This window comes from Leucopleurus acutus, assembly GCF_964270905.1.
Source record: "Leucopleurus acutus genome assembly, chromosome: 2".
NCBI lineage: Eukaryota > Metazoa > Chordata > Mammalia > Artiodactyla > Delphinidae > Leucopleurus > Leucopleurus acutus.
The window spans coordinates 188,811,870-188,927,752 of record NC_139143.1 but is presented as its reverse complement, the minus strand read 5'-3'; the positions used below and the strand labels follow the sequence as shown (position 1 = coordinate 188,927,752).

The 115,883-nt window shown below is 47.4% G+C and overlaps 4 protein-coding genes and 1 pseudogene across 6 annotated transcripts; 4 read left to right on the top strand and 1 right to left on the bottom strand.

Moving 5' to 3' along the window:
- Positions 1 to 3,970: 3,970 nt before the first annotated feature.
- Positions 3,971 to 10,371, top strand: PHF13 (PHD finger protein 13). The gene is made up of 4 exons (XM_082832918.1): positions 3,971 to 4,269; positions 6,901 to 7,002; positions 8,417 to 8,951; positions 9,377 to 10,371. The coding sequence occupies exons 1-4, from the start codon at positions 4,231 to 4,233 to the stop codon at positions 9,601 to 9,603; spliced, it is 903 nt and encodes a 300-aa protein (XP_082689044.1). The 5' UTR covers positions 3,971 to 4,230; the 3' UTR covers positions 9,604 to 10,371.
- A 2,603-nt stretch (positions 10,372 to 12,974) lies between these two features.
- On the top strand, positions 12,975 to 19,405 carry THAP3 (THAP domain containing 3). 2 transcript variants are annotated; one of them, XM_082832630.1, is made up of 6 exons: positions 12,975 to 13,068; positions 13,478 to 13,543; positions 15,621 to 15,813; positions 17,996 to 18,058; positions 18,405 to 18,509; positions 18,744 to 19,405. In XM_082832630.1, exons 2-6 carry the CDS (start codon positions 13,527 to 13,529, stop codon positions 19,002 to 19,004), a joined length of 639 nt encoding a protein of 212 aa, XP_082688756.1. In that variant the 5' UTR covers positions 12,975 to 13,068; positions 13,478 to 13,526; the 3' UTR covers positions 19,005 to 19,405. The 2 variants fall into 2 exon arrangements, with proteins under 2 accessions (XP_082688756.1, XP_082688755.1); XM_082832629.1 differs by lacking the exon at positions 13,478 to 13,543 and having other exon boundaries at positions 12,993 to 13,068.
- Positions 19,406 to 19,842: 437 nt separating this feature from the next.
- On the bottom strand, positions 19,843 to 91,085 carry DNAJC11 (DnaJ heat shock protein family (Hsp40) member C11). The gene is made up of 16 exons (XM_082833965.1): positions 90,992 to 91,085; positions 65,956 to 66,085; positions 63,617 to 63,690; positions 55,319 to 55,420; positions 35,873 to 36,001; positions 34,832 to 34,954; positions 33,893 to 33,966; positions 30,794 to 30,983; positions 30,169 to 30,254; positions 29,748 to 29,864; positions 24,658 to 24,813; positions 23,507 to 23,576; positions 22,669 to 22,726; positions 22,396 to 22,538; positions 21,569 to 21,698; positions 19,843 to 21,155 (listed from the first exon to the last, which is right to left on the bottom strand). Exons 1-16 carry the CDS (start codon positions 91,061 to 91,063, stop codon positions 21,130 to 21,132), a joined length of 1,680 nt encoding a protein of 559 aa, XP_082690091.1. The 5' UTR covers positions 91,064 to 91,085; the 3' UTR covers positions 19,843 to 21,129.
- LOC309979087 (uncharacterized protein) lies at positions 58,824 to 59,594 on the top strand (the record flags this gene model as incomplete). The annotated part of the gene is made up of 1 exon (XM_082865692.1): positions 58,824 to 59,594. Exon 1 carries the CDS (start codon positions 59,460 to 59,462, stop codon positions 59,592 to 59,594), a length of 135 nt encoding a protein of 44 aa, XP_082721818.1. The 5' UTR covers positions 58,824 to 59,459.
- LOC309978621 (protein tyrosine phosphatase type IVA 1-like) lies at positions 59,706 to 60,518 on the top strand (annotated as a pseudogene). The gene has a single exon. The product of its transcript is annotated as a protein tyrosine phosphatase type IVA 1-like (transcript).
- Positions 91,086 to 115,883: the final 24,798 nt, after the last annotated feature.

Here is a 115,883-nt window from a genome sequence, read left to right as displayed (position 1 = left end):
GCTAACCCAAGCATGCTATTTAGTTCCCCCTTTTTTTTTTTTGCTCATTAATCTCATGTGTTCAAAATGGGAATGTGCGAAATTCATTCACTGCGGTATGACAATGTGATGGATACAGTCAGCAAACTGTATTAACTAAGGGGATTTAAACTTCTCAAATATCATCCAACACCCTGGCATGGTGGAAACACCATTGTTTGGTGAGGAAGGTGTTAACTCTGGCCAACAAGCAATAGTTTGTGAGAAAATGGATTTAAAGACTAAACTTGAGCCATGAGAGTTTTAGAAGTGTACCTCTTCTAAAATCATGAAAATGGTCTTTGTCTAAGTAACTTTATGATAATGTAATACAACGTGAATTAACAAATAATGGTACTGTTTCATTAAAAAAATGAAAACTACTTAATTTTGATATTTGAATTCTGATTTTAGGCAGACAGGACAAGAGGTAACTAATTTTAAAAGCTGCTGTTACATCCTTTTTCCTTTCTTTGAGAGCATATAGGAACACATACCATAGCATTTATAGAGTCAAAAAGAGATTGCATCTTTTTCATATTACACACTGATTTTTTCTGATTCTGGGCTGCCTAAGGTGTGGTTTTTAATGCGCTTACTACATATAAACTTCTTCCTTTAAGGAATGTTACAGTATTCTCTATTAAGGGCATTATTATATGTAAATGATATACTGCAAGTAAACACATTTAAATAGTTTGGCGCATAGGGTTAGCTATTAATCTTTATATTTTACCTGTATAAACCATAGCACGAGAAATTCATTTGACTCTTCCATGCACAGGTAATTTTCCTCACTATATGAAAAGTTGACAATACTTAGTTTAGAAATTTATTAATGATTTAAAATTATCGACACATATATTCTTTTTTTGTTATTTTTTATTAAAAATTTTTTTTTATTCACACATATGTATATTCATACAGCAGTCAAGGTACTAAAAATTAAAAACAATACAGTTTTGAGGAATTTTCACTTATTTTCCTCTCCTGGAAATGGGAGTGAGAAAGGCAGAAACCTGAAGATAGGAAAAATCCATAAGAATATCCTATTAAGCCGAACAAAAAGCTGAAGCACTAAAAAATAATCCCAGGAGAAGTAAACCTTTGGTTATGTTTATAACTACACTCGAGCACAGAGAGTTAAAACGGAGGCAGAAGGCATTCCTGAATTTTCCCCAAGTGACTGCAGTGTAGCTGGTGAGATTTAGGAAGGTGAAACTATATTTGGTAACCCAATTAAAAGAACTACATTCTCAAGCTACTTACTGGGAAACCATTCTTAGTATTTTGAAACTTGTCATAACCTGTGTTAATGTTGGCTTTTGTCTTCCTCTTTCCTGAGTAACTATAATCATCTGACAGTTAGCATTCAGCAGCAGGTGTTTTTTGTTTTTTGCTTTTTAAAGCAAAAACAAGGATCTGGCTACTGTGGCTAATGCTCTTGCATTGGTCTTGGGATTCTAGATTTGCCCCCTGGAGCCCAGGAGTGGTACAGTATACCTGAGAAATAAACTAAATATGTTGAAGAAACCTAAGCCTGTCATACAGAGAAAACTAGCTTTATTATCCCCACAGCTACACATTATGCTGTTGAATTTGGGTCAATTATTGGTGTTACAGTCCTTTCTCAGGCTAGGGAGGGGATGACAGATATTAACATCTAAACCACAGGGCCAAATTTCTAAGGGAAATCAAAGGAAGGAGAGACAAAGGGCTTCCCCCGTGAAGTTTTCTATTTCACCTGAGTGGCAGGCAGGGAGACAAGCAGAGTACACCGGGTGTATTGGTCGCCTCTGTGTACTAAGAACTTATTCAAGAGATAACTATTGGATACCTATTCTGAGCAAGAGTTATCACTGGCACATGACAGAATCCAAGTTTGCTATTTTCTTAGTGTGACTGAGTGGTCCAATATAGGTCCCTGAATTCTAGGCTCTTTTGTCATCAAGCCCATTATGACTATGAACAAGTTCTTTATTTCAGTTTCTTAATTGGGTGGGTGGGTGGGGGAATTGAATGTTTACTACATGCAAAATTATACCAGAGGGAATAATGATCAATTTAAAAAAATTCCTCTTTATTCATTTGGACTTTGCCTCCAATAATTATTGTTTTTTTTGGTATTTACACCTTTAAACTACCAATAGGATAATGTCCTTCTTGGCCCTTTCGGTATTCAGGCGAAACAAGCTGCCCTGGGTGAGTCTGACCCTGGGCAGCATTGGCTTACCTCAGGACATTTGCTCTGGCCTCACCGATCAGATAACATCCCAAATCTGGCTAAAGCATCTGAATGTGACAAGTCTGCAAGAAGATGTTAATGATGTTTCCACAGGCTAAATCCAATGTCTGTTTTTATCTTACCAGCTTTGTAAAGCACCTCAATTTGCTGTCACCTCTGGGGAGCCCTCCAATCTTTGAAGATCTTGCTAAAATAATATTTTGAAAAAAGTGGCAACAGTCATAAAAGTAAACTACTACTTATTGAGGCAAGTTACACATTTTATAGCTAAGGTAACTGAGGCTTAGAGAAGTATTTCTAAGATAAGTCAGTCTCGTAACCACTAAGTGTTTCCATCAGAATTATCTTAACCGCAGAAATAGCAAGAGCCAACCAATGTAGCACTCACTACCTCTGAAAGAATCTCATCTTTTAGGGGTTCTTCCGGTCATCGCTCTGATGTATATGCAGATGAGTCACTTTTCTGATTTGAATTTAAAATTTTATGTCACTCCTCTTTAACAGTTTCTTTGTCTTCGAAGCTACCAAATATGTGATTGAATCATTTGCATTTCGTATACAGAATTTTTTTTCCTTTCAAATGGTTATTAAAAATAATTTAAGTACGTGAGGCCTCCTCATGGGAAGTTTATCAGAACAGTTAATTTTCAACTAAGTGTTCAGAGTCAATCAACCTTCAACATATAAAGTTGTAAAATACTCTGCGGCGCAGCATTTCAACACTGCCAACTCCTCAATTAAATATCAGTAAACAAAGTCAATGTCAACACCAAATATCTCTATCAGGTTTTCGCCTCACCCACTGTTGTAATCCTGTGAGGAATATATTCAGGAAATAATTCAAGGCAAAGTGAGAAAACTGGAGCGGTCTCAAGGTCAGGCGAAGAGGGGAAAAACGTATTTAAAGCAAACATCTTCTCAAACACCAGCAACACTGGTGTAGTTTTTAAAAATGCGGTGGTAACCCGACACCTCGCAGTGTTTCCTACTGGGGAGACTAGGGCGGTCCCACCCCGCCTGGTCTCGGACCGCCGTCCCGGACCCCCAGGGCAAGGAGGAGCCGGCCAGAAAAGCCACAGCCGCGAAAACAAGTTCGCTCCGCCCGGTCCAGGGCGTGGGGATTCAGCCGTGGGGCGGCTGCGACGTCAGCGCCCAGCGCCCCGGCATGGGCCGTGGGGACCCCAGCCCCACAAAGGTGCACAGACCTCAAATCCCGAAGGCGAAAGAGGAGGCGCCAGCCGCCGCCTCCCGTCGCTACCAAGGCCGTCAGCCCCTCCCCCATTCGCCGGGGCGACCCCTGACCTCCCCCGCCCCCGCGGAGACCGAGGCGCTACCGCTCGCGCCGCCCCTCCCCCATCGCCGAGCCGGCCCGAGCCCCCGCACCTCCCCCGCTCCGGAGGTCTCAGGTCCCGGAGCCACCGCCTCCGTAGACCGGGCAGCCGCCGCGGGGCTCCCTGGGGGTTGGAGTCCTCGAGGGGACCTTTGTGCGCCTCAGCCGCGGAACGGGGGACTACGACTCCCACAATGCCCTGCTCCCACTCCCGCGCCACGCCCCCTCACCGTCGGTTTCACGTCACCCCAGACTACATTTCCCGACAGCCCTCGCGGCTCTCCCGCCCTCCCTCCGGAGACACGAGCCGAACTGGGCGTCAGGTCGGGGAGCCGGTCGGGTTCCCGCTCGCCGCCGCCGCCGCCGCCCCCTCCGCAGCGACTCTCCCGCCTCTCCAGTCGCGCTGGTCGCGGGAGCTGCATCGACAACTCTGCTCGGCTGTGGAGCCGCCGGCCCGAGAGTACAGTGCCCGGGACGCGACACACCGAGCCCCTCATCATCTCCAGTCGGGGCGACCCCTCCCGGGTCCGCCCTCGCCCTACGCGGCCGCCGGAGCCCCCGGCCCCGAGCGGCCCCGCGGCCCGGCGCCCGCAGCTCGGCCCCAGCACTCCCGCTGTCGCCGCCCCCCACCCTGAACATGGACTCCGACTCCTGCGCCGCCGCTTTCCACCCGGAGGTGAGTGAGAGCTGCGTCCCGATAGCCCCTAACCGCCTCCACCCCGATCCTATGCTTCCGGAGCCGGACCCCCGCCGGCCGAGCGCCGCCCTCCCCTCCCCCAGCTATCCTTCGTCGCCCCCCGGGTGCCCAACCCCGCCCCCCACTCGGGCCCGCGCCCGGTCTTCCCCGCCCGCTCTCTCCTTGGTGTCCCTTCCGCGGGTGTCCGCGTCCTCCCGGCGCCGCTTCTCTCGGGTTGCCGCGATCACCCCTCCCGGCCTCGCGTAGCCCGGGGACCTGTCTGCGCCCCCGGCCCCTCCCCGCCGGCCTGGCTTACCCTTTCCCCGCCCCCGGGGAGTCAGTCCGAGCTGCCTCCGCCCCGCGCTTCCGCTTCTCGGAGGAATCCCCCACCCCCTCCCGGAGGGGCTCGCGGCCCCCTCGGACGGGGACTCCGTTCCTCGCGCCCCCACCTTCTCCCCTAATCCCCCGGGCCCGGTGGCCCGCGCCCCGCCCCCTAATTCCCGCTCGGCCCCCGCCCCCTCCGGCTGGGGTGGGGGAGGCTCGTCCTTCGGGGTCCCCACCCCCGCGGCGGCCCGAGCCTTGCTCCCACCCCGGGCACGCTCGAGTCCCCCTCCGGGGCCCCCTCCCCCGAGCTTGACTCGCCCCGCCCCAGCTCTCCCTCCTTCCGGGGATCGGCCCTCGGTTCTCCCGGCCGACCCCCGCCCCGCCGCGGTCCCCTCCCCTTCCCCCTCCCGAGGCCCGCCGAGTCCGGGGTGCGGGTCTGGCCGCGGGCGGGTGGGGGAGGGGAGGCGGCGCCGGTCGGGCTCGCTCGCCGCGCTGCCGCCTCGGGGGCTCGCGGGGCCTGCCAGTACCGGAGCCCGAATCGTGCCCGGCTACTCGCGCCCCCTCCCCCGCGGGATGGGCCCCGCACTTTCCGGGGCCGAGTGTCGGTGGGGGGCGGCTTCCGCGGGAGGGCGGGGAGGGGGCCGCACCGCCATCTGCTTTTCCTACAGGCGGCGGGGCCAGGGCGGCGGGCGCGGTAAGGGGCGGCGCGGCTTCCCCGCCCCGGGCCCGAGGCCCCCGCCGCCTCCCACTCTGCGTCCGTCCCGGCTGCTGACCCACTTCTGCACGTTCCCCGCCGAAATAAAACTTCTCCCCGAGAGTTTGAGGGCCGCGGCCCTCCCACCCGGCCGGAGGGAGGGCGTTCAGTTCTTCCCGGGGAGGGGGCAGGCTCTCCCCCTCGCAGGAAGGGCTGGGCACCGCGCGGACTCCGGCGCTCCGCTGACCTGCGCGGCCCTCAGGGTCCGGGCGGCCGAGGGGTGGGGTCATAAGCGGTTTGCTAGCACCGAGTTGAGAAAATCAAAAGAAGTGTAGCCCTTGGAAGGAGACCTGCGGGTGGCAGGCCTGGGCCGCGCAGTTTTCCGGGCGCGCTGGGCTGGGGCGGGTCCAGGAGCCCACCGCCTCGTTTCCTCCCCCACTTTCACTCTATCGTGGAGCGGGCCCTTAGGCTCTGGAGGTGTTAGCCGAGCTCCTAAGGATGGGCTTGGGGTGGGTGATGAAATGCTTGCAGAAAACCTAAGTGCGCTAGTCGAATGAACCTAAGTGAAACACAGTTGCTTTGCTTAGGAGCAAATAAGAGCTTTTTCATCTGGAGCTCCTCTCTTCCTCTGGAGGAAATCTGTTCTTGTCGAGGGCGTTTCTTGATTGAATGGGGATGGGACACACAAGCCAAAACTTCTAGTATTTCATCTTTAGCGTGCAAATGGTAGTAGCAGGATTGTTTCTGGTTTATCCTCTGAGTTGGGGAATATTTATTTGGGTGCCTGGCCCCCGGATGTTGAAGCAGTGGAGGGACCATCCGGGGAAGTGTCTCGTCTGGAGGAGAGAGCCTGGTAGGAGGAAGGGGTCCTCACGCAGCCCTGGCTCGGTGTGGGGGGGGTGGGGGTAAGGGGAGATTCAGGTCTAGGGTCCCAGGTCTGAGTTCTGAATGTTACGGAGTAGTTGACTTTTGAAGTCACTTAAAAGACTTTAGTTACAGCTGCAGCAGGAGCTTATTTTCAAAGTGGAAAATTTGTGGCAAAAAAGGCTCTTGATAGACCTGTAGAAACTAACAGATAATGTCAAAAAAAAAGAGCCACATGACTGCTAAGAAATAGACTTTTGTGCAAGCTTTTATCTCCTAACCAGTTTCCCAGTATTCTTGGCATAACATCATAATACCCCCCCTTTCAACTTCTGAACACAGTGTTATTTCTTTTTTTTTTTTTTCTTTTTTTTTTTTTTTTCCGGTACGCGGGCCTCTCACTGCTGTGGCCTCTCCCGCTGCAGGGCACAGGCTCCGGACGCGCAAGCTCAGCGGCCATGGCTCACGGGCCCAGCCGCTCCGCGGCATGTGGGATCTTCCCGGACCGGGGCGCGAACCCGTGTCCCCTGCATCAGCAGGCGGACTCTCAACCACTGCGCCACCAGGGAAGCCCCACAGTGTTATTTCTTGACCCAAACTTCCCTTATCTTGTTCTAGAGTGTCTGTAAATCTAGGGTGTATTTGTGACTGGCAGCTCCTAAAAGCCCCAGCTTGCCTAGTTTTGTTTCTGCGACCCCCCCTGTACGTGTCTGCTTTCAAACGCCCTCCCTTTCCTCGCTTGTTAACAGGAGTACTCCCCCAGTTCCAAGAGGCGCAGGACCGTGGAGGATTTCAACAAGTTCTGCACCTTTGTCTTGGCCTACGCAGGCTACATCCCTTATCCAAAGGAGGTAATTTTCAGCACTTTTGACTTCTTGCCGGCAGCAAAACCAGAGTGTTTGACACGGTGGTGGCTCTGGAAGGGGTTCCCTGGGACGACTTGAGTCAATAGTCGGGCAGAACTCTATCTTACAAAGTTGGACCAGCCTGGGAAGTGGTGCAGGCTTGTCTCGAAACAGTTTGATAAACTTTCAAAGTTTGCTTACAAATAATGTGTTTGATATCTGCTTGCTCTTAACGGCCCATACTTATCAGGGGCTTCCTACGGCCAGGCACTCATTTTTGGCCGTTACAGTGATACGCGGTGGGAGCTATTATTTATCTCCATTTTATTTTATTTGTTGTTTGTTTATTTTGGCTGCACTGCGCTGTGTGGCTTGCGGGATCATAGTTCCCCCGACCCAGGATCGAACCCGGGCCCCGGCAATGAAAGTGCCGAGTGCTAACCACTGGACCGCCAGGGAATTCTCTATGTATCTCCATTTTAAAGATGAGGACACTGGGGCACAGAGAGGGAACTCCTTATCCTGGGTCACAGGCTAATCGGTGGTGGAGCCTGGGGTTCAAGCTGATCAGATGGTCAGGCCCAGTCCACCCTGCCCTGCCTGGTGGGTGGCTTCCTGGTTGCTATGCACACCACATTGCAGAATCTTCAGGGACTCGTGGCCAAAATCCCATGTAAATGAAGGCATTTTTCTTTTCTTGCTGAGAAATGGGCAGAACTGTGGACCAGCGCTGCCATGGTGCGCAAACTTCAGGGGCTTCCTCATATTATGTAAGGTTAAAGAGAAAGGAATCCAGTATTTCTAGGAGGCCAGACCCAGCACTGGCTTATTGTTTCTGCCACCAGCTAGGTGGATAATGCTTGCATCGTGCCATGCAGAACGTTGCCACTATTTGCAAATAAAAGTGCTTGACTGATCTGAAGGAACCATAGAGTTGAACTCACTGCTTTGGGGCAGTAATTACCTACTTTGACTTTGCAATATTTTGAGACGTCAGAAAATCCTCACAATTATTTTACATTCACTTAATTTAAAACGTACATCCTTTGGGAGGACAGATTGAGGGGAGATTGTACAATCAGGAAAGATAAGAGTGTGAGGGCATCTTCAGCACTCCTTTCACAGATACGTATTGAGTATCAACTAAGTTCCTGACTCGGGCAGGGGGGAGGGTTGAGCAAGGGCTGGAGGGCCCTCTGTGTGGGTTCATGTTCTAGCTGGAAGGTCACACTAAAGAACTAATGACACTGTTCCTAAAGAATAATGCTGGTGAGAGCTGGGAAGCTCCAGCTTGTGCATCTCCCACGTTTGCAGCCCGACCTGGCCGGGGGCCCTGGGGAGCTCTGCTCTGGGCCAGCTCTTGGTGCTGGGGGCTGTTTGGGATAATCAGAACCCGCCACCTTTGTCTCTGTCCTTTCAGGAACTCCCTTTGAGGAGCAGCCCCAGCCCTGCTAATAGCACTGCTGGTACCATTGACAGTGATGGCTGGGAGGCTGGTTTCAGCGACATCTCGTCCACCGTGCCCTTGCCAGTCTCTGACCGCTGCTTTGGCCACCTGCAGCCCACCCTCCTGCAGCGAGCCAAGCCCAGTAATTTCCTGCTGGACAGAAAGAAGACCGACAAGCTGAAGAAGAAGAAGAAGAGGAAGCGAAGGGACAGTGACGTGCCCGGGAAGGAGGGCTACATGGGGGGTTTGCTGCAGCTGGAAGCCGCCGACCCATATGCAGAGACCCCCACGAGCCCTACCCTGCAGGATATCCCCCAGGCCCCCGGCGACCCTTGTTCGGGCTGGGACTCCGACACTCCTTCCAGTGGGTCTTGTGCCACGGTGTCACCGGATCAGGTCAAAGAGATAAAAACTGAAGGCAAACGGACTATCGTCCGGCAGGGCAAGCAGGTGGTGTTCCGGGACGAGGACAGCACCGGCAACGATGAGGACATCATGGTGGATTCAGGTGAGTGGCCCCTGAAGGACGGCGTGCCACGGGCGGGTGGTCAGACGAGGGGATGGTAAGAGGGGTCTCAGCGCGGTCCCTTCCTTGGAGTGTGACAGTGGAGCGTGCCCTACCACCTCCAGGGGAAAAGGTGCAAGAAAGTGGATGCCGAGATGTTTAGGAAGGGGTGATCGCAGCTGAGGACAGCTGAGATTCCAGAACAGACCTCAAAATGTAAAAATAACACAGCTCGTAAGTAAACACCTCGCAGGTAATTCCTGGTGCCACGTGTTTCAGTGCGCTTTTTGTGCATTTGCTGCATTTTAAGAGGGAAGTATCGGTTTCACCGCAGCTCAGCTGCTCTGTCCTATTGGAGAGCGGCTTTCCTGACGGAGAGGGGTTGTGAGAAGTTTTCTCCCTCCTCTTATGTGCTTCTCTCCTTTCAGACGACGACTCCTGGGACCTCGTCACCTGCTTCTGCATGAAGCCATTTGCTGGCCGCCCCATGATAGAGTGTAACGAGTGCCATACCTGGATTCACCTGTCCTGTGCGAAAATCCGGAAGTCCAACGTTCCGGAAGTGTTTGTCTGCCAAAAGTGCCGGGACTCCAAGTTTGACATCCGCCGTTCCAACCGGTCCCGAATGGGCTCCCGGAAGCTGTTTCTGGACTGACTGCTGGAGAGCAAGCAGACTGTGGGCGAGGAATCGGAAGGGACGATGGGCCTGCTGGCCCTGGTCTTAGTTGAGCACAGAACTCTCAGCTCTGGTGCGGGCAGACCCCTGCCATTCAGGTGCCTAAGCGAAAGGACCAGCTGTCCAAGGTATAAACTGTACATAGCCAGTGACTGAATAAAATCCTCGTTGGCCAAAGCTGCTGCTAGAGCTGTGTTCTCTGCAGTGGAGGTGGACTACACACCCAAGCGCAGTGGGTTTGGTCCAGCTGAAGATGAGGGTACGTGGTAGTTGTGAATTCTTACTCTCATTGTTAACAAACTCCCGCCAATTGGAACAAGTGCTAGCTGTTACTCCTGCTTCCGCTGTGTTGGCGAGAGGAGATCTTCAGTTTCCCCGGCCTGTTTATGAACAGCCATACCTGTAAGCTTCTTCTCGAGTGTAAGTCTTTTATCATAGGCGTCTGTACAGCAACCATCAAAGCTGCCCCTCCCTTAGTGGTCCGCCCTCTCCCCTGCCTTGGGGGCTGCCCGCTGGAGTCCTCTGGTCTCACCCTGAGAGGAGCCGGGGGGTGGGCTAGCTAGCGACCCCCAGGTTTCCTTCTGTTTGTTAAAAGGGACAGTATGCAGCTGCTTCTCTGTGGAAAGGGGGGTCGGTTCGGGGGGCGGTCAAGGTGGCCCGTGTTCATAACTCAGTTTCCTGTTTTGCACGATGTAAAAAAAACCTGTCTTTTTGCACGAAATAGCCAAAAGTATTGGTATACTTCTGACTGGGTTCCCTTTCTCTCCAGTTGGCTTCTGAGGGCCTTGGGGGTGCCCAGCAAGCTGTTTTCAAGAGAGGGGGCACTCGGGATTCTCTCCTTGTCTCTCTCCCTCACTTTTTTCTAGTAGCAGCATTAAAGGTTAGGCAGTCACTGGGGAACCATGTTCCTCTACGTAGAGGGGTAAGGGAAAATTGGGAGGAAGGCCTCTCCCACGGGTTTTTCTTAGTATGCCCCTCATACAGGCTGGCCTGTTGGTTGCATGGGGCAAGGTTAGGACTTCGAAGCCTTTCTTTTGGTTTGAAGTGGTGAGTGAGTGATATGGTAACATCAGTCTCCAGGAATGTACCACTGAACTGTGCAGAGTTCCTTAGGTCTAAACTAGGACCCTGGACTGGGGAGACCCCTGTGCAGGCCAGCTCTGGAGAAGCCTGGGAGTTTGGAGCCCCTGCAGGCCTTTGCTTGAGGGCAGTGTGGTCCGGGACACGGGTGGTTCTGGGGCTCGAGGGAGAGGGAGGGCTTCAGCTTTCTCTGAAGTTGACATTGCTCTTTAGCAGTTCAAATACTTGTTCTCAAAAATGTTTTTTTTTGTTAAAAAAAAAAAGTTTTTTTATAAATCGATCGGTATGTTTTCATAAACATTGTTTCCTATAAAGCGTGAAAAGGGAAGGATGCCCAAGTCAGTCATATTTATTTACATCTAGATGGACTCTCAAAAAAAGGAAGTAGGGAAAAAAAAAAAAGAAAAAAAAAAAAAAGATGGACCCTCAGCCTCTCTGCTGGGGGCTTCTCCACGTGGTCCCCTTGTGCAGGGCCACCAGGTGAACTTGGTCTACATTCTCACACTGAAGCACCAGGGGGGTTGAACTGTAACTGGCTAATCAGAGCCTATATTTTGTCCTAGTATCTTTCATGGTTGACCAGCCAACTGCCTTTTTGTTTTATTTTTAATTCTGTTGCTTCTATTAACACAAAAATAGAGATAGTTTCTGAAACCCATTTTATTGTGTAGATCCCCAAGGGAGAAGTTCTGCTGTAGAGAAAAATAGTAAGAAGGTGGCTTAGAAACATCCTTCTCCTCAGACAACTGTCTGGCTCTGACTAGGGCAAACGTCCAGGAAAAGCTGGAGAGGAATTTGCCAAAGATCTGCCCCATGACATTGCCTGTCCCGTGTCTTCACCATGAGAGTAGCCAAAGTTTCAAAGTGTTTCTCTCTTTAAAGAAAAAAACAAAACTCCGCAAAGTTTTGAAAGTGTGTTTAAGAATAGGTGTGATTTTAGAGTGGAACTGCCAACCCTGGCAATTGCTGTATTGCTCTTAGAAGATTCAATTCCTGGTGACGCCTCTGGAAGGCATTTAATATTCATCTCCATTTCTGTTTCCTGCATTTCCTTTTTGTTCTTTTGACATGTTTACCCCTGTGGCTGGTGTCTAAGAAGTCAAGACACCTTGGTTTTTCTGTTAGAGTGAGCTGGGCAGCTGCAATCAGCATTATGCAAATTAGATACGGCCCATGTAGGGGCTCCTGGTTGGAGGCTAATGGAGTAGGGGGAGGGAAAGTTGTCACCCCAAAAATAGGCCCCTCCCGTTGGCTTTGGCCAGGCCGGACACTTAACATCGTTTACATGGTTCTGCGTAATTATAAAGCTTATGTGTATAAAGCGAAGCTGTTTCTGTGAAACTGTATATTTTGTAAATAAATATATTGCTACTTTGAGGTTCATGTCTAGCTTCAGGTGTTTCTGTTGAAAGACTGTTCATCACCACCCCCAAACCATGATTAGTGAAGACTTGGGAAGTCAGAGTCTGAGTTTGGTTTAGCAGGATGGAAAATGCTCACAGCCCTTAATATACTTTTCTAGTAAATTCTCCAGAAACAAACCGCAATAGGAATGACAGGAATAGCTTTCACAGTTTCTTCATCCCATTGTGCATTAGCTTAAATCCCAGTGAGTGGTTACCCTGCATTGTAAAAGCTGCCGCCTCCTCAGGTTCTGCAACCGGGATTAGCACATCCCCCGCCCCCCGCCCCGGGTGCTCCTTCCGCCCTTTACATTTAGGGGTCCCAAGTGGCTGAGCCTGTTCTGTCAATCAGCTGTGTCTGCCTAACTAATATGGTACCAGCTAGTGGTCAGCTAGTACTTCCTCCTGTGACGTTGGAGCTGCCAAAATGTGTGAATCAACACCTCTTAAAATCTTGAAAATAGTGGCCCAAGTGGGTGGTGAGCCTTGTCCAAGACTGTGGGTGGGTGTCAGGCTCCAAAGCAAGGAGGTGAAGGTGACGGGCTTCAGCGAACCGGGGTGAAACCTGCACCGGCCAGCCCAGTTGGGGGTGTTGGGCCTGAGTTGGGCCCAGAAGCACCCCTTGACGCGGGTCGCGGACACCGCGCGAGATGCTGGCCGCGGAGCAGAGCCCGGCTCGCCTTCACTTGCCAACCTCCTTGCTGGCCCCGCCCCTCCCCGCCCCTCCCGCAGGCCCCTCCTCTCCTACTGGCCGCGCCCCATTCGCTCCTCCTCCACTCGCCAGTCCCGCCCCGTCCCATGACCCCGCCCCTCCCGGTGTCCCTGCCCCTCCCTCAAGCCCCGCCGCCGCCATCTTTATTAGGGGCAGCCGGGCCTGGTGTCTGGAGATGCCAAAGTCGTGCGCGGCCCGGCAGTGCTGCAACCGCTACAGCAATCGCAGGAAGCAGCTCACCTTCCACCGGTGAGGGGTGGGGGCGCCGGGGGGCGCGAGGGCTCGCCTCGCCCGGGCCGGCGGCCGCGGCCCCCGCCGGAGCCCCAGGCCTGGCGCGCGGGGGGTGGGGACGCCGGGGCCGCTGCCCGGTCCCTGGGAGGCCCGAGGGCGTGCGGCCAAGCCCTTCGCGGAGGGGCGGCGGCCCGGGGACCGGCGAGGTCCCAGCCCGGGAAGCCCGGCGCCGCCTCGGCCGCCTGGGCGCGCGGGGAGACGGTCGGAGAGGCTGAGTAACCTGCCCTCCGGCGCACAGCCTCCCGCCGGTCCGGGGAGCCGCGCGCGGGGGAGGCCGTGGCGGGCCTGGGGCGCGCTCAGCGCTGCGCCCTTGCGGTTACTTGGTGTGCGTCCCCTCCGCGGCCCGGGGACTGTATCTCGTTCTCAGATGCTGCCCGGAACGTAGTAGGTGTTCAGTATTTGCTGCGTGATGAGCGATGCTGACGTCTCTCAGGTGTGCGGTGCTCACATCTCCGGGCCTCATGCCGGGAAGGAAGGGTGGGGAGGAGGAATGAGTACGTTCCAGCGGGTGGGCGCGCGGGGCCGGGACCTAGGGCTCTGCGGGAGCCCCGGGAGGACGGCGGAGCTTGTGGAGTCAGTCCCTGCGCGCCCCGCATGCCGGACCGGCCGAGTGAACGGCCGCCTGCCCATCGGTCGAGCGTCGCACGCTTTCTTTTAGGTTCCAGCCAGGGCGCCTTCCTCTGCCCTGTTCAGAGCGGGACTCCAAAGGGCTGCCGCTCTCCTGTCTCCACTTTCTCTCCTCCTATTAAGGGTTTTCTTTTTCGAAGTGAATGTGTCTCTTGAGATGTAACACACAGACAGAAAAGTGCACAAATCATGAGCACACAGCCCAACCAGTTTAACAAAGCGAACAGCCCGTGTGACTGCCGTGAATTTAGAACATCACAGCCCCCAGGAGCCCCCGACCGCTCCCCCTTCCAGCCCCTCATCCTCCCAGTGCCCAAGGGTAAGGCGGACTGCTTTGGCCTGTCTGGAACCTCACTGAATGGAATCACAGGCGGTACTTTTTCCTGTGCTTTGCTTACATTGTGCCTGTGAGCCCTCCATGTTGCTGGCAGCAGCAGCTCATCCTTTTCATTGCTGCATAGTGTTTTAGGAAGGTGTTTACCAGAATTGAATTGTTCTACAGTTGAAGGGCATTTGGGTGCCTCTCTTCTTTGGCCATTACGGGCACATGGCTCTGCGCATTGTTGCTGGGTCTTGCCTTGCAGCACCTGTATCCATAAGTGTCAGTCGGGTATGTACCTGGGGGTGGCGTTGCCTCTGGTTTTCTCCCATTCCAGTCAGACTCTCACCCCCACCATTCCCACAAATGAGCTCTGTCATGTCCCCAGCGGCCCTTATGATGCCACATGCAGTGGTGCATCCTCATCTGAACTGATCTCTCTGCAGCCTGTGACACAACTGACTGCTGACACCTTGAGACCCCCTCCCACCTGGCTTCTAGGACACCTCTCGGCCTCTTCCTTTGTCACAGTGCCCCTTCTGAGTCCCCTTGGCTGGATCCTGCTCATTTCCAACACCAGACAGATGCTGGAGCACTTCAGGGCTTGGGCCATGCCCCTGCCTTGTCCCTGTCCATGCTCGCTTCCCAGGGTGCCCATCTCAGTCAGGCTCATGGCTCTGCCACCCTTACCTGGGCACGGGCCCACAGTGACATCTCCATACACGCATGTCCACCTGCCACTCGTTCAGCACTCAGACATGTAAAATGCACCTCAAATTTAACATCTGACATAGAAAACCAAGCTGCTGACCCCCCAGAGCTGCCCCTCGCACTCCCCCGCAGTCTTAGTACATGAAACTCCCTCCTTTGCTGCACGGCCCACAGGCAAACCTTACTGCCTGGTTTTCACAGTACATCCCAGATCTGCCCGCTCATCACCCCCTCCTGCTGACACCCTGATCCCAGCCACCGGGGGCCCTCCTACAACAGCCAAGGCGGACTTACCTGCCACCCTCTGCCAGAGCCTCTGGGAAAGCCCTCCTGCCTGAGGCGAGGCCCGCAACCCCCTCGCGCCTGCGGGGCCTTCGTGCTTGCTTCTCCTCCTGATACCGCACGGCTCTCTGTCCCACTTCCTGCAGCCTCTGCTCCGATGTCACCTCTCAGGTGGCCTTCCCCACGTCCTACTCTTTCTTCCTGCACGGTCCGTGTCTGTCTGGTGGACCGGCTGTCTCCCTGTTCTAGAATGTAGGCTCCGTGAGGGCGGGGCTGTCTCTCCCACTCCTGCTTCCCCAGCACGGGAGCCGGAATGGAGGCCCACCTGGTGGCCTACCTGGCAGATGTGGCTCGGGGAGCAGGTTGCTTGGGCTCTTTGGTCACGTTCACGGTCTCAGGATGCCGCCTACAGCCACGACGGCAAAGTAGATGTGGTTTAACAGAACGAGGCTACTGAAGTTTCCAGGCTGTCCAGTAAAATGCCGTGTGGGGATGTGAAAGGCCCCTGGGACCCTGAAGTGCTGCTGCGTTCAGTGCCGCGAGGATTCGCGCTTCCTTGCTGTGCCCCCAGGTTCCCGTTCAGCCGCCCAGAGCTGCTGAAGGAATGGGTGCTGAACATCGGCCGGGGCGACTTCGAGCCCAAGCAGCACACGGTCATCTGCTCCGAGCACTTCCGGCCCGAGTGCTTCAGCGCCTTTGGGAACCGCAAGAACCTGAAGCACAACGCGGTGCCCACGGTGTTCGCCTTCCAGGGCCCCCCACAGGTGCGCGCGGCCGCGGGGCCCCGGCGGTGGGTTGGGCGCAGGGCACAGGTGGCGTTTGCGGGGACAGCAGAGGCCGAGGACTGCAGCCAGGGCAGCGCTGGCAGGCCTCGGCGTCTGGAGCCCAGCAGGCCCTGCCCTGCGCTTTAGGGAATTCTCAATTTAAAGCTGCTTTAAAAATAAGTCACGCTTCACGACAGATGCCGTGGAAGCAGCTGATGGGCGAGGGTGCCGAGAGCTCCGTCCTTCCGTGGGCTCGAGGGCGGCGGAGACCTTCCTGGCCGCACCACACTCAGACCTCGTCCGCCTCTTGCTCGTTGCCAGCCCGGGCTCGGGGGCCTGTGGCCGAGGACCTGCCACCCGCCAGGTCCCCGTTAAGGTCCTCCTGTGGCTGCTCCGCGCCGGCTCGGAGCCCTGTCCGGGGCGCAGGAGGACGATGCGGGCGGAGCGCTGGTGGGGATGGGGACAGCGGGGCAGAGGCTTGGCGGTGGCGGGGATTTGGGTGCACTCAGCAGCAGCAGCAGCGGCTCAGGCTGGTTGGAGGGCGCTGGGGCCAGTTGGTGACGGGCGTGGACAGGTGGTAGGTTTTTGGGCGAGGCCCGTGGGCAGGGACATGGCTTTGGAAGGGCCCTCTGGCTGGCAGCTGGTTCGGAGTTCACTGTGGCCTCGCAGGTGAGGGCAGTCACAGTGGCCTGAGCCAAAGGTGGGTGCTGCGATGAGAGGGGGATGGAGCGGGCCGACTCTGCAGCCCTGGTGGGCTGAGAGGGAGGTGGTCCGGGAGAGCAGGGCTCTGGGCCCCCGGGGACCGGGGGTCCCAGATTCCCTGAGGAAACGGTCCTGTGCACGTTGAGTTTGGCTTCCCGATGGGACGCCGAGGAGGACGTGTCTGGCGGGGCAGGATGTGCAGGTTTGGCTCAGGAGGGCTCACGGCAGGACAGTTGGGGCTCGAAGCTGTGAGGGGATCATAGCGAATCATAGTAAACCCTTGCCGTGCACCCAGTCTCAGAGGGAGGGCCCGAGCCGGGCGCCCCCTGGAGCCGGGGAGGCAGAGTAGCAGTAGAACACACACGTACCTGTGCTGGTTTGTTTTTATTGGGAACGAGAGGGAGGGAGCTGATGGGAACCCTGAGTTCTAGGGTGCAGGGAAGGGCAGGCGCGGCAGTCTGCCACTTGCCAGCAAACACGCCCGGAGTGCCCTGCCCTCGATCTTCCCTTTGCCCGGTCTCTCGGCCTCCCCCTCCCCAAGTCCAGGCTCCCAGTGCCTGCAGGAGCCCCCGCTGCCGTCCTTCCTGTCCTGCCCCTCGCTCTCTCTGGCCCCTGTGAGCACCTGCCCCAGTGGAGGCTCCGTGCGGGCCGGGCTCTGCTCCGCTGCTTTTATTGCCAACGTCCAGAACGTTGCCTGGCACCGACTAGGTGCTTAATGCAGGAGTTTTTGGTTTTTTCTTTTAAACATGGAAGGCCTTTCATTTTATATACACATTTCATTGTGGTAAGAACACTTAACGTGAGATCTGTTCTCTTAACACACTTTGAAGTGCACAACACAGTGCACTACGGTATCGTTGACTGTAGGCACAGATGTCGTACCACGGGGCTCTAGGACTTACTCATTTTGCTGACCTGAAACTTATGTCCGCTGTTTAGGAACCCCACACCCCATCCCATTCAATCAGTGTGGTTACTGTCACGCATCTGTGGTAAACTGCTCGCCCTGAAGTCAGCCATTACAGGTTAACAGCTGGGGGGGCGTCGGTGGCCCTGCTCCTTGGCACCTCCGGTGCCTAGGGGTGGGGAGAGTTGTTTCTGGCGCCTGCGGCCCCAGCTCAGCTCTGATGAGGTCTGGGGGCTGCAGGCTCTGAGCTGGATGTTTCCCACTATGTGGCTGCCACTCTGAGTCACCTACTGTGCACCTTGAAGAGTGCCAGGCCCTGGGGCAACACGTACAAATCAGACAGGTCCCTGGCTTCACCGGGCCTCTGACCCGCGATTGGGAACACCTTCGGAGAAGGAAGGGAGCCGGGGATGGTGAGAGGAGAGCTGGGCTGGGTTCTGGGCGCAGTTTACTTGAGCCTCAGCCGGCGGAGCGTGAGGACAAAGACGCACGAGGCCTGGCGCGGGCTCTCGGGGCGCGGACCTCCTGCCCGTACCCCGGGGCCCGTCTGCAGCAGCTCCGTGTCTTTTGCAGCTGGTGAGGGAGAACACAGACCCGGCCGGCCCGAGTGGAGATGCTGCCTCTGAGAAGGGAAAGGTGAGTCTGCCCTGCTGGTCACCGAGCGCTCGGACTGAGCCGCTGCACCTGCCCTCCAGGCTGGCCTGCTGGGTTTGGATTCTCTCGTTTCCTAGAAAAGGGAAAGCCAAAGCATTCCGTGCCGCCTTCTTCCTGTTCAGTATCAAGCAGTGGCAGCTGGTCACGTCTGGCTTCTGCTCCGTGTCTAAGGGTCTGACCCCAGGCCATGGAGGAGGCTGGCTGTTCTGCAGGCGCCCCGGCTGCCCCCGGGTGGTGTGCGGGGACCACTGGCGGGACAGACAAGTAACAGCTGGGGAGGATCCGCTTCTGTGTCAGTCAGTGGCCTCCTCTGCCCTGTCATTCCCAGGTCCTCCCTGAGACGGGGGCCGGGGAGGGTGGCCCAGGGAGGAAGGTGGACACGACGCTCGAAGCGCCGCAGCTGCCCCCGGACGCTGGAGGCCCCGGAGCACAGGTGAGGCCGGGCCAGGTGCGAAGGCAGCGCGTGGCTGGTCTCAGCTCGAGGGGATTTGCTTCAAACAGAAGGAAGAAAACGTGCCTGAACCAGAGCACCACGACGTGTAGCCTGGATTCAGACCTCGCCCGTGAACTTAGCTGCGACTGGGCAGCTCTGGGCTTCGGGAGGGCTTGGGGAAGTGCGTCCTGCCGCCCTGGCCGCTGCTTGTCTCTCACTGACCTCTGTCCTCAGGTCCCGCTACACAGACCGGAAGCCACTGGGGTCCCTGGTCAGCCGGCCAGCCCCACGCAGCCGTCCGATCACAGCTACGCCCTTTTGGACTTAGACGCTCTGAAAAAAAAACTCTTCCTGACGCTAAAGGAAAATGAAAAGCTCCGCAGGCGCCTGAAGGCCCAGAGGCTGGTGATGAGGAAGATGTCCAGTCGCCTGCGTGCCTGCGGCGTGGGGCAGCCGCGACTCCAGGCCAGGCTGTGGCCGGGGCAGCAGAGCTGAGCCCACCAGATGGGCCTTCTCCGCGGAGCCGCCGGGAGGAGGGGCAGTGGTCTCGGGGCTCTGGCCGTGGGCGGACCTTTCAGTCCTGCCCTGACATTCGCTGGGCTCCACCTATTGTGAACTGTAGTGGCCTCAGGCCGGGAGGGGCGGGGCCGTGAGCACAAGCTGGGCGAGCATCCTTGGAACCAACAGCCCGAGGAGCCATCCTGGGCCAGTGTGGCTGACCCTCCCCAAAGGGGAGGAAACGCGTTTCCTTGAGGGGCAGCTGGGCCCAGGGGGGCCGTAGGGCGCTGGCACTCTCCAAGGCAGCGAGTGGCCCCCTGTCGCCTGGACGGCCGGCTCTCTAAGTGGCTGAGGCTGGCTTCTGTCCTGGGAGCACCTCCTTGCCCCGCCAGGTGTAAGCGAGCAACGTAATAAAGTGTCTTCCTACACCGCGCTGTGCGTTTCCTCCTTTATTTAAAAACAAGGGAGCGCTGGCTTGAGGTTCCCCCTCCTGCCACGCACCTGGCTGCTTCTGACACTGCCTGCCCGTTTCCGGTTGAAGAGCCAGCAGGGCGTGACCAGCTCTGACTACCAAAAAAAAGGTGCCTTTAAAGAAAACAGGAATCCTGGCCTATGTGATCTCCTAACTTGGACTCTGTTTCTCAGGCAAATGTGTGACACAGAAAACTGATCCCCGTGGTTCAAACCATGGTTTAAACCATGGTTTGAACGTAGGCATAAAGGGCTGCACGAGGCTTGTGAGGAGGGGGCACATCCCTCATTTCGCTCACTCCTGAAGCGGACACAGACGCACCGAAACACTGCCCCTGGCTTTCAGGAAAGGTTTATTGTGGTAAGAGAGTGTCCCCTGTACAGTGACCCGCCCGCCGGGCAGGGACACAGGCTGCGGCCGAGGTCGCACTCCGCTAACGCGACGGTTATTGCATGATGTACATTCAGAGCGGCAGCTCGCAGGAAACCTTTTTAAAGTGGAGATAAATAGTACAGAACTGGACAACCTGAACTGAGTTTTAAAAGTGGAGGAAGGGGGTTATGAGTGATTTCTCCGGTACCAGCGTCAGGAGTGAAGCCTGATTTTGACAGTAGCTGCGGAGAGGCTGTCAGAACCACCACCAGCCAGGCCTCTGCTCCTCCGGCAACTGTTCACAGGCCAGGCTGTGCAGGAGGCTCCTGGTCCTGAAATATTATGCATCCACAAAAGAGGCAAGTGAAGGAGGGGGGTCCTGGGAGCAGACACCCAAAAAGGGGTCCCGGTGAGGAAGAGCTGGACTGGCCAGGCGTGGGAGCAGCTGCGCCGCCTCCTGGCGGCGAGCGGGAGCGGCGCCCGCCGGAGCCCTGCGTCCCCTTCTCCTCCTGAACCCCGCGCTCTAGTGGGGCTGAGCTGTGTGGGGCGGGGCGGGAGGCGTCGCGTTTTCCCGCGAGGACACGGGTGGCTCCTGGGACCCGGAGTTCCACCCTCTGTCCCAAGCCAGGTGCCAGTGGAATGGCTTGAGTTCTGGGAGGGGAAAAAAAGAGACTAATTTCCAAAACCATTTGCTCTCAGATAAAAAGCAGATTGACAAACCCACACAACCCTCTCCAGACTCGCTTAGTGCTTCTTCAGCAGGAGGCGGTGGTTTCCAGGAAGGCGGCCGAACAGACGCTCACTTGATTTGGAGATTCTGCTCGTGGGGACCCCTTCCTTCCGTTTCATCTTCCACGTTCAGTGTGGATTTCAGGAAAAGTAGGTCACAGTCCTATGCGTGAGGGCAAGGTGTTCATAAGTACCTCACGGCAGACCAAGAGCTACTGGGGGGTTGCAGCCGGCACACGTGCTGAGGAACCTGGGGAGGGACCTGGAGGCTCCAGGGGCCCAGGGCCCTTCCTGGCAGGACATGATCCTTGGGAACAGACACGGGCCGTGCTGTGGTTCCGGTCCAGGTGGGGCTGCCTCAGTCCTACCTACAGCACCCGGAAAGCGGGGTGCCTGCGGGTCCCTTCACATGATTGATACAGTGCCACCTTCTACAGAAATATAAAATAAACACATCTGACGTCTGGAGTTTTTTCCTGTTTCCAAATTTGTAGACTCCCAGGGAAAGGTTTTTTTGTAGCCTCGTTTAAATCTGGTTTCTCAAGCAGTTTATCCATCGGTATCAATTCTGTGAGCTGTAAAAGAAAAGACAAACTCAGGGCGTCCAAAGGCAACTGCTTCCACGCCTTCTTTCCACTTCGGGGGTTTGGCCATCACCAGACCAGAGGCTGCCGGCCTGCAGCTGAGCGGACTACAAGCTGCTGACAGTCGTCTGGTTCGGCACACAAACGAGCAGCTGCGTCTGCTTCCCACGCGGCCGCCTGAGCTGCAGTTTCCAAGCACAGAGCTCACTCTAATTCCACCTGGGAGAGGGCTGACCCCTCCCTCAGGGCGTCGCTTCCCGGCTCCGAGCAGGTCGCGAGGCCCAAGCCTGCTGCTCCCCGGCAGAGGACAGGGGGGAGGCGCTTGTCGCCCCTCACTCGGAGCTCCCCGAGGGCCTCCCGAGGCCCGGGCACAGGGCGGGTGACGGCCAGGGGCAGCTACTCACACTGCTTTGGTATCCGGAGCGTCTCGCTGTCGAGCGCCATCACCTGATGCAGGACACCTCGGAACTGGTAAAGCACTTTCAGGTTCTTCTCTTCGCCCACACACGGGTCATAGAACCCAGGCAGCCCGGCCTGTAACGAGCAGACAGAGCAGACAGATTCTCACTCGAGGCGGCGGTTTAAAGCCCAGCAGCACTGCCGTCTGCCGCCACCTGGAGGAGCAGCGTGGAAGGGCCTGGACTTGCCCTAGGGAGCGGCCCACAGAAGATGCAAACTTGGGAGCTCGAGGAAAAGAAACGAGAATTTCAAAAAGCTGCCTGTTGAGTCCTAGACGTCGCCCTCCCAGTAGGACCCTTCTGCCACACTAACGGCACCTCTGTCATCACAGAAGCCCCGCCGAGGTGGGGGGCTAGCAGCCTGTTCAGGGAACGAGGGCTCTTTGGCCTGAGCTCCTCTGCGCTGTAACTCGCCTCCATCACCCACGCCCCGGGCCCCACCGCGAGCCTCAAACGTGCTACGGGCGACCTCATGCTCCTTCTGGAATGAGGCAAGGCATAAGCAGAGTGTGTGCTCCTGGGGGCAGGAGGTATGCTTTGCTTGCTGGTGTACCTGGCGCACGGTAGGGGCTCAATGATACCTGGCAACGAACGGATGAATGAAGTCAACGGCTCCAGTGTGGCTGTAACCTGGGTGCTGGGCAGCACCCGGCAGTGAGTGTGGCAGCACGCGAGGTTCCGCTGCAGTGAAACGGCCCCTTCGAGGGGCCGCCGTCCGTCCCTCTTCCCCAGACGCCCTTCCTGTCTGAACCCCGGGGCCCCCGAGCGCCCACCTTGGAGGCCTCCGTGAGGATGAGCTTGGAGTCCTTCACCAGGCACTGCAGGGGCACAGTCACATCAATCACCTTCACCTTCTCGCTCTTCTTGCTCTTGTCGTTGACAAATTTCCCGTACCAGGCGTTGACGATGATGAGCCCTGAGGATGGGCCCGGTCAGGGTGGGGCGGCCGTGGTGGGCGGCCCCCTGTGCAGCTGGGCTGCAGGGACCACACGCTCCTGTGAGACCCCAGCACCCACCCCGTCCCCAAAGGGGCCAGGCCTCCTTACCCATTCTGGACTCTTCGGCCTCGATTATTCTTCGGACAGATTCCTGCATCAGCTGAACCTGCAAAGAACAAGGATGCCACCCTCAGGGCCTCCCTGGGCTCCACCTCTGTTGAGAGCCACGGCTGCGTGCCCAGTGCCTGTCAGCCCTGCCCCATCCACTGTCTGTTTCTCCTGGACATCACTGCTATCATAGGTCATGGAAAAACAATTCACTCAAAGGGAAGGAAGAGGACAATCCCCACCACTTAAAAAAACCCTCTTATGGGACTTCCCTGGTGGGGCAGTGGTGAAGAACCCGCCTGCCAATGCAGGGGACACGGGTTCCAGCCCTGGTCCGGGAAGATCCCACACGCCATGGAGCAACTAAGCCCGTGCGCCACAACTACTGAAGCCCGTGCACCACAACTACTGAGCCCGCGAGCCACAACTACTGAAGCCCGTGCACCACAACTGCTGAGCCCGCGAGCCACAACTACTGAAGCCTGCGTGCCTAGAGCCCGTGCTCTGCAACAAGAGAAGCCACGGCAATGAGAAGCTCGTGCACCACAACGAAGAGCAGCCCTCGCTCTCTGCAACTAGAGAAAGCCGGCGCGCAGCAACCAAGACCCAATGCAGCCAAAAAAAAAAGATGAAATGACCAAGGAAGTTGTTGGGGAAGAAAAGCCTGAGACCTGAGGCCCCTGAGACCAGCATACAGGGTGTGAAGCACTTCCCCCCACAGCCCTGGCTTAAGAAGCATGGGCTCGAAAAGAGCGGCCTGTGCCCTGCACGACAGGCAGAACAGTCCCAGAAGCCACGGAGCAAAGGACCTGCAGGGTGACGGTGACGCAGCACTTACAGCAGCTTCTGCCTCTTGTTTCTTCTGCAGGATGTCGGTGGCTGTGCTTTCCCTTTGCTTCTCCAGCTCCCTAATGCGAGAAAAAGAAGCTGCACGTGAGGAGCGCGGCGTTAGCGGCAGGGAGACAACAGGGCCCCTGGCTGGGCCTGCGCCTGCAAACAGCCTGTGATCTTACTGAGCTCCCCGTTCTAGAACTTTAAACAGTATTTCCAAGGCGAGCTCAAGTAAATCTGTTCATCCCAGACCTGTGTGGCTTCCCTGTTGTCCCCAGATGGCTCTCCCCGACCTCTTCCGCAGAGCACATGGGAAACCCAGCACTGTGGGAGGAGGGCTCCACACGGCAAGAATCGCAGGAAAGGGGTCAGCGGAGAAGGTGAGAATCACAGGAGATGCCACCAACCTGGCATCATCACATGACCCTTTTGACAGGGACACTGCATACTACCTTAGACACATCCATGTACTTTGCCAGGGAAGCACACGCCTGTCCCATCAGACTTGACCCAGCACATTCTCTGCTCCAAGCCTGAAGTCTCCTGAGGCATTAGGACCCTGAGCTCTAATGAGTCAAAGGCTAGAGGGGCCCCAAGAGGAGAGTCATGCCTTTCTCCCAGATTCTCTAAGCTCAACGAGTTATTAAATTAGATCATTATAAAGTAACAAATCTAAACCACCTCTCAGATTTAATGTTATGCTAATGGCTTATCTATAAGAAACTGCAAAATAAATTATATCTCGATGACTTCTAAGACTATAGTTAACGCATGCCTTGTATGTAAGAACTCAGAACCCAATCCTCCTGAATTCAGTGCCAGGAAAAGAAATGGTTAGAATGAGAAAAAGGAAAACTTGTCATTTCTGTGGTCATGGTTTATAGTCCCAACAGTTTTGTAAACTAACTCCAATTCTTTCTGAAAGTAGGAAATGTGGGTTAACAGTAGTACTACTATGAACTAACGACAAGAACTAGTTAACATTTATTGAGGACGTGGTGCGGACCAGACACCGTGGTAATAAGCACTGTACACGGACCAACGCGTGTAGTTTCCCTAACAGCCCTGCGAGGTGGCTTCTGTCACCTCCACGTTACAGATGAGGAAGCTGAGCACAGTGCGGTTCAGTGGTGTCCCCGCCCCGTGCTGTGAACTCACTTCTCCTTCTGAGCCCTGAGGTAGGGTCTGATGACCAGGCGGTGCAGAGCGAAGTAGAGCACGAGGGGCCCCACGGTGGCATAGAACACGGCGCTGGGGAGCAGCTGGTCCGTCAGGTGAATGGGGAAGAAGTAGGTCTGACTGGCCCTGTTTAACCTGAAAACAGAACAAAGCCGAGCGCCCACATGAGCCAGGTTCCCAGGGAAGGGAATGGGGTCTCAGCCCCAGGAAGAGAACCTCTCCATACACGGGACTCCAGGAGGAGGAGGAGAGCCTGAGGCTTCGAAGTCCACTCCCGGGTGGTCCCCTGTCCCAAGGTTTAGCCGCCGGATCTGTGTAAGTGACGGAAGAAAGGTGTCACTACTTGCTGACCACAAGCAACAGACTAACGCCCGACCAAAGTAACCGTGGCCTGAGGAGACAGGAGTGGCCGCTCCTCCAGGGGTCCTTTCTGCTTTCAGCGATGGCTGAGTAGTTCCTACTGGACCAATCATCCCACAGACATCAACTGTAAACTCTGGATCACACATAACAAACACCTTCAGGGACTGGATAGCAACCAAGGGCAGAAGAACGGAACGCACTGGTGAATTTCCTGATATTTTTTAAAAAACAGCTTTTAGCCTGAGGGCAATTCTCAGTCTGTACCATATGGATGATTAAAACCGGAAAGAAATCTGCAGTCCTATTGGACTGAAGGACCAGACCTCAGAGTTTGGGGCAACCATTGCAGCTGGGAAGAGGGGGTCCCCCAAAAGGAAAGTCCCAGGTGGGGAGTCCCAGGTTCTGTGTATAAATGTGCCACAGGTCTCCAGCTGACCCCTGGTCTACCAGTGGCCGCCACACAGGTGAGCCCGAGTTTGCAGTCTGACCAGTCAAGTTAACGACCTTCTAAAAGGAAAAAAAGACCATGCTTTTTGGGAAAACATAACAGAAAATAGAATTTCTACAATATATTGTTTGCAATACCCAGAATACAATACCGACTACTCTACGTACCCAGATACAACGAGAGAAAAAGAAAACGAACAGAGACCGACCCCAGATGACCCAGATGTTGGAACCAGCAGATAGGATTTTAAAGCAACTGTTTTAACTCTGCTCGAAGACATGAAGTATTCACTGATGATTTAACAGCAGACTGGATATGAGACAAGAGTCAGTGAATTTATAGATTAATATAAACGATCCAATATGAAGAACAAAGAGAAAAAGGACTGACAGCAAATGGGCAGAGCCTCAGAAACGTGTGAGACGACATCCAGAGGTTTAGCACACGAGTAATTAGGGCCCCAGAGAGGAGAGGATGGGGCAGATATTTAATATTAAATATTTAAAGAATTAAATGGCCTAAAAGGTGCAAATTTGATAATTTTACAAAAATACATACATAGATTTACAGATGCAAGAAATTTAGCAAACCCCAAGCAGCATAAATACAACAAAACCACATGTAGGTCAGCAGTCAAAGTGCCGAGAAACAGAAGTGCAAAAGTTGAGTAGCCAGGAAAAAACCACACACATTACATGCAGGGTATGTTTCAAATGACCAACAACTTGTAAGGAACAAAGGGAACCAGAAGACAGCAGAACACCTTGAGAGTACTGAGAGAGAACTCTGTTAACCCTGAATTCTATACCCAGGGATGGGACACTTCAATAATAATGAAAGCAACTCCAGAACTGATAGACACTCAAAACTAAAACAAGAAATCAAACAACCCAATAATAAAACAGACAAAAGATGTGAATAGAGATGTCACTAAAAAAAAGATACGGATGTCAAATAAGCACATGAAAAGATGCTCAGTATCTTAGACATGAGGGAAATGCAAATCAAGACCACAATGATCTGCTAAAACAGCCGACACTAAAAAAAACGACCCTACCAAGGGCTGGGGAGGATGTGAAGCAACGAATTCTCGGAGCTGCTGGTGGGAAAGTGAGGTGAAGCTGCTACTCTGGAACACAGCTTGGTGCTTTCTTATAAAGATCATGAATCAATGAAATAGAAAACAGATAAACAGGGGCTTCCCTGGCGGCACAGTGGTGGAGAATCCGCCTGCCAATGCAGGTGACACGGGTTCGAGCCCTGGTCTGGGAAGATCCCACATGCCGCGGAGCAACTAAGCCCGTGTGCCACAGCTACGGAGCCTGCGCGCCACAACTACTGAGCCCACGTGCCACAACTACTGAAGCCTACGAACCTAGAGCCCGTGTTCTGAAACAAGAGAAGCCACCGCAATGAGAAGCCTGCACACCGCAATGAAGAGAAGCCCCCGCTCGCTGTGACTAGGGAAAGCCTGCACAGCAACGAAGACCCAAATAAATAAATCATTTATTTATTTAAAAAAAGAAAACAGAGAAAATGAAAGAAACCAAAAGCTGGTTCTTTGACACGTGAAGTGCCTTAGCTAGACTGATTAAGAAAAACGTAGAAAGAACACAAATTAGCAACGTTAGGAATGCAGAGACATCATCTATAAATAACTACTGACATCAAAAGGATAAGGGGGTATAAGAGCAACTTCATGCTAACAAATTTGACACAGATGAAATGGACAAATCCCTTGAAAAACACAAATTAACAACACTGACATAGGATGAAACAGAGAGAGTCAATCCTGAGAGTTCTCATCACAAGGAAAAATAATTGTTTTTTCTATTTAATTCTGTATCTATACGAGATGGTAAATGTGCGCTAAACGCGCTGTGATCATCATTCCATGACGTGTGTAAGTCACATCATTATGCTGTGCACCTTAAATTTATATAATGCTGTATTGTCAGTTATATCTCAATAAACTGGAAGAAAAAAAGATGAAACAGAAAATTAGAAGAGCCCTATATTTATAAAATAAATTGAATTCATTATCAAAAATACTCCTACAAAGAAAATTCAGGCTCAGTTGATTTCATTGGTAAATTCTATGAAACATAGGGGAAAAAAAACCATTCTTACACAAATTCTTTCAGAAAATAGAGGAGGGAACAATTCCTAACTCATTTTATCAGGCTGGCATAACTCAGTCCAAAACCTGACAAATATATGATAAAAATTATAATCAGCATCCCTTAAAAATATAGATTCAAAAATTCTTAGTAACAGAACAGCAAATCAAATCAAGCCACATATAAAAAGTATTATATGTCGTGATCCAGTGGAATTTTCCTCCACAATTTTCCTGTAAGGTTGGTTGAACGTTCAGCAATTACCGTGATTCATCAAATAAACAGAACATAAAAGTTAGCAATTGCTGACCTGAGGTGCCTTCTAGTAAAACTTTCATTTATTTACCAATACAATTTGGACAATTCAGCCTGTTGATAACAGGAAACTTGGCTGAAGTGAAAATGTTTCTTTCCAAAGAGGCAGGGTGGCATCCTTGGGGTAAGAATTCAATTCAGATCATGTCACGTAACATCTGCAGTGGAGGAGTGTTTAAGGCAGATACAGAGTCGCAGAGAACTGTGCCTTGTCGGTGGTCCCGATGTGGGGGTGGGGAGGAGAAGGGACTGGGACACAGGGGACCAGACGGCTCCCTGCACCCTTCATTAAATCTCGGGCGTCCTCAAATCTCATCTGAGAGGAGAGGTGCCTGATGCCAGCTCTGGCCTCGGCTCCGCGGCTGAGACATGGTCTGCTTCCTCTCGCTCACCGAGTCCCTCTTCAGTGCCAGGTTGTGTTCCAGGTGGCAGGAGTACAGAGAATAACTAAACAGACTAAGTTAAAGCGCTTCTGATGAGGGGCAGCGGGGGATGGATGGCCTGTCTGGGGTGAGGTGAGGGCCGCTAAGTTTTCACAGGGCAATGAGGGCAATCGGGTGACACGCACAGAGACCGGAGGGCACTGAAGGAACCAGCCACGTGGTTACCGGGGACTGAGGAATGGCACATGTTAAGCCCAGAAGCAGAAGCAGGCTCGGTGTGGTCCCAGGGCAGCCAGTGTGGCTGGAGTGGGGCGACCAGGGGGCAGAGAGGACAGTGAGAGGCCAGGTCGCAGAGGGTCCTGAGGACTCTGGCTTTTGCCCTGAGTCGAGGGAGTCGCTGAGGGCTTTAAGCAGAAGGCTGACATACACTGGCTTAGATTTTAAAAGACGGTCTGTGTGGAGAAACGTGTCCCAAGGGTGAAGGAGATCGGTCAGGAGGACACTAGTAATTCCATGAGACGGTGGCCGCAGAGGTTGTGAGAAATGGTCAGATTGAGGATGTGCTTTCAGACGAGAGCCAAGAGGATTCCGAGATACACTCAGTTCAGAGTGTGCGGGGGGAAAGGGTGGTGAAGGTGAGCTCCAGGGTTCTGGACAGAACCCACGGAAAGATGGAGCACTGAGCACTGAGATGGGGAGACTCCAGACACGGCAGGCTTTGAAGGGCACATGTGACCGAGGGCAGGGGGAGGACCGGGGCTGCAGATGTGACATGGGGATGCTGTGAGGTATCTGAGGAGAGATTCGGGAAAGGACGAGGGATCTATGAGCTGGAGGCCTGTGGGGGCGCCAAGCTGGAGCTAGAACTGTGAGCGTCCCCGGAGCCCGATGCTACTGAAGCCAGGATGCCGGATCAGACCGCGGGGGGTAAGTCTAGGCCGACCAGGGCCCGACAGTGGGGCCTCCGCTTAGAGGCAACCAGCCAGTCAGGTGAAGCCAGAGGCAGCTCGGCGAGGCCGGCAGGCGGGGGAGACAGGGTCCGTGTGCAGGCGGGAAGGATCTGGTAGAGAGAACCCGAAGCTGCTGCGCCGATGACCACGCAGTACACGTCACACTGTGAGGGCCGCAGCCAGGGGGGAGAGCGGGCGTGCGGGGCCCGCACCCGGGCCAGCGGGGAGGCAGAGGGTGGTAAGAGACAGGCGGGGCGGAAGACGGGCCGGGGGGCACAGGGAGGTTCTCTGAGGCAGAGACTCAGACCTCACTGAGCGAACGTCGGGCTTCTGGACTCCTTGACATTTGCTTACACACCCAGACAGAAGCAACCGCATCTCTAAGAACAGAATCACAAAGCAAAGTCTCCTCCTTCCTTAATGTAGGTAAAGCCCAGGTGAGTTACAAGGTACCAGATAATCCCTGGCCAGAAGGACGAGTTCAACATACTTGACTTTGAGAGAAACTCCCTGTGGGACTCCAACGCTGACAGCTGCACCCAAAACGCTGTGCCTGGAGATCTTCCTCTCTGCTCCGTACTCCACCACCGTCCCGAAGAAGCCTGCCCTGCAGGAGCAGACCCCAGTGAGCGAGCAAGGGCCCCTCCGCTTCTGATCCCTCCTGGGTCCCTCCCAGTCACCACGGGCAACTGTCACTCGGGCCAGAGGCCGGGGCCCCTACCCCCAATTCTCTCTTGCCCTGCCAACCACCCACAGGGAGGACGTTCACCACTGACCCCTGGTCAATGAAAGGAAGAGTCAGGACACTGGACCCTGGGCGCGGCCGCAGGCAGCTTACTGCAACCAGCGCCACTGCCAGAAACCCCTACACAGATCAAGCGTGCTCCCGCGTCAGCCCGGCCAGGACTCACTTAAGGGATCCTTTCACGCGAGTCTGATCGTCATCCTGGAATTTGTGCTGATAGCTGATCAGCGCGAAGGAGTGAGGGATTCCAAGCTGGGGAGACACAGAGAGAAGAAAGAAGGCAGTTGAGACTGAAGTAAGCCGGGTCGCCCTGTCCCACAAAGTGTGTGAAAATTTGCCAGGAGCCAATGTTTAAAAACTGGGAGATTTCAAATAAAAACCATTTTCTGACTTCCCATGAAAAACAGAAACTCCTGCACACCGAGCCTGTGCTCTCACAAGGGTAGCGGCTGCCCGCCAAAGGGTGGCTGCTGACTCCCCGCGCTCCTGCCCGGCCACCGTGGGCCCCTGCACGCACGACTCTGCTGGGGTGCCACTTACTGACCACGGCTCTCTCCCACCCCGATTCTGTGGGCTTCTCTCACCAGAAAGGTGAAAAAGGCCTTTTGCTTTAGGGCAGTTGGAACACAGCTCCCGTGGGGGCCTGAGAACAACAGCGTTCAACTCCTGATTGTGGGTGGACAGAACTCGCCCTTCGGCCATGTGGGCGCTGGATTTGGGGGTGAGCAGGGGGAGGGTGGTCAGGGGCCCACAGAGGGGCTGGAGGAGGGTCCCCCTGGAGGTGTCCTCACCTGCAGGGCCACGGTGAAGTGGCTGGTCTTGGTGTCCCGGACGATGCTGGTGTTCATGGCCGACTGGATGCCCCAGCGCCACTGCAGGTAGCCCACCGTGTTCTTGTCCAGGTTCCGGGCCAGGACAGTGGTGAGGCCAGGCCGGATGCCACGGGATGAAAACTGTAGAGCACAGTTTGTCGTCACAAAGCTGGGGGGACACACAGAAAGAAAGGGTCCTGGATGACAGTGGCCACAGCCGTGCTAGGCCCCGTCCTCTCCGCCAGCCCACACCCTGCTCGCCATCACTCCCACGGCTCCCCGCCTGCGATCCAGGGAATCTCTCCAGTTACCCACCCGCCAAATGGCACTCCCCACCCCCATCCCATTCCAACTTCAGCTACAGCCAAAGAGGCACCTGCATGTCTGCGCTCCTAAACCAGCAGATCCAATCCTGTCGCAAGTCAGAGCCACCTGCGGAGGTTCCCAAGCTTGGCTGCACGCTGGACTCACCTGGTGACTCTGAAAACACCGATGGTCGGCTCCTGCCCCCAGGTGTGCTGATTTATAGACCTGGTGTGGGAAAAGCTAGCCAGGTGACGCAAACGTGCAGCCAGTCTTGAGAAGCCCTTATCCAGGGCCCACCCCAGACCAATGAAGTCATTCTTTTTGGGTGGGGGCCCAGGCATCAGTGCAGTTTTCAAAGCTGCCCTTCCATCCTGATGTGCACCCAGGGCTGCAAAGTATTGACCGAAAGCTACTTGAGAAGCTAGCAAACCATCCCCCGAAAGGTCTCTGAAGCTGATTTCCGAGGGAGTCAGCCCCATCTTCTGGATAAAAAGGGGTATTTCACTTCAACAGCAAAGGAACTCACAGCACTTCACTCAAGCCGCTCAAAGACGAGCAAGCAGCTTGCCTCCAGCGAACAGCCGTCATACACTAGATGCCTGTTTCCTTCCTATGCTCTGGAGGCCTCGCTTGCACCCCTAAAATAATAATACACGTGGTAACTCTGATGCCATTTGCTCCGGTGCTCACAGACCTCTTTCCAAGGCCACACGAATGAGGAATCAACTCCTTGCTCTGCAAAGGCTCCCAACCCAACCTTGCCCCCTTTATCTGACACTCCAGCCACACCGGACAGCAGCCACATTCTTCCCCTCTAGCCACACTTGGGTCATTCGGGGGAGGCAAGCAGGGAGAGGAGAGATAAAAGTCACCCTGTGACTTTTAAAGCAATCAAAACATAAACAATGAGATCTCTGTTTAATCAAAGTAATACGATTTCGTATTTTCTGGAGCGTGTCTAGAGAGAGAGAGAGAGAGAGAGAGAGAGAGAGAGAGAGACAGACAGACAGACAGACAGACAGACAGACAGACTCTGGGGCCAGAGCAGCAAGTCAGGCACTGCCCTGGGAGACGGAGAACTTCCCACCGGCCGCCTGCCTTTCTCCAGGCTCACCCACACCCACCAACTAATATCCTTCTCGTCACCAGTTTGGACTTGAAAGTAACCTGACCCAGGGACTAGGGCACCCGGAGGAGGAGACACTGCACATTACCAAGCTGGCACCCTTCTATAATCTGCACTCTCAAGTCTGATAAGCCGGGTACTACGCTGAAATCAATCTCCAGACCTGCAGAAGCTGATGACCGGCCGCACCCAGACTCGGGCGACCACTTAACGGACAGACACTTGGAGGCCCGACCAGAACGGAACAGCCCACAGATCTTCCTCAGTGAGTGCCTCCTAAATGTGTCTAGTCTTCAGAATGACCTGGGGCGCTTGATAAAACTATGGATTCCGGCCCCCCTCTCAGAGGACCTGAGAGAGTCTGGGGGTGGGGGCAGGAACCTGTGCTTCCGTCAGCAGCATCGGAGGGGACGATCCCAAGCAGACAAGCTTAGGACAATGCTGACACGTACATATACTGCCCACCTCGAGTTCTGGTTAAAAGCCTTACCCCTTGCCCCTCTCCCAGAACTGTCGGGTCTGAGTCCCAGAGCAGAGGCCCGAGAAGCCGTGTTCTAACCAGCACGTGGGTGACCCCTGTGCTGGGGTGTCTAGTCTACCCCTCACTCTCTGCCTGGAAGCCCCGCTCTCAGGGTTCTGCTCGGGCTGTGCTCATCTGCACCCGTCGAGAAGCCACAGCTTCTTCTCTCTCTCACGACACTTCTTACTCTGCGTGGGACGGCCCTGCACACTGGCCTTCACCAGTCTTGCCCTGCAGGCATGCAGACGCACATCGAGCTGGAGGCGAAACACCTTTCTTTGCAAACGTGTGCTCCGTTCCAGAATTCCTTTAGCTGTATTTTATCCCCCAGAGGAAAGAGTTGTTTACCTTCCACCCAATTCTTTTATCTGAGCTCAGTGGGGAATAAGGACACCTCTGTTTTCTATATATATATATATTTTTTGCGGTACGCGGACCTCTCACTGTTGTGGCCTCTCCCATTGCGGAGCACAGGCTCCAGACGCGCAGGCTCAGCGGCCACGGCTCACGGGCCCAGCCGCTCCGCGGCATGTGGGATCTTCCCGGACCGGGGCACGAACCCATGATCCCTGCATTGGCAGGCGGACTCTCAACCACTGTGCCACCAGGGAAGCCCTCACCTCTGTTTTCTAGAAGGGACAGTCCTTCAGCACTGCCAAAGCAAAGACGAAGGAGAGCAGAGGGGGTGGGGTTTACAGCTCTGGCATAACACGAATGTGCCCAATAATCAGGCTGCCTCACTGCTTACTGAAGCCCCTCTCGAACCTAAAACGCATTCTCTGTGACAAAGAAATGAGCCGCAACCCGTAAGTATTTCAGACCCTGACCCACTTCCCTATGAAGTGCTTCCCCTCCCGTGTATCATGGTCTTCACAGCCCACGGTGACCAGGCAGGGCAGGAGCCTGGCCCTGGGCTGGGACGAGAAGCAGACCTCCCTCACCCCCGATCCAGTGCTCTCTGCAACGAGCACAGGGCCTAGGCCCCACGCCAGCTGCAGGGTCTGCCCTCAGTGACCTTGCAGGACAGACAGCGTAACTGCAGATGATTCTGACAAAAAGAATACACAGGTTCTGGTCTCCTAAATCCACAAGGACCACCAAAGGGCATTTATCTCTTTATATTTACCATCTTGGTGTGAGATTACGGAACAACTTTAGGGCAAATAAAGGCCCCTGCAGGTCCCCAGCTCCAAATTCTAACTGTTCAAAAAAGAAAAAGAAAAAGAATTAACGGTGTTTTATCTCACAGCACAGTAAGCTCCTCTGGTTATAATTCCCTCATTTAATTCAATGCCATCGGCCCTCAGGGCTCTAAAAGTAGGGGTGGAAGAGTCTTAATATCTCATCTTAACCTTTGCGAAAGGGAGATTACTGTCTCCACGACCCAAGGAGGCCTGAGCCCCTCCAAAGAGAGCGCTGCTGGCCCCGGGTCCCTGTCTCCCTAGCTCAGGCCATCCACACGGTGCCCGCTGCAGTCAGGGGTGGCCGCCCTCGTGCTGCACAGGCGCACTTCCACCTGCTCCGCTGCACCGCCTGCAGGTCCCACAGGTGAGCGGCGATGGCTCTCAGGGGGCTGATGTTAAACCCACCAGCAGTTCTGCACTCGCAGTCGTGAAGCCCAGCCGCTCTGGCTGCCTCATTACTATTTTGGGTGACCTTCAAGGCAACTCTTCAATGTTAATTTGATGCAGTTCAATTTGCTCGGCAGAGCTGGCTGCTTAATGACTGCCAAGCAGTGGACCGGAGCGCTGAGACGGAGGCGCCGGCCTTCTGCACTGTGCATGAGGAGTGAACAGCCTACAGGTGTTTGCTTAAGGGAACAGAGATGCTGAGTTTCTAGACGTGGGATTTCCGGAGGTTGGCATCAGGGGGATATCTTCTTGTTCTATCCTAACTTTGAGCTGCCCGGCAGACTGAGAGCAATCCTCAGATATGAGACACAGTTTTCTCTTGGGGACAGCCAACTTATGCAAGTGTGACAGCTGGCACTCTTACACAGTGATGTGACCAACTGAGGTCATTCTGTTGCAGTGGACAACACGATCTCCCCCGTTGGCATTCTTACCTCTCCCCAGCCCTTCGCAGAAGTGACTCGTCTGAGCGCGAAGTTAATGGAACCCCCTCCGTTCCCATTCTGGGTTGAGAGGCTTCCAGAGAGGATGGCTGTGTCTGAAGCTGTCAAGGGTGCCTAGGAAATGACACCTGCTGGTAATAAATTAATCAAAGCAACAGGAAGCGCCAAGGACAGAGCCTGACGAATACACCCCAAGTGCAAGGCCACAAGTATAGGTGAGTCCATGGTTCAAGCATGCAGGGATGCAGAACTGCCTCACCTGCCTCACTTCTCTCTCACCCTGGCATCTGAACTGCATGTGGCCACCAAGGTCAGGTTTTGCAAAAGCTTTAATGGGCAAATTTCAAAAATCCAGGGGAGACGCAGGGCTAGATGCTGGTTCTCGGTGTCCCAGTGCCATCAGACTGCACGGTAACTTCACCCCGTGCCTCCCCACGCAGGACGTCTGGGACTTCCCAGTCCTTGCCATGGCTGCAGTGACTGACTCTGGAAGCCCCAAGAGGGGGCAGGTTTCCCTGAGTTAGGACTTCACGCTCTAGGCTGATGCACTGGAGAATAAGTGCATGAGTCTGGGGGGCAGAGACCCACCCTGTCAGCAGGATGGCCTCACACTGCCACACCCGAACAGTGGGCAGAAAGATGACATTTAGTGACCCCAGGGCTCAGCACACAGGAGAGTGTGCCTTAAAACTAAGGCCGGTTCTTGGAATTTCCCACGGAGGGCTGCTTTCTCTCCTAAAATCGTCACGACCTTGGCTCCCCCTTCTAGAGCATGAGCGAAAGTTTCCTGCTGGAGAGCCCTGAGACTCTGAAGCTACGCACCCCTGGCACTCTTGCTGCTGACATGCTGGCAAAGCAGTATGAACAAGGTCGTGACTGGAGCTCTTCTTTTTTTAAGCGGCTAACTGCATCCTTTCATAAATAAAGATGAGAAAACCCTGAGCAGATTCTCTCATCCCAGCTGCACATCTCGTGAATCCGAGTGCCCTCGCTGAGCCCCCTTGCCCTGGGGGAGGCATCTGTGTGCTTTACCTCAATGGACTGGGATATGTGCATCTTGTTAATTTCAATCTGCGGAAAGCCACTTCCAGACACATCTTCGTACTCCTCCTCGTAGCGATCAAAAAGGTCAGTGGCGTCGATGCCAACGCTGATGGTCCCCTGGGGCAGAAAAACAAGCAGTCAGCACCAGGCTTGGGATTTGTGGGATGAAAGACAACACTCTGTATTTCAGCAGCCGCGTGGTTCACTGGGTGCGCGGGACTCCACGAGCCCACGGAGCACAAATGTCACGGTTCAAACCCGAACAGTGGTCGAGCACCACTGACTCGTAGCGTCAGAAAGCCAGGCATGTCCACAGGCGGATGACTCCCCAAGGACAAGTGGTAGGAAAAGAAGATTGACCTCTATCATGGCTCTGAATTGCTCCTCTCCGGATGTAACCCACAAACGCAGAAAACCACCTAGAAACTAGCTACATGGATTAAAAACTTTTAACGTTCAATTCTAAACACTCTATGTCACCAAAGTACCTTAAGAGTCTTTAAAATATAGAAATACCTTCAAAGACAAAGAAGTGCAAACCAAATAAAGAATGACAGATTTAAAAATTGTTCCACCTCCTAAAATTAATTTGAGACTTAAATTATGAGAAACAGAACCCCATTCTCTCAAGAAATAATAAGCTAAAATTTTGCTGATAAAAATGCTCTTTACTCAGAAAATCAATGTTTATTATTTTTTTTTTACCGTCGTAAGACCTTACAAATGGGCAGATACCTTAATCTAACATATAAAGACATGACCCCACACACATTTTTATTAAATTCTCTGCAGCCCATTAAAAAAAAAACAAACTTCATTGAGGTTTAATTTACATGTAACAATATAAACCACTCCCATTTGAAGTGTACAATTTAATGAGTTTTGACAGGTGTGTCCACTTGTGAAACCACATCCAAAATCACGATACACGACACTTCTATCACCCCAAAAGGAGCTTGGGAGAACGTGTTCCCTCCCCGAGAAGGGGACACGTGAGCTGGGTATGAGAGGGAAACAAGGGATGAGCCTGCGGGACTCCCGTGGAGGAGCGTGGAGGCCACTGGGGCTGGAGCGGAGGGAGGGAGGCGGGACTGGGGGGTGCTGGGTGTGGCTGTTCACATAGCAGAACATTACGGGTGGGGTTCATCTGGGATAATACCGGTTTAACCTTGATGTTTTGGTTGGTTTAGCAGTTATCCCAGATGTTCATTTTTAAACAAAGTGACATCACCACCAATAGTATTTTCATCACCAACAGTATTATCATCATCAATAGTTGTCCGAATCTACGCAGCCAGAGTGGGTTTGGTGGCAGCCTTCACTCTGTGCTTCCAGCATTGGCCACCGTCTCAGCTAGGTGTGTGGGATGCAGGGAGAATCTAGGAGGTGACAAGGCTAACCCATCACTCTGCTCCTGTCTCCTTCCAGGAGGCGTGAACAGCACCTCCCACTCCAGGACTGCACGCATGTGCTCGCTGAGACGGTGGCTAGACACAGCCCTCGCGGCCGCAGCTGGCGGCGGCAGAACTATTAGAAGCTGCTGCCCGTTTGGCACATCAGGCAGGTGGCCAGTGCCTGGGCCTGTGACATGTGTGAAGCTGTCAAGCCCCCGGTCGGCTATGTCCAGGGGCAACTCCAGGTGTATGTGAACGCGTGGGAAACAGAGGTGGGCCAGTCCTGCAAGAGAAGGTACCAGAGAGCAGTGTCAGCACTGCTGCTGGTGTTTCTCCCCATCTCCTGAATGGTGTAAACCAGAAGCCAGCATGCTGGCTGTGAAGGGCCACAGGACATACTTCAGGCGTCGTGGGCCACACGGTCTCTGCTGCAATTCATGTCTGCTGTGGGGAAAGCAGTCAGACTATCCAGCAAAGCACTGGGCCTGACTGTGTTCCAGTAAAACTTTGTTTATTGACACTGACATCTGAATTTCAGATAATTTTCACATCTCAAAACACTATTCTTCTTTTGATTTTTTTTCCCCGACCATTTAAAAATATAAAAACCATTCTTATCTCATAGGTCACACAAAAAGAAGCAGTGGGCCAAACTTGGCAACTCCTGATATAAATCTGCAAGGTTTCTTTCTTTTCTTTTTTTTTTTCTGGGGGTGGGACAGGGGTAATGCTTTCATTTTTGATAAACGCTTCAAGCAGGAATGAGATTAAACATAGTGTATGTTCAATGAAAAAAAAATTAGGACTAAATTTCCACTTTCTCAGAAAGTTAATGAACACTGACCATCCACACCAACCATATGAAAATCAAGCCTTAGCATCTTCTTCAACAGTGAGTCATTCTTTAAAGACTGTGACCCAAAGTGAGGCTGTAGCGGCAGGTGTACTTACATATAGCTGTGAAAAATGACTTTTCATTTAGATCAAATGGTAGTTCCTCTATGTTAATTTTACTCATTTTTCCATTCTAAGGTTTGTAACGCACGCACGAAGGTAAAGCAATAGCCATTTATAAGTTAGTTCTATTAGCAGAAGAACCTCACAACTAATGATACCACTTTTTTTTTTTTTTTTTTGCGCGGTACGCAGGCCTCTCACTGTCGTGGCCTCTCCCGTTGCGGAGCACAGGCTCCGGATGCGCAGGCTCAGCGGCCATGGCTCACGGGCCCAGCCGCTCTGCGGCATGTGGGATCCTCCCGGACCGGGGCACGAACCCGCGTCCCCTGCATCGGCAGGCGGACTCTCAACCACTGCGTCACCAGGGAAGCCCTGTCATTTTTAATTGGTTAAATTTATATCCTCTCCTGGAATGGAATGAAATTGACAAGGTCTTCCTATAGTTTTGTGACATCTAAACTTGAAGCATTCAGAAGATCATAAATGGATGTGGAGAAAAGGGAACCCTGGTACACTGTTGGTGGGAATGTAAACTGGTGCAGCCACTGTGGAGAACAGTATGGAGGCTCCTCAAAAAACTAAAAATAGAGCTACCATATGATCCAGCAATCCCACTCTTGGTTATATATCCAAAGAAAACGAAAACACTAATTCAAAAAGATACATGCACCCCAATGTTCATAGCAGCATTCAGGTGGCCCAGGTTCGATACCTGGTCAGAGAACTAGATCCCACATGCTGCAACTAAGACCTGGCACAGCCAAATAAATAAATAAATGTTAAAAAAAAAAAAAAGAATGAAAGTTTGCCATTTGCAACAACACAGATAGACCTGGAGGGTATTATCCCTAGTGAAAAAATTCAGAGAAAGAGAAATACAGTATGTTATCACTTATATGTGGGATAAAAAAATCAAACAATCTAGCGAATATAACAAAAAAGAAACAGACTCATAGAGAACAAACTAGTGGTTAGCAGTAGGGAGGGGGAAGGAGGAAGGGGAATGATAAGGGTAGGGGATTAAGAGTTACAAACTACTATGTATAAAATAAATAAGCTACAAGGACACACAGGAAACATAGCCAATATTTTATACTAACTATAAATAGAGCAGTCTATAAAAATTTTGAATCATTAAGTTGTACACCTGAAGCTCATATAATATTGTAAATTAATTATACCTCAAATTAAAAAAAGGATGCTAAGTGAAATAAGTCAAAGAAAGACAAAAAAAAGAATACTACAGTATACAGAGAAGAATCAAATATGCCAAAAATTTCAAATTTACTAAATAAATTTTCTCCTTGTATGAATATGGTAGGCAATGTTATGAAGGAATAAAAAACAGAGACACTGAAAGGACATTCTTCAGAAAAACAGCGGTGGGGGACTTCCCTGGTGGCGCAGTGGTTGAGAATCCGCCTGCCAAAGCAGGGGACACAGGTTCAAGTCCTGGGCTGGGAAGATCCCACATGCTGCGGGGCAACTAAGCCTGTGCGCCACAACTACCGAGCCTGCGCTCTAGAGCCCACGAGCCACAACTACTGAGTCCACGCACCTAGAGCCCGTGCTCCGCAATGAGAAGCCACCGCAATGAGAAGCCCGCACACTGCAATGAAGAGTAGCCCCCGCTCGCTGCAACTAGAGAAAGCCCGTGTGCAGCAGCAAAGACCCAACACAGCCAAAAATAAATAAATTTATTTAAAAAAAAAGAAAAACAACGGTGACAGAGCATGGACTCGAGAATCCCAGGAAGGCCTCCCACAAAGGCATGCCTACTGGGATCGCAGCCTGCACAGAGCCCCCTCCTCGATTTGCAGTGACCCAGGACTTGCTTTTGCCCAAGAAGATGCAGGGGATGGGATGGCGCAGACTCCAAGGCTAGGTCACAAGGAACCTTGCAGCTTCGTCTAGGCCCCGGGGGAAGCTAGCTACCGTGAAACAACCCAACTACCCTGAGACTGCCAGGCTGGGATTCAAGGTAGCCGGGGTAGAGGCCGCCTGCGAGAGACGGCAGGCCACCCTTGGCCACCACAGCTGCAGTGTAGGAGAGGCACAGGCGTGCAGATGCCATCTTCAACATGACCCAGCTACCACTGGGCTGCATGGGGAGACCCCAGGCAAGAACCATCCGCCGAGTCCAGTCACTCCACAGGAGCGAGGAGAAAATCAAATCGTCTCGCAAGCCGCTAAGCTTTGGAGAGGTTCGTCATGCAGCAGCATGTAACCAGACACAAAATATCAGAGAAGGATATAAACCAATTAAAGTATGTAAGTGTATGCCAAAAATAAGGATTCCACTTCTGCAACTTTCTTCTGAACACCCCTTTTCACTCTCAGAAATGTCCTGATTTGGATGTTGAATGACACGGTCTCCCCGCCTACAGGTCACCGTAAGGATGCTGGCTGACCATGAATGACGTAAGCCACCAGAGAGCAGAGCAGAGCCACCCGGTCTGACCTGCAGGCTCCCCCTGGCTCTGTGCTTGGGTGAGGAGGGAAGCAGGGTCACGATGGCAGCAGCATCATGAGCCACTGACTTACGTGTGTGGGTTTCGTCCTCAGCCACCTCATTCAACTCACAAGCCCCGACAGTTTTCAGTTGGTTCTTGAAAAGACAGGCAATGATACCATATGCAAACAATAAAAACCCTTTCAATATTTTTCTCTCTCTTGTTATTTGTCTAATTGTATTGGCTAAAACTTCCAGAATAACGTTAAATACGGTTTTCTTTCCTTTCCCAAATAAAACCTTTGAAATGATAAACATTTGTGTTAACTCCTCACTGACAATCAATGGATTCACCAGAGGGTAGAGTGGACTTTAGAAGTTTAAAAATACTGCTGAAGGCACTATTTCTCAGCTATTTTGTTGTTTCTTTAAACAAGGCCAAAACAGTGGAAAAATTCAATGAGTCAGTGACTTCTGTGACTCAGTGGCCTTTGGTGTTGATCCAAGTCTATGGAAAATGACCCCCCCGCCCCCAAAAAAGAAAGAGAATGACCCAGAGAATGTAAGGCTCAAATGCCAGCCACACCTGAAGAGCCACCCAGAGAGGGACTGATTGTCATCTTCTACTATTTCCGAGAGTGGTTCAGATGCCTGCCATCTGCTCTTCTACCAATTCCAGGAAACGACCTTTTGAAAATGGACTGGTCACAGCACCAGAACTAGATAGACTTCTTCTCTATGAGCCAAACAGGGGTTTGGCTGCAACTTACAATTCATTTTCACTTTCAACATAATATGCTTTTCATACAATGAGATGTCATGACTTAGGAATGAGAGTTGGATCTGAATTTTAACAGAGGATCAAAAAGGATCAAGAAAAAAGAGAAAAGATAGACTCTAACTCTGGATAAATTAATGGGTTAGACTTCTTCCAACAGCTTCTAGCTCAATATATGCAAGTTTATGTCTTTTTTTTTTTTTTGCGGTACGCGGGCCGCTCACTGTCGTGGCCTCTCCCGTTGCGGAGCACAGGCTCCGGATGCGCAGGCTCAGCGGCCATGGCTCACGGGCCCAGCCGCTCCGCGGCACGCGGGATCTTCCCAGACCGGGGCACGAACCTGCGTCCCCTGCATCGGCAGGCGGACTCTCAACCACTGCGCCACCTGGGAAGCCCTTTATGTCCTTTTATTATTAAATCGTTATTAAATCACATTTTTTCATATAAAGAGTTTACAGAGGAAAATACTTTTAGATAATCTTTGCTATTAAGTGCAAATCACAAAACTTTTTAAGCATTTTGTTAATTTTTTTCCCCTGCTACAAGCACACCTCACCTTATTTTTCTAGAGCAGGGTAGTCGAACTTTCTCTGTAAAGAGCCAGGTAGTACTTAAGGCTTTGTGGGCAACTGCTGTGGAAACTGCTCAACTCTGCTGCTGTAGTGCAAAACAGCCACAGGTAATCTGTAAATGAATTAAGCTTTGCTATGTTCTGATAAAACTTTATTTATGGACACTGAAATTTGAGTTTCATATCATCTAGCTCCATACAACGATGAGACTGCTGAAAAACTGTCAGTGGGACAGCCGGCAGCTGCAGATTTTCAACTGAGACCTTTGAGACTTTTTTTGGAGCTCAAAGATTCAATCTATAGCATGGGACAGTCACCCCTCCCACCAATTAGCAGAGCTAACAGACTCCACGGGGAACACACCCCCCAGTTTCATACTATCTTCAATCAGGTCACAGTCATTCGAGTATAACACAGGTTGTAAAAAGAATCTATTAGTTTCTCAAGTTTTGAGCTACTCAATGAAAATCACAAACTGATAAGATTCAAAGGTTTAAGGAGCTAAACACAGAGGAAGTAGCTGAATGCTACCTGTAAGAGCCCATTGTAACCTGTAAACTACAACCCCACTGGATCACCATCTTCCCGGACTGCCAAATACTCCATTCATAAGTCAACCCTTTTTTTCTTTAACTGATAACAAAACAATGTAAAAAAGATACCTGTCTGTTCTCTCATCTGCAGACTACTGCAATACTTCTCAAATTCAGCCACGCATCTGAATTCCTGGGGTGGGGACTTGTATAAATGCAGATTCCCAGGTAGCAGACTGATAGACTCCTATTTATTTGCTCTGAGGCAGAGCCTGAGAATCTGAATTTTTAGTAGGTGAACATATTGTGATGTAGCTGAGTTAACTTACTAGCTTTGGGGTCTTTATTTATGACTGAATATTTTATTTAGATCATTGTAGATTCACATGCAGTTATAAGAAATAATAAGAGACCCTGAGTACTGCCTTCCACAGCGGTAAACTTGCAAAACTACAGCAAACTATCACCAATCGGAGAGTCACATTGATACAGTCCACCAACCTAATTCGGAGCGCCTCAGTTTTATTTATTTTTATTTTTTCATCTGTGGTTGTATATTTAATTCTATACCACTTAACCGCCTATGTGGGTTCCTGTATCCAGCACTACAGTCAAGACACAGAACACTCCCATTGCCACAAGGATCCCTCTGGTGGCCCTTCTGCAATGGCTCCTACCTCCTCCCCACCCCCCTCCCCTTACCCCAACCTCTGGCTACCGGATCATTTTTTTAAATAAAGAAGCTGCAGCTGACAGGGTTTTTGTTCCTCTATTTCATTCATGATTATGGATAAATAACACAGTCTTTTCTAATGCAATTATCTCCAATACATAAATTTGGATGGGTTAGATCAATGGGATTAAAAACACATACACGTTTATCTCAGTGTCCTCCTGAAACCCTCCTCCCTCCCAAAATAACAATAAAGGAATGACAAAGACAAAGACAAAAAGAATAAGATAACTAAAGGTGACAGATAAGAGGTGTTAACCAAATTTTAGAAACTGGAAAAGGATGAAGAGATGGTAACTGATTCTGCAGAGAAAACTGAAACCTAAGTGTTGCTGGTCAGGAGGTGGAGGGACCACGCACCCCAGGAGTCGCGGAAACGTGGACCCCTGCCCACTCCCCCAAGGAGCCAAGTGACAGAGGCTTGTTCTTTGGAGAAGTCACATGAAGGGATTCCAGGCACAGCAGTGGGGGAGTGGGGCCCGTACTGGAAATAGGCTGAGGTGGACTACACGCTGAATGGTCCCAGCCTCCACTTTCTACCTCACTCAGCTATGAGACTGCTGGCAGCCAGGCGGGAGACTGGAGGTTTCTTCTCAAGAGAAAAACCACCTGCTAATGAGAGGACGCCTTTGGACGCTAACCTTTGGCGGGGTTGGGTGGGGTGTGTGTGCGTGGGTGCTCCACCCAAACACCCCAGAGTTAAGCCCATCGGGGACGAGCCCGGCCAAGTAACATGCAGTGTCTACTCAGCCTCACCGCCTCACTCTTCATGGCAGACAGCCAAGGACTACCAGACATTTGAGGGAAACCTCCAACACCAAAGTCTGAAACCAAGTAAAGATCAGAAAGAACCAGAAAGAAGCACAGAATATAAATGCCAAAGAAAATGGCGAGAAATCTGTAGGTAATATCCTTAGAAAAATGAGAGGTATTGCATTGAAATAAAAAACATTTATGAACGCTTACTATGTACCAGGAACTCTTCCATTTAACCTTCTTATCAACAGTGAGTAGGCACCATTTTCTCCATTTCAGATAAAGAAACTGAGGAGCACAGAGCTGCAGTCTCTTGCGCAAGGTCACAGGTGATAAGTGTCAGAGACAGGATTTGAACCTGGGGCATCTTCAAATGCCAAATTCCTACCCCGTTACTTCCCATGAAAAGAACAACAAATCTGAGAATAAGAAAGTCTAAGATATTAAAAACATTATAGACAAATTAAAAAATTTTCTATATTCCTTAAATAGAAAGGCTGGAAAATAATCTAGGAAAAAATATCTCCAAAAAAGTAGAACTAAATGAAAAATATGCAAAATGGAGACGGAGAAAAAAGAAGATGAAATTATTAGTCCAAAGGATCCAGTATGTGAATAAAAGGAATCTGGAAAGAGAGAAAGGAGGGGAAAAAAAATACTAGAAAATGTCTCTGAACTGAAGACCACTCAATTTTCCAGATGGGAGGGTCTGCTATAACTATCAGCACAAGTGAGAAAGTCACCCCGAGATTCTCCGTCGTGAAAACCCAGAGAGAAAGACCCTAAGGGTTATCAAAGGGGGAAAAGAACATCACACACAAGAATAAGGAATTAGAACTAGTCTTCTCAACAGCAACCCTGTAAGCTAGAAGCCTTGGAACAAGGTCTTCTGAGGCCTCGGAGGAAAAATGATTTCCAAACCGGAATTTAATATCCAGTCAAATTATATAAAACTGCCAATTTTTAGGCCTAAATAGACAAAAATAAGCAATACCTATTATTAAATATAGAGAAATAACCAAATATTAAGTTACAGATACACAGACTTTACAAGTGTATCTATCTACACACACATATATATCACAAAGAGTATAAAGATATATGCTTTATAGTACTTAGCATCAAGTATAAACTTGATTTTGAGTTATGCAAAGTCAATGTTTTACCTCTGGGAAATAATATGGCAACATCTGCATATATTATGACCCATAAATTTCACATCTAGGTATGTGTGGTATATGGGTGTACGTGCATATGTGCAAACACATGCACACACACTTAAGAGACAGCCTTGCACATGTGCACCAGGAAACATGCACAGGAATGTTCACAGCAGCAACGTTCATAACAGCAAAAACCTGGAAACAACTGAAATCTCGACCAGTAGGAGAACGGATAAGCCGTGGTGCCCAGCAATGAAAACGAGTAAGCCACAGCTTCATGAAACATACACAATTTTGGAAGAGTATGAGTGGTGGGGAGAAAGCAAGTCCCAAAAGAATGCCTATAGCATGGTACCATTTTTACAAAGCTCAAAAACAATAAAAATGAAACACTATATTGCTTAAGCATACATCCAATTTGTAACAAAATTTAAAAAGCAACAGAATGAGGACCGTGTGAGTTTCTTGCTTGTGCTGGGAGTGGAGTGGACCCTTCCCACCTGGAAAGTTGAGTCGTTCAATTCTGGGAAATTTCTCATATTATTTCTTTTATATTCGTCCTCCCTTTCTTTCTATTGATACATTCCTTTTATTCACATATTGGACCCTTTCGGATCGTGTTTCCTTCTGGCAGGGAAATGGAAAAGGAGAGAAATGTGGAAGTGAATGCAAGTTATGGGCAATATTCTTGTTTTTGGGTCAGGCAGTGGGTACTAGGCATTTATTACTACGTTATAGTTTATAATATTACACATATCTTTTCTATGTATGTATGTATATATAATTACATACATAAATACGGTTATACATAAATTATCTTTTTTTTTAAAAGACACTCGAATGGGAATGAAACGGAAAAGAAATTCGACTTTTAGGCATTTTGTGTAAAGGAGCAACTGGAGAATGTGCTTCCTCCACAAAGAGATAAACCAAAAAGGGGAAGGTGTGGGAGCCGACCAACGAAAGGGTTGGAGGGAATCCACACTCCACGAGGGAAGGGGCTGCTCTGCCGAGTGTCTAACAGTGCCTCTCTCGGCCGGCACTCAAGGCCAATTTGTTGAACGAATGAAGACAAAGGCAGTCCTAGGAAGTTAGCGAGGAAAGTCCTGAGGTCACAGCTGGACAGCAGGCCTAGAAAGCAGAGTCTAGTCTGGACTGGGATGGGGGATGATGGAGGAGAGCTACAGAGGGATGCTACCAGGAGCAAAAGGAGAGAGACAGAACACACAAGGTGTCTGACAGATTTATAGGAAACTAATCAAAGGAACCAAATGGGACAACTACTAACACCATGGAGTAAAAAGCATATTAAGAGAAGTCAGGTAATCATAGTATACTATCAGGCTCAACTGAGTATTCGTACAGTGAATATTCATTTAACCCTAAAGGGTATTATAATTACACTGGATGAACTGAAACAAATGTGTTGTTTGGGAGAACTATATCCTTATCTTTTCTGGCAAGAGGTCAACAGATAATTACTGAAACTGAAAAAAACAGAACAGAGTAAACATGCAACTTAGAAGTAGTAGGAAATGTCAGAGAAAAGAGCTCAGAAGGGAGGAGTGAGGAACAGGAGTCAGGAACCCACAAGGTGGGGGTAACATTAAAAAAAAAATAAGCCTAGTAACTATCTGACTTTCTAACCTACTTACACATATTATTTAGATACACACACACACACACACACACACACACACACACACACGAAAAAAAAACTGCCACACTTTAGACTTCGAAACTAGGGGCTACTTAAAAATGATTAATACCTCACAAAGGTCTGATATGCATATTTAAAAACTAGTAGAGGACTTCCCTGGTGGTGCAGTGGTTAAGAATCCGCCTGCCAATGCAGGGGACACGGATTTGACCCCTGATCCAGAAAGATCCCACATGCCGCGGAGCAACTAAGCCCGCATGCCACAACTACTGAAGCCTGAGCGCCTAGGGCCTGTGCTCTGCCACAAGAGAAGCCACGGCAATGAGAAGCCTGCGCACCTCAACGAAGAGTAGCCCCCAACTGCCGCAACTGGAGAAAGCGCGCGCGCACCAGTGAAGCCCCAACGCAGCCAAAAAAAAAAAAAAGTTTAAAAAAAATTTTAAAAATTATTTAAAAAAAACCCCAAAAACCTAATAGACCTCTTGTGCCCATAAGTCTCAGATGTTCCTTGATCAGGAGGGCCCAACATAACCAAATGACACCATCGCCCACAGGCTGGGCCTGGAGTTGGAGAGATGGGGCCCAGCCCTTTCCTAGAGGCCATCAGATGGCATCAGCATCAAAGGCTCAGCCACTCCTGACCCAGAGGAACTCATGCCGAGACGGGAGCACTACCTGCCGGCTCAGGATCCACTCCCACACCGGCTCTGTGAACAGCCTGGATAACTTACTGGGTTGACCAAAAAGTTCCTTCGGTTTTTAAGTAAAAATAAGACACATTTTTCATTTTCACCAAGAACGTTATTGAACAACGTATTCACCGTTCTGTTCCACTACCTTCTGCCATTTTTCAGGCAACTTCATAATTCCATCTCCCCAAAACTTTTTATCTGTTTGAGCAAAGAAGTGTTCCAGGTGCCTTTTACAGTCTTCTAGGGAATTTTGTAAAGACCAAAATAAATGGAAATCCGAAAATAAATGGAAATCTGAACGTGCAATGTCTGGTGAATATGACAGAGAAATCGGAACTTCCCAGCCAAGCTTTTCTGCCTGGTCATCAAAGAAACATGCAGTCTTGCATTATCCTGATGGAAGATTATACATTTTCTGTTGACTAATTCCGGATGCTTTTTGTCAAGTGCTGCTTTCAGTTGGTCTAATTGGGAGCAGTCCTTGTCGGAATTAATCGTTTGGCTTTCCAGAAGGAGCTCATAATAAGAGGACTCCCTTCCAGTCCCACCATATACACAACATCACCTTCTTTGGATGAAGACCAGCCTTTGGTGTGGTTGGTGGTGGTCCATTTCGCTTGCCCCATGATCTCTTCTGTTCCACATTATTGCACAGTATCCACTTTTCACCGCCTGTCACAATTTGTTTTAAAAATGCAATGTTTTCGTTACATTTTAATAGAGAATCATATGCGGAAATACAATCAAGGTTTTTTTCGCTTAACTTACGTGGAACCCAAACATCAAAACAATTAACATAACCAAGCTGGTGCCAATGATTTTCAGCGCTTGATTGGGATATTTTGAGTATGTCGGCTATTTCTCATGTGGTGTGACATTGATTCTTCTCAATTAATGTCTCGATTCGATCGCTATCAACTTCAACTGGTCTAGCGACTGTGGAGCATTGTCCAGCGAGAAATCTCCAGCACAAACTTCGCAAGCCACTTATGACACATTTGATCAGTCACAGCACCTTCTCCATACACTGCACAAATCTTTTTTTTTGCATTTCAGTTGTGTTTTTACCTTTCTTGAAATAATAAAGCATAATATGCTGAAAATGTTGCTTTTTTAAATATTAAAATGGCTCCATAAAAATTCAACAATTTTGATACGTTTTTTTAAAAATGCATGCTGATATGACAGCTGTCACAATACAATCTAACAAAATTGTTTTGAATGAAGTTAAAGACAACTAAGCGCTACTAGAGCCATCTTACAGAACACCAAACGAACTTTTTGGCCAACCCAATATTTTTATCTTCATTATATACCCCACCCAGCCCACTGGCACACTGTGTGGATAAAAGTGCAGTCTCCATTAATCCCCAGCAGGCTGCCCTGTTCAATGCTCCTTATACCAAGCCCAAATCATCTTCCCGCTGTCGGCTCTGTTCCTTGTTGCTGATCTTAAGCCAGGGAGTCAATTAAAGGCCATCATTTCCCTGTCTCCCCTTCTCTCAGCCAGCACATTTATCCCTTCCACTCTAGTTTACTGGGATCTTTTAGAATCTTGGCTTTGTCCTTCCACCTTGGGTCACCTGTGAATGCGACACACACATCCTCACTGACATCATTCCCAGAAATTCTGAGTGTGTCAAGTTAGAGCCTTTCTCCCACAATGAGAAGCTTGTCACCAGGTTGGAAACGATATCTTAATCAACCCTCTGAGTAGAATCAGTTGTTCATTCGGCCAGGAATGTTCCATCCTGAATATTTTTATTTATTTTAATTTAAAAAAAAGTTGTTATTGGAGTATACTTGCTTTACAATGTTGTGTTAGTTTCTGCTGTACAGCAAAGTGAATCAGCTCTAGGTATACATATCTCCTCTCCTTTTTGGATTTCCTTCCCATCTAGGTCACCACAGACCATCAAGGAGAGTTCCCTGTGCTATACAATTGGTTCTCATTAGTTATCTATTTTATACATAGTATCAACAGTGTATATATGTCAATCCCAATCTCCCAATTCATCCCATCCCCCCATCCCCCCTTGATGTCCATATGTTTGTTCTCTACGTCTATGCCTCTATTTTTTAAAATTAATTAATTAATTAATATTTCTTTTTGGCTACGCTGGGTCTTCGTTGCTGCACGTGGGCTATCTCTAGTTGTGGCGAGTGGGGGCTACTCTTCTTGTGGTGTGCGGGTTTCTCATTGTGGTGGTTTTTCTTATTGCAGAGCACGGGCTCTAGGCACACAGGTTTCAGTAGCTGTGGCACACGGGCTCAGTAGTTGTGGCTCACGGGCTCTAGAGTGCATATGCCTCTGTTTCTGCTTTGCAAATAGATTCATCTGTACCATTTTTCTAGATCTCACATATATGCGTTACTATATGATATTTTTCTCTTTCTGACTTGCTTCACTCTGTATGACAGTCTCTACATCCATCCACATCTCTGCAAATGGCACAATTTCATTCCTTCTTATGGCTGAGTAATATTCCATTGTATATATGTACCACATCTTCTTTATCCATTCCTCTATTGATGGACATTCAGGTTGTTTCCATGTCCTGGCTATTGTAAATAGTGCTGCAATGAACATTGGAGTGCATGTATCTTTTTGAATTATGGTTTTCTCTGGGTATATGCCCAGGAGTGGGATTGCTGGGTCATATGGTAGTTCATTCTGAATATTTCTGTGTTTATATTTCTTTATCTGGCCACAAGGATAATGTGAGAAATTTCTGTCAAATGCAGTCTCGATAGTAACTATGTACTAATTGAAAATCCCACCAGAAGAGGCTATCACAGTAAGAGGCGAGGTGAAATTTGCCCTTTTTATTGCCGATGAACCCGTGGTGGCTCTTGTGAAACTGTCTCCACGGGACCGTTTTGTCTGAGATCGAAGTTGGAGCCTGTACTCTCCACTGTTACGGAGAAGCCAACTCAAATTTACCAGGGCTTCTAAGAGCGATTCGGTCCCAGCCACTCCCCCTGCCCCAGACCTCTGCCCCATGGACTTTATCCTGACACCCTGCTTATGTAAGTGGTCATGCTGGCAGTATGCGGGTGCAGCTGCGACCCACTCAAGTAGCTTCCTCTATGCCTCGCCACAGTCGGCCACCTCCCTCCTCTCCTCCAAAGACCTGCTTTCTAGCTCAGCGCTTTCCCAGACTTGGTCCCTCCTCCTTAAGGGACAACGTCCAACTTCTTCAATAGCAGCCCCTTTCTGCCACCAAGCATGACAAACATATGGGTTCCAACAGCTTTTCTTCTGCACGATTATCCTGTCAGCCCAGCCGATTCAGTTTATGACATCAGAATCACCTCCACGGAACAGACTGAAGCTCAGACGGGCTCATTCCGACGGCTATGATCATTAGCCATGGCAACCAAAACAAACCTTTTAAAAAAATCCTTTAATAATAATTGAGTAATGTACTCATACATCTTTTTTTAAAAAAATAAATTTACCTATCTTTCTATTTATTTACGGCTGTGTTGGGTCTTCATTGCTGTACGTGCGCTTTCTCTAGTTACGCCGAGTGGGGGTTACTCTTTGTTGAGGTGCGTGGGCTTCTCATCGCGGTGGCTTCTCTTGTTGCGGAGCACAGGCTCTAGGTGTGTGGGCTTCAGTAGCTGTGGCTCGCGGGCTCTAGAGCGCAGGTTCAGTAGTTGTGGCGCATGGGCTTAGTTGCTCCGCAGCATGTGGGATCTTCCCGGACCAGGGCTTGAACCCGTGTCCCCTGCACTGGCAGGTGGATTCTTAACCACTACACCACCAGGGAAGCCCTGTACTCATACATCTTCATGTAAAGATGTACTCCTACATCTTTACATCTTTTTGGGATTAATGTTACATGTCTTCCTTGATATATTATTTAACATTTTTTTCCTGATAAAGCTAAATTTTGTTTTTCAGCTATTATAGGAACCACTGATAAGATGGCCTTTCTAAAACCAGAAAGAAGGTCTTACCAGGGAGTTTATGTCAACCTCTGTAATAGCAGAAGGAGAAAGGAAAATGAATGGTCCAGGGAATACAGTAACAATCTCCACGAAACTCTTATGTAACAGCGTCCAAAAGAAACGAGTTGATACTCTCAGAGTCAGACAATGAAGCCCCCTAAACAATCCTTGACTTAATGCCCTTGCTTCCTATGGGGTCTGGACAAGCTCATTAGGAAGGCAGTGAAAAGTCCGATTCCCAAACTGGCTGCTGTCCACAGAGAGAGAAGATTTATGGGTATTAACAAAAGAAAGGAATGACAATAATCAATATGATGTGAACATGGCACAGAACGAGCCTATCGTATGATCTTAAGTCTCTAACAGGCAAGAAATAGAGGTGGATTATGCAAGTAAAACAGGGGTCTTCAAGACGCAGGGAGGAAGGCCAGGGGCATCCAGTCAAGACTCCAGTCACACACAGCCCTTGAGATGCAGACGAACCTCATCGTCTGTCTGGTCATAAACTCCCCTCACCCCCACGCTGGCTCAATGTGCAGGGCCCTGGAGGCCCCAGGGCCTCAGTAACCTGAGCTTGGTGTTTTCCAGCAGGAAATACAGACAGAGGAATTTATTCCCACGTGGCCCTAAAGACAGAAAACAGAAGCAATTAAGCTAAGGACTCTGGGGTCTGAGGATTTGACCCCAAGCACTGGGCCTCATGGCAAACCTCTCATTTCACACAGGGAGAAACTGAGCTAAGATTGGAGAAGTGGCTGGACCCGGGGTGCAGAACTGGGGCTGGGGGTGGAATCCGAAGCCAGAGCTCTTGACGCCAAGTGCAAGGTTCTCCCACGCTGCCCCCAGCATACGTGGAGCCTGCGTGCCCTGTTGGCTGGAGGGTGGGGAGGGAAAGGGGATACACACTGGAGCTGGGCACGGCACTCACTCCTTCCGGCCCCGCAGTGCTGTCCAGGGCACCTTCACGCAAGCCAAGACTCACAGGTGACTGGCCACACTGAAGCCACTGGGCCTCGGCCACAGGAGCAGGTGGATGGTATCAGCAGAGGGCCATTTCCAGAACCCAACTAACAGACCCCACCCAAACCCAGCCAGCCACCAGGGGCAGTGAACTACCCGACCAAGCCAAGCGTTTCCCACACGGTGCTGAATGAGGTGCTGAAGCAAAACTTAGTCCTTAAGCTCACCTTGGTACACGTGCCTCACCTTGGTACACGTGCCTCACCTTGGTACACGTGCCACTTTGCACTTACATAGCAGGCTTGTCTTTCCCTAATAAATTAACAGCTATTTCATATTTTTTCAATCATTTAACAACTTGGCGTGGTGGTTAGGGGACGCATCCTCATTTTCCAAATGAGAAAACTGCACATAGGTCAAAGGGTGAGCTCTGCGTCCTGTATCACTGTGTCAGAGCCAGTATTTCCAACCTACGGGTTTCCCCACTTGACCTTTTTGTCTGTTCTTGGTACACACTCCTCCTGGAAAATTCCTACCCAATGAACCCTTATTGGTGAAAATGGAAAAATACCCATGCAAGTTTCAGACAGCAGCACCACGAACGTCACCCAGTCTGTCCATCCCCTACAAGCTGTGATCCTCAGTGCAGGTCTGGGTGACAGGCCGTACCAAGCCCCAAGGTCATCAAAGGTGTCCTTCTCCCTGTGGTCTTCTTCTTTTTTAAAAAATTAATTAATTAACTTATTTATTTATTTATTTATGGCCGCGTTGGGTCTTTGTTGCTGCGCGCGGGCTTTCTCTAGTTGCGGCGAGTGGGGGCTACTCTTCGTGTGGTGTGTGGGCTTCTCACTGCGATGGCTTCTCTTGTTGCACAGCACAGGCTCTAGGCACGTGGGCTCAGTAGTTGTGGCCCACGGGCTCTAGAGCGCAGGCTCAGTAGTTGTGGCACACGGGCTTCGTTGCTCCACAGACTGTGGGATCTTCCTGGACCAGGGCTCGAACCCATGTCTGCTGCATTGGCAGGTGGATTCTTAACCACTGCGCCACCAGGGAAGACCTCCCTGTGGTCTTCTTAGAAGAGATCACCCCTTTTGTCTTAGGATGAGAACATTCTAAATCTTTCTGCTCATCTTGCAAAGCAAAAACACTCAGAAGTGGAATAAAAGATCCAGCTAAACCTCTCCTCAGAATGCCAGAGCCGGCATCTGGTTTCCGCTCAGTATTTCCGGTTAGAAAATGTCTTATTTCTTTGGCAGCACTTTCTAGAAGCAGCAAAGTATTGGGAATCATACAATATCTTGCAGGCATGTGTGAAATGGTCACAGCTGTGCTCCCTCATTTCACAGAAACATGGCCTGGGGACACATTTCCATACGATCCCAGTGAGCAATCACTGTGCACACCCAGGTGGCCCATTTTATCATGGGACACAGGGGCTCGGGCTACTGTGATGCTGTCTTTCCCCCGCATTGTTCCGAACGCAGCAAAACTTCAGCCAGCAAATCAAAGACAGCACAGCATCAGACTGCCCCTGCCAGGCTCCACCCCGGCTCCCCGACCCTGAGCCCCACATGCCAAGGCTGACCTGTACGCAGACCTCCTCCAGTGCACTGGCTGGGATACCCGAGAAGGGAACCCGTTAGCACACTTCAGGGCACCTCGAAGATTTTCAGCTCTCTCAGCATCTCACACCCCCTGACTTGGTTCAACCGGTGTTTCAAGTCTCTACCTCCACTGACCCAAAGTTAACTACATTCCTGAAGCTGTCCTCCACTAAAGGGGACGGCAGGAGGGAAGGAGAGGCGTTGGCGTTTCCAAGTATACTTTGAAATGTAGGATTCAAAGAGATGGGAGTCTTCTGAGTATCTGGACCTTTAAATGCGGTAGGGGTCTTAGAAAACTCCATTTTCTAGAACGTATTTGATCGGAAGCTCGTAACATCATGCTTCCCAGTTGTAAGCTAGCATTGGTTCTTTTTCCTTAGAAGATTTTCAGCTGCCTGCCGGGCTATCCCGGCCGCAATGACAGCGTCTGGATGCTGCGCCCCTCGTTAAACACCGTGGAACAGGAACACCGGGCCACGTGCAGTTAGCCCTTCAGCGTGACAGGCACCTCAAACTGACCGAGCTCTCTCCTTTTGCCACAGGACCGTGGCATGCACGCAGAACAATTTGCCTCCCCAACACATCCAAGCAAAAGGAGATCACACAGGACTGAAAAGTAACCTTCAGACTCAGGTGTGTCCCGGGGGTACACGACTCCAACTTCATCGGGGGCGTGACTGATGGTTAAAGGTGGTCACCCTGTCGCTGTGGAAACAGCCTGGTGGCTGCTATTCACGGCCCCGTCGTCCTGGGGCGGTGAAAGCACGCCCCTCACTTCACGCGGTCTGGCAACGCCCCCGGCCCTCTGCGCTCTCTGGCTCTCTGTCTCGTACCTGGTCTGCAGGGAATCCTGTTGCCTCAGTGCGTGGGTAGGTGGCTGTCCTTTCCTGACACAGACCTCTGATTGATTTTCGCGTGCCAAGGGCTTGGGCAGCAGGATTACAGGGAAAGGTCTCAGACAGCTAGCCTGCGTTTCCGCTCAAGAAGTCTCCCGGCTTCCGGGAGAACCAGGGGATTGGTTTTGCCTGCACTCTGGCTCATCACCAGCGGCTCTGCTGAGCGCTTTCCAGGCAGATCCTACTCTTGAGACGCAGTAAGCAAAACGCTGTTCCACCCGATTCTGTACGTTATTACGATAAAAGGCCACCAGCACTGACTATTTTAGATCTGCTGTCTGGTAATCGAGCCTTGCAACCCTTCCCTCCAGAACTGGCCCGGCTCACCTTGGGGTTGGTTCGCTGCTGCAGCCGCCTCTCTTCCCTTTCTCTCTGCAGCCGCTCAAACTCTTCTCTGATTTCGGCTGGTGTCCTCCTCCTTTCCACAACCTGCAGGCAGAATGGGGGGGAGAGTCAGCAAAGGGCCCAGAAAGCGAGGAAAGCACACAAGAGATGGCGTCATTAACCGTGTCCCGCCGTTCCTTTCCCTCAGGATGGTTAAGAGCCGCCAGTGAGACCGTGGGGATTTTCCCTTCCGACGGCCCGGCCTGGTCCCTGGTGAAGCCAGGTTCACCGTCACACCCGCTCAGTCCCAAGGTTGTGCTTTCCCTCAGCTCTTCAGAGACTGAAGCATTACTGTCTTCATTTTAGTCACTTATCTCCAAGGCTGCAGGAATCTTACAAAGAAAACATCACCTTAAGTGTCACAGTTTAGATTTCCTAATGAGCCCCAGGTAACACATGCTGAAAAGTGTCAAGATGGAGGCGAGGCCATCCACAACGGCACTGGCACGTCTCCCTCATGTGCTGGGGCCACCACCAGAGGTGCCCCTTGAGCATCCTGGACCAAGGGACCTTAAGCCATGAGGTCTGGGTGTTTCAGAATCAGGGAACTCTTCCAGTACTCAGGTGCAAATCGGCAGACCATGCTAGCCCTCGGGGATGCACAGGGATGTCAGATCTGTGAGGAGGTAAGGCATCCCACATCAGCCTTTCTGAGCTCATCACGAAAGCAAGACAGCCCAGCTGAGATTTCAAACAGGCAGGGAAGCGCCACGGGGGCCTCGGGTACCATGCCCGTGAGAGAGGAAAGCAGACCACGTCATTTCCAAGGGTCCCGAACGCTATGGCCTGTGAGAAACAGAGAGCGGGAGCGGGACAAACATGACCAAAGTCACTGGACGCATGACGGGGGGAAAAGGCCCAACAGCACTGACCCTGTATTAGTGGCAGAAATACCGCGGAGTCCTGAGGCTGCTCAGAGAACACCTACAAAGGTAGGTGAGGTGAGAAAAAGCTATCTTGGAAATCAGAAGTTTTAAAAATTATTCAAAAAAAATGCCTGCTTATAGCAAAAAGTCAAAATAGTACAGAAAGATATGAAGCAAAAAGTACAATTCCCCCTCACCCACACTCCTCCTCCTCACAGGCTAACATTTAATTTTTTATGTGTCTTCCTAAAAGCATATGTATGTATGTATATATATTACAATAAATGGGGTTTTGTGCAACTTGATTTTATTATTCAGCAATACAGAAAAATAAATACAAGAACTGGCCTATCCAAAAGAACTGAGAAATTTGTTCACTATCACTTTTAGCAAGTACGCAGAAAAAAATAACAAAAACATTTTCTCCTCTCCCATATAAATTGTTAATTACCAAAAAGGGGGAGGTGTTTCTTTTAAAGGAAGTTTTAAAATAAAAACACTTAAAATAATCCAAGAACAAACTGAAAGTCCAAATGGCACGACAATGATTGCTCTGTGACCTCACAAAAACATTCTCAGTTATATTTAACCAATGTGGCACGCTCACTCTCCTAGTTCTTATTTCGCTTCCCCAAAGTTACCCCATCTTGGGCTGATGGTGTGCTTCCTCCACGGGGCCCAGAGCAGAACAAGATTTGCTTTCAGGAATTCTAGTTGTTGGACCTTTGCAAATGACTTTCTCTCTGCCACGCTCTGTGACAGATGAAGAGGCAAATATTCCAAAGGTGTTAAGTCATCCCATTTCTAGTCGTATTTTACAGAAGTTCTGCAAACAGCTGGTACATAATCAGAGCTAACTGTAAAGTCAAAATGGCTGGTCCCTCTGAAGCCGTGAAGAACTTGGCCAGGCATCTCATTCTAGCTCCCACAGGCCCTGATGGCCTTTACTATTTATACTTCCTTTACACAGGGTACATCACGGTGGAGAATGGAAGAAAGCTAAGCCAGCTGCAAGTCACTTTTTCTCCCTTCGGTAACCCTCAGACATTTGCACCCCAAAACTGCATCATTACAGTTGGAAAGTACTAGACATTTTCTTTTTTTTTAATTTAATTTTTTTATACAGTAGGTTATTAGTTATCCATTTTATACACATCAGTGTATGTATGTCAATCCCAATCTCCCAATTCATCACACCCCCACCCCCATCCCCCTGCCGCTTTCCCCCCTTGGTGTCCATATGTTTTTTCTCTACTTCTGTGTCTCAATTTCTGCTCTGCAAACCGGTTCATCTGTACCATTTTCTAGGTTCCACATATATGCGATAATATACGATATTTGTTTTTCTCTTTCTGACTTACTTCACTCTGTATGACAGTCTCTAGATTCATCCACGTCTCTACAAATGACCCAATTTCATTCCTTTTTATGGCCGAGTAATATTCCATTGTATATATGTACCACAACTTCTTTATCCATTCATCTGTTGATGGGCATTTAGGTTGCTTCTATGACCTGGCTATTGTAAATAGTGCTGCAATGAACATTGGGGTGCATGTGTCTTTTTGAATTATGGTTTTCTCTGGGTATATGCCCAGTAGTGGGATTGCTGGGTCATATGTTAATTCTATTTTTAGTTTTCTAAGTAACCTCCATACTGTTCTCCATAGTGGCTGTATCAATTTACATTCCCACCAACAGTGCAAGAGGGTTCCCTTTTCTCCACACCCTCTCCAGCATTTATTGTTTGTAGATTTTCTGATGATGCCCATTCTAACTGGTGTGAGGGGATACCTCATTGTAGTTTTGATTTGCATTTCTCTAATAATTAGTGATGTTGAGCAGCTTTTCATGCGCCTCTTGGCCATCTGTATGTCTCCTTTGGAGAAATGTCTATTTAGGTCTTCTGCCCATTTTTGGATTGGGTTGTTTGTTTCCTTAATATTGAGCTGCATGAGATGTTTATATATTTTGGACATTAATCCTTTGTCCGTTGATTCGTTTGCAAATATTTTCTCCCATTCTGAGGGTTGTCTTTTCGTCTTGTTTATGGTTTCCTTTGCTGTGCAAAAGCTTTTAAGTTTCATGAGGTCCCATTTGTTTGTTTTTATTTCCATTACTCTAGGAGATGGATCAAAAAATATCTTGCTGTGATTTATGTCAAAGAGTGTTCTTCCTATGTTTCCCTCTAAGAGTTTTATAGTGCCCGGTCTTACATTTAGGTCTCTAATCCACTTTATTTTTGTGTATGGTATTAGGGAGTGTTTTCATTTCATTCTTTTACGTGTAGCTGTCCAGTTTTCCCAGCACCACTTATTGAAGAGACCGTCTTTTCTCCATTGTATATCCTTGCCTCCTTTGTCATAGATTAGTTGACCATAGACATTTTCAATGTTTTCCGTCAACAGAGTGTATCATATGCCACCCATGTATCCATATACCTGTACTGTGCACCTTGATCATTTACCAACTAGGTCTACCCTGTGCTAGTCAGGGTGACTTATTCTGTAGATGAGGCCTCTGTAGAGAGACCTGTAAAACCAGGTGGCACAGTGGGAAGAGGACAGAGACCTAGGCTCTCCAATACCACCTGAAACTCCCGGGAGACCTCAGGTGAGTCACTTCACTCTCTAAGCTTCAGTTTCCTCCTATAAATGAGGGGGATTAAAACTACACGATTCCTGAGGTGCTGTCTGGTTTGAAAATTCTATGATTCTAGTGAGTCAATTTTTTATTTTGGAATAATTTTAGAAAATTATTTAGAACTTTAGAGAAGTTACAAAGATAGTACAGAAAGTTCTCGACTACCCTTCACCAAGCCTCCCTCAAATGTTAACGTCTAACAGAACCATGGAACAAACATCTGTCAAATCTAGTAAACCAAGATTAGTACATTACCACTAACTAAACCCAGACTTCTGGGATTCCACGAGTCTTTCCGCGAACGTCGCTGTTATGCCCTAGGATCTGATCCAGGACCCAGGACCCAGGATTGTATTTAGTCACATGTCTTGTTAGTCTCCTCCCAGCTGTGGGAGTTTCTGTCTTCGTTTTCATGACCTTGACCATATTACAGCTCTTAATGCAGGGTGACTTTCCTAGACACTATAAGAATGATGTCAGGCAGATAGAGTCCGGTTCCCCCGCCGTGGCCCGCAAAGTTGCCGCCCCTGCCCTGCCGCCGCTGCCCATGTCACCGCTGCCTCGGGACCGGCTGTATGATTAGGCCACAATCTTCAATGAGTAGACATATTCCTCAGTTCTGTGGTGTTCTTGGTCACACATTTATGGAGTTTCTGAAGGGCGGTGGAGATTACTGCCAGGCACAGCACGACCTCTATGCAGACAAGTGAACTGTAGAACTTCATTACTACTCCACCAAGAAGCCCCCATAAGCGTGGTGAACCTGGACACAGAAGTGTTGAATTGAAATCCACAGAGCATTTCTTACAAGAGTTCTGACCTAGATGGGGTAAACCTCAGTGCACTTCCTTTCTCTTGCCTCCGTATTACTGCATTGAAGAATTGCTGCTTCTTGTCAGGAGGTTCATTTCATTTCCCATTACTCCCAACTTCATACTCAAAAGCACTGAGAATTTCAAGTGGAGTATATTGAAGTAGACTCAGATTCTTTGCACCATTTCTGTATTCAATTTTTAAAATTCTTTCATAACCCTACTGAGTGTTTTTTAACTAAATTAACATGGATCAAATGAACCGCCCAGCTCCTGTGGAAATCACTTACGAGAACATGAGATTTCTTATGACACACAATCCAACTAATGCGACCTTAAACAAATTTATAGAGGAACTTAAGAAGTATGGAGTTATCACAATAGTAAGAGTATGTGAAGCAACTTATGACACTACTCTTGTGGAGAAAGAAGGCATCCATGTTCTCGACTGGCCTTTTGATGACGGCGCACCACCATCTAACCAGATTGTTGATGATTGGTTAAGTGAAAATTAAGTTTTGTGAAGACCCTGGTTGTTGCAATTGCTGTTCATTGTGTTGCAGGCCTTGGGAGACCTCCAGTGCTTATCGCCCTAGCGTTAATTGAAGGTGGAATAAAATATGAAGATGCAGTACAGTTCGTAAGACAAAAGCGGCATGGAGCTTTTAACAGCAAGCTTTTGTATTCGGAGAAGTATTGTCCTAAAATGCGGCTGCACTCTAAAGATTCCAATGGTCATAGAAACAGCTGTTGCATTCAGTAAAACCGGGATGCCTGATGCTAGCGCTTGGAAGTGGAACCTAGACAGGACAGAATTTGTTGTACATGTCACTCAGCACGTTGGCTTGGTGAAGTCTGATGAAGCTTCCACAGGAGTGATGAAAAGCAGTTTTACCAGGCCACAAAGCTGGCAGAATTGCAACCTCTATGTTTGGGTTATGATCAACCTACTTGGACACTTAGCAAAGGATTCTTGCTGTTCAGCATTTAAAATGTGCTTATCGTTTGTACCGACTGACCTTTCCTGGGGGGAAAAAAAAAAAGAATGATGTCAAAGAGGCAGGGAAAAGTGAGATATGGATAAAGGTAAAGGACTGCAGACAAAAACTAAAGTGTGGATGATCCGGGCCAAAGGCTGCTCCTCTAAATGTAATCTGACGTCTGCAAGCCCCCTCCGACTTGTATGGTTTTCCACTCCACTTGCCAGCTGTTACCAGACTCAATACCGTCTGAACATTCACAGCTCAAAGCTGGATTTTTGCCATTCTGAAGAGGCCAACTTCATTTGAAACATGGGTATCTGCACAAACACTGCGACTTTAAGAACTCAAATGGCTGGTGTTACGAGCTGGGAATGGTTGCATCTCACTCCTTTGGAATCCTGCCAGAGCATGACGAGGTCCCTTGAAGGTTAAAAAAAAGAGAATAGACAAAGACTAAAAACCTACCTAGTGCCTGAAAACAGGGTCAACATTTGATGCAACCTATAAACGCTCAATTTCATCCCCAGCCTCCACCAGCAGAAAGCGGATGATGCCAGAGCTGGGACAGGAGTGACTGCCACATCTGTGGCTGCTTTGGCATTTTGGGCTTAAAGGCGTCCCAAACACTACGGGCTTTGCCCATGTCCTCCATCCCTCCCTGACTACCCGTGGGTTTAGACTGACAGACACATGGCAGACGGACACCGGTCAGTAGTCTAAAAATACTAGCAACAACGTGAAGGGAACACAGCCTCCTCCCTGGGGTGGAGGCTGTGACTGAAATGGGAGAACCCTCATACTGAGAAAGCCACCAGCTGCAGAATTCCTCAAGGGAACGGTGACGCCAGCTCCATAAAGCGCTCGAGTTCAGCGAGACTCTTCCTTCATGGTATGAACAGCGGGCTCAGTTTTCCTACTATACGTTAGGCACCCATACATCTCTTCTCAGTAAGTATCTGAGGAGGTACCTTCCTGTAGTTTTCCTTCAAGGCATTTTTATCATCAGTGAACGCTTAGTATTGAGGCAAAAAAAAAAAAAAAAAGCCAATTCTGATCGATGAGAACTTGATTCCCTTAAAGTTATCTACTAAAAAATATGAATATAAAAGCGTATCCAGTCACTGTCTATAACTGCTTGCATACTTTTATAATCACGACAGTGTGTATGGTTTTTCTCTGTTTCTAATGGGGAGATAATTTGGTTTGGTGATAGGAAACCACGCGATATTCTGCCAGGAAGACGTCACCCCGCTGCTCCACTGAGTGGGAATAATGCTGCTGGAAATGAACCCTAGACTCTGAGGAGGGGATACACAAGAGAGGCCTGCAGCTTTTCAGTGGCCCTGACTGCTGCCGTGAAGAACTGCAACCAACCCACGGCTTCAAAACACAAGGGCGCTTTAACCTGGGGCATGAGGAGAAACTTAGTAAATTCAACAGGATTCTACTTTCTTTTTTTGATGAAAAAAATTCTAAGCCACTAGACCCAACACTTTGCTACCATGAACTAATGTGACATGACGCACTGCTATTTCCACTGAGCCAAAGGCCAGAAGCCAAACGCCCGCTGGGAGCCAGGCGGGGCGTGGGATGGGTGGAGGGAGTGGCAGGGGCTGGGGCAAACTGGGCAGCACGGTCCAGTCCCACGGCAGGGGCTCCTCAGACCTGGGTGACTGTTGCCTCAGAGGGGAACTTAGGCACAGCGTTACCAGGTCTTCTGATTTTTCCAAAGAAGGTAAGAGACTGGATTTTCCTGCAAAGCCTCCTAAGTTTCAAATGTCAGCAACCACAATTCACTCTGTGGGCAACCAAAACATGGCTATAGGTTGGAAATGGCCCATAAGCCACCAATAGCAAGCAGTGGTGAAAACGGCAACAGAATCCCATTTCACTTCTGTTCCAGTCCGTATCCAAAGGCCTTTAGAAGGTTTTCACCCTAAAATTAGAATAGACAGTCATGCATGCGTGAGAGCAAATACCAAAAGAACTTCAAGGGAAAGCTTACATGACGATGAAAAAATAACTCAATGATAGTTAATTTAACGTTAACAGCCTACCAGAATTTCCTGGGCATCAGAACCGAGTTTCTGTAATGAAATTAAGTAATAACACCTATATGTTCTTACAGCAATACAGAGGTTTACAACAAATTTTCATATTAATTTTTCTACTTGATCCACATATCACTATTTTTTAGGTTATAACACGGAAGTACAAAGCAGTCAAACGACTTGCCCAAGGCTCTAAGACTACTCAGTGGCAGAGTGAAAGAAAACGGAACCTTCCGAATTTTAGTGATAGTCCCACATGGTATGGCTGTCCAGGTAACCTATTTCATAGATACTTGCTATTTATTTTGTTTTACTCACTATATTTATAACATTCTAATAGTACAGCCCATTAGAGGTGAAAGGGTCATTATAGACAATTTAATCTAGTAGTTCTCAACTTTTCCGTGCTTCCATTTTGTTCACACGCACAACACAGCACCAACAAACACTTCCTAGATTCAGCTGTAACCTCGGGTAGAAAGAGGGGCTCAGGGCCGTGGAGGGTGGAAGGAAGTATACGTGTGAAAGGAGGGTATGTGTAGGAACTGTGCCCTTTCAGAAACCATCTACCATCACCCCCTGAGCGGCCTGCTCCCTCCCCTGGGTTAAACCTCACTGGCCTAGACCATCCCTCTTACTATTCACCTGATGGGTTAGGAAACGGAGGACAAGTTGGATGACTAACTGTCCCAAGTTCACAGAGTTACAAAGTGGCAAAGCCAAGTGTAGAACCCAATTCCTTAAACCAAGATATAAAGGCGAGAAGAGGACTCTGATGTCTTCAAATATTCTCAAAGGCATCACTGCAGGGTGCGGGATTTGGGGGTTGTTGTTCTGTAGCTGTTGAGTGACGTTCCTGGGACACCAGACACAAAGCTTCTCTTACCTCCCATCCTTCCATTTCCAGTCCTCTCTTGCCATAGATATCGTAGATGGCCCTGGTTTGGGGGTCACTGAGCACTGCAAGTTAAAAACCAAACATGTTTACAAAGCACAAAATTCACCTTTCAGTCCTGACCACAATACCACCAGGCAAGGCCACCTCTTTTTGTTCTTCTCTTTCCAGCCACAATCTTCCCAGAGACCCCATCATGCCCAATGTGTCTTTCCTCCTAATTGCTCCCTAGATCCAAGCGAGGACATGTTTAAAGGTGGCTACAACGAGAAACACTGGATTTTTCATGTCCAAGCTACTCTTCGCTTCGTTGTGAGGTGCACTGACCCTGCATCTCTAAAGGACAGTTGTTTTGTTTTGTTTTGTTTTTGTTTTTATTTTTTTTTCCCGGTACGCGGGCCTCTCACTGCTGTGGCCTCTCCCGTTGCGGAGCACAGGCTCCGGATGCGCAGGCTCAGTGGCCACGGCTCACGGGCCAAGCCGCTCCACGGCACGTGGGATCTTCCCGGACCGGGGCACGAACCCGTGTCCCCCGCCATCGGCAGGCGGACTCCCAACCACTGCGCCACCAGGGAAGCCCAAGGACAGTTGTTTTTAAAAGCACCTAGTGAGCTTCTGCCACAATCTATAAAGTATTTTGGCTTGGGAGAGTGAATTCCAGTTTGTAACAGAGCCTAATGTAAAACTAGGGACAGGCTCTTACCAGAAAAATCTGACTTATTATTATGTAGGGGTTTGTTTGTTTGCTTTTGGATGCCTCTCTTCTTTATTTGTATATCATTTTTAAAAGACACAAACACCTCTCACTATGGTGTCGGCCATGTCATCTAAAGTACATCAGAAAAAGACTGTTCAGTGAGGGTGAGAGCTGTTCAAAGGACCTCCAAACCGAACCTGAACATCCGTACAGCAAACAGTCGTTACCTCCCTCCTCTGCTGGGCCAACTTCTGTTCAAGACCTGTGAATCTTTCCCCGCCTGAGATTTCCGATATATTTTTAGGTCTAATTAAAAAATGATGTAAATGACTCTATCCATACTCAAATCTAATGAGGAAGAAAGAAATGCGGACCACCGGAAAACCTGGGAGCCAAACTTCTTGAGCTGATCTCTAGGATTTAATAAGGAATTATTTATTCACCATCTCAGTCTCCCTTTAGGCCAAACACTGGGGCCAGGTCTGCTGCTGCAGCATTTTCACAAGCACTGGTAGGGATTTTCTGTTAACTCTTCCCCAAATCTCCAAAACAATACAATCCAGTATGTGGGTAATTCAGACAACCAAATACAATAAAAGGAACGAGTTTTTGGTCAAGCTTTATTCAGACCAGGTAAGTAGCCTGAAAAGTTACATTTGGTGAAGACACAGGCTGACTGTATACACATATGTGCCACAGTCTCAGTTTTACTGGTCATTTGAAATCTAACTTTCTGGTAAAACTATAGTGAATACAGCAACACGCTTTTATGTCCACAATGAGAAGTCTTTATTTTGTAAAGAAAATCTAATTTTCGGCCTACCTAATTAAGGAGCAAATCACCAAATGGCTCTGGAATGAATAACTTACTTTACTTGGCATAGATCCTAAGAGTGATTTCATATTTTTTTAATTTTAAAAATCGTGGTATAATACACACAACATAAAATTGATCATTTTAACCATGTTTAAGTGTACAATTCAGTGGTGTTAAATAAATTTGCAATGTTGTGTAACCATCACAATCTATTTCTAGAACTTTTGCATCATCTCAAACAGAAACTGTACCTATTAGTGATTTTAGTATTTTACAAACAAATATATTACAAAACTTTTTCTGAAATACATAAGATATAAATATAAAAATCTGAATTACTTGATTCTATTTCCTGTTAGGCTCCTTAACACCATCTTCTTGCTTTTGTTAGTACCTTTCCTTAACTGAATGCTACAGAACCAATAAAATCACTTTCAGATGGAAAAAATGTTCTTTGCATCTTCTCACAAAAAAAAGAGAACAAAGAGAGCTTGTCTGTAGTGATCAGCCTTTTACCTCTAAGAGTTCCCTTTAGAAGAAAACTAGTAAATGATTTAAAGCTGGAGTACTCCCTTGCAATTCAGACTATGGGCTATTACTTCACCTGCAGCCTCATTTTCTACTTACTGGACACGTATTGATTTCCAAAGCAAAATACTACTCTTTCAAAGGTCCCTGTCAGTAAAAAGCACTAAACTAACCACCTCTTTTATACACCTCTAAGGACTCTCTTTTTCTATCCTCTACAAATCAAGCCTCTTAAAAATTGAGTGTCTGCTACCAGGGTGTTTCTATAGAGCCAAGCCCCGCTCTGACCTTCATAAGCCTGGTGAACGAGGTTAAACAGTCGCTCCGCCTGCAATTTGAGCTCCGGGTCTCTGTGCTTGTCAGGATGGTAAAGCATACACAGCCTGCGGTAGGCCGCTTTCAGCTCTTCGGAAGAGGCCTACAGAAGGAAAAATCCAATTAGAGAGCAGCCAATGCTACTTGAATATTATCATGATCAGAATCAGCCTTGAAATGGGAAGCTGTCAGCCACTTTCCAACATGCTTGCTCTCTACATATAGGACACAATGAAGTTATGCTTTATGACTTCAATAAGGCCCCTCTTTTCCACAGTTAATAAAGTGATCAATTATGTACATCGATAGCAACTGTGTTTTGCTGGGAAAAGCTGCTATCAGATGAATGAAAGCTTGTGTCCCTACCCTGGTTCTCTGTGCTCTGAGCGGAAATGAGAAACGTCACGGAGACCTGCTTGCTCTTTAACCTGAGTTATTTAAAGTCAATCCTGCCAAGGTACTCTCAACAAAGAATTTGTTCAGAAAGGAAAAAAGCTATATACCATTAGACAGAAATGCCATGCATTTAATCCATTTTCTGACAAAGGAAACTCAATGAATATTCACCCTTAAAAAATCAAAGACATGGGCTTCCTTGGTGGCGCAGTGGTTGAGAATCTGCCTGCTAATGCAGGGGACACGGGTTCGAGCCCTGGTCTGGGAGGATCCCACATGCCGCGGAGCAACTAGGCCCATGAGCCACAACTACTGAGCCTGCGCGTCTGGAGCCTGTGCTCCGCAACAAGAGAGGCCGCGATAGTGAGAGGCCTGCGCACCGTGATGAAGAGTGGCCCCCGCTTGCCACAACTAGAGAAAGCCCTCGCACAGAAACGAAGACCCAACACAGCAAAAATAAATAAATAAACTCCTACCCCCAACATCTTCTTAAAAAAAAAATCAAAGACATAAAATTGTCAAATCAACACACATTTCTATTCAACCTCTAATACTAAAAGGTAGCACATAAAGAGGCAAAAATGCTTTACTATCCTACAGTAAAAAGCCTTCCCACCCCCAGCACCCAAAGGGTCACTACCCAACACATACACCTCTCCAATTCTTGTAAGTAATCAATTTGAGGGGAAAATGCACCATAAGAAGAGCACAGATGACACAAAGAGTGAAATGGGCTCTGGGTGTGTTTTAACTGCACAGAAGGGAGGAAGGAAGAGGGATGACAGAAATCCACTTTCTACTTCGCCTGCCTCTCAGCGGCCAAGTTCTCAGAAGCAGACTTCGTCAGAGGCTCTAGGTAAACACTGTGCCATCTCTCTGGCAGGGCCCTCAGGTGTGTTTTGGGGAAGTACTATGTCTGATATTATACCAACCCCAGGGACCATTTTGGTCTGTCAGAGGTGATGCCAAATGGACAGCTCTGTCCAGATGATTTGTCAAGTAAATAACATTTTATTTTGCGAGGCAACCCCACCGTTTTGACAACAGAAGCAAATTCTGGGTCACTGACAACATGCCAGAGGGGCCTGAAAAGCCAGCTCCCTGGGTAGAGGAATGGGACCAGGTCCCCACTGAGGAAGCTGAGGATGGATGGTGCTCTGGGATCAGGTCCAGGAACACGGGTACCCAGGAGAGCGGTCACAGGGACACGATTACCCAAGACATCAAGGTTACGAGGGAAGACGTTAAACTGTATTTTTCTGTAATGTCCACAATTTTTCAATATCTTCCAATTCCAGGAGTAATGAATGCTTTTACCAATGAAAAAAGGCAAAACCTTACTTCAGTGATAATTTTTGGTCTGAAATTTAGATATTTTCTATAGGGCTAAGTTATTCTGATGCCAGGAAATCTGTGCAAGTTTACCAGAGATCTTAAACAAGGAATTCTGCAGAACTCCCAACAGGAAGACAATAACCGTTACTGGAACGGTACGTGTGTCAGTCCCACGTGCCTGGGAGGACAGGTTGTGAGGACCCAGGTGCCACTCTTGGGCCACTTTCTCCGTCCGAGGAGTGGGTGGTTGGGTGGATGACCTCTGTGGGCCTTCCCAGCTCTAACTGGACGTGGTTCTGTCATGAGAAAAGCTCTGCTAGACCCGGGCCACTCAGCTGTCCTTTAACGCAGACAGGACCCTCACAGTTCGACTATAGGCACAGGCACATCAGTGTTTTTAATCAGCAGCTTCTTGACGGTTTCCATTAACTACTTCACTGGAAAATGGTCAAGGACCTTGCTGACTGAGCATCCTTTTGCCTCCAAGGATTAGGCAGACGTCTGCCCCGTGCCAGCACTATTCTCTTTCTCCATCTCCTCTTTGGTGTAGCCTTTGGGAATCACACTCCTGAACGATTTGTAGATGGCCGTCCTCCCCCTTTCTCTGCCTCTGGCCGTCCGTGGGATTTCCTCTGGGGTCACACAACAGCCTTCCAGGGGTGAAGAACGCAGGCTTCGGGCTAACGAGCTTTCTGACCCTCAGCTTTCTCAGCTGTTAAAGGGGATGACAAGTATGCTAAGGGGCGGTGTGGAAATGAAATGAGACAGTGACCATACAGTGCTTCATACAGCGCCCAGCACACAGCAAAAACCTACTCATTGTTGCTCTTCTAAAACCTTTTCTTTGTTTTCTCATCTTGAAACCCCTATCACACTTACTTTGAGGAGTAAATGAGCTAATACGCATACAATATCTTAACAATGCCTTGCACACATGAGGAATTTAATCACTGTAGCTATCATTACTGTCACAATTCAATTTTGATATCCTTTTGGCAGCATGAATACTGAAACTGGGACAATTCAGAGAGAAGGCACAGCCCTGGTGTGAGGATGATAGGAACATTCATTCATGAAGGGGCCCACATTTGTGAAAATTCACTGACCTGCATGCTTATGACGTGCACTTTTCTATACATGTATTCTATTTCAATAAAAACACAAGACCAAACGTTCCCATCTCTGTGATCTCTGTGGTTCCCTTTTCTTTCTCCTACCGTAGGCTTCTTTCCACGTTCACGTCAATTATGCAACGCATTCCCTGCCACACTTACCAATATGCCACCTGTGCCAAACCCCATTGTTTTAAGCAAATAAAGAATAGTTAACTAATGGCAAATTAAATGTGTCTTCTCCAGATAGGTTTACTTATGTAACCATGTAAAAGGGGGTTGTTCCTTCCTGAGTAGCCATTACAAATTATTCCCTTTCTGCAAATTTTAATTGCTCTTTCCAGCATCTCATAAATTACAAGTGCAGGATTAGATAGACTTGACTGACTTTAGGTTAGACTGCTATTTCCTGGTTGTTAAAAGTAAACCAGATGACAAGGGAGTACAGTGTCTAGTCTGCAATACCTTCTTTAATCATTAATAAATGGCTTAACGTGCTACTGATTAAGTAACAGAAACAAGAAGTTTCATTTTTAATAAATATCACATTCAATAAAAGGTTAGATTGGGCCTTTTATCGTAACTGAATAGCTAAGGTCACTGGTTCGATATTTCATAAATGATAAACTCTTTCACTATCGTAAAAACACTGGTATCATTTCAAAATAGGTGATATCATTAAAAACGATGCCTAAAGTTACGTACTTATTTCTAAAACTCATTATAAAATTAAGAGATGTATTGTGCTTTAAGTGTGAAAAGTTTCATCATCTCAATCATCTGGTTATAATTTCAATGGAAAGTAAATCTATTATAAATTCAACCTTTATGTATCATAAGATTCATAGTGAAAAGGTCCCTAGAGACCTGTAGAGTTTAGTGGTCTGTTAAAGCTGTTGGATTAGATGCTATATAATACAAAAGTACAATAAAGTACAAAAAAGAAATTCAACGCAAACATTTTAAAAAATAAAAATATCTGTATATGCAGATGTTGTCTATGTAGAAAATCATAAAGAATCTACAAAAAAAACGTACTAAGTGATTTTAGCAAGGTCATGGGATACAGGATCAACAGGCAAACATCAATTTATTTCTATATACTAAAAACTGAAACTTAAAACGACAATACCATTTAAAGTATCATTAACAAACATGAACTACTTAGGGATAAATTTAACAACTGCAAGACCCATACACTGAAAACTACAATGCACTGCTGAAAGAAATTAAAGAAGACCAAAAATAATGGACAGAGAAGCTGCCTTCATGCATCAGCAGACTCAGTATTATTCAGATGTCAGATTGGCCCAAAGCAACCTACAGATTCAATGCAATCCAGTGAAAATGCTAGGTTTTTTTTGGTAGAAACTGACAAGCTAATTTTAAAATTTATATGGAAAAATGATATGGAGCAAAAATAAATTTTACTTTCTTAGTTATTTTACTAACCAAAATAACTTCGAAGAACTGGAGGACTCACATTACTGGACTTTAAGATTTATCATACGGGGGCCTCCCTGGTGGTGCAGTGGTTAAGAATTTGCCTGCCAATGCAAGGGACAGGGGTTTGAGCCCTGGTCCAGGAAGATCCCACATGCTGCAGAGCAACTAAGCCCGTGCACCACAACTACTGAGCCTGTGCTCTAGAGCCCACAAGCCACAACTACTGAGCCCGCGTGCCACAAGTACTGAAGCCCACATGCGAAGAGCCCGTGCTCCTCAACAAAGAGAAGCCACTACAATGAGAAGCCCACGCACTGCAACGAAGACTAGCTCCTGCTCGCTGCAACTAGAGAAAGCCTGAGTGCAGCAACAAAGACCCAACGCAGCCAAAATAAATAAATAAATTTTAAAAAGGTTATAAGACACAAAGAAAGACATTACATATTAATAAAAGGTTCATACAGCAAGAAGTTAGAATAACTATAAACTTATATACCTAATGACAGACCATCAAATACATAAAGCAAAAATTGACAGAACTGAACGGGGAGAAATAGTTTCACAGTAATAGGTGGAGACTTCAACATCCTATGAATAACCAGACAAAAGATAAGTAAGGCAATAGAGGACTTGAACAACACAATGAACCAACTAGATCTAACAGACACATACAGAATATTCTACACAACAACAGAAACACATTCTTCTCAAGTGTACATGGGACATTTTCCAGGACTGACCATTTGGTAGGCCACAATTTAAGTCTCAATAGAATTTAAAAGATAGATATCATACAAAGGGGCTTCCCTGGTGGCGCAGTGGTTAAGAATTCGCCTGCCAATGCAGGGGACACAGGTTCGAGCCCTGGTCCGGGAAGATCCCACATGCCACGGAGCAACTAAGCCTGTGTGCCACAACTACTGAGCCTCCGCTCTAGAGCCCGTGTGCCACAACTACTGAAGCCCGCATGCCTAGAGCCCGTGCTCCACAACAAGAGAAGCCAGTGCAATGAGAAGCCCGCGCACCGCAACGAAGAGTAGCCCCCGCTTACCGCAATTAGAGAAAGCTTGCATGCAGCAACGAAGACCCAACGCAGCCAAAAATAAATAAATAAAATAAATAAATTTATTTAAAAAAAAAGATATCATACAAAGTATCCTCTCCAACCACAAAGGGATGAGATTAGAAATCAATTACATAAGGAAAACTGGAAAAGACACAAATTTGTGACAAACAATACACTCTTAAACGACCAACAGATCAAAGAAAAAAAATCACAAGGGAAATTAGAAAATACTTAGAGATGAATGAAAACGAAACACAACATACCAAAACTTATGGGATGCAGTGCTAAGGGGGAAGTTTATAGCTATAAACGTTTACATTAAAAAACGGGAAATCTCAATTCCCTGGCAGTCCAGTGGTTAGGACTCTACACTCTCACTGCCAAGGGCCCGGTTTCAACCCCTGGTCGGGGAACTAAAATCCCACAAGCTGTGTGGCATGGAAAAAGGAGATAAATCAAAAACTAACTTTCCAACTTTTTTTTTTTTTTTTGCCGCGTTGGGTCTTTATTGCTGCGTGCGGGCTTTCGCTAGTTGTGGCGAGTGGAGGCTACTCTTCATTGTGGTGGCTTCTCTTGTTGCAAAGCATGGGCTCTAGGTGCACGGGCTTCAGTAGTTGTGGCACGTGGGCTCAGCAGTTGTGGCTCGCGGGCTCTAGAGCGCAGGCTCAGTAGCTGTGGTGCACGGGCTTAGCTGCTCTGTGGCATGTGGGATCTTTCTGGACCAGGGATTGAACCCGTATCCCCTGAACTGGCAGGTGGATTCTTAACCACTGCGCCACCAGGGAAGTCCCTAACTTTACAACTTTTAAGAAACTAGAAAAGAACGAAATAATGTCATTTGCAGCGACATGGATGGACCTAGAGATTGTCATACCGAGTGAAGTAAGTCAGACAGAGAAAGACAAATATATTTTGCTTATATGTGGAATCTAAAAAAAATGGTACAGATGAACCTATTTACAAAACAGAAATAGAGCCACGGATGTAGAGAACAAAATTATGGTTACCAAGAGGCAAAGGGGTGAGGGGGAGGGATAAATTGGGAGATTGGGATTGACATATACACACTACTATATATAAAATAGACAGCCAACAAGAACCTACTGTATATCACAGGGAACTCTTCAATATTCTGTAATGAGTTATATGAGAATAGAATCTACAAAAGTGTGGATATATGTAAATGTATGACTGATTCACTTTGCTGTACAGCAGAAACTAATCCAACATTGTAAATCAACTATAATAAAAATTAATTTAAAAATAAATAAAAGAAAAAAAAGAAACTAGAAAAAGAAGAAAAACTAAACTCGAAGCCGGCAGGAGAAGGAAATCATAAAGATTAGAGCAGAGATAAATAGAGAACAGATAAACAATAGAAGGAATTAGTGAAAAAAAAGTTGACTCTTCAAAAAGACAACACAATCGACAAACCTTTGGCTACACTAACTAAGGAAAAAAAAGAAAGAAGACTCAAATTACTAAAATCAGAAATGAGGGCTTCCCTGGTGGCACAGTGGTTGAGAGTCTGCCTGCCAATGCAGGGGACATGGGTTCGTGCCCTGGTCCAGGATGATCCCACATGCCGTGGAGCGTGGAGCGGCTGCGCCCGTGAGCCATGGCCGCTGAGCCTGCGCATCCGGAGCCTGTGCTCCGCAACGGGAGAGGCCACAACAGTGAGAGGCCCGCGTACCGGAAAAAAAAAAAAAAAAAAAAAGAAATGAAAGTGGAGATATTACTACTGATTCTACAGAAATAGAAAAATTGGAAAACTTAGATGAAATGGACAAATTACTAGAAATACAAAATCTACCAAGACTGAATCATGATCTAATAGGAAATCTGAATAGACCTATAACTAGTAAAGAGATTGAATTAGTAATCAAAAACCTCTTGACAAAGAAATGCCCTGGACCTGATGGATTCACTGGTGAATTCTTCCAGACATTTAAAGAAGAACTAATATCAATCCTCAAACTTCTCCAAAATATTGAAGAGGGAACATTTCCAAACTCATCCTATGAGACCACTATTACCCTGATGCCAAAGCCAGACAAAGACACCACACAAAAAAGAAAACTATAGACCAATATCCCTTATGAACATGGATGCAAAAATCCTCAACAAAATATCAGCAGAGTTCAGAAGCATATTAAAAGGATACACATTACGACCAAGCGGGATTTATTCTTGGAATGCAACGAATGTTCCATGTATGAAAATTGATCAATATACCATGTTCATAGAAACCATGATCATCTCAACTGTTGCAGAAAAAGCACTGACAAAGTTCAACACACTTTCATCATAAAAACACTCAGCAAACTAGCAACAGAAGGAGACTAAAAGAAACTAAAAGCCATAAAGAGCTCTTACAACTGAAGAAGACAAATTCAAAGCAAACATCATACTCAGTGGTGAAAGACTGAAAGCTTCTCCTCTAAGATCAGGAACAAGGCAAGAATGTCTGTTCTCACCACTTCTATTCAACATAGCACTGGAAGTCCTAGCCAGAGCAATTAGGTAAAAAAAGAAATAAAAGGTATCCAAACTGGAAAAGAAATAAAATTATCTCTGTTTGCAGATGATACTATCTTATACGTAGAAAACTCTAGAAAAATTCCACACATACACAAAACCTTGTTAGGACTAACAAATGAGTTCAGCAAAGTTGCAAGATACAAAGTCAACACACAAAAATTAGCTGCATTTCTATACATGAATAATAAACAATCTGAAAAGGAAATGAAGAAAACAGTTCCATTTCCAATAGCATCAAAAACAAAGAAACAAAAAACTTAAGAATTAACTTAAACTTAAAAGACTAACATAAAGAAATTAAGATGACAAAAATAAACAGAAAGATACTTTATATCAATGGATTGGAAGATTTAATATTATTAAAATGTCACTACTATGCAAAGCAACTAACAGAATCAATTCAATCCCTATTAAAATCCCAATGACATTTTTCACAGAAATAGAAAAGTCCCTTCTAAAATTCACATGGAATCTCAAGGGATCCCAAAAGCCAAAACAATCTTGAAAAAGGACAAAGATGGGGGACTCACACTTCTGTATTTTAAAATTTACAACAAAGCTACAGTAATCAAAACAGATTGATATCGGCATACAGACATATAGACCAATGGAATAGAATAGAGAGCCCAGAATTAAATCCTCACACAAACTGTCAAATTATTTTTGACAAGCATGCCAAGACTATTCAATAGGGAAGGGATAGTCTTTTCAACAAATGGTACTGGGATAACTGAATATCCCCATGAAAAGAATGAAGACCCTTACCTAACACCATATACAAAAAATAATGCGACTGATTTTTGTGTGTTGACTTTGTATCCTGCAACTTTTGCTGAATCCGTTTATTAGTTTATCCACCCAAAATGGATCAAAGACCTAAACATAAGAGCTAAAACTATAAAACTCTTAGAAGAAAATATAGAGCAAAAGCTTCATGACATTGGATTTGGCAATGATTTCTTGGATACAACACCAAAGGCACATACAACAAAAGAAAAAATGGACAAATTGGACTTCACCAAAATCAAGAACTTTTATGAATCAAAGGATACCATCAAGAAAGTGAAAAAACAACCTACAGAATCGGAGAAGATATTTGCAAATAGTATATCTGACAGGAGGTTAATATCTAGAATATATAAAGAATTCCTAAAACTCAACAAAAACAATCTGATTCAAATATGGCAAAGGACTTAAACAGACATTCATATATCAAACAACATATACGAATGGCCAAAAGCACATGGAAAGATGCTCCATATCACTAACCATCAGGGAAATACAAGTCAAAGCCACAGTGAGATACCACTCCACACCCATTAGGCTGGCTACTATAAACAAAAAAACAAGCAAGTGTTGGCAAAGATGTGGAGAAACGGGAACTCATGAGCATTGTTGGTAGGAATGTAAAATGGTAGAGCTTTTATGGGAAATAGTATGGCAGTTCCTCAAAAAAATTAAAAACAGATTTACCGTACAATCCAGCAATTCCACTTCTGGGTAAATACCCAAAAGAATTGAAAGCAGGGTTTTGAACAGATATTTGTACACTCATATTCAGAGCAGCATTATTCACAACAGCTAAAATGTGGAAGCAGCCCGAGTACCCATCAACAGATGGATGGATAAGCAAAATATGGTATATAAATACAATTGAATATTATTCAGCCTTAAAAAGGCAGGGAATTCTGACATGTGCTTCAACATGGATGAACCTTGAGAACATTATATTAAGTGAAATAAGCCAGTCATAAAAAGAGAAATACCGTATAATTTTACTTACTGTTTAACAGGTATATACTGTTTAACAGGTATAGAGTTTGGGTTTTACAAAATGAAACGAGTTCAGGAGATATAAATGGTGGTGGCAGAGGCACAACAATATGTAAGCAGCATTTAATATCACTGAACGGTATACTTTAAAATGGCTAAGATGGCAAATTTTATGTTATATGTATCTTACAAGTTAAAAATTTGAAAAAACCAAAAACCCAACAAAACCTGAGAATGGAAAAAAAGATACAAATGTGAAAGCTAAAACCGTAAAGCTTCTAAAAGACAACACAGGAGATAATCTTTGTAACTTCAAGTTAAAGATTTCCTATATAGGATAATAAAAGAAAAATATTTGCAAAATATCTGTCTCATAGATTTGTATTTGGAATATACAATGAGCTCTCACAACTGAAGAAGATAAACAACCTGATAAGATAACGACTAAAAGATGTAAACAGAAATGTCAACAAAAGATGATACAGGAATGGTGAACAAGTACACGAAAAGACATTCAACATTGTTAGTCATTAGGGAAATGCAAATTAAAAACACTTAACCACCACTAGAATGACTAAAATGAAAAAGACTGAGAATATTAAGTGTGGGTGAGGATGTGGAGCAAAAATAAACTTCATTTTCAAAAATATGAAGAGCAACTTTGTCATAAGCATAGATTATAAAAACGGCATCAGGGGCTTCCCTGGTGGCGCAGTGGTTCAGAGTCCGCCTGCCGATGCAGGGGACACGGGTTCGTGCCCCGGTCCGGGAGGATCCCACATGCCGCAGGGCGGCTGGGCCCGTGAGCCATGGCCGCTGAGCCTGCGCATCCGGAGCCTGTGCTCCGCAATGGGAGAGGCCACAACAGTGAGAGGCCCGCGTACCGGGGAAAAAAAAAAAAAAGGCATCAATTCCTCTGGTTAAACGGGTTAAAGAAATGAGTCAAATGCTAGTTTTTTCCTAGTTGAATTACCTTAAAAATATTTTTTTATTATTAGAAAAATATATATATTCATCATAGATAAAGTTGAAAATACAGGTAAGAAAAATATATTTAAAAATAAAATTGGGGGCTTCCCTGGTGGCGCAGTGGTTGGGAGTCCGCCTGCCGCTGAAGGGGACACGAGTTCGTAGCCCTGGTCCGGGAGGATCCCACATGCCGCGGAGCAGCTGGGCCCGTGAGCCACGGCCGCTGAGCCGGCGCGTCCGGAGCCTGTTGCTCCGCAACAGGAGAGGCCGCGATAGTGAGAGGCCCGCGCACCGCGATGAAGAGTGGCCCCCGCTTGCCGCAACTAGAGAAAGCCCTTGCACAGAAACGAAGACCCAACACAGCCAAAAATAAATAAAAAATAAAAATAAAGGAATTCCCTTAAAAAATTTTTTTTAAAAAATAAAAAATAATAAAATTGGGGCTTTCCTGGTGGCACAGTGGTTGAGAGTCCGCCTGCCGATGCAGGGCACACGGGTTTGTGCCCTGGTCTGGGAAGATCCCACATGCCGCGGAGCGGCTGGGCCTGTGAGCCATGGCCACTGAGCCTGCGCGTCTGGAGCCTGTGCTCCGCAACGGGAGACGCCACAACCGTGAGAGGCCAGTGTACCGCAAAAAAAAAAAAAAAAAAAAAAAGTATTTCTTCTACAATATAATTGTATAACTTGTTTTTTCAGTTAAAGGTCTTGTGGAGTTTTGGTTTTTCGGGTACTACTGGTCATTAAGTGTTTTCTACACCATTTTAAATGCCGTTATTACAGTTTATATAACAATCTTCTATTAATAACTTTCATTTGTTTTAAAAAGGCTGCAGTGGACATCCCTATAGCTAAAACTTTGTGTGTATGCATGATTATCTTTTTGAAAATAAGTTTCTAAAATTGTTGGGTATAAGGGTATAAGACTTCCATTTTAGTCTTCTGAACTGATCTCCAGAAAGTATTTACCATTTAATTATTTTAAATTTAAAAATTTAATTTTATCCAAGGACTACATAAACAGTTTATAAATAAAACTACTAGACTTATAACCCCAAACAGCATTCACTCCCACTCCTCAGATGCAAGCACTTTTAAATCTTTTAGCATTTTTCTCATTTTATTTCTAAATATACTCATAGCCTTAATTTTAAGATTTTAGACTTAAGAGAATTTAGTTCTTTTCCACTTCCTTGTGCTTATCTTTCCCCTCCTTTCTATGTAATTATCACAACTTTCGTTCAAATCAATGCACAGTTTTTCTTTTTAATTATTTAGTTTTAATTATGACTGTAAATATAGTTCAAAGCTGAATCAAACAGTATACTATGATTACATTTCTTTTCTTGAACTACTTTTTGTTTTTCCTGGAGTTAACAATTGCCTCATCTTTTTCATTTGCTTTAGCTTTCTATGGCTCTGTTACAATTCTTCTCCAACTCTTCACAGTATACTTCTTATAGTAAAGACTTCTAATATTCCTCTCAATATCAAACAGCACATCACTTTCATTTTTTTTTTTCCCCTCTAAGAGGCACTCCTCCAAGAGCTCTCTGCCCTGTTCTTGTTGTTGGGCTTGCTAAACAAACTTCATCTTAGGATTTCCTGTCACCATCTTCCTGGGTATCTTTCCTGGGTTGGTATCTCTTTTCTGTATCCTATGCCTTTCTCTTTCTTGGTTTTCTTCTTCATTTTGATGGAGCTCAATCCCCAGTAGTTTCCTTTACAGATATTCTCAAAAGAAGGAGGAGCTCTCGGAAATTAAAAATTAGATAACAGAAGTAAAAGATTGGTTGGGAGGAAAAATTTTTTAGGCTTTGTATATCTCAAAATGTTCTTATAATCTGCCTTTATACTTAATGAATAGTTGGCTGGGTATAGAATTCTAGCTTGGAAATAACTTTCCCTCAGGATTTTTATTACATTGCTCCACTGTCTTCTAGTTTACAGTACCACTGGTGAGATACCTAATGTCTTTCCAATTCCAGCCCTTTGTTTGTGACCTGTCTGGAAGCTTTTAGGACTCTCTCTTTAATCTATGATTTCCTTTAGTATGGGGGTCCTTTTCTCCCCCATCCACTATGCTAGTTATCTGAATGGCCCTTTTTAACCTATAGTCTCCTACCTTTTGAGAAATATTCTCGTATTAATTGTTTCATAATGTCCTCCCCTCATTTTACTTTACTTCATGCCTAAGAACTGATCTTCTAGTTTTTAAGTTTTACTTTTGTGCATATTTCCTCATCTTTATCTTCCAACCCTTCCACAGAATTTCTGTTATCTTATTTTTAATTTCCAAGAGCTCCTCCTCTTTTTATACAGTATTGCTCTTTGATATATCACCTTGTTCTTATTTCTTACATGTCGTATCTTATCTATCTGAAGATGATCTAGCTTCCAAACTCCCTGCATTGTCTGCTTCCTTCTAGTTTCTCCCTGCTGTCTGCATGATTTCAGAATTTCACGTTGGAGCCTTCCCTCAAACATCTGACATTCTTTGGCAATTGACTTACACTTCATAGTAAGATACTAAGAAGCTATTTGGAAGCTCTGTATGTGTGAACAGGTCTTGTCATCTGATGAGCTTCTCTGTGAAATGCCTGGGAAGGAACCTAGAAGTTTCATTTGGCAGTCTTTTCTTTCTGATGGGCTAGTTCCTTCAGGGGAGAGACCAGAGAATAAAGGAAGAAAAGCCAGAAGTCTCGCCATGCAAGCACTAACGCACCCCCCTGCCTTTGTTAGCGTACCACTCTCACCCTTTACTGTCTATGTCCAGGCTCCAGAGTCCCTCTGGCTCAACTTCTCCAGAGGAGAATCCTCCTGCCTCCTGGCTGGGTTGGCTAACAGATTTTCATCTTATCAGAGCTCAATACTATCATTAAAAAGAAAAAAAAAAACTTTGTCAGTCTGGTAGAGAAAAAACAAAACAAAACAAACAAAAAAAGCCTTGTTTTAACTTGCATTTGTTTTTTTACTAGTGAGGGTGACATTTTTTCCATACACTTATTTGCATTTTATTTTTTTTAGATTTTTTTTTTCTGATGTGGACCATTTTTAAAGCCTTTATTGAATTTTTTACAATATTGCTTCTGCTTTGGTTTTTTGGCCACGAGGCATGTGGGATCTTAGCTCCCTGACCAGGGATCAAACCCTTACCCCCTGTATTGGAAGGCAAAGTCTTAACCACTGGACCACCAGGGAAGTCCCTTATTTGCATTTTAGATTTCTTCTATTTGTTTCCTATTAGGGTATTAATCTTTTTCTTTTTGATTCCAAGAGTTCCTTATATATATTAAAAATATGAATTTTTATCAAATATATTAGATTCCTTTTGAGTCTTTTAACTGGGTTTATAATTGTTTTTAGGCTTTATTTTCCTTTAATAAACACAGATATTTCTCATTTTTACAAAATCAAACCTATCAATCCTCTCTGATTTCTGCTCTGGTATCATGCTTAGAAAAGTCTCCTGACGACAATTTCATTGTATTTACTTCCCTTAGATAATTAGGCAATTGAAGACACTGCCACATTTTCACTTATTTAATTTCTAGTTGATGGAGACCATCTCTGCAATCAATGTGCACATATTCAGAGTATACAGCCACTCTGCTTTTATTTTCTACCTTCGTTTAGCAAAGTAAGCTACAGCATGTGAGGAACATCAGTATGTCTGAACCATGACTGTATCCGTCAGGATGGGCTGGGTCAATGGTTCGTAAGTGTGGTGTGAGGCCCCCTGGGAGTCCCTGAGACCCTTTCGGGGGTCCACAGGTCAAAACTATTTTCATAATAATACTAAGATTTTATTTGCCTTTTTCTCATTCTCTCATGAGAGTATAGTGGGATTTTCTTGAGGCTATATGATGTATATCATTGTTCTGATGGTTAATGAATTGTGTACTTGTATACTTTCCTGTTTTCTAGAAATTTCTAAGGTGGTAACTTTATGGTATAAACACGTGAGTTTTCAGAGATTAACTCAACTGATTTTAAGTTCTTTTGCTGCACACTGACTATCTTTCGTTATATCTGCTATTCTATCTGTGTATCTGTAACCTCATTGTTGTGGAATACATAGTTATTTTGAAATCCGTAAGTCTTCCTTGTGCCTGTACTGAAATACAAGAAGTAAGTACACTCTGTGTTTTATTATTAAATATTGATAGTTATAACCCACATAAACAAAAGCTCTTTGGGAACCTCAATAATTTAAGAATGTAAAGAGGCCCTGACAGCAAAAAGTTTGAGAACTGCTGGGTTGGTGATACCGTGGTAACAAACCATCCAAAAATTCCAAAGGTTTACTTCTCCCTCACATTACATGTCCATCTCAGGTCAGCTAGTTCTCTGCTTGGAAATGTCCTCAGGTCCCAGGTGGACAAAACAGACACCCTTTGGAACCCTGCCAGTCATGGAGGCAGAGGGAAGAGCATGAGACTCTCCGGCTGGCCTGGCCTTGAAGTACCTCAGCCTGAGCAGGACACACATCACTTCCACTTACACCACTGGTTAGAAAGGGTCATGTGATCCCACCCAACCACTAGGGGACTAGGAAGTGCAGCCCCCTCACTAGTTAAGAGCCAATAATGTTTGGTGTAGAGCACATCTAACTACTACAATTTTATTTATTTATTTATTTATTTAAAATTTATTTATTTGGCTGCGCCGGGGTCTTAGTTGTGGCATGTGGAATCTTTAGTTGTGGCATGCGGGATCTAGTTCCCTGAGCAGGGATCGAACCTGGGCCCCCTGCATTGGGAGCACAGAGTCTTAGCCACTGGACCACCAGGGAAGTCCCTACAATGATATTTAACCCAATACTTTGAAGACCTAATAAGAGTATGCAAATAACAGCTAAATTATAACATACCTTCACTTTAAGAAAAGTAAAGCCACAGGCTTTTTATTGCTGAAGCCTATAAGTTTCAAGTTCAAACTTCCAGGCTGTACCTATATATTAGTGCATCTCAGCAACAAAGTCTCAACAAACTATATTCTACTGGATTTTGGGGGGTTTGCCTAATTACCACAATTGAAGATTCATGACTGTCCATATGTTCCACGACAATCTGATTGAAATAACCTGCATTAGCTAATAAAAGGCTGTAATTTTTTATGATACTTGGTGCTCATACGATTTAAAGGAAAAAGCAGATTTCAGAGCTAATTAACACCAAGACAGCATGGGTACTTTGTGCTGAGCAAGAGCCGCTTCATGAAGAGAAAGGGTGTCACAGATTACTTGGTGTCACTGAGTAGATACTGATTATACTAAGAGACCGGTTTTTGTAAAGGTTCCTGCTACAGTCTGAAGCTTCAGACAATAAAGCTGCTCTCATACACAGCCCTACCCTCTTCTGATGCCATTTTCCCTGCTCAACACAGTCTTCTATCCTTTTCATTTACGTGTGGAAAAATCTCTGGAGGATGTGGAAATAAGTTCCTGCACATGGGGTTCATGCACAAACATAATAGACCCCCACAACGTATGTGGACTCACCCTCAACGTCAAGTATGATGCAGACTGTACTAAATCATTCTGCCTGACTCATCTTTGTAAGGCGCATCACAAATAGAACAGGATTTCAACGGAAACTAACCTGTGCCAACTGTAAAAATTCAGCTCCATTTAACTGACAAAAGGAAAAAGAACTGTACAAAAATAAATCTAATCCATCTGAAGCTACTTACTTTTACAAATACTATTGGTGCTAGTACAAAACATGATAAACAAGTAAGCTTTTCTCACTGCAAAAAAGAAACATAAGAGGAAGATAATCAATATCTGCCAGATGAGAAAGGACAAGGGAAAGGCGTTCTTTCCTCTTCTCACGTGGTATTCAGCCTGGAACTTAGTCTGCGCGGGCCTTGGCTTACACTGGGGCCCGAGCGTACAGGCATGCGTCTGAATTTGCTCTCATCTTCTGGTACCTGACTTTAAACAATTTTCATAAGTGACAATTTAGATTTACCAAACTGATAGTTGATAAACTCCTTTCAGTAAATTCCTCGAGAATGATTTATTGCCAAAAGTGCAATGTGTTCCTCAATACAGGTATTCCACAAAGTAAAATGCACCCGGACCAGGTGAGTATGGTGTTAGCAAATATTCATCATTTCAAGCCAGAATGTCAACCCTACTCTAAGTACCACAGGAGGTACAAAAGAAATATGTCATCCCAGCCCTCAAGGAGATTATAAACTAGAGGGAGGTGTGTGTGTGTGTGTGTGTGTGTGTGTGTGTGCCCTAAAACCCCAGACACATGGATTTAACTAAACAATATATAACAAAAATGCTAATATTAATGATAAAGACGTAAGTTCAGGGCTGTCAGAATGCAGAGAAAACTTCGTGGAGGCAGTGGGGTCTGAATGGGAATGAAAAAGGTGGATTCAATTTGCTTTGGTACCAACAGGCTGGGGCATTTCAGGGGAAGAGAATGCCCTGAGGAACCTGGAGAGACAGAACACTGACAAACTGGCCAGAGTAGAGGCCAGAAGAAGGCAAGAAGTAGGTAACATCAATGTGGACATCCACCCACCTGCTCATTCATGCAGCAAACATCTGGTAAGTACCTGTCATGTGCCCACACTGTTAGGGACCTGATGGCGAACCAGACAACTATGGTCCCTGACCACATGGAGCTTGCTTTGCAGTGGAAGAAAGCAGAACATCACCACAAAGGAGGCAGAAAATAGAGAAAACATCTAATTTGTAAGGGGCTTTAAAAAGGGAGCCAAGAGTTTGACCCTTCCTTACCCAATAAACAATAGGAAGCCACAAAAGGTTTCTGGCTAGAGAAATGTGATCAGTACCGTGCGTTAATATTAACTTGTACAGCTTGACTAAAGCTGACAGAAGGCAAACCAGAGAGACCGGAAGAAAACTACAGCAGAAATGTAAGGCTGAGGTTATGAGGGCTGGTTGGCTGGCCGGCAGCCTAGAAGTTGAAACAGAAATGAAGGGGTCAAAGTCGGCTGGAGTCGAGGGGGTTCATGGACTGAGTGGCTTACAGGACAGTCGAGAAGGGGCTCAATACTATGCGGAGAAGAAAAGCCAAAGCGCATCCGGGGTTCTGACTGGGATGCATGGGTCAGGAGAACCTGGGAGGCAGACAGGCTTGAGAGGCAGGTAAACCTAACACGTAAGCAATAATGGGCAGAAGGCAGAGATGCGGGGCCCAAGCAGAGCACTTTAAACCAGCCGGGCTGGTGAGGACTGAACCTGGGGAAATTCTAAGGAAGACAGGAAATGAGCAACTGGCAACGTGAGAAAGGAGGGCAAGGAGAGCATCGCAAAAGCTGAAGGGGATTTCGAGGCTGTCAGTGGTGTCACCAACGCATCTGTACAGACTTAAAGCTAATAAAGTACTTTCACCAATATTTCCTCATTTAACACTTGAAGACTCATAAAATGTCTTGAGATTGGTATTAGAACCCCCATTTTACAGATAAAAACAGTGAAGATCAAAAAGGTTAACTAAATGACTTGTCTGAGATGGAGAAGTTTATCTGATTGTGTACCCCTGACCCAAAAGCTGGCTAGAAATTATAACTTGTGTGGCCTGGCTCAAACCGATCTTCGGTTCATGAACATTTACGTAAGAGAGTGAAAGGCAAACTACAGAGAGGGGACAGATATTTATACTAATCTATCAGACAAAGGACTCACCCAAATTCTATAAAGAATTCCTACAAATCAGTAAGAGCATTCCTTATTAACTTTTATGCTCATGATACTTATAAAAATGTACTGGCATTTACTTTACATAATAATATGCCCATTACTGTGCTAAGCACTACGTGCATTCTTGCTTAATTCTCCCAACAGCCCTATGACAGTAAAATTACTGTCTGGATTTTATGAATGAAGAAAGTCTCAGAGAGGTTAAGTAACTTGCCCCGTATCAGGGGCTAGAGAGTCAAACTTGGACTTGACTTCAAAGGCTTTGCTCTTTAAGCCACTGACCTCTTCCGAAGCTCCACCTCCATCTTTGGCCTTTTTACGCCGTCATCAACACGCTCATAGGTGCCCAAAACGCCAGGTACTGGGCTAAGTGATCTCAGCTGTCCTTCCCTAAAACCCGCCTGTGTTAAGTATAGAGGTCAGATGCACACACTATATTTCTCATGATTTTGGAGGTCGGCCTTCTACCACCACTTTAGGACTCTTCCATTTTGAAAAGGTGGGCTTAAGAGAGAAACAATCAAATAGTGAATATGTCAGAAAAGCTAAACAGGAGATTGATCGAACAATTCCAAGTCTCTACAGCTAGGAATAACCTTAGAACACTTAAGTTCTACTTAACATAGAAGGAAAAACACTTACAAAATTTATAGAACGCATTATCCCCAAGATGGCATTATAAGTTCAAGAAAGAACTAGGTGGGACTTCCCTGCTGGTCCAGTGGTTAGGACTCTGCGCTCCCAATGCAGGGGGCCTGGGTTCGATCCCTGGTCAGGGTGCTGGATCCTGCACGCCGCAACTGAAGATACCGCGTGCCACAGCTAAGACCAGGCGCAGGCAAATAAATAAATAAATACCCCCCCCCAAAAAAGGACTAGGCAATCGGTAAGGACAGAACTCTATAAATACTAAAAAAGAAAAAAAGCAGGGCCCACATCACCTTTAAGGTTTGCGGGGCCGATGGGGAGTCCCATCCTCCAGGCACACCCCTTGCTGACAACAACACACGAGAACAAAGGGGCCAAAGGAGCAGAAACTCTGATTCCTGATTAGAGGTCATTCCAAGGGCTTAGAAAAGACTTTCCTACCATTGTACAACTTTTTCATTTCTCTTCCTAGTCATGTCCATGTTTATTTGGGGCCTTTGAGACAGGACAGTAAATAAAAAGGCCAGCATCTGAGTGACATGAACTCAAGTTCCTTTCTGGGTCAAAAATGATGGTTCGGATCCTCTCTTTACATCCAGAGTTTGGCTTATTTTTTCCTTCTCGTCCGTCTGCATCTGTTACATCCTGCCCACTCGTGCAGGATTCTTGTGGTTTGATGTCTGTTGGCATTTTACTGCTGAAGAATGTTCTGGCTCCAGCAAACCCAGGAGGGAACACTGTGCACTCACTGCAAGCAGAAGTGGTTCCAAATGTCCAAGAGCCAAGCAGGATGCAGCCATCAGGCCACGAGTTTCTCCAAGGGAGTGCGATCTGTATAACCCATGGGCCACGATGGTGGCAATAAAGCAGCAATATTCCCAATGGCCTTTTTGTTTGTTTGTTTTTGGTGCCCCCTTTTAAACATTTATGTATTTTATTTTTTCATCTCTGTTAGCTGTCTTAAATCCTCTCTTGAACAAGGTAGGGTATAAATAAAACACATAAGTAAAATTAAAATGAAAGTTTAATAGAAGTGAACACTAAAATTCCACAGCCAAGCAAAACATGCAGCTTGTGTATCCCATATTCTCTTCTCCAGGATTTTATTACTGAACTCACAGCAAATATAAAAGCTTTCAATTGAATTCTCTTTAAGAAAGAAAGAAAAAAGAAGAAGAAAGAGGTATTTTGGTAGGTAATGCAGAACTGGAGTATTAAAATTTCAAGATGCAATTGTTTGAAACGTCCAAAGCAGAAAGGTAATAACTAGCTTACGGTTTACTGAAGAAAACAATTTGAAAATTCAACCTCCTGGTGTTTGCTAATCCCATTATGAGATGACACTGGAACTAGCGGGACACCATGACGGGCCCCCTCCCCACCCACAAGGAGACCCCCAGAAGCCTCTCTGAGCTCCACCCAGGAACCCTCCTGACTGCCAGTGCTGTCTTGCTGTCGCTGGAGCAGAACCTCTGCCTCTGCCAGGTCCTCCCCTCTCTGCCTGGCCTCTTCAAAGCTGATAGCTCACAACAAGTTTATCTGTGGGTCCCACTCTGCCTCTACTCCAGACACCGTCTTTCTGGATCATCCCTTGTCTCTGCACTCCACTCCCATGCTTAACCCCAGCTTCCGGGAACCACTGCGCCCGCCACCCAAGTCACACTCATGACCCTGCAGGAAGAGTTCAGAGGGAAAATCGTCTTTTGAAGAGAATAAACTCAGAATTTTGAACAGAAAGAACGAAGAAAGCTTTGGGAATTCATAACCTAATTCATAAATTCTGGCACTATGTTTTTTTATTATTACAGTAGCAGATTTAGCCAGGATGAGGCATACCAAAGCCTTCTATGTACATGTATGTCTTTTTAAAATTAGCGAAACCTCATGTTTATCAAAATCCAAGAAGTAGCAACAATAAATATTATTAACCGAATACCTGCTTTCGCCAGGTACTCTATACATACCCTCATGCTCCACTATCCAACATCTTGGCTCAGTGAGTACGTAATACATTTTCACCTGTTACCTACATTTCAACATCCAGGGAACAGGGAGCAAAAAGGTTCAGCTCCTAGCCTAGAGGCACAAACCTCCCAGGGGTAAAACTGGGCTTTGAATACGGGCCTTCTGGCTGCAGAGCCCCACAGCGCGCCTCCTCCGTGACTGCGCTGCAGGTCAGCGCAGGAGACTGAGGCTGAATGGCGTGTGCTCAAGCTCGCCTGGGCGGCCTGAGGTCCTGCGCCTGAGGCTCACTGGCAGGACGAGGCGGGTCTGGGACAACCAAGGCTCGCACTGCTTGCCCAGCACGCTCGTTTTAAGCAGGGTCACTGTTGTGAACATCCAACCTAATGCAGCAGATGGGAAACTCACTGAAGGAATGACCTTCTTAGACCCACCTTTACATCCCTCATTAAGACTAAATTACCTGCCCATAAGGTTAGATACGCAACGAAAGAACAAACACACAGCACCTCACTGCCTTAGGCACCTAAGTGTGCACCCGGCTTAGCCAACGCTTTTACAGTCAGTTTCTGCGGATGGCCCTGCCATCCTGGCTGGGGGGCTGGGTGACTGTCCCCCAGGTCAATCCCGGCTGCGACCAGCAGACCTTCCTCTAGTGCTCTAGCCTGCTCCTCCCATCTGCAGTCCAAACTTGAAGTTTTAGCCCCACTCTGTGACTGTAACCTACAGCCAGAGAAACCCAGGCAACCAAAAACTGTGGAAAGAACAACAGACCCTATACCAGGGAAGGAATGAAAATGCATTTTTTATTTAGGTTTTGATTTGACGCTTCTAGTTTCACAGCTGTCATGGAAGGATAAAGATCCCAGAACACTGACCTCCATATGTGGACTACAAGAAAATACATTTTTACTTAAGTTCATTTTTAATTTAACGACTGTTTTATTTCAAAAGTGTTTAAAAGCTGAAAAGGAGATTGGCTCCTTTAAGGCTCAATCCACTGGGACCGGAGATCTTAAAACAGGTTATAAACATTGCAGACACGCATAAAAATGAAACTCTTTCAACTACAACGATGGTTAAGTAAGAATTAAACTCAAGTATTTAGGAATAAATCAGGTTTAAAATGTGTCAATCATAATGTCTATAAAGAGCATAGAGATCAAGAAAATTTCACTCTTACTCTTCAGGAATCCTTTCTCCAAATAAATTTTGGCAAATCACCTCAGAAATCTCAAATCCGTTAGATTTCAGGCCCCTGATGATGCATCTGACTACCTAAACCAGAGATGCCAATCTGGTTTCAATGTGCCCAGTTAATGATAAACTACTCCTTCCCCTCAATGTGTGGCAGGCAGACAACGGCTCCATTCCGCAAACAGGAAATCCAGAACGCTAGAGAAAGGGAGTTTTGTTTTTTTTTTTCTCTTTTAAGAGAAAGGGAATTATTAAAGGTCATGGAACTCCTGTCTAGCTGCCTGCTTCACTCCCTGGGATACAATTTAAGGGGATATTTTAAAGTTTAAAACATGGGCATGGGAGATTCTTAACCTGATTTTTGACATTTCTGTATCACTCCATTGTTATTATCATGTATTATGCCTGTAAATCTGAACCTTTTAAACAGAGTTCCCTGGTTTTGTGTCAGCTTGCTTCCATCTGAGACTCCTGGTGGAAAGTCTCTGAACTTTCTAACACGAGAGTTCTGAAGGTGCTCTGGAGCGCTGGTGGGAAGAGGACCTCGCCTCCTAGTTACGCTTCAGTGTCATCAAGCCGCAGACCCGAATACGAACACATCAACAGGGGTTATTACCTCCTTTTGACCACACAGGTAAAAATAAAGATTACTTCTATTTTTTCTCTCATTCTTCAGCTAAATCATGGTATTTCAACTTCAGGCTGATTTCTAATTTCACAAAAAATCCTAGTAAATATCAAGTCCAGAGATCACCTTCAGAGCTTCTCTTCTAGTGAAACCCTGAGAGAGAAAATCTCCACACCAGAGGGGATGGTGTTTTACACTGTTTGTTGACAACGGCAACACAAGATGATAAGCAAGAGGACATGTTTCATAGGGATTTCACCTACAGTCATAAATGTGGAGGTACCTTCACTCATCCCGAGAAGTAAAAATTTTTTTTTTTTTAAAGAAATATTTCTTTGGCTTCCACCCATCAGTCCAATAACAATGACGGGTCCTAACACTCTGGTAGTTTTATACCTCTGACAAATGTTTACCTAGGACTCTGGCCAAGCCTATTATTTTATATCATTTGCAGCGGCCTAAGACTCAGTAAGCCTGGTAAACAGGTAGATAAATGGCTGCTCAATTACTGATAACCAGACTAACTATAAATGCGTGGAAAAAAAGGCTGGTTTCAGAAAAGCCGGTTTTATTTACCGCTTTGCTTCTAAGAACTGGAGAAAAAGAATAGCCCAGGGAATTCCCTGGCAGTCCAGTGGTTGGGACTCTGTGCTTCCACTGCAGGGGGCACGAGTTTGATCCCTGGTATGGGAACTAAGATCCCAGAAGCCGCACGGCACGGCCAAACAAAACAAAACAAAACAAAACACAAAACAAAAAGAATAACTAGCCCAATAGCTCCATTCAAAGGGGAAAAAATGAAGGCCAAAGGTTACCGTTGATTAGTTACAAGAATCTCCAGGTGGCCCTATGGCAGCCTAACAAGATCTGCAATTCCCCAAAATATTTCTTTGGAAGTTTCCATAGTAAGTAGTGACTAACACACTTAAGGGATTCTTATGAGGGGTGCCCAAGGAGTCCTGCAGCTCTGTAGTCTGAGGACTGGTAAGCTAGGGTGACAGTACAGCACAGAGATCAAGAACTGGGATTCCAGAGTCAGACTGCCCAGGGCTGAATCCAGACTCTCTTGATTTCTAGTGGTGTGGCTTTGGGCAAGTTACTTAATCCCTCTATGCTTCATGTCCTCGGTTTTAAATAAAGAATTATCTGAATGCCTACTTTAAGGTCTGATATGAGAATTAAGTGCAAAAACATGAAGTGTCCATTCAGCACCCTGCCCCTGCACAACGTAAGCCCTCACAAAACGTTAGCTATTATTAACATCACGCAGACCTACTGACAACACAGACTTGACCAGCCCTAGTCTAGTCAACACAAGCTTGACTAGACCAGACTTGGCTACTTCGGATCACTGGAAAATCTAAGCCCAAATTAGAGGTTCTCTGGCAGGGCTGGGAAGACCCAACCCAGCAGTTTAGAAAGAAATAATCCACCTCGTGATCTGACCTTGGAAGCCTCCCTGACCTTCACGCTGACCTCAAATGGAGAATCAACAAGAAAGGAAAGTTACTGGGCCCCTACTAAGTGCCAGACACAGTGTGAGACTCTCTCGTGTTATCTTTCATCCGGCGAGGAAACGGGCGCACATGTCGAGGACGTGCTTAGGGCATCACTTGTTTCCTAGCTTATTCCTAACCTGGGCCTCCGAAATGAGGCTATTTGTCCGGGAGACTCTTCCTTGAATTTCTGGACAGCTGCACAAAAGGAGGACACAAGACACCTGCCTCTGAGCCTGGACGCACTTCAGAGGCCAGATGTCCCCGTGGAAGACGCAAGGACCGGACAGAGTCCTGGGGAGGTTCCCGGGTAGCCTTGACCTTGGTGCCTAAGACTCGGTTTCCCACCCTGCGGGCTGGGGGCGATGACACAGCCCCTGGGCCTGGGCGGGTGTGTGAGCCGAGCGTGGCACCGGGTCCCGGAGGACTTGGACCCCCACTCCACCTCCACCTCGGGGGCCCTGTTCCCTCCTGGGGGCGCGGGGGCCTCTGGCCTTGCCCTGACACAGCGCACGCGGCGCACCGGCCGCGGAGAGTCGGGGCAGAGGCCGGCCAGAACATCCCCGGCGCAAGGGTCGGGGCGGTGGGGACAGTCCGGCCGGCCGGCGATCGCGCACGTCAGCCGGGGTCACGCGGCCTCCCCGCCAGGCTCCGGCCGCCCGAGGCGGGAACGGGGCGGTCGCCGCCAGCTCGGTCCCCCCTGAGCGACCCGGCCTAGCCTCAGCCCCGACAGCGGCCCATCGCAGGCCTCACCTCCCTGCGCACGTTCAGCAACGAGTAATAGTCTTCATTGTCCAGCTCCTCCTCGCTCAAGGCCGTCGCCATCTTCGCAACCTTTCACCCCGCCAAACCGGCAAGGCCGTGCTCAAGAGGGACGGCCGTTCGCGGTCCAGACGGCGTGGGCCCGTGAGGTCGCTCCACAGCGGCCCCTGGCGGCCCGGAGTCGCGCCGCCGCCGCCCAGCCCTGAAGAAGCGCGCCTGCGCCCTGCGCCCCCGCGCGGCCGGGGGCGGGACGCGGCGCTTCCGGCCCTTCCACGTGCTGCGCGCGGACCTAAAGCCCAGCCAGGGCGCCCAGGGGCTGTGCCCGGGCTGGAGAGGACGACTTTGCGGTCACACCCGGGGGTCGTCACTGTCTGGGCACTGGGGAGATAGGCCCCTGCTACACCCCCTGTATCCCCCGCCGGCCACCAGGGCGGGGCGCATCCGGATCCCAAATATAACCCCACCTGGGCCGCTTCGCCAGCACCGCCCCCGCAACCCCCAGCGGGAGGCTACTCCAGGCCCCACTTGCTGACTTGTCACAGGAAACTTCCAGAATGTCATGTGTTCCTGCCTCAGTGGTCTTCGCCTTTTCTTTTGACCACCCGGAACCCTGCCCAGAGTACGGGCCTCCTCATTTTCATTTTTTATTATTGCCCTATATTTAGGGGCACCTGGCCATGTTTCTGCTGCTTAAATGAGGAGGCAGTAGCCATTGGGTTCCCGCTATAATTGTCTCTGGCCTGCTTGTATACCTACAGGCCCTATCACAGAGCTGTTCTCTTGGAAATTTGTATCATAATTTAGCGTCGGAGCCTGATTGGTTTCAGTCAGGTGCCTGCTGCTCGGTGCGTTGTTAAAGATGTCTTGGTTACATGATGCAGTTATCAAGAGGAGGTGGACAGGAGAGCTCCCATGATCTTGTCACCGGTTTGGTTCCTGCTGCCCTGTACCGATTCTTCATTAATTCTCAGTAAGGTTTGTAAACCATCGATTTAGAACCATCCATTGCTGCCCTTCCTAAGCAGGCCTCCTGGGAAGCCCCAAACACCTGTCTGTGGATTTGAGAAGTTGATTTCTTTCTCTTGCTAATTTTTGACCAGATGTGCACCATCTGGGCCTGTGTATGGTCCCTTCCAAGTTGCCCAGCCCTGTTAAGAATCTTCTGGCATGAGACCCCTAGGTGTGCTGAGACTGGTTATTCAAGACTGTTGAGTCAGTGTGGAACAGACTGTCAGCCCAGGTTGTAAATTAAGAGCTTTTTCTTTAACTGCGTGAGGTTTCCTCACAACAGCTTTCTTTCACAGACACTCATATTCCATCAGCTATTCCAGCAATTTTTTATGGTTTTTCCTTTTTTCTCCGTTGCAGAGCAGTGATGAGGGCTGAACTGCACGCTGACATTTGCTGGTTTTTAAGAATTTCTTACCGAGAGGCTGGGGGGAAAACTACAACGTTATGATACTCCTTTTTTCCTCAGGTTTGTAGACATTAATTGGGCTATAATGCTCAGCTGGGTAGAGAAGTCCTTTGCCATCTTCCCTCTGCTTTGGAATACACTGCCTCTAGGAATTACGTGAACGGAACGTAACATATGTCTCAGAACGCCCAGGTCTGTGTTGCTATGATTGAGAATGACCTGGTTTTCATCACCACTCTAACAAAATAAATAGTGACTCAGGGATGCTCTGCCTTTTTGTCCTCTCTTGGGCCCACAGTATTTTGTATTATGGTTACTTGGAAAGTGGTTGTGAAAAATGGGAAATAAACATAGATACACCACAGGCTTGAGAATATATTTACTTTGGAGGTTGGCTCTCTTGTTTCTCCCTTCCAAAACCCTAATCTATGGTGGGCAAGATAATGAAAACCAGGAGCAGTACAAATTTCGAAGTTAACACACACGTCCAACAAACTACTCACACCAGAGCAAGTGACAAAACTCAGCCACGTTCACTCACTTCCTTGCACTTTTGTTTTCTTTTTATTGGGTAAAGCCGCAAAGCAATTTGTCACTTAGCTGCAAACCTAATATGTAATACATTCATATAAGTCTATGTACGTGTGTATGTATTATGTATGTATATATAATTGAAACAGGAGGGAAGGGGGCAGGGCACAACCTTTAAAAGAATAACATAGTCGTTGAGGATATCACAAAAATTGGTTGGAACCGATTAGGTCCAAGATGGCGGAAGATTCAACTTCCAGTGGACCTGGAGCCTCATTATCTGCTCATTATAATACCTTAGCATATGCTAAATGACACACCCACAGGTGCCATGACAGTTCTGAGGCCAACCATAAAAGGCCAAAAGTGGGCAATACCCAATTCCTGGAAATCCCCACCCCTTCCCCAAAATAGTTGGAATAATCCTTCCACTCATTAGCCTGTGAAATTACCCAGCTCATAAAAACTAACTACCCCATATTTGGGGGATTCTCGCCTTCTGAGATGGCTCAGACTCTGTAGAGCGTGTTTCTCTCAGGGCTGCTCTTGCCTTTTGAGATGGACTGCATTGTTTCTGGAATGTGTATGTCTCCAAATAAATCCACTTCTTACCTACCACTTTACCTTTCACTGAATTCCTTCTGCTCTGAGACATAAAGAACCTGAGCTTCATTAAGTCCTGACACCAGGTGTGTGATCTTACTTAAAAGACAGTGGGTTCAAGTCCCAAATCTGAGTTTTGCCTGGGTTCAAGTCCCAACCCGAGTTGTGCAGTTTCATAATTGTTATTGAATTCTCTCACTGTTAAACAGTAAATATAAGGACGTTCACCTCTACTGTCATCATGTTCAGAATGACCCCAGAACATCTGGCCTCTCAGCATAGCCACTCAAGAAGTTTCCTTTGTTTAAGGACCCGACCCTGGGCCCTCCCGTCTAGCATGTAGGGTTAGGGTTCCCAGATTAAATACAGGATGCCCATTAAATTTGAATTCCAGATAAGCAATGAGTAATTGCTAGTAATATTGCATGGGGCGTACACATATACTAAAAAAAAATTCATTGTTTATCTGAAGTTCAAGTTTAACTGAGTGTCCTGTAGTTTTATATGTCCTGCGTCTGGCAGCCTCAACTAGAAACCCTACAATCCTTCCCCTTTTCTGGAGTGATGCTACGGAGAGATGAGGTGAGCAGCCTGAATCCACACCCCCTTCTCTGTAATTCAGGAGGAAAAGTCACCTATAATCTTTTTCTTATTCTCTTGTCACTGAGCCCGGATTGGACTGTCATGCTTGCCTGCCAGCCATTCATAGCCTTGCTCTCCCTCTCCCCTCGTGAACTCTGATAACCCTGTTAAGAGGAGTTAAGAAAAAAAAAAACGCCTTAGCTAAAGAAAAGAAGGGAGAATCTGCAGGCCCTCAAGAATTAAATTTTCTTGATGTTATCTCTTCCCTTAGCATTTCAGTGACTCGTCATTGTACTCTTTAGCCAAGATGATAATTGCAGGAGGGTCGAGTCACCCAGAGGAAGAGCCACACCTGCTTGAGTGACATAGGGCAGCCTTGGCAGCGGTGGCAGGAGGCGCAGGTAGCAGTTCAGGGATGGACTGGAGGCCTCGGGACTCACCCGTTTTAGACCTTGCCATTCTGTCAAAGTATGCGCCTCCAAAATCTTCAGGTCACGCCTTCTGCCTTTGGAGCTCAGCATTCCACCTACGATGTCAATGTCATCCATCTGTTGTGCCCGTGGTACTTACTGGTTTTCCCTGCTGTTTGCAACTTCACGTCCATGGTCCCTATGTGTTCATCTATCCTAATCCATCAGCTCCCAGCTGGGGTCCCATTCCAATCTGCTTTCTCGGAAGTTCAGTGATGTCATAATCCTTTGGCCTTTGGCTCTGTCCATCACATCCATTCCCAGTTTGGTTTGTCTCCCTTATCTACCTTTCCACACTCCTCCCAGGCTGTGGAGAGTAGCTGAGGAAAGTCTTGCAAGATGCAGAGTTGATGCTTATTGATGCCGAAAGCTCGACCTCTGTGCACCGGTGTCGAATCAAATCTTGGAGACAGAGTTTTGGGTGAAGTAGCAAAGAACAGCTTTATTGCTTTGCCAGGCGAAGGGGGACACAGCGGGCTTGTGCCTCTCAAAACTGTGTGTCCCAACCTGGGAGGATTTGGTGAGGAGTTTTCTTTTGTTTTTTTTAAAGAATTTACTAAATCTTTATTTCCCTAATTGCGGTATTAACAAAAATTTCTCACAAAATGTATAAAACAGCCTAAACATTTGATAGATACACTAGTATTAGTCATACTTATTCTTTCACTTGATTAGCATTTGTTAAGAAAACAAATGGCCAAAGTGCTTAATTTTCATTTAGAATGGAATAGTCTGGCCTAACTCTGACCAATAATTAAAGAAAATAGTAGAGGATACAAGTATTCAAAATTTTACATGAATGAGGAGGGTTTGCTATTTTGTCTGCTAAAGATTTTTACCTCAACTTTAAATCTTCCTAAAATGCCAACATCCCAAAATAAAATTTAGTATCACCTGACTGTAGACTGAATAAACCTTCAACATCAATCCTTAGCACCACAAAGTCAAAACACGTTTTTTTTTCATGTAAGGACCAAGCAGTTTTAAAAACAATCTAAATGACCTCAAAGCATTCTTGGTGTGAAGTTTTATAGCAATGGTTCAAGGCTGGGGTTACTGATAAGGATTAGGGTGTGTGCAGGACCTGTACTCCTTTAATCTGGCCTCAGGTAATCTCTTGATAAACTTCTCTGGTTCCTTTAATCTGGCCTCAAGTGGTCTACTCTGCAATGAAGAATTGCAGACATCTTCCATTTGTTGGGGGTTTTAGTTCTATAAAGGGTTCAAAGAGGGCTTCCCTGGTGGCGCAGTGGTTGAGAGTCCACCTGCTGATGCAGGGGACACGGGTTCGTCCCCTGGTCCGGGAAGATCCCACATGCCGCGGAGCGGCTGGGCCCGTGAGCCATGGCCGCTGAGCCTGCGCGTCCGGAGCCTGTGCTCCGCAACGGGAGAGGCCACAACAGTGAGAGGCCCGTGTACCACACAAACAAACAAACAAAAAAAGGGTTCAAAGATATTGTCTTGTGCATCCCTTGAGGTGGAACCAGGACCTGCCCCAAGGCTGCACCATTGTTTCTTGGCTGCCTCTCCCTTGTCTCTGCATTCCCTCCCTTCCCTGATTAGCAACTGTTTGAATTTGCCTTTTGGAACTCAGGGAAGGTCATCGAGGCTGAACAGAAAGGCTCCCGTGCCCAGGAGCCCCGCGGGGTCCTGCTCGGTTTCATTATCTGACTTTAACTGGCCCCTAGTGTTACTTGGCAGTCCTATTATACTCGTCTCTTATACCCTGTACATTCCCCCACAGTGTCTATTCAGCTTATCTCCACCCCCCGCCCCCCCCCCCCCCCCCGTACGGGCCTCTCACTGTTGTGGCCTCTCCCGTTGCGGAGTACAGGCTCCGGACGCACAGGCTCAGCGGCCATGGCTCACGGGGCCAGCCGCTCCGTGGCATGTGGGATCCTCCCGCACTGGGGCACGAACCGGTGCAGGAATGGGCATTGGCTTTTCAGCAATTTGCAAGAGGGAAGTGATTTCTGTTCTAGTGGAATTAACACTCCAATGTGTGGGGGAGGGGCGCAGACAATAAACAAGTTAGTTAATAAGCAAGATAACTACAGATGCTAAGTACTATGAGTAAAATAAAACACAGTGATGTGATACTGGAGCGTCTCAGATGGAGGGAGGTCATGTGAAGTGGGCTGGTTATGGAAGATTTATCTGGGGAGGTAATTTTGAACCAAATGACAAGGAGGATCTGGCTTTGCAATATCCAGAGGAAGAAACTTCCAGTGCAAAGGCCTGGAGACAAGAACAAGTTTGGTGTGCTCCAGGGATGGGAGAGAGAGCCAGCGAGCACGAAGCTGGTGCAGGTGGGGGAGGACAGTTGGAAGAGATGGAGAGGCTCAGTCGGGCGGCGTTGGGGGGGGGCTCATGGAGGGGAGGGCGGTGGTCAGGAATTTAAGTTTTATTCTGACCACAGTGGGGGGCATTGAAGGATTTTAAGCAGGGAAGAGACATGGTCTGATTTTTCCTCCCAAAGGGTCACTTCAGGGAGGCTGGGTTAGAGGGGGCAGGAATGGAAGCATCCCCTCACCCCTATCCTGTTCAAGGTTATTCGGGAAGAGAGGATGGTAGACTAAGCAATGGGATGGTCAGGTATAGAATGCAGGTTGGACTTCAGTCAGTAGGAATTGCTGATTGGTTGGGTCTGGGGTATGGAGAAAAGAGAGGAGTGTCCGGTTATGCCTGCATTTTGGCTTGAGCTACTGGGTAGTAAGGCCATGTACGGAAGACTATGGAAGAGGCAGGCTTGGGAGGGGAGTAACCAGGCGTCCTATGTTGGAGAAGTAGGTCTTTGTTAGGTCTCCCCGTGGAAGTGGCGCCTGCCGTTTCTGCTTCCTTTACTGCTCACTCTTTCATTTATGCAGTCAGGCTCTCATCCCCATCATTTCCTTAAAATTCTCTTCTCAGAGATTCCTATGGCTTCTTGAACCCCAAACCCAATGGCTTTTGTTGAATCACCGTCTGTCTGGACTCTAGCTAGTATTTCAATGTTACTCACCTCCTTCGTTGTAACTTTTCCATCCATCCTTGAAGGCTTGCCTTTTCCTCTCGCTTAACTTCCATATTTCTGTGTTGATCTCCCTTCTTCCTCCCGCCTGGGATTCAGGACCTTTGTGTTCTGGGTTCATGGATCTTTCAGCCTCTCACCTCCTGACTTTCCTTCATGGATCCTTGGTTCTAGCCAGAAAAAAAAAAAAAAATTGAACTTCTTTGCGCTTTGTCCTTTGCTGCATGTCTGAGCTTCCATGTAGGGTCAATGACCCTCAGTCTAAAAAACACCCTGTGGAATTGCTTTTCTTTTTTTTAATTTTAAATTTTATTTATTTATTTAAAATTTATTTTTGGCTGTGTTGGGTCTTCGTTGCTGCACGCGGGCTTTCTCTAGTTGTGGCAAGCGGGGCCTACTCTTCATTGCGGTGCGCCAGCTTCTCATTGTGGTGGCTTCTCTTGTTGTGGAGCATGTGGGCTCTAGGCGTGTGGGCTTCAGTAGTTGTGGCTCGTGGGCTCAGTAGTTGTGGCACACAGGCTTAGTTGCTCCGCGACATGTGGGACCCTCCCAGACCAGGGCTCGAACCTGTGTCTCCTGCATTGGCAGGCAGATGCTTAACCACTGTGCCACCAGGGAAGTCCCTGCGGAATTGCTTTGAGTGTGGGTTTGTTGTTGAGAACTCTCTTGGCGTTTGTTTTTCTGAAAATCTCTATCTGACGTCATTAATATTGAAGGATATTTTCTCAGGAGTTTCGTTTGGCAGTTATTTTGATTTCCAGCACTTTGGCAATACCACTTTACTTCCTTTAGGCTTTCGCTATTGCTGTTGTGAAGTGTTTCTCTTTTCTCTTTTGGGGACTCCAATCACACCGTCTCAGTGTATTCCTTCTTTTCTGTCTTCCTTCTTTTTTTTTTTTTTTTTGCGTTACGCGGACCTCTCACTGTTGTGGCCTTTCCCGTTGCGGAGCACAGGCTCCGGACGCGCAGGCTCAGCGGCCATGGCTCACGGGCCCAGCCGCTCCGCGGCATGTGGGATCTTCCCGGACCGGGGCACGAACCCGTGTCCCCTGCATCGGCAGGTGGACTCTCAACCACTGCGCCACCAGGGAAGCCCTGTCTTCCTTCTTTTTATCGCTATGGTTTCTTTGTGGATAGCTCCCTCTGACCAATCTTCCACTTCACTAATTCTCTCATTTTCTTAAATTTTTTTTCCTAAATTTTTAAAACTTCTTTATTGAGTATAGTTTAGGTCCAGTATAATGTATATACTTATTCTTTTTAAATTAAAGTATAGTTGATTTACAATGTTGTGTTAGTTTCAAGTGTTCAGCAAAGTGATTCAGTTATGTATCTATTCTTTTTCAGATTCTTTTCCCTTATAGGTTATTACAAAATATTGAGTACAGTTCCTTGTGCTATACAGTAGGTCCTTGTTGGTTATATATTTTATGTATAGTAGTGTGTATCTGTTAATCCCAAACTCCTAATTTATCCCTTCCCCTCCTTTCCCCTTTCGTAACCATAAGTTTGTTTTCTATGTCTCTGGGTCTACTTCTGTTTCATATATAAGTTCACTTGTATCACTTTTTGTGTTTTTTTTTTAAGATTCCACATATAAATGATATCATATGATATTTTTCTTTCTTTGTCTGGCTTACTTCACTTAGTATGATAATCTCTAGGTTCATCCATGTTGTTGCAGATGTAATGCATATATTTAAAATGAACAATTTAATGAGTTTTTACACATATATACACAGATAAATCCATTACTATAATTAAAATACTGAATATTTTCATCACCTCCAAAGTTTCCTCATACTCTTTTATAATCTATCCCTCTCTTTACTCCTATCTCCAGGCAAACACAAATCCACTATCTATCATTATAGATTAGTTTGCATTTTCTGGAATTTTATATGTGGAATCATACAGTCTGCTCCAAAGCTATCATCCTATATCTTCCCTATACTATCACTGCAGGAAGACCCTTTTTCTCTCTTCAGTGTTGGTACCCCTGTTTCCCAATGCCCTCTTTCTTATTTTTGTTTTATTCCATTGTTTTGATGCAGCAAATCTTGCTCCCACAGTTTTTTTTGAGAACTTGGATGCCCTTATCCTACCTTTATATTTGATGGCTAGTTTGATAGGCAGATAGCATGGCTGGGTATAAAAATCTATGTTGTAAAAGTGTTTCCTCAGAATTTTGAAGGCATTGTTTTACCATCTTCAGTTCCCAGTATTGCTGGCAACAGGACTGATTCTTTTCAATTCCTGAGGCTTTGTAACTCTCTTTTTTTTCCTTTGGATATATTGTTTTTATTCCTGGTGTTCTGAAATTCCATGATGATATACCTTGTCTGGGTCTTTAAAAAATTATTGTGCCACACACTCAGTGGCTCTTTTAACCAGGAAACTTCTATCCATCACTTCTGGAAATTTTTATTTGATTATTTGATAACTTAATTCCATTGATTTTCTTGGCTTGTTCTTACTGGAACTCAGTTTATTGTGATGTTGGACCTCTTGGACTGATTTCCTAATGTACTTTTCTTTTTCTAATCTCCATTCTTTCCCTTTTTAGTCTTTATTGGAGATCTCAATAATACCATTCCTTTCATTGATTTTTTAAAATGTCTGTTATAACATTTTTTGATTTTCTAGAGTTCTTTCTTGTTCTCTGATTTTTTTCTTTACAATAGTTTCATGGATACAATAGTTGTCTCCTCGTATCTCTGAGGATGTACCTAGTTTTATTCCATTCCCTCACTGTTTCTATCTCCTCCCAGTTATTTTTTTCCTGTTTTTTTGGGGGGGTGGGGTGGGGAGGGGGTGTTTCCCTCATAGCTCTGATGATCCTTGCTTGTCTATTGATGGGAGCTCCATTTACATGTTCAAGGCTAGTCTTCTGGTGGTCCTGTTGGAGAGTTGTCAGGTAAGGTCCCCCAGATGTCAGATCTGTAGGCTTTCTCTCTTAGGTGGATTGGTTTTCCCAGAGAGGAGTCCTCCTTTCTCCTACCTGGGATAGGTAAAAGCCCTGCAGAGGAAGGGGCCAGGAATAGCATTTCAATACCTAGACATTCACAAAATTTCCATTTTTTAGTATAAAATCTGGTGTCTACTTGTGCTCCGGTATCTAGACTCCAAAGCCTTTTCTTACCAGATAATAAACCTCCAATAGGGGTGGGGGTGCTGTCGTTGCCTGGCTGGGTAGATTGGGGAGGGGGATCTGGAGTTATTAACTATTCTTTATATACACTATCAACAGCCCCATCCGGTCTCCAATTCCTGAACCACTTCTGGATCCTTTCCAGCACAAACCAGCCCACTTTCCAGTTGTCTTCCCATACCCCATGGGCATTTAGCAGAGTGGAGGCAGCTATAGCCGAAGTCATTTCCAAGGGTCCCTCCAGGTTCCATTTTCCAAAATTTTGTTGACATCTTTTGTCTGATGTCACCTTCTCTCCCATTCATTTTTTTTTGCTGTACGCTGGCCTCTCACTGTTGTGGCCTCTCCCGTTGTGGAGCACAGGCTCCACATGCGCAGGCTCAGCGGCCATGGCTCACAGGCCCAGCCGCTCTGTGGCATGTGGGATCTTCCCGGACCGGGGCACAAACCCGTGTACCCTAGCATCGGCAGGCGGACTCTCAACCACTGCGCCACCAGGGAAGCCCCTCTCCCATTCATTTTGTCCATATGCATTTGTACCTGTTAAATTCCTTTATTATCATTTTACTGGGATTTCTGGAGGGAGCAAAGACAGACTTCTATATGTGTTCTGTCAGTTTTCATCTAAGTCCCCTTGTACGAAAAAATGTTATGGTACTTCCCCATGTGTACCACTTATATTCCACTGACAAATTTCCATCTTTACACATTTATTTCCTCTATAGACTCTAAGCTCCTCAAGGCAAATGTATTTTGTGTCTGCATCTCCAACAGTATTCTGTGCTTGGCATATAAGAAGTGCTTCAGGGGCTTCCCTGCTGGCGCAGTGGTTGAGAGTCCGCCTGCCGATGTAGCGGAGACAGGTTCGTGCCCCGGCCCGGGAAGATCCCACATGCCGCGGAGCGGCTGGGCCCGTGAGCCATGGCCGCTGAGCCTGCACGTCCGGAGCCTGTGCTCGGCAACGGGAGAGGCCACAACAGTGAGAGGCCCGTGAACCACCCACCCCCCACCCCCGGCAAAAAAAAATACAAAAAAAAATACTAGGAGGAGTGGAGGAGCTGGAAACCAAAGGTGATGGAGATGGAGAAGCAGAGCGATGTTTTCATCCACTGAGAGGCAGAGGAACAGAGTTCACGTGGGAGTGCCAAGGACCCCTGGGAGCAGAACAATGCCAAGGAAAGCCCTCAGTCCCTCTCAGTTGGGGTAGACCAGCCCTCTCCCCAGCATCCCTGATCTCAGGAAGTGCATGGCTCTGCAATTCGGTCGCTGTCCATCTCCCTTCCCATCCAGTGGGAATCCTAAGAAGAGACAGGCCAGAGCGGCTTTGTCACCGAGGGTGGTTAAGTGGGCACCGGCCTTGACCACAGAGTCAGGTCAGGATTGAAGAAATGGCTCCTTTGGTTTTTTTTTTGCGGTACGCGGTCCTCTCACTGTTGTGGCCTCTCCCGTTGCGGAGCACAGGCTCCGGACGCGCAGGCTCAGTGGCCATGGCTCACGGGCCTAGCCGCTCCACGGCATGTGGGAACTTCCAGGACCAGGGCACGAACCCGTGTCCCCTGCATCGGCAGGCGGACTCTCAACCGCTGCGCCACCAGGGAAGCCCAGAAATGGCTCCTTTTAAATGAAGTGCCAACTTCAAAGAAAAACCTCTGGGGTTTTTTGTCAGTTTTTTGTTTTGTTTTCATTTGTTTTTACATTCCCCCCCCCCCCCCCCAGTGGTAAGGAGTTTATTATCCTACATAACAGGCAGCCCAAAGCCAGGCAGTTCAGGAAGGAGATGGGCCAGCCACTCCACTACATCATCAAGGAGGGAGGTTCTTTCCTCGTTGCCTCTCCGTTCTTGGGAATTGTGTCTGCTTAGACTGGATGCTCTTATGGTACCTAGATGGCTGCCAAAGGTCAGGTTAAAAAAATGAGTATTTTGTCTTACAAAAATACTGGAAGTCCTTGGAGGGAGGGGAATGAGGAATTGTTGTTTATTGAAGAGAGAGTTTCAGGGTCACTAGATGGAAAGGGTTCTCAAGATGGGTCGCACACCATGTGAATATACTTAAAACTACAGAACAATACACTTAAACGTGGTTAAGGTGGTAAATTGTATGTTATGTATATTTATCACAACTTTTTTTTTTTATGTTGGGGGTAAGAGTTTATTAATTAATTTATTTAGTTTTGCTGTGTTGGGTCTTCGTTTCTGTGCGAGGGCTTTCTCTAGTTGTGGCAAACGGGGGCCACTCTTCATCGCGGTGCACGGGCCTCTCACTATCACGGCCTCTCTTGTTGCAGAGCACAGGCTCCAGACGCGCAGGCTCAGTAGTTGTGGCACACGGGCTCAGTTGCTCCACGGCATGTGGGATACTCCCAACCCAGGGCTCAAACCCGTGTCCCCTGCATTAGCAGGCAGATTCTCAACCACTGCACCACCAGGGAAGCCCAATTTATCACAATTTTTTTTTTTTTTTTTTTTTGCGGTACACGGGCCTCTCACTGTTGTGGCCTCTCCCGTTGCGGAGCACAGGCTCCAGACGCGCAGGCTCAGCGGCCATGGCTCATGGGCCCAGCCGCTCCGCGGCATGTGGGATCCTCCCGGACCGGGGCACGAACCCGCGTCCCCTGCATCGGCAGGCAGACTCTCAACCACTGCGCCACCAGGGAAGCCCTATCACAATTTTTTAAAGTAAAAAAAATATGTATATATTGGGAGTCTTGACCTCTTGACTTTGGGTGGCTTTTGAATCCAGAGGCCTTGCTCCTGATCTCAGTGTCATCCAGGAAGCTGAGCGGTAAGCAGAAATACTACCCATCCATTAGGTATTGAAAGTTCCAGAACTCAGCAGTCATCTCTGCTTGAGCACACCTGACACATAGTGAGGGCTTGTAGCTGACATCTCTGAATGAGTTTTCAACTTGAGCTTCAGTTGTAGACAGTGGCTGGCTGAGGCCTTAGTTCTTCCGTGTTAAAGCTAAGGACACTTCTAGAAAGGCTGGAGCAGCTTCCAACCTCAGTGCTAATAACATTTGCTTCTGGCTAAGTGTTTGCTGTGGGTCTGTCCTGTGCACTGTGGGAGGCCTAGCAGCCTCCTGGCCTCCACCTACCAGATGCCAGTGGTACCTATTCCCCAGTTGGGACAACCAAAAACATCTCCGGACATTGCCGAGAAAATCCCCTGGGGAACACGACCACCCAGGTCGAGAACTATTAGGCCGGAGGTGACGATGTTATTCACAGACCACAAGGATCTCAATGCCCACTTTTCTTGTCTGACATTGGCTTCTACTGCAGAGAAAAGAAAAATATTTACATTACCATTTATGGACTAGTGACTGTGTTCCAGACGCTATGGCAACCAATTCATTATCTCATTGAATCTTTCGGAAAACTCTCTGATGTAAGTATTAGTAGCCTCACTTTACAGACAAGGAAACTGGGTCTAGAGAAGTGAGGTGCTTTTTCCCAACTCATGGAGCAAGTAAATAGCGAAACCAGGGTTCCAACGAAGGTCTGACTCCTTTTATGACTGCCTTTATGTTTGTTTGTTTGTTTCTCTTTCAGATTAATTTATATAATGATGTTTCAGATATGTGGTGTGTAAAGATGTTATCAGTCACCCACAAAGGCGGGGAATATTCTATCGCCCACTCAATAGCTCTGACTCTGAGATAAAGTCTCTATGAATTTGAGGGGGAGGGGTAAATTGGGAGATTGGGATTGACATAAACACGCTACTATATATAAAATAAATAACTGTTAAGAACCTGCTGTAAAGCACAGGGGACTCTACTCAATACTCTGTAATGGCCTATATGGGAAAAGGATCTAAAAAAGAGTGGATATATGTGTATATATAACTGATTCACTTTGCTGTACACCTGAAACTAACACAGCACTGTAAATCAACTATTCTGCAATAAAAATTATATTTTAAAAAGTCTCTATGAATTAGGACATTAAGTACATTTCTGCATCCGTGGCAAGGCAGCTGGTGAAGGGACCCAACATCCATCCCCTTCCCGGTTGTAACAATGCTCAAATGTCCCTTAGCCAGCAGAGGGCAGACCTGTGGTCCCAATCGACAGAAGTGGGCAAAGCAAATTGTTCTTGAAGGTTTGGAACAGAGAGGCGAAAAGGTTTCGGGAAAATGGTACCTGCATCACTTCCTTGTCCAGAGGTGGGGTCTTTTTTATATTTTTGTCGATAATATATTTAATTGTCCTATTCTTTTAAAAATGCACAACCTCCTTCCATAAAGAGAACCTGAAGTTTGAAGACCACCTTAGCTTTGTTTTCCTATTCCTGACGTTTCATTTTAAAGCTGATCTCAGTCTGTAAGGTGATAGGAGCAAAAACTGTTTCTGCTGTGAAATACTATTAAGAAGGAGGGGGTTTCCTCTTCATCTTCCTTCTGGGTAGGTTCTCGGGGGCTCCGTGCCATGACTGCCATGTAGGGCCATGTGTTCAGGCCCCAGCACGCTACCAAGGCAGGGTGCTGAATCCACAAGGTGATGGATGTGTCGAAAGAGAGCAGTCACAGCTGTCTTTATTCATGGAGCAGGAAATCACCCACAGAACGTTTAGCCAAGATTCTGTTTAGGCTGAAACTCTGATGCATTTACTAAAATCTTCCCTTTTACATGCTTATCTGCATGAAAATCCCAGGAAGGTGAACGAAAGCCAGGCTTTCTCCAAGTTTGTTAAGTATCCTGGAGAACTAGGCTTTCACCTGCTGCCTGGCCCTTCTGCCAGCTCCTTGTAACGAGTTCTGTGCCTGGCAGAGCCGTATCCATCATGATAAGCTATTTATACAGAGGCTTTTCCTTTCCTGTCTGTGTTACCACCAGCATTTCTGTAGGGACCAGCATTTTCAAAATCTCTTCTGAATCGGAGTGGTGGAGGGAGGTGAGTATTGGAAGCACTTCTTTCCCCTTCTACCAAATGTGTCTGATTACGTTTGAGTTTAAGGTTGTTGCTAAGTCTAGGACAATGGTCATTTGGGAAAAAAATCCAAAGAATGTCACAGATTCTGTTTGTTCGATGAAGACGAAATTTCCCACTCTGAGCAACGATTTTCCTCCAGAAACAGCCCACTTATTCGATTCATGAGTGCCCTGTGATGTTAGAGCAATTAGTTCCTTGCAAACAATACAAAAGGACAAAAGTTTCAAGGTTTGGAATCACCATGGCAACACTTCAGGTTCCCTGCCGTGCCCCCATCTCAGAATGATAGGAACTGGTCTTGCCATTCCTCCGAAACTGGCCAAAGCCTCAAGACTCACAGCGTCACCCAGCTGGTGCACAGAATGCATTTTTGCAGCACCCCGGGCAAAGTTTCCTGGGATGTGGGTGTAGTGGGTAGAATAGTGGTCCCCCAAAAAGGTGTGCTCGAGTCCTAATCTCTGGAACCTGTGCATGTGACCTTATCTGGGAAAAGGGTCTTTGCGTATATAATTAAGGATCTCAAGGTGATATTATCCTGGATTTTGGTTGGGGCCTAAGTCCAATGAGAAGAAGGCAGAGGGAGATTTGAGATTTGAGACACAGACACAGAGGGAAGGCGTCCATGTGAACACAGAGGCAGAGGTTGGAGTGATGCTGCCATAAGCCAATGGATGCCAGGAGACAACCAGAAGTTGGCAGAGCCCAGGGAGGATCCTTCCCTAGACCTTCAGAGGGAGTGTGGTTCTGCTGACGCTCAGATTTCAGACTTCTGGCTTCCAGAACTGTGAGAGAATAAATGTCTGCTTTTTAAACCACCCTGTTTGTGACACTTTGTATGGCAGTCACAGGAAACTAATACCATGGGTGACTTCTGTTCTCCCATCCTATGACTTTCCATGCTGGAGTTATAGCAGAGAGCTCCTTGCCATTGAATGAAGAACATATTTTTTTCTTAACAAAAGGAAACAAAAATATAAAGCAGTTTTGGAAGAACCACCAAACCACCTAGATCATCAGAATCAATTCTGGGGTCTGCGGGCTCTGCTTGGGCTACAAGTTCTCATCCTGGGTGTCTTGAGACCATCATTCTCCCTAACAGTAGCTTTAGGTACAGCTCCTTGGTTTTTTCCTGTCCTTCCCTTTACCAGAAGCTTATCTGAAAGCTAGTTTCATTGCTACTGCTCCTTTCTCACTCTGGTCAGAATCCTCTTTTTGTAGCATCATAAATGGTTTCCATGGAAATGAAAGGTTGAGATAGAATGGTGCCAATGTGCATGTAAACTTCAGAATTAAACAAGGGCTATTGTTTTTTTTTTTTTTTTTTTTTTTTGCGGTATGCAGGCCCCTCACCACTGTGGCCTCTCCCGCCACGGAGCCGTGCAGGCCCAGCCGCTCCGAGGCATGCGGGATCCCCCTGGACCGATGCAGGGGACGAACCCGCGTCCCCTGCATCGGCAGGCGGACTCCCAACCACTGCACCACCAGGGAAGCCCAGGCTGTTGTTTTGGCCTACCATGGAGTTTCATTCATTCTGAAGATATCTTAGGGGGTTTTGGAATGCATACCCCTAACTTCCTGCTTTTCTACCATATTCCAGCCCATGTAGCTAAGGAAGCATGGAGTGGCATGGAAACACCTCAGATCTTCATTGCCCTCATTCTTCAGGCTTTCTTTTAGTTTTGGCGTGTGCGTGTAAATGTCAACAGGTGAGGTGAGATTTGCTGTAAATAAGCAGATGATTCCCCCAGGGTAGGCTGTGGGTGAGATGAAAATTCTAGCAGGAGATATCAGAGGCAAAGCCTTTACCAGTCTAAACTCATCCTGTGTCAGTGCATCAGAACCAGTGAGCAGAAGAGGAAAGTGGACCCAAGGCTATGTGCTTGCCCTCGCAACCCTGAGGACAGGGGCCCAGAGTTCACACCCGCTTCTTGCAGCTCCAAAGGCACAGCCTTTTTTTTTAATATAAATTTATTTTATTTATTTACTTTTGGCTGCACTGGTCTTCATTGCTGCTCGCGGGCTTTCTCTGGTTGCGGCGAGCGGGGGGCTACTCTTTGTTGTGGTGCGTGGGCTTCTCACTGTGGTGGCTTTTCTTGTTGAAGAGCACGGGCTCTAGGCGTGCGAACTTCAGTAGTTGCGGCGCGTGGGCTCAGTAGTTGTGGTGCACGGACTTAGTTGCTCTGCGGCATGTGAGATCTTCCCAGACCAGGGCTCGAACACCGTGTCTCCTGCATTGGCAGGCGGATTCTTAACCACTGCGCCACCAGGGAAGTCCAAGGCACAGCCTTTGACGTGCACAGATTTCTCCAAGATGGTTTAGTCATAGGGAGAAGCAGCCCTTAACCAACCCTCTAAATAGCTCCCAGTAATGAGATGAGCACCTGGTGGGGCAGCCCAGGTGGGGATTCTGAGTCACTGCAGCTCTGCATCCTTCCTGTACAGGAGACACCACCTGGTAATTCTTACTTCACAGTAGGTGGGGTGACCGTATTATCACCCACACTGGAGAACTAACTTTTCAGAGTGAAAGGAGCCACTATTAATTATACCAGCTCCATCAGCCCAGCTGATGGACTGTCCCTGGGAAAGAGGGTAACCAGCTTTAGGCTGACGTTGGTTCAGCTCCACTATAGATCTCAGTGTTGAAGTACCCTTGGGACTCCGGGCTTGGATGTCTTCCTTTTTTTTGTGTGTGGTACGCGGGCCTCTCACTGCTGTGGCCTCTCCCGTTGCGGAGCACAGGCTCCGGACGCGCCCAGCGGCCATGGCTCACGGGCCCAGCCGCTCCGCGGCATGTGGGATCCTCCCGGACCGGGGCACGAACCCGTGTCCCCTGCATCGACAGGCGGACCCTCAACCACTGCACCACCAGGGAAGCCCTGTCTTCTTTTTTATATCTTCCATATTCCTACACCAGTGCTGTCCAGTGGAATTTTCTGCGATGATGGAAATGTTCTGTATCTGTGCTGTCCAATACAATAGCCACTAGTCACACGTGGCTACTGAGTACTTGAAATGTGGCTAGTGTGGCTAAGGAATTAAAATTAAAATTTTATTTAATTTTAACTAGTAGAAACATAAATGACCATATGTGGCTAGAGGCTCCTGTACTGCATGACTCGGACTAGATGGTTTCACCCGGTGTCACTGTTTTGTTTTGTTTTTTTAAGTTTTCCCTCTTTATTCTTTTTAAAAACATTTTAATATTTATTTATTGTGGCTGTGTTGGATCTCAGTTGTGGTACGAGAGGTCTTCGCTGTGGCATATTAGCACTTAGTTGTGGCATGTGGACCCTTCGTTGCGGCATGTGGGATCTAGTCCCCCAACCAGGAATCGAGCCCCGGCCCCCTGCATTGGGGGTGCAGAGTCTTACCTATTGGGCCACCAGGCAAGTTCCAGTGTCATAGCTTTACAACCATCTGTAGGCCCTGATTCCCAAATTGGTCTAGCGGGCCCAACCACTCTGCTAAAATCCAGACTGAGGATGCGGAGAACTTGGAACACGTGTGCATTGCTTGGAGGAATGTAAAATGGTGCAGCTGCCGTGGTAAATAGCAGGACTGTTCTTTGAAAACTTAAAAAGAATTTACCACATGATTCAGTAATTCCACTCCGAAATGTGTACCCAAAAGACCTGAAAACAGGGGCTCAAACATGCTTGTACGCCCAAGTTCATAGCAGCATTTTTCACAATAACCAAAAGGTGGAAGCAGCCCAAGTGTCCACCGATGGATGAGTGGATAAACAAAATGCGGTACTTACCCACAGTGGAATATTATTCAACCTTGAAACAGAAGGAAATGTTGACATGCTACAACGTGGCTGAACCTTGAAGACATTATGCTAAGTGGAATAAGCTGGTCACAAAAGGACAAATGCTGTATGATTCCTCTTATGTGAGATTCCTAGACTAGTCAAATTCATAGAGACAAAGTAGAATGGTGATTGCTAGGGGCTGGGGAGAAGGGGGGTTATTGGGTAGAAAGTATCAGTTGGGGAAGATATAAAAGTTCCAGAAATGGATGGTGGTGATGGTTGTACAACAATGAATGAATGAAAGGCTACCAAACTGTGTACTTTAAAATGGTTAAAATGGTAAATTTTGTTATATATATTTACCACATTAAAAGACCCTAATCTTCTGATACTCCCTCCAAACCTTCTCCTTCTGCAGACTTCCCACCTCAATTAATACCGACTCTATTTTTCCATTTGTTGAAGCCAAAGACAGATTCTTTCTCCGCCCACGTTCAGCACATCGGTAAGTCTTCTCGGCTCTACCTTCAAACACATGCATTTGGAATCTCACCACATCTCACATCACCCAACATGCTGGTCCATGGATCATCCCTCCACACACATCTCCACTGACTTTTTTTAAAAAATAAATTTATTTATTTATTTTTGGCTGCATTGGGTCTTCGTTGCTGCGAGTGGGCTTTCTCTAGTTGCAGTGAGCGGGGGCTACTCTTGGTTGTGGTGCACGGGCTTCTCATTGTGGTGGCTTCTCTTGTTGCAGAGCATGGGCTCTAGGTGTGTGGGCTTCAGTAGTTGTGGTGCACGGGCTCAGTAGTTGTGGCTCGCGGGCTCTAGAGCGCAGGCTCAGGAGTTGTGGCATGCAGGCTCAGTAGTTGTGGCGCACAGGCTTGGTTGCTCCGTGGCCTGTGGGATCTTCCCGGACCAGGGCTCGAACCTGTGTCCCCTGCATTGGCAGGCAAACTCTCAATCTCTGTGCCACCAGGGAAGCCTTCCACTGACTTTTCACATCACTCGGAGTGACAGCATGTGTTTACTATGAACCGCAAACACTGCATCATCTGTCCCCCACCGTGACCTCCCTGAAGTTATCTCCCACCACTCTCTCTGTTGTCCACGGGCCTCCTGTTGTCCAGACACCTCAGGAACGTCCCTGCCTCAGGGCCTTTGCCCCTGCTGTTCCCTCTGCCTGCAATGATCCTCATGCAGATCTGCATGGCTGGACCCCCATTTCTAAGGCTCGCATCCATGTCTCAGTGAGCCCTTCCCAGGCCATTCTGGAAATTTCAGCATCCTCCCAACACTTCCTATCTTCCTTGCCAGCTTTCGTTTTTTTTTGCACTCACATGAATCACTATCTACGATACTACATTTGACCCTTGAAAAGTGTAGGGGTTGGGGGGTGCCAACCCTCCTCTCAAATTCCACATGTAACTTATGGTTGGCCCTCTGGTACACACCGTCCCTCTGTATCCCCACTTGGGCATCCACAGATTCAACAAACTGGGACTCGTGTAGTGCTGTAGTATTTACTATTGAAAAAATCTGCATGTAGTTGGATGCAGTTCAAACCTGTGTTGCTCAAGGGTCAACTGTGTATATTTTATTTACCTTGTTTATTTTCGGTCTTCCCCACTGAAATAGACCGATAGCTTGTGAGATCTTAGTTCTCCTACCAGGAATCAAACCCGTGCCCCCTGCAGTGGAAGCAAGCATGGAGTCCTAACCACTGGACCACCAGGGAATTCCCTGAAATACATGATGTTTAAGGCAGAGGTTTCAGATCAATGTGGTTCTCTGCTTTTCTCACAGTGCTCAGATCAGCACCCAACATATAGTTGGTATGCAATAAATATTTGTTAACTTAATGAAAGAATCCAGACATTAAGCGACTTACTCAGGGTCCATCTCTTTAAGGAAACCTTCTTTGATTGATGCATAACCAACCCAACACCTTTACACGTGTTCAGTCTACTTGAAGCGCCTTTATGAGTTTGGCTTTCATTTCATTTAAGCCAGTAATTCTCAACCAGGGGCAATTTTGCTCACTCAGGGGACTTTTGGGAATATCTAGAGACACAAGGGGGAGGAGGGGTGTTCTGGCATCCCTAGTTAGTAGGGGCCAGGGAGCTTGCTAAACGTCCTCCCCACAGTGAAGACTTATCCCGACAAAATGTCATTTACGCTAAGGTTGAGAAACCCTGATTCAACCTAACCATGTTAGGAGTTATCTAGTCCGCATTTATTAAGAGGTAAGTTCCTTGAAGGCTGTCACAGCTTGAATAGTGTGCTCTAAAAAAGATATGTTAAAGTCCTAAACCCTGGTATCTCACAAGGTGACCTTCCTTGGAAATGTGATGCAGCTACACGTCAAGGAATGGAATGCCAGGGATTGTCGCAGCCTCCCAAGGTGGAAGAGGCCGGGAAGGATCCTCCCACGGGAGGTCATGGCCCTGCTGACACCTTGGGTTTGGAGTTCTAGCCTCCACCCAAATTTCTGTTGTTTTGAAATATCCAGTTTTTGGTACTTTGTTAGGGCAACCCTAGGAAACTACTACAAGGGCAGACCCAATGCTAAATCTAAACTTGATGCGAGTGGGGTCTATACCCTGTGACAATCAAATTAGTTTCTGGAAAAATGAGAGTCTTTGCCAGGATGGGGGTTACATCCTCCTGAGGGAGGAGAGACAAGGATGTCCAGTCTCTTGGGTAGTATAAGATGCCTGACCAAGGGTGTGTATAATACGTGTTCAAACCCACCAGCCACCAAAGCCTTTCCTGGGAAAATTACCCCAGCACAAAGTGTTTTTTGTTAATATTAACTTAGGTTCTCTTGGAGGCAAAAGCCAGGAGATCCCATAAATCCCACCGTGCTTGGGGCATAGCTGCCACATTACACCCTGAGAAAACTTCTAGTGGCTAATGTTACGGCTCTTCACCTGGCATGGACGTGGGCGGGAGGGGGCTTTCTGGCAAGCATCTGGCCCACTGTGGAGACACTTATGGAGTGTGATCTAAAGGCTCTTTGGCTCTAAGGAAGGGTAAGGCTTTGGATGTGATTATTTCTAAAAAAAAAAAGAAAAAAAATGGGGAGAATTATTAAATAAACAAAGGTCTAGATTTAAAGGCTACTTACTATCCCAGGACCAAGATTAATGGTGAGTGGCAAGCTTTTGTGAAGATCTTCTGTAGCCCGATTAACCAGGCTGGGATTCCAGAGAGATAATGTCTTTTCACATATAAAAGATCCTATTGATTTCCTGTTAGTATTATCCCGAAAATGTGCAGTGTGTATCTATACAGCAGAGACAATCTTCCATCACTTGCTTTATGGGAAGAGAATGGTTATTGTATCTCTTCCCATAAAACATAATCTCTTTTTCTCTTCCAAAATCTACCTGTCCCTCTGGGAACTACCAGTTGTAATCTGTGGAAGTGAATTGATTTTTCTTTTCTTTTCTTCTATGTGTGCCGGTGTTGTTATATTTGGCTTCTCTACATTTTCTCATTGTTCTCTAGAGTCTGAATTTTTGAGATTATTTGAGCTTGTCTAAAAATTCTTTTATAAAAATCAGTCCCACCGAAACACACACATGATGGGGGATGTTAGGCTCTGTGTAACTTGATCAGATGGGAGGTGCCTCTCCCCCATCCTCTGTTGGGGGTTGCTGTTCGTGCCTAGCTGGGATTTGGAGGCCCTGAGAGGTCGCCTAGTATATTCCAACAGGAAAAAAAAAGGCAAAAACCCAAATCACTGAAGGAAGCAAGTTCTCTTTCAGCATTAACTCTGGGCGTCTCTTCAGGATCAGTTAAGATGCAAGGGCAAAGTCCTTCATATTTAAATATCATGCTCTGAGCAGCAGCTTCCTAACGTAATAAATCTGGCCGAGAAGCCCCCAGCAATGCAGTCTTGTCCAGACCTTACAGATGGAGGTCTACAAGCTGGTTCCAGCTGCAAAGGCCGTACTTGTGGTTCTGCCTTCACCTCCTTTTTAAGGCAGGCCCTCCCTCAATTCTCCTCTCCGAAACCCACCCACCCTTCGAGGTGTGAGCCCTCCATAAGCCCCCTGCCACATTTTCTGCCCTCCCCTGAACTCCTGTGGTACTTATGGATTGAACTGCACCATCCCAGGTCGTGTTTAATTACAACTGCCTTTTATTCCTTACTTATTGCATGTGCACTATCTTACAGCTCTGCAGAGGTCCGTGTCTTCAAGCTTCACTGTTTTCTCACTCTCTCCACTTCTGCACTGTACCTGGAGCCAACCAATTTATTGTGCCCTATTGCCAGATGATTTTTTAAAAAGCCCCCCAAATATGTATTTATACATACATAATACAGATATAAATCTCATTGTTATGGGCTGAAATGTGTCCCTTCCAAATTCATATGTTGAAGTCTTAACCCCTTGTACCTAAGAATGTGACTGTATTTAAGATGGGGTCTTTAAAGGGGTAATTAATCTAAAAGAGGTCATTGGGGTGGGCACTAATCCAATATGATTGGTGTCCTTAAGAAGAGGAGATTAGGACACACACGTGCACACACACACACACACACACACATACACACACACAGAGTCACACACACAGAGGGAAGACCACGTGGAGACATAGGGAGAAGACGGCCATCTATAAGCCAAGGAGAGAAGCCTCAGAAGAAATCAACCTGCCAACATCTTGATCTTGGACTTCCAGCTTCCAGAAATGTGGCAAAATAAATTTCTGTGGTTTAAGTCACCCAGTCTGTGGTCTTTGTTATGGCGGCCCAAGCAAAGCAATACAATCAACTCGTCACAAGACAAAGACCAAAGTTCTTGATATTTGAGACCCTCTGTGTCCTTGTCCCATCCCATTTCCCAGTCTGTCTTCTTCCTGTCCTGTCCCTATCCTCCTGTCCCCCCATCTGGTCGACTCCCAGGCTCCTCTCATCCCAGATTCCCTCCCATCCCTGCCTAAGCGCGTTCTCTTCCTGGGCGGTGGTCACCTCCTCCTCCAGCCATGCAGAACCAAACTAAGGCCAACCCAAGTCCAACCCTTCCCCGAAGCTTCAGTGACATTCTATTAACTAAGAAAGAGACATGAGGTTTATCGTGGATCGTACAGTGGTTTTCTAACTGTGCCCCCCAGGACCCTCTCTCAGGGGCTACTCTGTGTGTAAGGGGGGATGACAAAGGGATAAAGGCCAGGCTCTCCTTGGCATCCACTGAACAGAGCTGGCTGACTTCTTCCTGTGTGATTTGTTTGTTTTTCCATATATTATTCAAAAACCATTCTGTGGGGTGGAAACGATGCTGGAGAGCTCTGCTGAAAATCCTATCCAGGATGTAATGACAACAAAATGTCCAGAAAAGTCATAGGAAGCTAGAGGTCCTTGCTCAGGAAACACTTAAGCGAACAAAGCCTGTAACGCTTTTATCTAGATTTCCTAGAACTGTACTCATTGCCAGGGATAAACTCAATGATCAAAACTCATTGACTCCGAAAATGTAACTTCCATATATACTACTGCCCGTTGCAATTCATCAGACAGGCAGCTGTGACACCGTTAATGCGATCGTGGCTTGCAGTGTTATTAATCTATTTTCTAAGTACGAAAGGAGGGCAGTTTGGATTCTCTGATACAGATGTGGACACTGGCCAGGTCACATCTGGCCAGGGGTTTGTGGCGTGATGACTTCATGAAGAAATCAATTTCTGTTCCCTTCAGCTGACCTTAGGGCCCTCTTCTTAGCCTTGCTTTTCTCTGCTGTAATATAAAAGTTAAATTTCAGTCTTTATGATCTATCCAGTGCTATTCCTTTCAGAAGTTGTGGCACGTCTTGTGTGTTAGCGAGGTCCCAATGAGGCAGGGAGGGGATGGTCTACAATTATTTCTCTCTGAGCATTAAGCTAAGGTCCTTCTCCAAAGTTTAGAGCAAATTTCCTTTGACCTTTTCTTTTTTTTGCTTTTAAAAAAAATTATTGAAGTCTAGTTGATTTACAATGTTGTGTTAGTTTCTGCTGTACAGAAAAGTGATTCAGTTATACTTATACATATATACTTTTTCCTATTCTTTTCCATTCTGGTTTATCACAGGTATTGAATATAATTCCCTTTGCTATACAGTAGGACCTTGTTGGGAGCTTGGGATTAGCAGATGCAAAGTAGTATATATAGGATGGTTAAACAACAAGGTCCTTGAACCTTTTTGCTTCAGAGACCTGGCCAGAAGATTTCCCACCCATAGGACTTAATGCTTTTTTTCTTTTAATTTAATTTAATTTAATTTTTTGGCCACGCCGCATGGCACCTGGGATCTTAGTTCCCCGACCAGGGATTGAACTCACGCCCCCTGCAGTGGAAGCGCGGAGCCTTAACCACTGGACAGCCAGGGAAGTCCTGGACTTAATGCTTTCTTAAAGTAGCCTTTTAACATGAAGTGT

Coding starts and splice junctions, on each gene's coding strand:
- PHF13 (XM_082832918.1), top strand. CDS start 4,231: ATGGACTCCGACTCCTGCGCCGCCGCTTTCCACCCGGAG. Junction 7,003..8,416: donor ACATCCCTTATCCAAAGGAG/GTAATTTTCAGC, acceptor CTGTCCTTTCAG/GAACTCCCTTTGAGGAGCAG. Junction 8,952..9,376: donor GGACATCATGGTGGATTCAG/GTGAGTGGCCCC, acceptor CTCTCCTTTCAG/ACGACGACTCCTGGGACCTC.
- THAP3 (XM_082832629.1), top strand. CDS start 12,995: ATGCCAAAGTCGTGCGCGGCCCGGCAGTGCTGCAACCGCTACAGCAAT. Junction 15,814..17,995: donor CCTTCCAGGGCCCCCCACAG/GTGCGCGCGGCC, acceptor TGTCTTTTGCAG/CTGGTGAGGGAGAACACAGA. Junction 18,510..18,743: donor CTGGAGGCCCCGGAGCACAG/GTGAGGCCGGGC, acceptor CTCTGTCCTCAG/GTCCCGCTACACAGACCGGA.
- DNAJC11 (XM_082833965.1), bottom strand. CDS start 91,063: ATGGCGACGGCCTTGAGCGAGGAGGAGCTGGACAATGAAGACTATTAC. Junction 63,691..65,955: donor CGTTCACCAGGCTTATGAAG/GTCAGAGCGGGG, acceptor TTTAACTTGCAG/TGCTCAGTGACCCCCAAACC. Junction 36,002..55,318: donor AGCAGCGAACCAACCCCAAG/GTGAGCCGGGCC, acceptor TTTCTGCCCCAG/GGGACCATCAGCGTTGGCAT.